General features: G+C 38.5%; 4 protein-coding genes and 1 long non-coding RNA gene across 8 annotated transcripts in view; 2 read left to right on the top strand and 3 right to left on the bottom strand.

Annotated features, from left to right (window-relative positions):
* The first annotated feature begins 4,952 nt into the window (after positions 1-4,952).
* On the top strand, positions 4,953-56,628 carry LOC141440178 (photoreceptor-specific nuclear receptor-like). Its single transcript, XM_074104639.1, has 11 exons — positions 4,953-4,964; positions 5,419-5,575; positions 8,013-8,127; positions 20,637-20,740; positions 42,699-42,813; positions 48,568-48,710; positions 51,880-51,976; positions 52,793-52,901; positions 53,403-53,517; positions 54,304-54,417; positions 55,646-56,628. The coding sequence occupies exons 1-11, from the start codon at positions 4,953-4,955 to the stop codon at positions 55,882-55,884; spliced, it is 1,320 nt and encodes a 439-aa protein (XP_073960740.1). The 3' UTR covers positions 55,885-56,628.
* A 16,685-nt stretch (positions 56,629-73,313) lies between these two features.
* Positions 73,314-76,522, bottom strand: LOC141440572 (serine protease inhibitor 77Ba-like). The gene has a single exon (XM_074105130.1). It carries the CDS (start codon positions 76,237-76,239, stop codon positions 74,995-74,997), a length of 1,245 nt encoding a protein of 414 aa, XP_073961231.1. The 5' UTR covers positions 76,240-76,522; the 3' UTR covers positions 73,314-74,994.
* A 5,192-nt stretch (positions 76,523-81,714) lies between these two features.
* On the top strand, positions 81,715-83,481 carry LOC141440104 (serine protease inhibitor 77Ba-like). The gene has a single exon (XM_074104567.1). The coding sequence runs from the start codon at positions 81,922-81,924 to the stop codon at positions 83,140-83,142; it is 1,221 nt and encodes a 406-aa protein (XP_073960668.1). The 5' UTR covers positions 81,715-81,921; the 3' UTR covers positions 83,143-83,481.
* Positions 83,482-86,759: 3,278 nt separating this feature from the next.
* Positions 86,760-126,524, bottom strand: part of LOC141440570 (ATP-dependent RNA helicase DHX30-like) — a 109,861-nt gene continuing 70,096 nt past the window's right edge. The window contains exons 8-22 of the mRNA XM_074105128.1: positions 104,929-105,052; positions 104,219-104,287; positions 101,066-101,183; positions 100,773-100,929; positions 98,335-98,494; positions 97,527-97,678; positions 95,764-95,927; positions 95,174-95,254; positions 92,917-92,989; positions 91,673-91,809; positions 91,210-91,398; positions 89,407-89,554; positions 88,736-88,937; positions 87,231-87,301; positions 86,760-86,775 (exon numbers count right to left, since the gene is read on the bottom strand). Coding sequence (XP_073961229.1) covers positions 88,877-88,937; positions 89,407-89,554; positions 91,210-91,398; positions 91,673-91,809; positions 92,917-92,989; positions 95,174-95,254; positions 95,764-95,927; positions 97,527-97,678; positions 98,335-98,494; positions 100,773-100,929; positions 101,066-101,183; positions 104,219-104,287; positions 104,929-105,052 — 1,633 coding nt within the window. The 3' untranslated portion in view covers positions 86,760-86,775; positions 87,231-87,301; positions 88,736-88,876. The remainder of the gene's footprint in view (positions 86,776-87,230; positions 87,302-88,735; positions 88,938-89,406; positions 89,555-91,209; positions 91,399-91,672; positions 91,810-92,916; positions 92,990-95,173; positions 95,255-95,763; positions 95,928-97,526; positions 97,679-98,334; positions 98,495-100,772; positions 100,930-101,065; positions 101,184-104,218; positions 104,288-104,928; positions 105,053-126,524) is intronic.
* Positions 111,666-126,524, bottom strand: part of LOC141440575 (uncharacterized) — a 37,903-nt gene continuing 23,044 nt past the window's right edge. For 2 of the 4 annotated variants that reach the window (XR_012452723.1, XR_012452724.1), the window contains exons 3-5: positions 120,584-124,800; positions 114,648-114,762; positions 111,666-112,956 (exon numbers count right to left, since the gene is read on the bottom strand). This is a non-coding gene — a long non-coding RNA (uncharacterized lncRNA). Of the gene's footprint in view, positions 112,957-114,647; positions 114,763-118,000; positions 118,246-120,583; positions 124,801-126,524 lie in introns of those variants that run through there. The other 2 variants (XR_012452721.1, XR_012452722.1) reach the window with 2 other exon arrangements.

The following is a 126,524-nucleotide window of genomic DNA, read 5'->3' as shown; positions in this document are numbered from 1 at the left end:
TTGGTTAATGAAAATAATTCAGTTTACTCATATACTTCGCGTTACGACGCGTCTACCACCGACAAAAATCTTGAGCTTACTGAACTGACGATCGCCGACCGCCATACAAGCTCCAATCGGCATGATCAAGCCAAAGTATTGAAATTGATTGTGCCGTCAAGTATAACTGGCATGCCAATCCACGCCCACAGACAGTCAGTTCTAACTGATCGTGTGTGGTGTATATGGACGTACTGCAGATTGGTTCATGCCTGCAGCGTCATGCCGATTGGACGATAGGAAGGATGGTGTATGGCCAACATTAGGAAGTTACAATACAACAATACAATACAATAACTCTTTATTGCACACATAGTAAGCAGTACAGAAAACACAAGTAGGTATATATGTCGACGGCCGATCGTAAAATCCGCCAGATCACGAAATTCCTAGGCATATCGTGAAATGGTGCCTTTTCATGATATGCCTAAAAGTTGGCCAGGCATATCACGATGTGCCTGAAAAATAATACGGTAGATCGATTAGAGCAACGCATTCCTCGATATTCCTAGCTCTATACCGGGCACATCGTGATAATGCCGAAAGAGAAAATTTTAGGTACGACGAGCGAAGCAAGGTGTTGTTAGTATGAATTGCAACCACAACGCACGAGCCGAGCGAGCGAAGCGAGCGTGCCGCGGTAGCGGCCGGCGAAGTGCCAGAACCGATATGGCGGCGTTTCATGATATGCCTAGGAATTTCATGATCTGTCTAAACTGCCAAAATCATGAAATGGCGGGTGTTTCATAATATGCTTAGGAATTTTATGATCTGCCTAAACGTCACTAGGTAAACCGTTAAACGGTGAGTTTTGAACGATATATGGCGGATGCCCCTTAGCCGATTCATGAAATGGCGCCATTCACGACATGCCTGTAAATTTCGTGATCTGGCGGATTTTACGATCGGCCGCCGACATATACAAAGAGATTTCCTGAGGTAAGCAATAGACGGCCTTATCGCTTCAGAGCGATCTCTTAACAATGGAATGGATGGAGAAGTAAGAACAAAATTGTAGCAATTGGTGAATTTACATTAAATTAGAGCAATATCAAGAATACATAACCATTTATACAATACACATACACAACAAAGATAGGTAGATATATAACAACATTAACAACATATCCAGCTACTTTGCGCAAGTGCATATTATAATGAACTACGAGTATATATCTTTTACTTCTCGCTTCTAGTTAAGTGCTAAATACTATACTTTATAATTGACTTCAAAAAAGTTTTGCCATCCCCGTAACCATCTTAAGAGAACATTATCAAAGTCGAATTTTTTTAACAAAATTTTCTCATTCGTAAATTCATGTTACCCTTACATCCGGTTAAATGCCGTACCCAAAATAAAACAATTAAGTCGTGATATCCCGCCGGGTCCAAGGGACCCGGCATCGATTTGTGCGCACATTCGGCTTGGCCGACGGAGGTGGACTGGGGGGCTACTAGGAAATTCTAAAATCGAAGTTTGGTATCGTACCGTCCCTCTCACTTTTGTATTAATTAAGCGTCAGTGGGACGGCCAAACACTATAAGTTTGAATTTTGCATTTTTTTGTTTACTATTCAGGCGGTTTATTAAGATAAATTCGCTAAATGTAAGAACGAAATACTAGTACTGTACAAATTTGGCTCGATTATTTGTGTATGTCGTCTCTCTTTTCTCGAGAGGCCCCAATTTAATATTAATTAATTAACCTTTTTCCAATTTTTTTAATCCAGGAATTTTAATTCGATTGCTAGATCGCGTTTACGCGGTTTACGCGTACGAAGCCACAAGTGTTGTCTAATATATAAAGAAGTGGATTATTAAATGTTATACATAGTTCTACAACTCTATTACCTAATAGTAACATTTTATGAATAGCCTACCAACATGCGTTAAATCAAAGTAAAATAAGTTTAATTTCACAACTAATCGCGACAATTTGCCAAACTTATCCAAAATTAAGTTATTTTAACACCCAAATAAAATCGTAATAAAATAAACATTTAATCTTGATATGGGTAATAAAATAACAATCGCCAACCCCTTCATCTAATAGCATTTCTACTTCATACGATAAGCGTACCCTTGGTCCAAACTCAACCAAACACCCTTCGCTCTTCATCAAACAATTTCGAGTCTTCGCTCTTAATGATTAAGTGTGATTTGAGTGGCAAATATAACGGAAATAGAAGGGTGGTACTAATGTGGCAAATCAATTAACTGATTGAGGGTACATCAAATGTGGGGATACAATAATTTGATATGGTTCTGGTAAAATTACGATGCGATGCGATCAAAACATTGTTATAATTCGAACCCCTGTCTGAACAGAACGGAAATATGAAATCGGCCAGTGGCAGAATGTGTTGCTTATGATTTGCAAATAGTAGAGATTGTAATTTCAGTGTTGAAAGCGAATTTATTAGTACTCGTAGGTATCTACGCATTTATCAACTTTATTCTACAAATCTACTTATACGAAAGTTAGGATGTTTATTTATCACACAAAAAAGTTGGAACGGATTTAGATGAAATTTAGACCTAACTAGCAGTTCATACTCTGGATTACTTATCCCGGAAAATGAGGATATCTAGATAGGCGAATTAATATCATTAAATAGCGTTTTGCTTGTGTTTTAGTTACTTATTTAACCAATCACAAACCTAATCATTGGCGTATCTGGGATTATTTTTCAGGGAGGTGGATTTTTGTGTGTATTATAGAATTTTGAATCAGTAGCCCAACATCATGGGGTGGGCACGGCCCACCCGGCCCCCCCTCTATATACGCCTATGAACCTAATACTACTTTTTTATTCCCCTGTCCTTTTTTATGATTCCCTTGGCGTTTTTCTTATTCCCCTGTATTATTTTTTCTTATGCCCCTGGCAGTGAAAACTTAAAGTGGTATATTTTTATACCGAACTGACCAAAATTGATGCCTATTCGATAAATCTGCTTATAATTAAATACAATTTAATATTTTATATTAATTGAAAGTTGTAAAAATAAAAAACGCCATGGGAATCACATGAAGAATCCAATTCTCAAGAATGACCCATTACCATACAGACCTCGTAATGATGTTATATGTTATATTATATTAGCGCCAAACTAGTCCGCACAGAAACCCTTATTGCAAATCCACGTCCAAAATAGGGTCTCGTAGCCATTGCTAAAAAAATAAGTAATATTTTTCTAAGGATTTCGTATTTTATACGGAATCTTCCAAGTTTAGGTATATTTTATACCTTAGGCTGCTATTTACTCTTAAACTACTAATAATTCTCAAGCAAACTTCATAGTTTTCCTTGTAAGTTTGATATACTTACTACCATCCTGAATTTTTTCAAATCCCCCCCCCCCACCGGTATAGATTTTAGAGGGGGGGGGGGGACGCTCGATTTTAATGAATATTTGCACTTTAAAGTTGAATAGTTCGCAAACATATCACTGAATCGTAAAATCGTTTTGCAAACCCCAAATGGTTTTAGAAGACCTATCCAACGATACCCCACACTATAGGGTTGAATGATACGACGTCGTATGATAAAATGTGTATATTAATATTTACAATAAATAAAAAAAAAATGAGAAAAAAAATCACCCCCACTTTACGTCTATGGGAAATACCCTAAGTTTTTTTTTTATTTTTATTGCTACCATTTTGTCGACATAGTTTACATATATATCCGTGCAAAATAACAGCTTTCTAGCGTTGATTGATAGTCCCTAAGAAAAGCCGCGGACGGACAGACAGACAGACATAACGAAACTATAAGGGTTCCGTTTTTGCCATTTTGGCTACGGAATCCTAAAAAGCCACAGACAACAACTCATGCTACATTGAATAAATGGACACACTCTTTTAAACAAATGTAAAAAAAATATGCTTAGTTCATAATAAACATCTATTTATTTTCCGTAAAATGACAAAAGGTTCCAAAGTCGTGCTTCTCCAAACATTTTATTGAGACACCTGAACGAAGGATCCCGTCGCGTGAAATGACAAAATCACTCACAATCATAACTTAAAGTGCTTAATCAAATCAACAAACCGTTGTGTTCTAAATAAATAATCTTCACTTGCCACACTCAGCCCTGCCATCACACTTTACTGCAGTTGACAGACAATAATGGACCAATAAAGGTACAACTAGGGTTACCCGATTAAAGGTTATCTTTTTGTTTTTCTTTTGTTTGGGATTTTATTTTTTATATTATAGTCCTAATATTCTGTACGTAATATTGATTCAAGTAGGCTATATTTTGAATAATATTTTATTTGAATTATTTATTGTCTAAGTCCAGAGGCTCACTATTGTCTAACGTTTCTGATGCTCGCCATCGCAATCAAATGACAGTTTTTGTATGCGAAATCTGTCGTTTGATTGCGATCGTGAGAGTCTGAACGTTAGGCAATACGGCCTCAGGAGAATTTGGATCATCGCTCATCCACCATTACCTTCCATATTTCGTTTTCTAAAAACGTGAAACGGCAAAACCAGCTAAATACTGATAAAATTGTCCCCCGCCGGACAGAGCTATATTTAAAAAAATCAAAGCTGTCAGTGGTTGCCAAATTTAATGTCTAGCCTCTGTGGCTATATCAGATCGTCAATCACGTTGTTAATATTTTATAAAATGGAAAATATCATATGAGCTGCTCACGTGTTTATAAAAAAAAAACAGAACGTTGCATTTTTCCCCTTTTCCCGATAGCCCTAAATTCTAGATATGTCAGGAAAACAGCTTTCGTGGGACGTCTGGCAACCCTGAAAATGTACACACGCACACATGTACATACCTACAATGCATGCGCTCACTAATTTTGCCGCAGCGGGGTGCATTTGTTTTGTCGTATTGTCTAAGTTGTCACTGTGCTTGCGACTTAGAATTCTACTGATATTATAAATATGTGGAACTTGGTGAGTGCGTGTGCGTGTGTGTAGTGTTGTTACACGTTGATTTATACTACCTAAAAGGAAATAAGGACCACATGACTTTTATTTGTAAAACGAAAATACTATAACCATAATTCTTTATTTATAACATTCCTTGTCTAAAGATGTTTTTATTAATATAACATAAAAATACTTTTCATTGAATTAAATGTATTCAGACAAAAACCGCAAATTTATTTTTGATTTCATTTTACCGATTAAACTCATGTAGTCATTTGACTAGATAATATAACTTTGGGAATCGACTCCTAGCGCCATCTAGTGAGCACATATAGAAAATCAGAAGTTTCTCAACTCGGATGCATGTATAAACCTTCCGACGCTCTTCAATTCGGAATTCGGGTTCCGTGTGCAAGACAGCTAAATCAGCGTAACACAATATATTCATGCAAACCCACACCACATATATGTCCTACAGATTGTACAACTACCTTTCCTTGTCCCAGGAGACGAGAACCGCTCCCCTTTGCGCTGGTCGCCGCCATCCTCTGCTGCGCTGGTGGCGGCCGCGCTGGCACCACCAGCACTGCGGCCCTGGCTGCCGGACCCGCCTTCCAAGAAGACCAACCACCTGGGTAAGACAGGTCGGCATGGATTCCAAAGACCATGTGATGACCACGAACCTGAAGACGCGGTTTTGGCAAGATTACCACTAGTTTCAGTGACGACGCCAATCCTTGCTAACACTAGCACTAGATAGCGACAGTTGCACGCGCGCATAAATGAACCCGCCAGCACTAACAACAGGGTAGATAACCTGGGGCGTGCAATGTGCAGTAAGCAGTGCTAAATAGTGTTCAATGGTGTATCCGTCGAACGTCAATTTTTGTTACTAGTTTCGATCACCTTAATACTAGTTCAAAATTACCCAAAAAAGTCGTTGGTCGCGCGACGGGTTAACTGGGATTAAATGTATGGGTAAAAAACTTTTCCCATAGTATCACATCGCAAAATATTTAACTCAAATTATCATTTAGCAAAAAATCATTTGTTAAAACAACTTATCGCAATTTTACAGTTAGTAAATTTTTTTTTGGCAAATTATTGTTTCAAAAATAATAACTTAGTCATGTTTCATATTACCAAGTATTATTTAGTCAAATGTATCGTTTGGCATAAAGCACTCTTCCCAAAATATTGCATGGCATAATAACCTACTTTTCTGGTAGCAGTTGGTTTCTGTGGTTGGTTCGTGTGCGAAGTGTCATTTTGAACAAATATTTTTTTGGAATATAATATTAGCTAAAAGAAAACGTTTGCCTAATAAACGTTTGTCATAATAAAACTTGACAATATAAACTTATGCCAAATGATAATTTGACGAAATGAATAAAATGCGAAATGTTAATATGCTAAAGATTCGTTTGGGAAATGAAAATACTACGATAAGTTTTTTGGGAAGTGAAATTTGGCGAAAAGTATTTTGCCGAAACGGCAGTGCACCGGTTTACTGTGTTTGAAGTTCCTAATCAGCACTGGACTCACGTGGGAACTACGGCCCAAGCTTTTCCATTCTGAAAGGAGGCAACGCTGGGATAATGAGGGCTAAAAGACAGGTAAAATATCGCTAGTTGACGTTACGGTCTTGTTTGCGATTGGCTCATTTAGTTTTTAGCCAATTGCAAGCAAGACCGTAACGTCAAAAAAAACCTCACGATACTAACGCCATCTAGCGAACTTTCGCGTGTCTTTTAGCCCTCGTTATATAATCAATAACGTCTCGTAAAAATCTAGGCAAAAAAGTTGAAATCGACTGGATATAATGCCAGGCAAGCGCAGCGTAGGACGTCCACCAACGAGATGGACGGATGACTTGGTTAAAGCCGCGGGTTCACGATGCATGCAAGCCGCTGCCAACCGAAGCAACTGCAGGTCTATGGGGGAGGTCTATGTCCGACAGAAGACGTCCTACGGCTGAGATGATGATGATGATGATAATGCCACGCTGATCAGATGCATTATTGTTAAATACCCTTTGGAATCACAATCACTTTCACCACTTCTTTCTATCACACTATGTAGGACGATGGCAGAAAGAGATGATGAATGCTATCGAGAGACAATCATCATCATCATCATCATCATCATCATCATGTCAGCCGAAAGACTTACACTGCTGGACATAGGCCTTCACCAAGGCTCTCCACTCAGACCGATCTCAGAGGCGAGCTGTCGGTAGGCCTCCAACAAGATGGAGCGACGAGGTCGTAACCAGGTGGTTAAGATCGCGGGATGGTGGATGCGAGAGACAATACGGCCACTACGGCTTGTAATACGAGCCAATACATAATTAAGATAATTTATCGAATCAGGCGTTACTTTAAGGAAGTCCATATCAATGAACTAAAAGAATTTCCTTGCTCACCCGCGACCTTACGATATTATAGCTAAGCTTATGCAAAATATGCGTGTTCATGCAGTTTCTCCACCTCCACATTGTAAGAACACACACAAATCACACAAACCCATCTATCACCACCACCACACCACACTGACGCGTTTCGAACTCAACCAGAGCTCATCTTCAGAGTAAACACAACCGTACACCATGCTTCCAGTTGTTGACTCAACGGGGGTTAGACGGGTGAGCAAGGAAATTCTTTTAGTTCACATAATCAAAACATTGATCGTGCTCGTCAAACAACAGTTCAGCGACTTTTAAAAATAATAGAGACTTAAGATTTTCTCTTTTTCATACAAATTAAATACTGTTATCAATGTACGCCATCTAGAACCCAACTGACGTCGTCGCCTGTCACGCTTGAAATTATCAAACATTGATAAAGATATTGCTTTACATTGCTTCTTCGAATTAACTTTAAAGTATAATAAATTAAAAAAAATATATATATTTTTAAAAGTCGCTGAACTAATGTGGTTCATTTTGACGAGTACGTTTGAGTGAGTATGTTTTAATTATTTACCGTGTTTTGTTAGTTACCGTTTCTTTAATTATTTATCGTGTTACAAGCCACACCCTGTATAGTTTTTGATTTATTGTTTTGGTCCTAGGTCTGGTGTGTGTGGTGTGTGGAGACACCAGTTCGGGCAAGCACTACGGCATCCTAGCATGCAACGGCTGCAGTGGGTTCTTCAAACGATCGGTCAGGAGGAAACTCATATATAGGTCAGTTCCCTTGCATTTAAAAGAGAGAAAAATATTTGTATGCTCACCTTTTACGTAGCTTTTTAACACTCATTTTTAAGCAACAATAAGGCAACAATTAACACAAAACCACACTGCATGTTTTGTGTTATAATTATAATATGTAATTTATTAGCTAATTAGTAAAAATCCACACTGTTGAATTAGGATACATAAACCCGTAATGACAGTTGTGTGTATGTAATAAATAAATAAATAAATAAAATTCAAAACGTTTCTTCTGCAAGTAGGCCGCACGCAAAGGGCTCTTTTTACACGTCACTTTTTTTTTTAACTACCAGCGCTTTCGGAAAGACCATTGCCGAGAAGAATGCGCCGCAACAAACTTGGCAGAAAGCTTTTTTTTTAAATAAACTAAATTTAAAAACTACAATCAAAATACATATAAATTACAGTTTCGACGACCAGATGGCCTAGTGGTTAGAGAACCTGACTACGAAGCTTGAGGTCCCGGTTCGATTCCCGTGTCGGGCAGATATTTGTATGAAAAATACGAATGTTTGTTCTCGGGTCTTGGGTGTTTAATATGTATTTAAGTATGTATCTATATCTATATAATTATATTTATCCGTTGCTTAGTACCCATAACACAAGCTTTGCTAAGCTTACTTTGGGACTAGGTCAATTGGTGTGAATTGTCCCGTGATATTTATTTTATTATTATTATTTATTTATTTTACAGTAAAAAATAACAGGGATGAGAAATGGGGTCTTGGGGTCATTAAGCTATAAAAAAAAATTAGACATTTAAAAAAAAGTGCCCTGCGGCCTATTTACAGAAACGATTTGAATTTGAATCTTAACTATATCTACGTTCAAAGGAAGTGTAGAATGCTTCAACACCGTCATAAATTAAAAAGGAAAAAAAATTTTTTTGGAGATGTATCTGTTTTCCCAATCACAAAAACGGAAACTGGCTCAGCACAAAGTTACTTCGTAACGCTATTCTGCCGGAACCCTTTATCTGATAATAGAACCGACCTCAAAAATATGTAGGTACCTACCTTAACTATTTCTTGAAAAAAAAACTCATTTTGTATTCGGGCCAATTTCGGCACGGAGTTCCTTCCTCAGCCGGAGGGATTTCTCAATACGAGTAGTTTAAAAGAATCAATATCGTTCTCGTAACTTTTAGCTTATCACATGTGACCCAGTGCGGATTGGGAACTTCACACGCACCATTGAATTGCTTCGCAGGTTAGTGCAGGTTTCCTCACGAAGTTTTCCTTCACCGCAAAGCTCGTGGTAAATTTCCAATGTAATTCCGCACATGAATTTGAGAAAACTCAGAGGTGCGAGCCGGGGTTTGAACCCACGACCCTCTGCTTGAGAGGCGATAGGTCAAACCACTAGGCCACCATTAGGCTAGGCTAGGCTAGGCACTAGGCTTTTTTTTTCTTTAGGTTACTTAAGTAAATGACAATTAACTAGTATTGATTGATGACAAAAATCTGTAATGCCTCCCTGAGACGTACAAAACTTGACAAACTGTTCTGGCCCAAACTAGTTGCAAGTATTGATATTGTATCAACATTGACTATTGAAAATTGGCGTTACCATTCATGTCATCAACCCAAAAACGGACAAATTTATTTGCCGCTACATTTCCAACAAAACAACTAATTTCTCACATCATAGTATTTTACCGGCCGCAGATGTAGCTTTGCCGAAAATTAGATCAGCCAAATATTACTTGTTTGCTCAAATGGTAAAAATATTGGCCAGAGCGGTTTTACATTTTATGGTGTACAAACTTACCTGCGCAGATGTCAATGGCGCTGTCGTCGCTTAATACTAGTGTTAGTTCTATGGTGGAAATCTTAGTTCCTATTTTGTCCGCTTGATCGTTTTAAGTTGGTGGTTTAGTTTAATTTATAACAATCATGTCGATGGTGTTTTTCCGAAAGATTGCTCAATGATGCCTTCCCAGTATTTTGTGACACACGGTGATTCATTGATTTTAGTTACCTATAATGTTGTTGATAATTTTTAACTCCTCACAGTCAGTGTAAATGTAGGTATGTCAAATATTATTCCGTTCACTTGTTACAATCGCTCCGTTTTTAGGGTTCCGGAACCAAAATGGCAAAAACGGAACCCTTATAGTTTCGTCAAGTCCGTCTGTCTGTCTATCCGTCCGTATGTCACAGGCATTTTACTCGAAAACTACAAGATGTATATCAATGAAATTTGGAGTACAGATGTCTTGTCAAAGCCGCTATTTAGTTTCGTAGTTAAATGACCATACACGTCACAGAAATTGAACAAAAATCATTTTTTTAAACTCGCATCAAACGTGTGGCACATAGTTCGACAGCTCTTTTGAAAAGATAGTAAGATTTCTCAAATTTTTTTTAGATTAAGTGAAGATTTACGGAAATAATCGCTCCCAAAGGAGCAAAAATTGTGTTCCCCCCTCTATCTTGTAAACAGTTTGTCCAAAAGATATGCAAAAAATAAGGAAAGGTAACGCTTAATAAATACTTTCAACGAAAATTGGTTTCAACATGATCGGATATACCGTTTTTGAGTTATTGCCGAAAAACGGCGCTTCTCAACAAAATGATGTAAGTGCCGCGAAGATACGCTCTCTGGTAATAGATTTTAAGACTGTAGTAAGTGTTTTCATTGTAATAAAATGCACATGAAGGATCCACGGAAAGAACGTGTTTAGTCACCTAAGCAACTTTTTGAGTTATAGCGGTTTGAAAGTTAGTGCATCACGGACAATTGCTATGGTTACCATTTATTTAAAAGATAAAAAAATAGATTTTATATTGTTTTCAGATTATTTAATTCAGTGGTAATTCATAGTACTTTGTGAGCTCTACATTTTGAGATTAAAATCTCAATTTAAAAAACGTGACTACTATGTTCTTTCCGTTGACCCTTCACATAATATTACTTGTTTTTTTTCGTAATGGCTACGGAACCCTATCTCGGGCGTGTCCGACACGCTCTTGGCCGGTTTTTTATTATATGGCTTTGTGCATCATAGAGCAGTGTTGCCAGTATCTTATTTATTCAGCCCTTGTGTGGTAAAAATTTAAAAAAACAAAATAAGAGATGTTAATGGTGGATGAACAATAAAGGACGCTAAGGGGCTGTTTCACCATCCATTGATTAGTGTTAACTGGCGGTTAGGTGTGATGCCGTCTCTATTTGTTTTGTTCGAATAGACGGAGACGGCATCTCATTTAACCGTCGGTTAACGCTAATCAATGGATGGTGAAACAGCCCTAAGCCTACTTTTAGTTGTTTATGAGAAAATAGTATTAACGGACCGTCAGACCGACGTACAAATGGACAACAAAGTAATCAAAGTGGAAGTCAAAATATCACAAGCACTTATGAATGTCAAAAAAATCTACCACCGGTTTGGAGAGCCCTCTGTTGAGAAGAACCCGACAAGAAACTCAATAAAGTATATATTTTTAAATAGATCTACAATATTAGGTACCTATATGAATATGACTTACATCTCAAGTATTTCAACACAGTAGATTCGCTATTTGAAGTACGAGTAAGGGATCGCCAATGCTGTCATGTCCATGATATAAATAATAATTAATTTTACAATACGCCTTAGATATTAATGCCTTCTTGACAATAGATTTCATTTTTGTATCTGTTAGTTTAAGCTTTCCCTGTGTTGCCAGTAGCTTTGACTAATCGACGATACTGAGAATATCACATATATTTTTCCTTACATACTTACAATATAATATTAATCCATTATAATATTAATCCTTTTACCGTTCCGTTTTTTCTTGAGTTAAAAATCATCGTCCTAGTCTATATACGTCCCACTGATGGGCACAGAACTCTTCTCGGAATGAGAGAGCTTGGGCAGTACCTAGTTCCCACGCAGGATCAGTGCGGAATGAAAACTGTACAATTTGTACAGGCTTCCTGACGATAAAAAAAAGGAAAATTCCTTCACAGTAAAGCTCGTGGTAAATTTCGAATGTATTTCGCACAAGAATTTAGAAATTCAAGGGTGCGAGTGAGACGCTATTAGGTCAAACCACTAAGCCACCATGTCTTGAGATACGGTACCCTACAAGTGAAATTGCAACAGATTATAAAAAGGAGAAAGTCATATATAACGTGGTACATAACGGCAATCAGGCCACAGGTGCGGCACAATTCGGCTATGTCCAATCGCGCACCTAAATCAACAACCAAAGCGTAATGTTTAGCGAAATTCGTAACATTTCTTGGAACGGGGTTACCGAGTCAATATATCTACCGACAATAATTAAAGATGATTAATGATTTTGTTTACAGGGTGACTCCTAAGTGATGAACGGAAATGTTTTTTCTAATTCAGCTGTGGTGGCATAGTTTGACCTATGGCCTCTGAAGCAGAGGATCGCGGGTTCAAACCCCGGCTGGGGCCTCTGAGTTTTTCGAAATTCATATGCAAAATTACCTACTTATGAAATTTTACGCTGCTTAATAAAGCTTTACGTTACAATGAAGGAACACATTAATAGATACATACTAATATTACGCACTGGGTCCGTATGGAAACTACAGCTTAAAGTGGAGAGCGTTTTGAGAAAAGACCCGTGCCCAGTTTTTAGTGGGACGTAGGTACCATGAGCCAAATAAGTGGTCTACCAATTTTGAAACAACGTCCTATCAAATGAATATGTCGCTAAAGTCGAACTTTCAAGTTGACAGACCCGTCTATTGGCATTTTTCTGACAAAAGTAGGTAGGGGAGAGCAGGTAGGATTCGTACAGTTTTTACTCCAGGCCTTGTGAAAATTAACCAGTAACTAATTTCAAAATAATTGAAATACTACCCCATTGCCTATACATCTAGTTACCATAATAGTATTCGTTAGAGGTGCCAAATAGCAACATTTCGAAGTTGTGACTGTTTTCCCAACATGGAATGTCAACATGACATTAGTAACTAAAATGAATTTGTGTTGTAACATTTTTTTCACCTCAGCACCACAAACAGACAGGTTTTGCTATAAGGAATCAGTGAGCAAAATCGCATTTTAATCTATATATATAAAAGGCAAAAGTGATTGACTGATGTATCAACGCACAGCTCAAACCGCTGGACCTAGGGATTCCAAATTTAGCACGTAGGTTACTTTTAAGGTCTAGGGGTGCACTAAGAAAGGATTTTTCAAAATTCACCCTCTAAGGGGGTGAAATGGGGGTCCAAAGTTAGTATGGGGAAACAAGATTAGTTAGACTATTTTATTCGAAACTTCACAGGAGTACTCTTAACAATAAATAAGTAAACACCTGTTTCAGGTTTTTTGAGAATTCAACCCCTAAAAGGGGGTAATGTGGTGACAGAGTCAATCAAAAACCAATCGTTGATATATCAACGCACAGCCGAAACCACTGGACCTAGAGACTTAAAATTTTGCACATAGATACCTTATACAATGTTAGCATCCAATAATTTGGAGATTTTTGGAAATTCTTACGGAAACGGGAAAAAACGGGATTTATATATTCGATTCCGAGTGACCCTATCTCAGTTAACTATAATAACTAGACTCTTCAAATTTGATTCACAAGTAGGTATTACATTAATCAAAAAATCGATTTCAGGATTTGTGGAAATTCCTACGGGATAAGGAAAAAACGGAATTTATATATTCAGTTTCATGGAATCCTATGAACTATAATTAGTACTAGACTTCAAATTTGGCATATAAGTAGGTGATTATAATGATAAAAAAACAGTATTAAGTATTTTGGGAAATTTTCACGGGATAAGGAATAAACGGGATTTATATTCAGTTTAACGGAATCCATTTTTCGTTTTACTGGTCCTAGAAAACTGATATTTGGCATTGAGGTTCCTTGAGAAGTGTAGGGGAACACTACAAAAGAATTTCCCGAAATTCTGACGGGAAGGGGAAAATATGGGATTTTTCGTTTTACTGGTCGTAGAAGGCTGCAATTTGGCATGTAGGTTGCTTAAAGAGTGAAGAGAACCATTAAGAAATATTTTCCCGAAATTCCCACGGGAAAGGGGAAAAAACGGGATTTTTCGTTTTACTGGTCCTAGAAAGCTGAAATTCGGCATGAAGATTGTTTGGGGAGTGTAGAGGAGCGTTAAGAGAGGGCTTTCCAAAATTCCCACGGGAACGGAAAAATATCTGAATAACTGAAATTTGGCATTTAGGTTCCTTGGGGAGTATAGGATAGTACTACAAAAGGATTTCCCGAAATTCTGACGTCAACGGGAAAACACGGGAAAGGGAAAAAACGGGACTTTTCTTTTACTGGTAGAAAGCTGAATTCGGCATGTAGGTTGCTTGGGAAATGTAGAGGAGCATTGAGAGAGGACTTTCCAAAATTCACACGAGAACGGGGAAAAACGGGATTTTTCGTTTTACTGGTCGTAGAAAGCTGAAACTTGGCAAGTGGGTTCCTTGGGAGTGTAGGGGAGCATTGAGAGAGCATTTCCCAAAATTCTTATGGGAACGGGAAAAACAGGATTTTGCGTTTTACTGGTTGTAGAAAGCTGAAATTTCAAAATTCAAAAGTTTATACTGCACGTACGCTGCAAAAAGCCCTTTAACCGACTTCAAAAAAAGGAGGAGGTTATGCGTTCCGCTATATATATTTATTTATGTATGTTTACTGATTTCTCACTCAATTGTGTCCCAATTTTTAAAATGATTTTTTTATTCGAAGGAATATCTACTCCCGAGGTAGTCCCATTGTCACCAAATCAGAATCTGATGACGGGATCTCAGGGAAATCAAGGGCAACCCTCAAATTTTGTAGGCACGCATTACGTTTTATATAATATTTTCTCGAGTTATTTAAGTATTTCCGTCTGGTAGACATCTTCTCATGTTGATGAGCTGATGATGGAAGGTAAAACTCCTTAACGGTCAGGAGTAGAGGATATTTTTTTAAATATTATATTTACGTGTAGACTGATAGTTGTTTTCTTCATGTTATCTAGGTGAGCTGATGATGGAAGGTTAATCTCCTTAACGGTTAGGAGTTAGAGGAAGTTTCTTTAAATATCATATGCATGTATAGGTACACCTTTAGTTGTATTCTTTCTGTTTATTCAGGTGAGCTGATGATAGAAGGTATAACTCCTTAACGGTTAGGAGGACACATTAAGTACCTACACCAAACCAATCAACTCATTACGTAACAAAATTTATCCATACCTATAAAACAGTATACTGTGACAGGCTGACTGACTGACAGACGACGCGTAGTTAAAATACAAATTTTACAGACCTGAATTTGGCACACATGTAGATAAAGTATAATAGAAGTGCACTAAGTAAGGATTTTTCGAAATTCCCATGGGATAAGGAAATATTTAACTTTGTCTGCTTCTTTGTTTGTTTGGTTTGGAGGAATCTCTGGGAAAACTGAGGTGATTTAAAAAAATCTATTAGTGAAAGTTTTTTAAAAATCGATACCAGAAATAATGGAAACCTGTTTCAATTTAATCGCGGACAGTGTGGTTTTCTATTGAATTTACTTATTCCCATCCCGCGGAAACAATCTATATATCTAGGTTCAAAGTTTGTACGAATTATGACTATCTAGGTTGATTTTTAAATTCAAAAATTTGCAAATAGAATTCTACGAAAAATCAATTAAAACACGAAAATAAAGATCGTAGAAAGTAAATCTGTGTTACCCCACATTTAACGCGAGCGAAGCCGCGGGCAAAAGCTAGTAATAAATAATTAAATTAAAAAAAAATATATATTTAAAGGGGCTCCCATACAACAAACGTGTTTTTTTTGCTAATGTCTAATGTTGTATAAGATAATGGTACGGAACCCTTCGTGCTGACTCGCACTTGGCCGGTTTCTTTTAACTATTATAAAAAAATCAGCTTTGACAGCCAGAACTCAAAAGAACGCACAAGAAAGCAATCACATCACTCAGGAAAATCCCAATCAAAGCTAACAGCCGAACGAAAGCAGTTCTGCCAACACAGACGACTAATACAGATTAAACATATTTTCATTACCAATAATCCTTAGTAATAGGCTTACGGCCAAGTTGACATTTGTGCAAAAGGACCGCATTTTGCCAACTTGTTTTTGCGGGTGATAGTGGCGCTAGGTGTCTCTACTATTTGGCGGGTTTCGTATGAAAAAACAGTTGGTTACATGTTGTTGGCGGTAGATGAGTTAAGTTGGTGCGCTTTGAGAGTCTCAGTTTCATGGTGCTTGAGTTTTGTGTGGCTACGATATACATACAGTCATGTATGGTTGTGGCTGGTTTGTATCGATGATAGTCTTTTGTTTTTGTAGTAAATTACTTACTTCTTTATTTATTTTCTTTTATTACATCTAAGAAAAAATATGGATATCAGTTACTTTTATATGTTGAATATGTATGACTCAAAAGCTGCAGCAGTACCGCATACATATCGTATTTTATGTTTTGGTAACTACTTTTTGCTGGAAAGAATAATTATTTATGTAGGTACTCGGTAAATTCATACATTTAACTTTGTTAGGCAACTGATAAGGTTTCTGTCCAAATAAAAAGCAATAAAAAGTAAAATTGAAAAACGTGACAACTTTAAACTCAAACAACACTGCACATAAAAATTACTATAAATTTAAATTAAAAGTTGAATGTAATAACTAATATTGAAATTACAGCTAAAATAATTATATAAAAAAATCGCAACACCGTCCTAATTTTTTAATTAATTGAGCTAACGGGACTAAGGCAGAGTTCATTCTGCCACAAAGCCGTACACATGTCACACTTGACCATTATAAGGGCGCGATCACAATAGCATTATGCGGCCGAATTAATCGAATGGGGCGCCAAATGTTAAACTGTTTTTAATATTATCTGTCGCATCTATTTTCAATTGAAAGGATCTTTTTTATTGTAAATTAGAACAGAAGGCAGAAGGAATCTCGTTGAACTTGATGTATAGTGTGTCATGTGTAAAAAAGTAGCCAAAATATGTCACAAATGAAGCAAGTAAAGCATAATATTTCACTATCTGTGCGTTGCATTTTTTTTAATTTAAACTATTTATTTTTAGACTATTTTTATATTAAGACTATTCCAGATAAGCAAACAAAAAGTACCTAATGAACTCAGTAAACACCACTTGAAAGTTCGACTTTAGCGACATATTCCTTTGATAGGAGCTTGTTTAAAAATTGATAGACCACTTATCTGGCTGATGGTGCCTAAGTACCTACATACTTCGTAAATTTTTTCTTAGTACAGTACAGATTGAAATCTAAAACTATTTATCGAGCTTCAATATGGCTAAATTATCTAATTTTTTACTCCCCACGGGTCCGACATATTATAAAGTTTCTGAAAACCGAATAAAAAAATCACGTTAAGAAATGCGACCCATACAGACGTACGGAGACTCTTCGCTCACACTTTGCGCTCGCTCGGTTGATAAATAAATAAGTATATGGTTTATGTTTGCCTCTCCCTCTCTTCCCATGGGCGCCGTAGAAACCGGCTGAGGGATAATACCAGAAGATGGGCAGCAGCGTCTTCGTGGCTACCCTAACATCCTATATACTGCGCTCGCAGACCCGCTTACCAAGCGTGGCGAGTATTGGCAACACCTCCTCATAAACCTCAAATGAAAGCACGATTCTTACTCAGGCCCCTAGTCCCCGGCAGCTCCACTAGTCCTGCACGGCAGCGGTCGCAGTAACGGCGGGCCAGGGAGTGCTAAGAATAAGCGACTGGAGGTCTATGGGGAGGTCTATGTCCATCAGTGGACGTCCTACGGCTGAGATGATGATGATGACGAGACAGGTTAAAGTGTCATTCTTACTAAACTTTATAAATTCATAAAAACATAACCTTAATTTATAAATAAAACGCTATTGTTAAAAGCTGCTACGAGTAGGTATATCAATATAATAAAATTATTCACCAGAACAGTAAACAGTGAACAGCAAGCAGCAAAATGCACTTGCCGTAAAAAAACGAAAATTAAATTCTCATCACATTTAAATACCCCAAAAACAGGGAGCCGCAGACTCTCGACAGAGTGATAGAGGAATAGCGGGAGCGGATTGAGTGATGCGGATGCGGGCTTGGGTAGTAGTTGATACCATAAAACAATAATTCTAAGATGCGACCCTAGTAAAAAAATATTTTAGCCCTGAATACCAGCTTTTAACTAGTTTTTGGTTGTTTCTAAACAAATAGTGGATTGAGTTGGAAATTAAGAGTGGCCACAATTTTTTTGGCAAAATATTTATTGCTTAAACGTATCTGTTTAATTGTGATTGTGTCAACTACCCTACTAGTTACAATCTATAGCCAGCTACAAACCTATAGCCAGCCGTAGGAATACCTAGTTTACAAGGTAATACATAAATGACCTATTTTAATTGAATCGACTCTAGTTCGGTTCTTTATTTAACTCAGTATATATTTTCGTTCACGTACCCATTGACAAACTATCGAGGCGTTGGGAAAACTCGATTCTCACTGAATCATCAAATTTGGTTCTTACATGATACATGAAACAAGCTTTGTTATAATACGTCAGTAATGACAAGTATTAAAATTAACAAAGCTTGTTTACTCTAATTCCAGGGAGTTATATCCGAAGATAACTAACTTGCTCTTGTGTTGTGTCACTCACGAGGTTGCTTAAAGAAAATGTTTACTCCCTGCTGCTGCTACGGTCCATTGCAGCATAGCTACAACACAATTAATTCTGAGATACTTATTTTTCTGATTACTTTGTTTATGCAGTGTGCCTTGCTTACAAAATTTCATAATTCTATTCTATGTCAACTATTAGCTTTTTCTCGCTTTCTCCGCGACCATAACCTCTCTCTCATAGATGGGCACAGATGCAACAAGAATAGAAATATGCTTACCAGTTCGGATTAAGTGGACTCAAGTGTTGCCAGCCCCTCTATTGTAATTTTGCCATAGACTCGCTACAGATGCGTTCTCTTTGGCTCTGGTGTTGCCAGTTTTTGGTAGGGATTAGTGGGATTTGATTGCTTGATTCCATTATAGGGGGACGACGTGGATTGTAATTCTTTTTGTGTTTAGTTTTAACGAAGTGTTTTGAATTTGACATGACAAAAACTTCAATGCTTAAAAGACAAGTGCATGGGATATAACTAACAAAATAGTATATTATAGGTACAAAAAGTGCAATGGGTTTCATTAACAAACACTACTTTTCACTTCGATTGCAAAAAATACTTAAACTCAACATTGCAAATGAACATTTGCGTTCATTTTTCTTGTACCTTACTACACAACAGACCACTTAACCAAAGTCAGACTACATAATGCTTAGTTATGTTTGTGTCTTGAAAGTTTTTATTTTTCTTAGACGAAGTCTTAACATATATCTACACTCTAGACTAGCTTACTCACTTAACTTTAATCAAGCGAATTAGCTAATTTTCATGATCATAGTCAGGTCAGAGCGCGGAGAACAGATGGTCATTGGGGCCGAAAAGATCTCAAATGGAGACCGCGGATCGGCAAGCAGCGTAGGACGTCCATTAATGAAATGGACGGATGACCTGGTTAAAGCCATAGGCTAACGGGGATGCAGGCCATATCCACCGAAGCAACTGGAGGTTTGGTCCTCTGGCAAAAGCTTTGGAGTTCGCCTTTTGCCTTAAGAAGGCGTATGGAGGAGCCCATGTCCAGCAGTGGACGTACCTAACGTCCTACTTCTGATATGATATTATGATGAGGACGATAACTAGACTAGACTAGCTTATTCACTAAACTTTAGATTTTTATGCTCTATAGACTAGCGCATAAAAATTGTTTTCTTCCAACTATGCTTTAATTTCATCATAACCGCACTAAATACCCACCACAAAGCGGGACTTTTCTGCTCTAGAGCAGAAAAAATGTATGAAAATCCTTTATTGCATTATTTTACTTTTTTTTATTACACCACCAAAAGGTAACACAAGTATTTTTGCTATAAAATTAGCCTGCATAGTGTAAAAAAATCAAGTGTTAGGTTGGTCAACCTGACGGTCTTATGAAATTTGACAGATTGCGTACAAAAAATTGTTACTAAAAATAGTAAGTAGCCGCGTATTTAAAAAAAAAAACTTTGTTTGGTTAGCCAACCTGGCGCCCATCCGAAATTTGACAGATCGCGGGTAAAAATATCTGCTACTAACTCTGCCCAAAAAAGTAAGAAATTAAAAAAAAAAACAAATTGGCGGGAACCTTGCGAATTTTCCGTGGACATTTTTTGAGAGTGCGAATGTAAACTTACAAAAATTGAATCATCGAGTGCTAGTGACATTTCTTTCCTATTAATTGTTTAGCATGAGTATTTTTTTCGTCTACTATTCCTGTAATAGTTGAAAGAGAGCAGATTATGCACCTCGCATTAAGTAATTTATATTTCCCTCGTGCTTTTTAAAGCCCTCGCTAACGCTCGGACTCCAAATCGGTGTAAATAGAGAACTAATAAATACTTTTTTTTAGGTGTCAAGCGGGCACGGGCCGCTGCGTGGTCGACAAAGCGCATCGCAACCAGTGCCAGGCTTGCCGCCTTAAGAAGTGCCTCACCATGGGAATGAACAAAGATGGTAAGTCTCCAGTTTGGTACCGTGAACTGCTTCAACTTTGCCCTCTGGTCCAACATTGCCTGATTCAATTTGGAGTCGATAACTAGCACCCTTCTAGGTTTTTAAAACTTTTATCCCCCGTAATAATAATTCCCGTGTAGATAAAAGTTTAAAACCTATAAGAGTGCTAAGTTATCGACTCTAAATGGAATCAGGCAATGTTGGGGCCAGAAGGCAAAGTTGAAGCAGTTTACGTTCCTTTCGTTTCGCTGAAAAAAAATAACTAAATTAAATTAAAAATATTTGTTTACGGACTCAGGGTCCATAATTACCTAGTGCTCATAAAACTATTCAGGGTTTATTTGAAGACTATTATTGTGTAGAACTTTATAGGTTAGGTTAGTTTTATAAAAATCCTGAAACATTTAGGGGCTGTTTCACCATCCATTGATTAGCGTTAACCGACGGTTAAATGTGATGCCGTCTCCGTCTATTCGAACAAAACAAATAGAGACGGCATCACACCTAACCGCCAGTTAACGCTAATCAATGGATTTGGATGGTGAAACAGCCCCTTACAAGTTTCAAAATAAAATGGATTTGACAAATTCCAACACCCGTTTCACTCATAAATTCTACTACTTTTTGGGAGGCTTTCTCTACAATAAACTAAATGCATCTCTGTCGATCTACCATTTAACTAAAATTCGCTGTAAGAGTGTGGTAACGCAATGGTTGCTTAGTTTGGATAATAATGAAACGGAAAAACTACTCATGACAATTGCATAGAATGTATGGAATATCTAACCACCCGATAATGTTCGGTTCCCGATAGTGGGCACACACACACACACACCCACACACACGAACGCAAACTCACGCTCGCACACTCACATACATTCCTAGATTATTTTTGTTTTTGATATATCTTGTATTGTGTTAACCTTAGATTACTTTGTTAAATAGTAGTTACAGACTTCTGGGGGTCGGAGACCTGGTGACCTGACACACAGGTCCTTCCTAGTTCGGGCACCAGCCTCTGCCACACGGGTCTGACTGTAATTGTAACTAAGTTCAATACTGATGTTGTAACCGGTGGTGGAGAAATAAATACATATTATTATTATTATTATAATGATACATTTTTGAAACGAATCATTTGTAAAAAGAATGATTTGGTTAGACATTAGTGAACCCTCTAGTTTGCTTCCACCTTGTTAAAGTACAGTCAGCAACAGAAGTAGATGAGTAGTTGTGGCGCTTAAAATGCTACACGTCTCTTATTCTTATTACCCTGGCAGTAGAGTCGTGTGTACATTTTGAGCACCGTGTAACTGTTTATCCACTTCTGCTGCTCCTTCTTCTACTTCTGCTAAAACCCACGAATTAGTTGTCTTTGGTAGAAGGGGAGCTACTACGAAACCCAAAAACCGAAGTTAGTATCTTACCGTCCCTCTCATTCTCATATTAAATACTATATGCGTCAGTGGGACGGCAAGATACGAAGTACATATTTTGCACTTCGTAGTATAGGGCCAGTACTTCTCAATCTATTTTTGGACAGGAACCTTGTGGTTAAAAAAAAACTGTAACTATTTACTGCTATCTGATGACCGGACCGATGACTGATTTTCTCTACAGCGGACAGACATACGGACTCAGTTTAACTTGCAACGTTCAACAGAAGTTCAGTGATTAAAGATACTAGTTATCCCACTAATATTATAAATGCGAAAGTTTGAAAGAAAGAGAAAGAAAGATTTATTTTGGCTTCATAAGTACCACCTAAAACTAAGACTAAAACTAGCACTAAAACTATGCTACTTAATGACATGGCAGGATACCAAAAAGGGTCTCCACTCAGCATTGTGTTGTCTGTTGCCGCACTTTATGTGCAGTAAAGCTAGTTTTCTGTGGAGCCCAAGTTTGTAAGTCTGTTTGTTTATAACAACATTAAAATTAGTTTTGTGAAATAAAAATGCGTGTTAACTTTCTTATGACAGAAAAGCAACCATTTTATTTTTAATCTAAAAAAGTAGAACTACAATCACATTGTTGATGGCCAGCAACAAATAACGTTTGGTCAAATAAAAAAGTTTTTATGTTACTAACACTGTTCATTTATTTGTTACCTTGTCTCGTCTACTATATGATAGTATGAGTCCCAGGGAAGGACATAGTTATTTTATCCCATAAAATTGAGTAGTTCCCGCGGGATGGCACGGAGTGCGCGTGCGGGCAACATCTAGTGATCTATAATATACCTTTTGTTTAATTTTCCCCGTGTACCCTAACATTCTCACGCTGAACAAACATACCTTAACAACTTGTATAAAGTATAAACATATCAAAACACATCAAATCCGACAAAGAACAAATCTGCACGACGCATGCCCCGTCATACACACTGTAACCAACTTACAAACGCAGTTAGGGAAGCAAACAATCCATAGTATTGTTAAGAGTTGTTAGTTGATCGGAGTGAATGTTTTAGTTTGTGAACTAGGGTCAATTAGGCGTAATCTATTATTGCTGACGTGCCCCCGAAATGGTTTTTATTAGTTTATTTTATTAAGTAGCTACGAATTCTAGGTGTATATCTAGTGAGTCACCGTAGAGTCTAACCCCTACTATCGCTTATTAGTTCAGTTTAGCAGAATGTAAAAGCATGTTTATTTGACAGATAAATGTGATGCTATTTCTATTCATTCGGACAAACAAACAGAGACGGCATTAGATATGTCACTTTTTTTTTTAATTAATGAAAATATTTTTTCACACCTCTCCTTCAGAAAGTAACTTTTCCTCCCTGACGAGAGGGAGCAAAGTGCAACTTTTCTGTTCAAGGCTTTTCTAAGTATTTTATTCCAATGCCATTTTTTGAAGATGATAATTGTAAAGCCACGCCATTTTCTATGCTGGTTGTTCTTTAATAATTTGTTTTTTTTTCAAGTTTCTTAATGCTCGGTGTGAAAAGTTGTATGAGCCACTCGGGAGCCAAATTATTTTTAACTTGGGCGTTAACACTTGAATCCCTCGCTACGCTCAGGATTCTATTGTAGAATCCTTCACTACATTCCGGATTCAATGTACGCCCTCGCCGTAAATACACCATTTTGCTCCCTTGTGACACAAATAACTATTTTTGACATTCTTTCATAAAAATACCGTTTATTTTTTCACAGAGCCCAGCAAAACTGTTTTCACCGTTTGTCTGCAGGATACAGTCTCTACAATAACATAAAATTATATAAATGACTAGCTTTTGCCCGCTTCTTCGCCTGCGTGATACTCGGTTATCGCGCGCTGTTCCCTTGGGAACTGTACATTTTTCCAGGATAAAAAGTAGCCTATGTCACTCTCTGGCCGATAAACTATCTCCATGCCAAAAATCACGTCGATCCGTCGCTCCGTTTCGACGTGAAAGACGGACAAACGTACAAACACACAAATACACACTTGCGCATTTATAATATTAGTATGGATGGATGGATTAAATTGCTACAATGAGGGCTATCGCGTATGAATTCACCGCTAGAGGCGCTAGTGCAGCGTGAGGTCTCCGAAATGTCAAATCTCATAGTTATTGGGTCAGCTACGCGGGTTTATTTATAATTAGAATAACTTTGTGAATATTTTGCAATGTTTGAAATTAATTATGGCAAATATGCGTTCCGGGGCAATGAATGTCTGTGTTTTGAGACAGTTTTGTCTATCGGAAACCTTTGTCCTCCCTTATTTCCGAACAAAACAGGGACTATGCAACACTGTGGCATGCTCGATATTTTTATGGTACGGTTTTAAGGTGTATTAAATATGATTTTAATCTAAACTTTGTTTTCACGCCCGTAATAACAGACTTTGAAAGTCATACTTAAAAACCTCATGCAACAGTGCGCCATCTAGTGAGACAAAAAACGATAGCCCTCATTATGTTACTGTGCTATACTATATTATTTTTCAATGTATGGTGAAATATAACCTAAGTTTAACAATGCATTGGATAATCTTTCTGTGTATTTGTAGGTAAGTATTTCATTTTATTTTATTCTTATGTTAAGAGTTTACATACATACACACACATACACCATACATACACTTCAGGTGCACCGTCTCGTATTCCGGCATTTCCCCATGGAAATACGATATGCACTATATCTATGTATCTTTGGCCCTTACGGAGATTCAACCCCAAAAAAATCAAAGACGACATTTGAAATTCGCATGCCCAAAGACCAGCAAACAAACTCATCATTTAAATTCTTACACCATACCAATCCATGCATTCACCAGTTCACTAAACTAACAAACGTATGCACGACTAAACTCAAACAAATTGAATGTAAAAAAACATTTTTAGGGTTGTATAAGCCATAATTTGTATACGGAGCGGTTTGGGCCACGTGCCGACGCGTGCCGGTTTTTAAAGTTTTTTTTTTATTTAACCCCTTTCTGCCGTGGTGTGAACAACGATCTTCAGATTATTAGAAAATTTGTTTTTAAGTTTTAATTGTTGTCTGTGATTATCTTTCAACACTAAACAAAACTATATTCACAATTCTTATTATAATTTTTTCTTTCTTTTGAGGGTGATTTTTCTTAACATTCATTTTAGTACAATCTTCCGTACTTCGTGTAACCGTCAATAATTTGATCCTCACCAACCTTGATGGTGGGCAATCTAGCACCGTCCGCTTTAAACGGAACTGTTTCCCGCACGACAGAAATATGGAACTAGGAACTAGGGACTGCATTCCTGGACCGATAAAAAAAGTAAGGGATCTTAAAAAAACGAGTCTGTAAATCTCGAACGTGTCAGTTTTGACTTCGGAATTCTAAAAAGTATATCTCTATATCTATACTAGCTTTACGGTGAGTGTAGAAAGGGCGATTCGAGAATGGTTAAAATTTAGGCAACCCAGCAGTTTGTTTTTTTTTTACCATTGTTGCCATTTGGCAGTGGCAGCAATGGCGTGGGAAATTTTTAACCCGTCACGCGACTAACGACTTTTTTGGGTCATTTTGGATACTTAAGTTTTATTTTAAGAAATTAGTAACAAAAATAGTTTTAGTTCGTTACGCTTCCAATATACTGGTTGATGATATCGAACAGCAATGGCGTGAAGTGAACGTTTTCGTTAGGCAACTCGAAGAGTCAGGTGTTTACACGCGCCCATCTAGTTAGTGTACACAACCCTTTGCCATACTTAACATTAACATCATTGATGTCATGTAATACGGTGGCAATGGAGTTGTTAAATCGCCACGCCACTGCAGACCCGTACAGCTTACTCAGACACCCGTATCTTTATTCTTAAACAATGCATCCCACTAATATTACAAATGCGAAAGTTTGTAAGTCTGTTCGTTAGTTACCTCTTCACGTCTAAACCGCTGAACCGATTTAGATGAAATTCGGTATATAGATAGTTTGAGCCTTGGACAGAGTTCTCACGGGATAGCGATAAACGAATACTACACGGACGGAGTGCGGGCAATACCTAGTTGAGAAGTAAATCGAAACAAACAGTATACATGATTTAAACGGATCCTAGATCCAATCTCATTGACCCCCTGTTTCGCCATCCATTGATTAAATTTATCTGGCGGATAAATGTGACGCCGTCTCTATTTGTTTTGTTCGAATAGACGGAGACGGCATCACATTTATCCGTCAAATAAAATTAATCAGTGGGTGGTAAAATAGCCCCTTAAGATACAGGCGTCTTTACCTATAGTGCAGGGTGTGCGTTGCACGCGGGCGCAGCGGTGTTAGGGGCGCCGGCCGCGGCACTTTGTACCTATTCCATTTTGACCGCGCGCTTCCTAGATGCCGCTAAAGTAATAATTGCACACGAGCGCTACATGGGCTAAAACGCCGCTGATATTACAACCATACCTCTGTACAGCTCCTTATTATTGTAAACTCCATAAAGAGATAAAGTTAACGCCTGGTAAAATAAATTATCAATAAGGTTGTTAGTGATAAATTAAGAGTGATTATCAAAGGGGTTTTCGAGTAACGTAAGCAGAATTTTAGTAGCTTTTCCTTTTCAGTCAGCAAAAATAAGTAGTTCTAAAACTTATGTACCTATCTTTTTAATATATTCAAGTTTCTTTATTGTGATATTATTTGTGTTTTGTTTCGTCTTTTTATTTTATGTGATTTTATTTTCGAAATTTACAGCGCACCAAGGTCAATTTTATTATAGCCAATGCTGTACAATTGCATAGAAACATGTAATGTTGTTTCTGTTCATGTCACTTAATTTGCGGATGACCCCTAGCTGTCAATAACCAAATGTGTACGCAACTGTACCATTTTCTCACCATCGCCTCCTCCCTCTCAGCGTGTCATTAGTGCCTCTAACCCTTGCCCTGCGGCTCACTCCATTGTGAACGCTTTTACAATAATGACCGTGTCTTTCAACAAGCTTTCAACATATTGATTCTTACACGGTAATCAGTTTTATGTGTCAGTAACATTTTTTTTAGTAACAGGTTTAGGCTGTGTTACATCAGAGACGTGCGAGGATGTACTGCAAGGAATGTGTTTTTCATGAACTAATGAAACGCTTCATTTAGCTCTCCTCGCTCAGCACCTGTGGTGGAAACAGCTGAGCTGACCGAGAATAGGCAAATGAACCTACCATAATACTGATCGATCTTAATATTGATTTGATAAAACTCTAAAAAATGCAAATTTAAACGGTTCAAACTCAAGATTATAAGGCAGGAATGGTGCAGTGTGGTTGTTCTAAGGTACGATTAGTGCCTAAGCGTGTGACAGACCAACTAATCCACTCCTCTCAGACCACAATGACGCCCACCACGCCTTTAACAACAATTAGACACTAAATTAATACACTGCGGTTACTCCCTCATTTAAATACGCTCTGGGGCGTTCTTTGTAGTGCCCTAATGAGTCGAATGTACAGTTCTGTTAGTACGTTCTATTAGATTCGGCTGCGGGGCATACAAGATGCGGTTTGATTGAGAACTTTTAAAATTTTCGCACGAAATTATGGACTTAGATATTCTACCTACTGTATGGTTTTAATGATGTCGACGGGTCGCAAAAAAGAGTGTGAAATTAAAATACTAAGAAATATCATTATTAACTGCAGTAAAATATATCTATGACTCAAAAACTACACAAAGGCATAATGTTGCTATCATACAATACAGTGTTCAAGCTGTATAATATAAATTAAAGTAGGTAAAGAAAGAAAGAAAGAAAGAAGACATTTATTCACTTATACAGAAGACACACAAATAAACAAAAAAAACATAAACACACAGAAAAAGAAGCAGAAGGAGAAGGAGAACTAGTTCATTAAACTTTACCTTCACTTGACTACATCTTGTAAAAAGGGATGACACTATTTACCGGCACGGATAATACCGAAATGGAAATATCGACCCGATACAAGTTTTTCTAAGGGCGTGTACACGAAATATCAGGTCGGTATTTTCATGTCGTTATTGTACGGCCGGTAAATAGTGTCATCGGTAAAAAGCTAACTTGTTAAAAAAATCCTGTCAAAAACATGTCAGATTCAAAAATTTCATTTACTTACCTTTACCTTTTTTTAGAAACCCCTGTATCCCAATTCGGCTCACAGAACAATAAAGTTACCCCATAATTGCGAAATAAAATCAAATACATCAGGTGCAGGTCTCATCTGCCGATGTCCCGCCATTTAATCAAAGAGGAACCCTCGAAACCGTGTCGTCCTCCTCATACCCGCTGCAAAACCCTATCCCCGTCTCACTCTTAAACGACTTCTGTCAACTTGATTCGGCTTAATGGTTATTGATTCCCACAATCTACAACGAAGGATTCTAAATTTTCGTTCCGTTAAAATAAGGTTGAATTTGTGTTAAAGAAAATTTATGTTCTAGCGGTTTTAAACTCAACCCTGTACTAATACACTTTGAAGTCATATTTGTTCGCTTAAAAGTTAGAAATCTGGATTTAAGTTTCGAATTTCGATGGGGCTTTATTCAATTGTTTGTGTTTGTGTCTCATTGGATTTTGGGTCCTTTGCCGAGAGGACACGGTTGGCATTGGGGGGTTGGTGGATGTGACCTTTTGGAAGGTGGGCCATTAATTCAGGGTTGGATTTAAGGGTTTTGTGCAGGGATTAAAATCGCATTAATCAGTGTCTGTTACTGCAGCCTTAACTTCGGTATAAACAGTTAAGTGTTAGGGTACGCGACGTCGGATTCGGTGTACAATCGGACTCTTAATATAGTTATACTATTTCTCACTAACATTACTCTTACTCTTAATATGGTTATACAGGTTATACTACATCCTATTAATATTATAAACTAGTCTGTAGTCTGCCTATCCTGCCGGAACTATGCAATTTTCCAGGTTAAAAACTATCCTAAATGTCCTTTCCCAAGACTCAAACTATGTGTACTTTTACCTACCAAATTTCATCTAAATCGGTTTACATTATGTGGATAATAATATGTACTTAATGTATGTAGGTACCTATGTTTGTTATTCAATCACGCAAAAATGAGTGGATGAATTTGAATGAAATTCGGTATGAAGATATCTATAATAAAACAGGTTACTTTTTATCCCGATGTTCCCACGGAATCGGAATAAAATCTCGAAATCTCCTCTGCTGGGTATGCCATGAAATTTCACACTGTTGTTTATAACAACGTCAATTAAAACCACGATGTAATTTTTAAAGAAAAGAAAGAAAGAAAATACATTTATTCACAACACAAGACACAACAATAGTATTAAGTACAAATAGACAACACGTAGGAAAGTATGTGTCATTGCGGTTGTGAATAGGACACTATTTTATTATTTTTGGAAAAGGAGTAGGTACAAGATACCAAGTGGAAATCGAATCGAAGGTACAGCCTATTCAGTACACCATAACTTAAATTCTGAAAGCTAAAATGAAATAGTAAACATTGTTGATACAAAATTATATTCAGAGCATAAAGAAGCCGAGTGTACTCCCTTAATCCTCGGCTCAAGCCCCGCGAAGGAGGTGCCATGTGGATTAAAACTCAAAATTGTGCCATTAGCATTTAATTTTACAAATGAATCTTTAATTCCCTGCTTTCTACTCTTTTTCGTATTTACTAGCTTCTGTCTAGTTACGCTGTATTTTTTCTAGTACACAATTATAATTCATTAACTTTATAATAATCCTTATTATCATCGTCATCGTTATTATCATCTTATCAGCCGAAAGATGTCTCTTGTTGGATATAGGCCTCCCGCATACACCTCTAGTTGCTTCAGTTGGAAGTGGCAAAGGATTCTTCCTTGTTTGTGGGTTTCAGTGGTGTGAAGTAAATATTTACATTAGGCAACCCAAGAAGTGAGAGAAGCCGAGAGCGTAAGTTAGAGGTAGGTATGTCTTGTTATGCACACTTCGTAATTAGTAGTTATGTACACAAGCTCTGCTTTACACCTACATGGCATTACTGATGTCATGTCAAAAATTTAGGAGACCAGAGGCCGTATTGCCTAACGTTTCCGACGCACGCGATCGTCAAATGACAGATTTCGCATACAAAAACTGTCATTTGATTGCGATAGCGAGCGTCAGAAACATTAGGCAATACGGCCTCTGGTGAAAATTGAGTTTTTACGCCACGCCACTGATTTTTCCCTTTGAAGTATGTATATAGATAGGTACTTATAAATAACGCCCTTAAATCATTAACCATCACCATACCATACTTACATACTTAACCATTTTTATTCTTATTATCAATATTGACATTTAGTGGGCGTAATGCGTTTGTGAGATACTTAACTTTTAATTAATGAAACCCCTCTATTAAATTCTGTACACGATTCTAAAAACTTTCACAACACTAACCTCCACGTTTCACATTACGCTAACGAACAAACCAAATCTAAAACTTCATGTCACCCAGTCCATTTGAATAAACCAAAATTACAGCGAAACCGTTAATTGTTTTAGAACTAGCTGAGGCTTTTGACGATGTAAAGCGCAGTGCCTTGAATAATTAGATTGTGACTACCGTCGACATCTCAAAACGTAACCGAATTACGCTTTCCTTTTCACAGAGCCGAGAGCAAAATAATACAAAGCCAGAGTAACAGAGTAAAGTGATAAAGAGGGCGGGTGTGCCTCAGGGCTCGCTCCTGGGGCCCGACTAATGATGTGCCTCGTCATTTTAGGTTGGAATTTTGGCGAAATCTGTATTGAAGTATCATGATTATGATTGTTTCGCGTAGTCACGAATTCTCTCGCTTTTAGCTGAAAAAGTATGGTTGTGTTTTAATTTCAGAAGAATTTACGTGTATTTTATTGCTAATTGACTCTTTTCTATATATTGTCACGTGGTTGAGTATAATGTTTATTCGTGAAGGTAAACCGCAATCAAATTGTATATTAATTATATATATATAATCATTGTACATTGGCAGACTAATACGTAATTATTATTCTCTTCATACTTTCCTCATTTAATATTTCATATACTAGCTAGGTACCTACCCACAATATTAAAATATTTTCCTTGGACTCATCATTTAGGAACCCTATTAGTCAGTTTTATCTACAAATTAACTTTATCTAGCGGGTTTGCTCCCGTGAAAGGCTAAAAATTTGCTAGTTTTCTATCACGTGGGGATTTTGAAAAATCGCTTTTTTTCCAGTGATTTAGGCTATGTGATTTATATCTGTCAGACAATCAGAATCACGTTACTTTTTATGTTTTTACTCGTATGAGGATTCATCTAAGAATATCTTATAATTTCTACCTCGGCTATTCACGTCATTATTTTAACAGTTAGTGTTAATCCGGCAAACTTTTTTGCAGGTGGTAGGACTTATTGTGCAAGGTCCGCCCGGATTGCTACCACCATCTTGCTCGCTAATCCTGCCGTGAAGCAGCAGTGCTTGCATTGTTGTGTTTCGGCGTGGAGAGTAAGACAGCGGTGAAATTACTGGCACGTGAGGTATCCCATCTTAGGCCTCTAGGTTGGCAACGCGTCTGCAATACCCTGGTGTTGCAGATGTTTATGGCGGTAGTGATCTCTTACCATCAGGAGACCCACTTGCTCGTTTGCCATCCAGTCGTATAAAAAAAAAAAAACTTACGATTTCTAACTTTTGATACAAAGAGTAATAAAATATCATCCCGGTACTCGATGGTGTTTGGCACATCTCTACTTCTACCAACCCCTCAACCCCGTTACCTCATTACGCGTTTCTGACGCTTTCTTTAAGAGTTGAATTGAATCAACGTTTCATTGTTGGATCTCATTGGGTTGAGTCGAAGTTTGATTGCCAGAGTCTTGTTCGGCGTTAAACTTTGCTGATTGAATTTGTTGATAAAATTGGGTTAATGTAAGGATAATAGGTTTTTATTTACTGTTATTTCGTTTTCTGTCACGGTGGATTCGAAAGGGCGAGTTAAATTATGGGAACAATACACTAAACTAGCTGTTGTCTGTGACTTTGTCTACGAAGTAATAAATTAAAGTGCTTGCTCATCTTTATTTACCACAGGGATGAAATTGTGCATTTTCGTGTTCAGCTTCAGTAGTTTCAATTGGACAAAATTTTGACTGGTCATCAGTATAACTAGAGAATGTTAATGTCACTCGGGACACGTCAGTTTTCTTCGTTTTCCTAAAGATTCAAATTAGAAAGAAAAAATAAAACCATCTTTTTGTTTCGAGCTCCGAACGGCAAATACATACATAGTAAGCAGTACATAAATCACGACTTCAGCAATACATCGCGTTATCATTCCTTATTTCACCTTTAAGACTTGTTACACGCTCATTTTGGCGTTAGCTCAGTTTATCATTCTGGTTTTCTATCATTTACATCGGATTGACGAATAGAGGTACCATTGAAAACAGTTAATTTTCATCAGTCTGAACCATCAGTCCTTCAGTCGGAGAGGGTTATACGAAAATTCTGTTGTTATTCTGATCAGAATAATGGCCTAAAATGACGCCAGAATGAGCCTGTAACCGAAGAGTATATTTTCGAAAAATAAATCGATGCAACTTAGAGCAATAAATAAATCGATCGAACTTAGAGCAACACGGGCTTCAGGAAGCCCGTGAGATGCCTATCCGCCGTATCGGTATCGATAAATGCACCGCTAATACCCAACACACAAATATCTTCTCATCTACTTGACAGAGTGATCATGGTCGTTGATTGAGGATTACTGGCAAACCTTCTATCTTGACGACTTTCTTGGGTAAATAGTGCGGTGTTTTTCCCTTGACATCCACACCGCTGTTCTGGAGCCTGAAGTTCATACTTAGCAATAGAAAGCTAAAGCCGTGGTGGCGGAGTAGTTTGACCTATGGCTCTCAAGCAGAGGATCATGGGTTCAAACCCCGGCTCGCACCTCTGAATTTTTCAGAAATCATGTGCGGATTTACATTTGAATTTACCACGAGCTTTACGGTAAAGGAACAACAATTCAGTGGTGTATGTGAAGTCCGCACTGGGCCCGCGTGGGAACTACGGCCCAAGCTCTCTCATTCTGAGAGGAGGCCTGTGACGAGCAGTGAGGCTGGGATGATGATGAATAGAAAGCTGCCTACTCTCACATTAAGTCTCTTGGTCAACATTTACTACACCTAAGGGAAGAGATGGGTCCCTTTCTATCATGAACTACACACAAATACTCGTAGATTGTTATAAAATTCGTGGTAAACATGGGCTTAGAAATGTGTACTAGTCATCGTCGTTATGCCCTCGACTGTAGGTACCATCAGCCAAATAAGTGGTCTATCTTTTAAACAAGTTCCTATCAAATTAATAGGTTGCTAAAGTGGAACTTTCAATTTGACAGACACGTCTATAGCATCATTGTTTTGTGAAATGCAAACGATTATCAACTTTAGAGTGGTAGATCACTTATTTGGCTGATGGTATGTACATACCTACGACGCACCTAAAGCACATCATGACATGACACTAAGTCATGGCTAAATTGATTCGTTGAAAGCATCCGATATTATTGTGGTTACATTTGGAATGACAATATAATGATGACATAACGTACCTACGTATAAAATTATATTGCATCATAGTCTAGAATTTTCCTTAGCGTGATTGGTTCAATAAATGTTCAAAATAAACAAGTCAATTAATTGTGTGAATACTTGTTTCCTGGTGTTAAAGATAATGACTTCAGTCAATATTCAGTGGAAATATGATAGGTACTAGTAAGTACGTCATAAATTAAAATGTTTTGTTTACGCCGTACACGTAGCGGGTTCATCACAGTGGATGCAGGCCGCTTCCAACTAAAGTAAATGGAAGTCTATGGGGGAGGCCTTTGTCCTACAGTTCAGTTACAGTTGGTCTTTGTTCTAAGGCTAATACCTATATGATGATGGTGATGATAATCACTAAAATGTGTAATTGCATCTAATTAATCTAATTTTAAGCTGTGATTTCTTTTGTGGAATTTGTAGTGTTACAAAAGAATACCCCACTGTCAGTAAAGTCAACATGTATTGTGTTACATTACATCTGAGCACTACATTATTCTTTCAGTTGTTCACCAACATTTAAGTAGCTGAAAATGCTACGTGTTAGTGTCATACTGTCCTCACGCACACATTTAAGACTGCTGTTTTTTCACAACACGGCGACACTACCACAAACGCCTTCCTCAAAAAGCGACACTTCTCGACTCCCGACCCCTCTCACTCTTACTTATAGAAAAACTAACATCCATCCTTTCGCCAACGCCGGAAGTGAGATCTCAAAGATGGCTGCGGCCGGATGTGGGAGGGGCGAGTTGATTTATAGTTGGGGTGGTGGGAGGTCCGTATGTGTGGGTTAATCTGTGTTTCAGTTTGTCAGTTAACCGTAGTTTAAACGGAAGTCGGTTAGTGGGTAGTTAACTGTTTGGTTTTGGGTAACAGTTGCTGAATACAGTTTAGTATTTTAGTTTTTTTGCGAATATTGTTGTAAGACTTTATTTTGGGATAAATGTTGATGAATTTTATGTCTTATACATACGTAATACTTACCTACTATATTTTCAATATTCATTGTATATGATTTCATAATTTTAAACATTGTCTCATTTCAACATTCTACCGCTAATTCCCATTGTACATTCTTTGCAGTTACTGTCAAACCTTACTATTTTACCATCAAATGTGTAAGACAGCTACGTCTATCCGACTGACATGTGCTTTGAAACAGGAAACCCCCCCCCCCTTTTCTACTTCTGCCTATCTTTTACAAAGGGAATCTAATAATACTATATACATTAGGGTATTGACTACCTATTCCTGTAAAAATCTAATGTATCAACTCAACAATCATACAACAAACATAGCTAACTCAACAACAATCGAAGCAAAAATATGTTCATGCCTAAATAAACTTATCGTATTGGATTGTGTCTGTGTCCGTATTAGTATTGATTTTTTTCTTACTTTATCCATCGAACTTAAGGAAAAGAAACAGTTCAAAACCAAAACAAAAAACTTAAAGACAGCCAACTCAAGTGGAAAACGAAACATCACTACACTCTCACCATATACATACATTCACACGTACATACAAAATATAGGGATGTCGTAAAAGAAACGAAGGGAGGAATCGAAGACGAAAACATAGCCATAAAGCGGTTTTACTACCCCGCTATCAAAGTAATAGCAAATCTAAAAGCGATGTATAGCTTCGCACGTAGTACCTCACTTTGGTGGGTTATGGAAACATGGTATTAACATTACCAAATTAGAAAATTTAAGTAGCAGACGTGTAATGGAAGATGTAGAAATATTTACTAAATACGTAAAGAAGTCATATAGTAAAAAAAATATTAAACCCACTGGTTATTGTTATTAAAGTACCCTAGAGATTCCATTTTATTTATATTATAAGTATTTTTTTTATGTATTCCTGGTAAATAAATCAATCCCATCTAATCAAATAACTTAGTTCTTACTAACAGAAACATCTCATAATTTACATATTAAATTCGAGTATCTTAACCCCTCGTCCATCAGAAGTAAAGAAAAATATCTACATGTAAGTGTCTCGTTCAACTATTACAGATAATATCATTTTCACGGCTCTAGCACAATTTCGAAAATCAATAAATATAAATATCATGGGACACTTGACACCAATTGACCTAGTCCCAAACTAAGCAAAGCTTGTACTATGGATAATAGGCAACGGGTAAACATACTTATATAAATAAAATAAATAAATGTCACGGGACAATTCACACCAATTGACCTAGTCCCAAAGTAAATAACATGGATAAATACATACTTAAATACATATTAAACATCCAAGACCCGAGAACAAACATTCCTATTATTCATACAAATATCTGCCCCGGCCGGGAATCGAACCCGGGATCTCAAGCTTCATAGTCAGTTCGCTAACCACTTGGCCATCCGGTTGTCTAAATTCCTAAGTCAATATTCCTAAGTACGATATTCCTACAGATAAAACTCCGAAAATCAAAATTTATAATATACCTACGAAATTCCTAAAAATGCTGGTCATATTTTTGAAAATCAATATTCCTATGTACAAAATATCTAATGACAATACTTCGAAATTCGACATTCTAAAACGCAAAATATCTCGGGAAATCATGACAAACACGGAGCCGAAGGCCCAATCTACACAGAACAGGAGCTCCGCCTGGCGGAGCTCCGTCAACTTTGTTACGCTATATCTACGTTTTAGCTAAAGTCAACTGAACGAAATACAAAATATAGTTAGAATTATCGTGGACTCTTAATATTGTACATTAGACATTTTAAACGTAGGTCAACTGAACATCGGTGGTCATGTATCTTTAGGAATTTTGTACATTATAAATTTTGATTTTCGCAGTTTTGTCTTTAGGGATTTACTTAGATATATGCATTTTCGAAATTTTGCTACGGAGCCAATTTAACAAATTGACATAAAAATGGAAAAAGATAACTTTAACTTTGGTACATAATTATCTGTATCTAGACATTACCGTGTGGTGTCGGTCAAGAATTGCACCACCCCCTCTCTTCCCGTGGTGTCGTAAGAGGCGACTAAGGGATAAACCGGAGGATGGGCAGCAGCGTCCTCCGCGAACTATCGGATATAACTGCGGTCGCCAACCCGCCTGCCAAGCGTGGCGACTAAGGCATTTTCCCCCCAAGGTACAAGATATAAAAACTAATGAATCCACACAATCAGCCCAGACCCCTAGTCCCCGGCGGCCCTGCTATTCCTGGCTCCGGTAGCGGCCATGGTAACGGCGGGGCAGGGGGTGCTATAGTTAATCACCGGCAGAGGCCCGGCTACCAAAAACGACAACCTTTGGCCCTGGCAACATATAACTGCCGAACGCTGCGGACCGATGAAAGGATACTGGAACTGGAGGAAGAATTGAGCAGGTTACGATGGGGAATCATAGGGTTATCAGAAGTCCGTAGAGAGGGGGAGGACACGATAACTCTTAAGTCCGGTAACTTGCTCTATTTCCGGGAGGGCGAACACCAGTCCCAGGGAGGTGTCGGGTTTATCGTCCACAGGTCCCTCGTGAACAACGTGGTGAAGATCGATAGTGTGTCGAACCGGGTAGCATGCCTTGTACTCAGAATGACCCAACGATATTCGTTGAAGGTCATACAGGTATACGCTCCGACCTCGACGCACTCCGACGATGAGGTGGAGGCTATGTATGAGGATATTTCCAGAGCCATGCATAGCTCCAAAACTCACTTTACGGTTGTTATGGGGGACTTTAACGCAAAGCTGGGCAAACGAGACGGTGAAGAACTGAGAGTGGGGAAATTTGGAGTGGGGCGTAGGAATCACCGGGGCCACCTACTGGCCGGTTTTATGGAGAAGGAGGGACTCTATATGATGAACTCCTTCTTCAGGAAACGTGAGCATAGGAAGTGGACCTGGATGAGCCCTGATGGTGTTACGAGGAATGAGATAGATTTTATCATGTCGACGAAAAAGCACATATTCAATGATGTCTCCGTGATCAGTGCGTTTAAAACCGGGAGTGATCACCGTATGGTACGAGGCTCATTGAATATCCAGTTCAAGCTTGAAAGGTCTCGACTGATGAAATCTACGCTCCGCCCAGAACCTGCTCAGCTCCAAAACCCCGAGAGCTTTCAGCTCGAACTTCAAAATCGTTTCGAATGCCTAGGTAGCGAGGTGGACGATTACAACGACGGGTTTGTGGAAGCTGTCCATATGGTCGGGTCTAAGTTCTTCAAGACCCGCCGTACTAGAACCAAAAGGCTTTCGGATTCCACCCTTAGGCTCATGGAGGTGAGGCGTGAGATGATTTTGCAGTCTTCTGGTGACGCTTCTCGTTATCGGCAGCTCAACAGACAGATCTCAAAGTCTCTGAAGCGCGATGTACGCCGATTTAATACTACCAGTATTGAAGAGGCTATTGAGCGTAACAGGGGCTCTAAGGTGTTTACCAGGGATCTGTCTGTTGGTCAAAGCCAGTTGATGAAGCTCAAGACCGACGACGGCAGAATCGTTTCATCCAAACCTGAGCTGTTGGAGGAAGTTGAGAGGTTTTATGGACAGCTATACACGACAACCCGAACACCTGTCGAAAATCTAGCTAAAGACCCGAGGGCTAGATTAACCCGACACTATACCGAAGACATCCCGGACGTCAGCCTGTACGAGATTAGTATGGCCCTCAAGCAGCTTAAGAATGGCAAAGCCCCGGGTGACGACGGAATTACAGCCGAACTCCTGAAGGCGGGTGGTAGACCAGTCCTTAAGGGCCTTCAGACGCTGTTTAGTTCCGTCCTTCACCAAGGGAGAACGCCGAAAGCATGGAACAGAAGTGTGGTGGTGCTCTTCTTCAAAAAAGGTGATAACACCTTGCTGAAGAACTATAGACCCATCTCACTTCTGAGCCATGTTTACAAGCTATTTTCCAGGGTCATCACAAACCGTCTCACACGCAGGCTTGACGACTTCCAGCCTCCCGAACAAGCCGGCTTCCGAAAAGGCTATAGTACCGTAGACCACATACATGCGCTGCGGCAGGTTATACAGAAGACTGAAGAGTATAACCTCCCCCTTTGCCTAGCATTTGTGGACTACGAGAAAGCCTTCGATTCGATCGAGACTTGGGCTGTGCTGCAGGCTCTCCAGCGGTGCCAAGTTGACTATCGGTATATCGAAGTGTTGAAGTGTCTGTACGAAAACGCCACTATGTCCGTCCGATTACAGGATCAGAGCACGAAGCCTATTCCTCTGCAGCGGGGAGTCAGACAAGGAGATGTGATCTCTCCGAAACTGTTCACCGCTGCATTGGAGGATGCTTTTAAGGTTTTGGACTGGAAAGGACGAGGCATCAACATTAATGGCGAGTATTTCACTCATCTTCGATTCGCCGACGACATTGTAGTCATGGCTGAGACCATGGAGGACCTCGGTGCTATGCTCGCTGACCTCAGTAGAGTTTCCGACCGAGTTGGCCTGAAAATGAACATGGACAAGACGAAAGTCATGTCTAATGTCCATGTTGTACCAACTCCCGTAATAGTCGGAGACTCTGCGCTCGAAGTTGTTGACGACTATGTATACCTGGGACAAACGGTCCAGTTAGGTAGGTCCAACTTTGAGAAAGAGATCACTCGTCGAATCCGACTCGGCTGGGCAGCGTTCGGGAAGCTTCGTAGTGTCTTTTCGTCCAAATTACCGCAGTGTTTGAAGTCAAAAGTCTTTGACCAGTGTGTGTTGCCAGTGATGACATACGGATCTGAGACGTGGGCGCTAACGATGGGCCTCATGAGAAAACTCAAAGTCACTCAGAGGGCTATGGAGAGGGCTATGCTCGGGGTTTCTCTGCGGGATAGAATTAGAAATGATGATATCCGCAGTAGAACTAAGGTTACCGACATAGCCCGAAGAATTGCGAAACTAAAGTGGCAGTGGGCGGGGCACATTGCTCGCAGGACGGATGGCCGATGGGGCCAGAAGGTTCTCGAATGGCGTCCGCGGACCGGGAGACGAGCTGTCGGTAGGCCTCCAACAAGATGGAGCGACGACTTGGTTAAGATCGCGGGATCGCGGTGGATGCGGAAAGCACAAGACCGGTCTGAGTGGAGAGCCTTGGGGGAGGCCTATGTCCAGCAGTGGACGTCTTTCGGCTGACATGATGACATGATGATCTAGACATACGAGAGATTAACCCCCTTATTCATAAAACTTAACAAGCCTATGTTAACTAACAAATGCTTTGTCCCTTTCTAACAAATACAAATGTCGAAGTGACAGATAAGGACAAACGAATTTTAGCGGCATTTTAACTAAAATAGGTTTGATTGTCGTTTATGAATAAGGGGGTAAGACTGTTAAGTAATTAAAAAACTTGACAGAAGTCTCAAACAGCCCACCTTTACACGGAGCTCAAGAATGACTATAATTTTTCTTTCATCGACGAGTAGGTATTCCTTACTTTGAAGGTGCATTAACTAAAGTCTTTAAAAATACTACAACCGAACCCGTCGCTTCCAACTAGTTTGTATCGGTAGGTAAAGTTGGCCAGTAAAAGGTGCACGGGGGAGGGCAATAAAATCAAATAGAAACCTCCCCCCAGGGTGAGTGGGGGGTGTCATTTGCAGTTTTATGTGAGCTGTACGAACGAACAATCGTTAGATTTTCGGATGACGGCTTTTTATTCGTACATGTTATCTTGACATGGGCAGGGTTCTTTTCTGATGGGTTGGGTTTATAAACCTTTTATATACCTTTTTGGATTTTGGGGTACTTACTGTCTTTTATTATTACAAAATTTTCTTAAAAATACGTGTATTTTTACGAAACCATGTAAGCAAGCAAAGAAGTGCGCTACATGATCGTAATGACGATATCCTGTTGAGGTCAAACCAAACCAAACAATTTTTTTTTTTATTAGACCACGTTTTTATATGCACAAGTCGATTAAGGTTTCTGATTTATGAAAACAAGAATTCCGTATGCAGAAGCGTTTCTAAAATAAGAGATATTGGACAAAAGTATTAAGATACATGCATACCTACAAACATGCTTTGCCTTTCATTTGTTTTAAAATTTATCAGGTATGTACGAATATTTCAGTATTTCAGAAGATGATTGGTTTAGTTTGAATGTATCAGTTTAAAATCGGAGTTACGCTTTTGACGCATGAACCAAAGAGAATACAACCACTAGGACTCTAAGAAGATCGATCAACATTGGGAATATTTCTTAATCACAATAAAAAAGCATGTGCTGAAATAATATAACTGAATTTTATCTAGATAGATATCATCTTTATTCTTCAAAACAAAGACATGGCTTAGTAGCTTAAGAGTAATAAAACTAACAATTAAATAAAGACATAAATTAAATAACAATTAAACAGATCAGACACATAAATGAGAAGCCATGTGATGCACTGAAGAACAGGCGCTGGCTCAGCATTGTGCTGCGGTAAGCCGTAGCGCTGGTATTCTGCCAGTACCCATACCGAGATATAAAGTGCAGTCTTATAATGATGATGATAACAGCCTTACTGAATCATCCAGATAATGTTTCAGAACAAAGCTGAAGCTGCAACTTTGTGCCAATGCAGCCCTTACACTTTATTCGAAAACTTGGCAGACAGAGAATCGACTGCATTTCTATTTCCCTCTCGTTTCCTTGGGACGCAAAATCGGAAGTGCCCATACAGACACTAGTCTGTTAGCTTTTATAAGACCAAAAAAATATCTTTAGAGTTGTCAGAACGCTTAAGTTTTCGCACAAAGGCATAGTAATGGATCTTGTATATGAAAAACAATTGACTGTTGCTTGAGACCTTACACTTTCACGTGCTAAAAAATCCCCACCGTCCCATTCCCATACCTATACGTCCCTGAATGAAAGGGCTTGGGCTGTAGGCCTCACGCGGGCTCAATGCGAGTTGGGAACTACACGCATACCATAGCATTGCTTTGCAGGTACTTTAACACTTCTGGGAATTTTGTATATGGACACAAAGGGTCCATATCGGCTCGCATACTTTATTCTTCTTCTTCTTCTCTTTTAAAATATGGATTTTCTGTCCTAATTAATAGGACAATTTTGCCAGTGTCAAAGTAAACTCTCTTTGAGAGGCACGTTGTACGGTGGTTGTAGTTTTTGCAACTTGATAGCAAAATTCCAGAAACCACGTGGAGACCACTTGCGCATTAAAAAATGACAGACACGAGAGCAATATAAAATTTTGTGATCTGTTCACTGTTAAGGTTAAACACTATCAAAATTACACTTCAACTAGCCAAAGAAACAGAAATAGCAAAATTATATATTGTCTACATCCGCCATGTAGGTACGATCCCTCACTTTATGAAATCGGAATGTAATGTGTGTCAGATTGATCGTTTGACATAAACTTTTTTCTCTGAATCTAATAATTGTTCACGCTGTCATCGTTCATCCACCATCACCTCTCTTATTTCGTTTTCTAGATTTTTTAACCGTACAACGGCAAAAACTACTAGACACTGGCAAAATTGTCCTCCGATGGACAGAGCCATATTTTTTTAAAGAAACAACAATAATAATTGTTAATAATTGTTATATAGCAAGGCTAACCTGACTGATAGGATGACCATTTAAAAAATTCTGGAAAATTCAAGATTTCAGTGGGAAAAAAATTATGGCAAACGCTGATTCGGACAAACATTACGGTATGACTTGCGAAAATTATGCAAATTTTGACGCTCCCGGATACAGGCCGTATTGTCTAACGCTCTGACGTCATCACTTCCATTCGCCATCACTTTCTATCCTCAAACAGAAAGAAGTGAAAACGATTGCGATTTCAAGTGTGTTAGGAAATAAGGCCGTTGCGAATTCATGTCTTCTCTATACCATTAATAACCACCTGACCGTGCTTGTCCAATAACAGTACCCCAAACAAAGAACAATGTTATACTATCGAACAGTATTGTCCCCAGCGGTCCAGAACGAACGGCAGCCCCGCAATACAGCCACTATCCGACCAGAAACTCTACGTGATATGGATCAAGAGCGAGCATTAAGAGAAGCTGCAGTCGCCGTTGGTGTCTTTGGGTAAGTTTCCTACCAAGAACGAATGAAACCATCAACACAAAACAGGTCTGCGGGTAGGTCAAAGCAGCGGCCACTCTAGGCACCTAGCGAGGGGCGCCAAAAAATAACAAAATTAACGAAAACTAATAATTTAGATGGTGGATTTTGAGAGAAGACGCGCAGCTTGTAGAATAGAATAGAATTGAATTCTTTTATTTGCTAGAATACTTATAAACGTAGTACAGGGTGTTAAGGTACAGCAGTACAGTATTCAGTCGGTGAACGACATGCAAAAGTTCTACATACATTACAAATTAAATTAAATTACATCATGTGCATAGTAATGTCAGTGTTTAAATAAAATACAATATATATAATGTGCATCGTAATTAATGTCATTTATAAAATTCTAGAAATTCTTTTACACTATAAAAGCAATTTACAAGCAAGCCATCTAGTAATTTCCTTTACAAATTTATTATATTCCATTTGTCTCAAATCTGCTGAAAGATTGTTGTATAAAATAATGCACATATTATACGCATTTTTGCGATAGATAGCAGCACGACAAGGAGGGTGGTAGTGGTACGAGTATAATAGGTTCTTGTATTGAGCTCTTGTTTTTAAACGTAAGCCAAAAGGTATCCTCATTTAGCTTAGTACCCCGATCAAGGTCAGGCTAGCTAGTGCTGAACGTAACTACTATATGACAGAGACGCTGCGTGATATGGAGCAAGAGCGAGTGTTAAGAGAAGCTGTGGTCGCCCTTGGTGTTTTTGGGTATGTTTTTCCACAAATAACGAATGAAACCATCGCAACACAGAATAGGCCTGCGGGTAGATCGACGTAGCGGCCACTCTAGAGTGGCACCTAGAGAGGGGCGCCAAAATATTGTAGCAAAGGGTGTAAAAAGCAATTTAAGAGCATCGCAATGCAAAATAGGCCTACGAGTAGAACGAAGGAGCGAGCGACCACTCCAGGCACCAAGAGATGGGCGCCAAAATATTGTAGCAAGGAGTGCGAAACATAATTTAGATGGTGGAAAATACAAACCGAGACTTGGTTGCACAGAAAAACCAGAAAAAGAGATCAGCACTGGGAATCGAACCCAGGTCCTCAGCATTCCGTGCTGCGTGCTATAACCCCTACACCACTGCTGGACAGGAATCTAGACACGAATTTTTCCTATGCATACATATCTCAGGTTTCTTATTTTTCCTATGCTACTTAAGCAGCAGCACTATCTATGTTTCGACGACAGACGTCACACTCTTTCGGAACTAACCGCTCACCCAGACAAGAGATGTCGCTACTAAGCAATCAAATTATGATTAGTTTTATGGGTGTTTTGGACAAATTTGGATTTGAAATAAAAAATATAAAAACTCTCCAAAAAACTAATCATAATTAGATGGTGGATTTTGAGAGTATACGCGCAGCTGTTAAAACGCAGGCCAAAAGGTATTCTCATTCTTAGTCATCTGATCAAATATGGTAGGGCTGACGCTAAAAGCAACTACATGACATCGGTTACAAGCTCATTCCATCCATTCAGTCCATTATTCTGGTGAGAATGATGATAAGACCTACCGTGTAACCCTCTCAGGCTGACTTATGGTCTAGACTTTTTTAAAGTACCGTACGTCCACTCAGGCCTCCCCCATAGACATCCAGTTGCCTCGGTTATAAGCGGCTTGCATTTACTGTGAACCAGAGACGCGTTTAAAGTATTACGAGTACTTAAGTTAAATCAAAAAGTTTTTAGAGGTTGTATGTGTAGGTACAGAGCACCCTCGCGCTTTATAGAAATTAAAAAAAAAACCTACAACAAGAAGCCATTTCTGCATGAGTGAATAAAAACATCGGCTCCTCAACCGCATTTGAGTTCGAGTAAAAGAACGCGTCAAGTCTTTGACTCCTCTTTCGGAAACAGTCTTTGTACAATCACCAACTTACCCCTGCAGTTGAAAGAGGCGCTGCCGCTTTATAATTCAAGCGATTCAGTATGATGAAATGTTAGTTCTTAGTTTATCCACTTGCGAAGATAAGTTGGTTTTGAGAGTATTTTGTTTGATGTTGTGGAAATTATGAACTGTTTGCTTGTTTTTTGAGATTTCTCGGACAAAGCTTTAGAAGTAGTCAGCAATTAAATTGCGCTTTATTTATTTAGTGTGTAGGTACCTTATTTTGTGAAATGAAGTATCTATAAACTTAAATAGTTAAATTCATACTAATCCTTACATTATAAATGAGAAAGTAACTGTCTGTCTGTTATCTCTTCTATCTAAAATTTCGTTAAAAGATAACTGTGCTATAATAAGATTGTTTTTTTGGAATCTTTTTTATTTTTTATGTCAATTCCATTTTTTTTTAAGCTGAGATGTGGTGCATAGGGGAAGTTCGTGTCTGTACCGTTGTCCAGCAGTGGTGTAGCGGTATAGCACGCGGCACGGAATGTCGTGGAGCTGGGTTCGATTCCCAGTGCTGGTCTTATTTTTCTGGTTTTTCTGTGCATCTATATTTCAGTTTGTATTTTCAATTTGTGCTGTAATAATTTAGTTAGGAACATACTGGACCCTATTAGAAACTTCCGCTGTCTGTCCGTCAATATTTTTACGTTTTCATGGTAGGAACTCATTTCTCAAAGGGCTAGCAACGCATCTGTATTGCCGCATTCACTTTTTTTATCTGTCGTGTTGTGTCTCGGTTTCATACATTTTATATGGTTGCGTTCACATTTATCCGATGCAGTGTGTTGTGACGGCTTGTGTTGTGTCGCATCAAAGCTATAGACAGAGAGATAGAGAGCATCACAACACAACACGACAGATGAATGTGAATGCAGCTTTTCAACGTTATGTTATGGATGTCCATGGGCGGCGGTGATTGCTTTCCATAGGTGACTCATGTGATCATTTGTCCCTTATCCTACAAAAAAAAACTTTCTGAAAATGGGTTCGATTTGTAATTTTACCGGTTATTTTATATTGATCTTGTTCGGAATTTTTAATAAAAAAAATGCAGTCTAGTCAGTTTTTATTTCAGGGCCATCGTGTAAAACCTTTCAAAACCCTTTAGGTTAGGTTAGTTTTATAAAGATTCTGAAATATTTACAGTTTTAGAAATATTAAACAGTTGCGAAATGAATCAGATTGCCAAACGTTTAGTAGTGAAACATTAGTGAACTATACATAACACCATCAATTATTACTTGACGTAATTTGTACGTCAAACCTCGATTCTCCCATAGATTTTGAATTTGACCTATCCATGACGTCACTTGTTTCCCAACTCAACCGACTATTTATTTCAAAGCAACTAATTTTCAAGTCTATAGGATATTTTCATGTGTTCATGTGTTTTTTTATTAGAGTCGCGCCTTGGAATTATTTCATGATGTCAACTTCTACCCAGAAATTCCGTTTAGTAACCCCAAATCTCACGGCCGTTTCAGTCCCCCAATAATATTATGCTCACAATTTGGCAGTCAAATGCGAAGCAATCTTGATAGTGCTGTGCGCTGTAGTTTGAATAGTAAATCATATCGCGCATGTAAATGTAAAACTACCCTCTTATTCGGGATTGGTATTGGAAGGCTAACTGTTATGCGATTTGTTTTTATTTATGGTTATGTCAGATGTTTTATTTGAGTTCTACTGAATTATGGATGACGTTGTTTTTTAAACATAGGTAAAATTGTTTTTAATATGATATTTTATTATTTTATGAATGTCTCACAAAGGTTCGAGTAGCTTTTTGGTTTGATTTTTTTCTCCTTTTTATAGCTGTTTGCGTAGAATTAGCTTTATCGATATCCCGCGGTAACTATGCTATTTTCTAGGACTGCTTTCCCCGGGACTCAACTTACGAACTTTCGCGCTGATGATGATTTAAGTAAGTTGTAATTTATAGTTGTTGTTGTTGTAACTCTTTATTGTACATAAAACATTATGAAAATTACAATTAACAAGAGAAAGAGATGTACAAAGGCAAAGGCGAAGGAGGAGGGGAGGTAGGGGGGATAGTTTTATAACATGTAAAGCCTGTAACGTATACAGGGTGGCTCATTTACATCGCTCAGTATGGGAAAGTCTGAAACTATAAGACATACGAAGATCTGTTCTTAGGAACCATGTCATCGATTATAGTAACAAGAAAAACTGCATTCATACATTTAAAAAAAACCTATATCTATTTACGTCGTTAAGTACGCAAAGGAAGTAAAATCTCTGCATATACCGACGCAGATGCGACAGCATGCAATATTAATCCCAGGCATCGACTTACCAATTAATAGCCAAGTTATTTAAAAGCGGCTAAGGGTCAAACCCCATACAAGTCAGCTGTTGATCAAAGGTCCGTTCGGTCGACTGGCTTGTTACGACGTGATGCTTCGGGGCAGAATGTATGACATGTTTATAGGTAAGGTTGAAAGGGACGGTGGGTGAAGCTTAACCGAGAGATCGTGTGGTAAAATGATTTCTTCTAAACCGCTATACCTACTCGACTAGTCTAGATAGAGCTATATGTATACGAGTGCGCACTATGCGAATTTGGAAAAACTCAGAGTTGTGAGCCCATATCTGAACCCACGATCTTGAGAGTCCATAGCTCAAACCACTAGGGCACCATGGCTTGATAATAACATATGTTCCACTAAAACGGTTCTCAAACTTTTTTGGTGACGCAACCCTTTTGGAAAATAAAATATTTGTCGGAGCCCTAAAATACTCAAAACTTGGCTTAGCTGAATGGAAAGTTATACTCTACGAAGTCATAGTACCTACCTACCCCTTAAATATTTATTTATTTTCCACATTTACTTCTACGGAGCCGCTGCAGAAACGTCCCTGGGGTCCACGCACCACATTTTATATAGTCTTGAAGAATAGGTACACTAAAAAAAAATATTCTAATAAAAGCAATAGTTATATAATTTATAATTTTTCCAACCCAACTGCAGAGAGAGGGGGGGGGGAGGGACGCTCGATTTTAATGAAAATTTGCACTTAAAATTTTAATATTTCGCAAACAGATCACTCTATAGAAAAATTGTCTTAGCAACCCTCCAATGGTTTTAAAAGACCTACAAACAGACAGACATACAGAAGGATAGACATGGCGAAACTTAAGGTTTCCTAGCTGACTACGAAACCCTACAAATCAGGGTTCGCTTCGCTACTTTGCATAATAGAACAAGATAATAGTGGCTAAAGAGACTTGATGTAAGAATGGGCAGCCGCGCTCTATGTCTCCCACTACGAACTCCGGCGGGACTCCAACCTCTGTGCTGTGACAGGCAGGATTCGCATTATTTTTCCAAAAAGCAATAGTGAACGCACGACCACGACCACTCTGTCAAATAGAGTAGCGACTTAGGGTCTCCCTACATCTATCGACGCTGAACCGGCAAAGGCCGATTGAAAAAACCTTTATATCCACGCAATCAGAACCAAAAAGGCATAGTTTAGCTTGAATCGGCTCGGACGACGTCTGCCGACGCGTCGACGTCTTTTTCGCTCTTATTGTGTAGACATAACCCTTTTTTTATCGGCTATTGCTAAGACCCTTAGAAGATAATTTCACCGCGCTATCTCTCTCTTAGGCTGTCTTAGAAGAATATAGTTACAGGTTAGTGTAGGTACCTACTTAGTCTGGCTCCCTTTGCTTTCAAAAACGTCTACACCGTCCGTCACCGCAAGTCTCGGAATAGTTGAGTGCTGTAATGAGTCGGTAAAGAACTATTTTTTACGTGGATACCTACCTTGTTTCCAGGCCACCAGTATCTCTTGCCATGGCGCTATCACCAGCTCGATACCCGCTCCTGTCTCCTCACTACGCGCCGCTGCCGCCGCCGCAGCCACCGCAGCCAGATTCTTCGAGGGACCATGAGGAGAGGAACCACACTGACAGCGATGGTGAGCATGGATTGGCATGCATTGAGTAGGCAGCTGGATAGGCAGTGCCTACCTTGGTATAGAGCCCCCTCTGCACGCCTATGGTCTACGCCTAGATCGGAGTTGGTGCGATTTTTTACAAGCTTATATTTAACTTACCCTGTTTGTTGTTATTACGTCAAATCTTGCAAGTTCGAATCTTGGTCGGATTGACTTGAAATCTGGTATACTTTATGTTGCCGGTTGTTGGGGCCGAAAAGTTCTCGAATAGATTTTTATGTGGTGGAATGGGTTTTGGTATTGTGGCCTTGCTGTTACCACTTGCTGGCTGACTGCAGCATTATTAGCCCGTGGTATTGGTATTAACCAGGTTGAGCCTGACCGGGTTACTACCACATTCCCACAGAATACCAGCGTGAAATAGTTGCTACTGTGTTTCATACGGTCAGTGGGAGATCCAGTGGCCCACCTCCCCTCCCTCCTTTTACCCCCTGCCCCTTCCCCTCCCACCCTTATAGGCTGGCAACGCACCCGCAGTCCTAATAATGCTGTAGATGTTCATGGGCGGCGGTGATCGCTTACCATCAGGTGACCCTCATTCTTGTTTCTCAGCTATTTGATAAAAAACAAGAGCGTGTCGGACACGCCCAAAATAGGAAAAAATTAAGTAATATTTTTCTAAGGATTTCGTATTTTATACGGAATCTTCCAAGTTTAGGTATATTTTATACCTTAGGCTGATATTTTAGAGTAAAACTACTAATAATTCTCAAGCAAACTTAGCCGTTATAGTTTTCCTTGAAAGTCTGATATGTATGGTGAAACTATAAGGGTTCCGTTATTGCCATTTTGTTTCCGGAACCCTAAAAACGACTAAAAACTAATAATAATCAGATCAGATTATCATTATGATTTTGATTTTTCGAAGACAAAGGGCTAAATTTGCTTTGTGTGGGTTTTTGGAGATTACAAATCGATCTAGCTTGGTCTTATCTCTGGAAAACGCTTATTGTCGAGGTTTAACGCAAGCATAGCTCGGTCACCCAGGTACTTTAATATGATATGTATGCACATAAACTTTTATGTTCGTGGTTAAGTATACTTTTTCTATCGCATTATAAGTGCGTAAAATTTCTGTAATTAAAAGAAAGAAAGAAAGAAAATACATTTATTTAACGCCATAAAACAAACATAGAACAGATAAAGACATCATCATGTCAGCCGAAAGACGTCCACTGCTGGACATAGGCCTCCCCCAAGGCTCTCCACTCAGACCGGTCTTGTGCTTTCCGCATCCACCGCGATCCCACGAGATAAAGACATAGGTACATGACGCTAAATAGGTCCCCACTCAGCATAATACCACGGCAAGCCGTGGCGCTGGGCGCTGATTTTCAGAGAGGACCTTATCTAAAAACTAACTTAAAAATATATATAAAAAGAAAACACCATCTAGGAGGCCCTCCTGCGGCATAGACCCCAACACACTGGCGGCATTACCTCTCTGTACAGTTAGAGAAATTCGCTGGGAGAGGTAAGCGCTGGCGAACATTCTATTCCTCTTACTGTAAGGCCAGTGGTAAAACCTATTTCACGGGTTTTCTAAATTAATTTCTTCCTGGAAGTTTCCCGTGTCTTAATCAAAGAGGTGTTTTATTGGACCAGCTTTCCCTATATTTCGTACTTCCATTACCGCTGATTACCGCATTAATTTCGAAATAAAACCGTGCAGTTTTCCTGTCAATTATATCAGTAGGTGTTTCCCGTGGCTTAACCCCAGTTCCATTTTTAGGGTTCCGTAGCCAAAATGGCGAAAACGTAACCCTTATAGTTTCGCCATGTCTCTGTCTGTCTGTCCGTCCGCGGCTTTGCTCAGGGACTGTCAATGCTAGAAAGCTGTAATTTTGCTGTAAACTATGCCGACAAAATGGTACAATAAAAAAAAATTAAAAACAATTTTTTATAGTAGGTACCATAGACGTAAAGTGGGGGTGATTTTTTTCTCATGCAAACTTGTTGTGTGGGGTATCGTTGGATAGGTCTTTTATTTTAAAGCTATTAGGGGGTTGCTAAAACATTCGATTCTGTGATCTGTTTGCAAAATATTCAACTTTAAAGTGCAAATTTTCATTAAAATCGAGCGTGCTACCCCCCCCCCTCTAAACAGGTGGGTGGAAAAATTTGAAAAAATTCAGGATGGTAGTAAGTATATTGAACTTACAAGGAAAACTATAACGGTTAACTTTTCATGAGGATTCATCATCATCATCATCCCAGCCTATATACGTCCCACTGCAGGGCACAGGCCTCCCCTCAGAATGAGAGGGCTTGGGCAGTAGTTCCCACGCGGGCCCAGTGCGGATTGGGAACTTCACACACACCATTGAATTGCTTCGCAGGTTTGTGCAGGTTTCCTCATGATGTTTTCCTTCACCGTAAAGCTCGTGGTAAATTTCAAATGTAATTCCGCACATGAATTTCGAAAAACTCAGAGGTCCGAGCCGGGGTTTGAACCCACGATCCTCTGCTTGAGAGGCCATAGGTCAAACCACTCTGCCACCACGGCTTATTCATGAGAATTATAAGTAGTTTAAGAGTAAATAGCAGCCTAAGGTATAAAATATACCTAAACTTGGAATATTCCGTACAAAATACGAAATCTTTAGAAAAATATTACTTCATTTTTTCGTAAATGGCTACGGAACCCTATTTCGGGCGTGTCCGACACGCTCTTGGCCGGTTGGCGCTACTTTGCGGAGGTCCATATCAATGAACTAAAAGAATTTCTTTGCTCACCCGCGACCTTATTATACCTAAGTTTATGCAAAATATACGTGTTCATGCAGTTCCTCCATCTCCACACTGTAAGAACACACACAAGTCATACAAAACCACCTATCATCACCACCACACTACACTGACATGTTTCGAACTCAACCAGAGCTCATCTTCAGAGCACACCTAACATCTGGTAGCACGGTGTACAGTTGTGTTGCCCTGAAGATGACCTCTGGTTGAGTTGAGTTCATATACTTACGAGATTTTTTTTATCACACGACTCTATTGTTAAACACCGTAGAAGAAAATATCTGAACCGTAGAGGCGTGTTCAGATATTTTCGATTGCTATTTTGCTCAGAAATAATTTTCAGATAATTTTCATTTATTCATATAGATATTTCTGTTCACAGATGACAGCATCGATGTTACCAATGAAGAAGATTCCACTTCGTACTCTCCGCCTGCTGCTAACCTCGCAGCGTATCCTCAGAACTGTGGACCTTGCAGGTAAATAATACCAATAGCATCTCCATAATTGTTAAATAACTGATTTCTTTCCTACGTATATTTTATTATAAATAACAAATCACGAAAAAAAAGGTCCTTTGCACACCGCGTTTCTTAATGCGCCGTCATCGCGCGTTTGTTTCTATACAATTTCGATATGCTCGTACGCATCTGCAGTTCTGATAGTGCTGTGGATGCTATGAGCGACGGTTATCACTTCACATAAGGCGAACCGTCTGCTTGTTTATCTGCTATTACATATAAAAAGAGTAGTACGTATGTAATGGCTGCTCTATACGGATAGGAAAACGCGTTGTCGACGCGCGTTTAAAAAAACGACACGTTTAAAAAATACGATATGCGAAGGCTCTAAGAACAACTACGAGAGAATATTTATTCGTAGAAGAACAATATCGAATACCACTCTAGCATAGTCCGATGGTATCGTTCTACTTATCCATGTTTGTATGCACAAGACGAACTTATTGGTTATTATACTATATAAATCAATAAATATTGATCCAAAAGTAAATAAACAAGCTTTATTTTGGCATAAATCTACAAGGGAGGATGAAACAATGCCAGCTTTTACAACCTTAAACGGTTTTCTTCTGCTCTGCACAAAACTAGTAAAAGTTCATGGAACTTAAATACATGTAGGTATAAATAAAACATTTTTTCCTCCACCTATCTCGTATTTTTTTTGTATAATATTTTGCAATTGTAAGCTATGAAGATTTTCTGTGAAGAGTCCTGTGCCCAGCAGTGGGCCGTATATTGGCTGGGATGATGATGAAGCTATGAAACTTGTTATAGGCCGTTAGGTGTGGAGAGTGCGGCGGAGACGGCGGCGCGACTGCTGTTCATGGCAGTCAAATGGGCCCGGAACCTACCTTCTTTTGCAAGTCTCGCCTTCCGAGATCAGGTCAGAAAAATCCTTTTTCACTTCTCATGCTCGTAAAGTTGGTGTTTATGCTGGATCTAGGCGACATAAAATTACTTTTTATGCTCTAGTGCATAAAGTAAAATCTTCGTCTAAGACCAAGGTGATCAGGTGTCAACAGCCACGAACAAAAAAGTGTCTAAGTATAATTTTTTTAATGATCTTTCGTAAAAGAAGACCAGCAGTTGACATTAAACTATTCTATCTTAGAAAAAGCGTGTAATTTTTTTTATAACAAATATTGAACCTACTACAAAAAACCAAAAAAATAATTTTCTACCAGTCTGAAGTCGGTGCCTTAGCACGAGCCAGCAGGAGTGATTGGCCCAATATAATATAGTAGGTTTGTAGGTGAGGTAGACGACGGTAGGTGCACTCCTGCTGGCTCGTGCTGAAGGCATCGACTTCAGACTGGTAGAAAATTATTTTCATGTTTTTTGTAGTCAGTTAAATTTTTTGTTATAATTTTTATTCATCTTTCAGGTGATCTTACTTGAAGAAGCGTGGTCTGAGTTGTTCCTATTAAATGCTATTCAGTGGTGCTTGCCGCTCGATGCTGCTTGCACGGCGCTCTTTGGGAGCGACCAGACTGACCAAGGTACGTGGTAATTTCAAGTAGCTGTCGTCATTATCATTATAAACCCGTGCTACATTGAATTCACACCAGCTCAATACGTGCCACAAACGAAACGTTTGGGCTTATATTTTTGAAATCGCTATGGGCTATCATATATTGTTCAAGTTCGCAATCACGATCGCATTTACCATTTCTATCTGTTAAACGGTAAGGAAGAATTGCAAAACTGAAGTGGCAGTTGGCGGGGCACATGGATGGGCGACGACCATTCGCTCGCAGAAGACTGATGGCCGATGACCGGCAGAAAGGTTCTGGCGAGATGGCGTCCGCGGACCGGGATGACGAGCTGTCGTCGCGTAGAATTCGTTTATCGCTATCCCGCGGGATCTGTGCAATTTTCCAGGATAAAAACTATGTCCTTTCCCGGGACTCGAACTATCTGTATAACGAATTTCATCTAAATAGGTTCAGCGGTTTAGAGGTGATGAGGTAGCAACAAACAAAGAGACATAAAATCTCAGATTTATAATATTGGTGGGATACAATACCAAATATAATTTCGGAAATAGATGGCGAAAACTTCAGTGCTGCGAGTCCAGTCTTGACTTGAGTCACAACGCTGTTTGACAGGCCTTAAGTCAAGCCACTTGGTTATCATGAAAAGAGAAAGAGATAATGATTGCGACTGCGATCACCCACGCGTTAGACAATATGGCCTCAGGATTGGAGCATGTGAGACAACTTGGCTCTAGAGTTCTAGACTTACTAGTCAAAGGTACTTACTCATTAAAGTCATTGATGTTACAGAAAACGACGCGGGTGCACTGCGGCGGTTGCGGTCGGTGCTGGCGCGTTACCGCGCTGTGCTGGTTGACCCCGCAGAGTTCGCTTGTATGAAAGCCATTGTGCTTTTTAAATCTGGTCAGTATTTAAAACTATACACACCAATTAGTACAAGAAAGATGAGTAAGGGAGCGAAGCGGTCATTTATATTAGTGTAACAATATTAAAGAACAACGTTTTCTTGTCGTACCCTGCGCCAGTTGGCACAGATTACGAAAACTAGAATTGTGTTTACAAATGTTAATACCAAGACTTGAGTGAAGTTTTATACTCGCACCATGCAATTGGTCGCTTTGTACCGGGTACCAAGTGTTAGTTTTATTCATGACAACAATTACTACAATGTGACCAAAGTATTTGCCACAGCGGAGTGCAAAAATATCTGACATCATATCCTACCGGCTCTAGAATTAGAGTTGTAACAGACAGTGATGCACGCTTTGTTGTATCAGACATTGGTGCTGGTGACTGTACGTATGAGGCAAAGTGGTAGAAAATATGATTCTTTTCATCTCTCCTGTTCGGAAAGTTTAATTTTCATGGGTAGATAGCCGGGTGGAAAATTGCGTTTTCATCTCTAGGGTGGAAAGTATTTTTTTTATATTTTTCGATTAGCCACGGGGTCGAAGATAATTGAGTTACGTCAATGACACTTTTTTTTCACGTTTCGGCATGGCCATCTAGATGCACGTCGTGACCAAGGAGCTTATATACAACACTGGAGGTTGAACGCCGAACATCCGTTTAAAACAAGAAATTTGATCTTTATTACGTTTCGAACATATTCCATCTCTTTCTTTAGTTAGGTTAAGAAAGTGATGGAATATATAAATAAGTAATAAAGGTCAAACTTCAACGCGTTCAACCTCCAGTTTTGTAGGTATATAAACTCCTTGGTCGTGACCAACTCGATTTTTTTTTATACTCGGCCGAGGCAAGTGGCCAGGTCGAAAAGGTACCGTTGGAGGTTGGATATAAGTAAATTCAATTTACTGAATACTGAAAATCAATTTAATGATATTCTAATTTTTTTTGTACTATTTTACTTTCCTCACAGTCGAAATGAAAAGTAGAATGTCTAACTCGGGTGAAATTACCCATTTCCCCTCGAATTATTGGCGCTCTCACTTCGAGCGCCAGAAATATCTCAGGTGAAATGGGTCACTTTCCACCCTTGGATATCAATCTACTATTTACGAATTGAAAGTTTATGAAATAGATGTCACTCCCTCGCATCAACGAGTGGCAGTTGGTGAATATATGAGTAACTAGTAGAGCCGGTTTGATAAAGTTCTTCCTTTTCCAGAGACCCGTGGCCTCAAAGACCCTCTGCAGATCGAGAACCTCCAAGACCAAGCGCAGGTGATGCTGATGACGCACGCGCGGGCCGCGCACGCCGCCGCGCCCGCGCGCTTCGGCCGCCTGCTGCTGCTGCTCCCGCTGTTGAGGCTCGTCGGACCCCAACAACTCGAGAGGGAGTTCTTCGCCAAGACCATAGGACAAACTCCTATGGAGAAAGTGCTGGCAGATATGTATAAAAACTAGTAGTAACTGTATAGACTGCGTGACATTGTAGCTCGTCTGTCGTTTTTCCGGCTAAGTATATGTTGGTGGGGACTTAGCAATTCTAGGGGGAGTTCTTCGGAAAGTCCATAGGACAACTCTTATGGAAAAAGTGCAGGCAAATGTGTATAAAAGACTAGTAGTACCTAGCAGTTATACAAAGACTAGATCGTCTGTCAATGCTCAGGCAGTTGGGCTGCAATATCTCAAGACAAAAGTCTTCTACCAGTGTGTGTTGCCAGTATGGCATTCGTGAAACTTAGGCACGTTTCTCGGAGATACAGAAGTTCGCACAAGAAGACAAGTCACTCAAAGTGCAATTGAAAGAGGTAATAGCGAGGCCAGCCATAGAAAAACTATAGTTACTGACTGAGCTCACCACATTGCAACCAATAACCATTGATTAGAGGCGTAAAGATCACGGGAAGGCATTGCATGTGGCCAGAAGAGAACCCATCATTATGGAGATCCTTGGGGCATACCAGCAATGGACATCCTCTTACTCTACAGTTTCAAAGAAAGGATGCAAGACTACCTGCTTCTCTTACTGCTGGAGAGATAGTTCTTCGCTGAGCCTATAGAATAGAATAGACGCAGACGACTGTGGAAGGAGTACGTAGGCAATATTTATTAATAGAAATATTGTTTAAGCATTTAATTATTTAAAATACAGTGCTAATTGTAGTAGTTCAAGTCTGTGTGCTTCTCGCTTAGAATCGCTTCTCAGGTCAGGCTCAGTTAGAGAGATTTGTTATTCCCTTTCCCTCTCCCTACATGTATAGGGGTCTACTCAAAGCTCTGCATAGAGGACCCTGCTTGCATTGCATTGCATAATACTAAAAGAAATCGGCCCTGTATGTTTACCTAATACGATGCAAGCGGGGCACTGTAAATAAAGCTTTAAAGTCTACAAAAGATGTGAGGAGCGACAGAAAAACAAATAGCCTGGATTATAGCTTTTTTTATGTAAAATGTACTCGTAATTAGCTTAAGGATGAAATGGTTATTAATTGTATATATAACTACTAAAATAATATGTAATAACGAATTATGGCCTCTTAAGGAAATGTTAAAAATGTATGTAAAAATCCATGTAAATATTTAACGTTACTTGTTCTTTTATTTGATGTTGATCTAGAAAGCATTTAGGTTGAGCGCTGAAGTAGGAAAATGTCACGTCGTTGAGTAAAAAGTAAACGCTTACAATTTGATGTATTTTAATGTAAAAAATTCTAGGTGGGTTGTAAAGATGATCGTTAGCGGTGTCTGTAAAACAAATACCTACATGGGAAATACAAGGACGTCACCATCTCATGATAAAGTATTACGTCAACGTAAACTTAAGTAGAACGTAAATTACGTAGTTTTATCAAAAACGTTGATAAAATGCGGTTAATTTATGGTGGTTTATGTATTAATTATGTTTTATACACCCATTAATATATTAAGCTTGAAAGTTATTTTTAAATAATCAAGAAAAAAATGTACTTCCAAATTTTATCTTCTTTGAAAATTTAATTTTTAACAAGCCTTTTTTGCTGGTTGCGCTTTACATTAACTGTACACTCATTACCATCCAACTAAGGTACTTAATGCTCTTAATGTACAAGGTACATAAACACAGGAAGTGGATCAAATTTGAGTTGCAAGATTTCAAAATCAAACCATTCTCTAAGTACTAGTAGGCTCTTTTACCTGTCACTTTTTACAGGCTTTCAAAAATACCATCATTGCCAAGAAGAATATGCCGCAAGTAACTTGGCAGGAAGTCATTTTTTCAGTTTCATTTGTTTAGCAAATGAACAAACATTGCAAAACTAAGGTTCTTGGATTATTTATTTATAATCATAATCCTATGACACTATGAAACTCATTCTATTTTCATTGCATCGTCTCATAGTAGCCTCACGTTACTCATCTTGCGGTGTGCTCGGAAAATTTGCTTTTCTTGGATTTAAAGGTCATGGAGAATCCGATCAAATAGTTAAGTAATCTAACCACATAATATACCACAATAATTATTTGTTTTTGCCAGCAGTACGTTTGTTTAACGAACTCATAAGATTTTTTAAAAATGAAAAATATTAATGAACTAAAATAATTTCTTTGCTCACCCGCGACCTTATGATAGCTAAGTTTATCCAAGATATGCGTGTTCATGCAGTTCCTCGACGAACACACACAAAAATCACACAAACCCATCTATCACCACACTACACTACTCTAGCAGACACCACCACCAGTACCACACTACCAGACCACCATATTACCAGATGTTAGACTAACATCTGATTAGTATGTTAGTCTAACATCTGGTAGTATGGTGTATGGTTGTGTTGCTCTGTACCAGTACCATGAGTTTACAGTGACCGCACTCGATAGCGACGGCGTAAATTATTTGTAGAGGTACTGTACAATTCTCCATATAAATAAATTACGCCGTCGCTATCGAGTACGGTCACTGTAAACTCATGGTAGTGGTACTGAAGATGAGCTCTGGTTGAGTTCGAAACGAATCTGTGTATTGTGGTGGTGGTGATAGATGGGTTTGTGTGATTTGTGTGTGTTCTTACAGTGTGGAGGTGGAGGAACTGCATGAACACGCATATCCTTGCATAAACTTAGCTATAATAAGGTCGCGGGTGAGCAAATATTTTTTTTTAGTTCATTGATATAGACCTCCGCAAAGTAACGCCAGATTCAACAAATTATGAAAAATATTTTTTCACCTCAGCACCTCAAACAGGCAGGTTTTGCTATGAGAAATCAGTGAGCAAAATCGCATTTTGCTCACTCCGTGAGACAAAGCAACTTTTTTTTTTAAATGCTGAGTACAGTGTTGAGTCTACTTACTGAATTCCAAATATTTGAACTTTACTTTGATCTGTCATTTCACTTCAACACGTAAAAAGCGAGAGATTGGATCAAATGTGATGATTACAATCTTAAATTAAATTTTTGATATTAAAAATATGGTCGATAGATACCTAATAAATTAAATGACAACGAAATATTTTCAAAATATAAATTTTCCCAATCTTTTAATAAAGTATGCAACCTCGTTGTACGAAAGCCGCTTCTCTTGTTTTTTTTTTATTAAATAATTCCGTATACTGCCTCTTCAGTTGGAATAAATATTTGTTAAATTGAATGATTTTTTAACAAATCTATGTATGTTTATGTAATAGAAGTCTTAATAAAAGTCATATTTAAAGGTTTAATAACATTTATAATAAATTATACGTTTATTGTTCAACCTTTTTAATGACTCCAAGATGAGGCTGTTTGCAGTATTAAAAAATAAGTGTGACATACCCAGCACAAGAAGTATGAGATTTGTATTGTATCTACTGGACACTTTTTCATGGTTTTAAATGTGATTATTATATTTATTTCTTAATAATCGGATTATATTTTAAAAAAAGGTGTTTGTTTTGTAAACAGGTAGGTATATGTGGTTTTATTATTAAGTTACATTAAAATGATGTTCTCGCTGCTGAGGTGAAAAATTGTATGTGTCACACGAGACCAAAGTTTTTTTGCATCTCGTGTATTTGAATCCCTTGCTGCTCTTAGGATTCTAACCTAGAATCACTCGCTGACACTCGTGATTCAATTATAGAATCCTTCGCTTACTCGGGATTTAAAATCAACACTCGCAACAAAAAACAACTTTGCTCTCTTGTTGCACAAATAACTATTATGTGCGTCTGACGGGATTTGGACCCGCAGTTCCTGGCTATACGCGCCAAGTGTGCTACCAACTGCACCACGGGACTCTCGATCATTATAAAAAAGTTTCAATTCTTTTTTTTATTTATTTATTTTTGGTTTAAAAAATATAATACTTGACTAAACTGCCACAATAAAGAGCGTAATATATATGTAAAGAATGTGCAATAAAATCTAATTATTTAACTTTAAATTTGTGTTAGAGACGTATCTTGAAAATGATCTTGGTTTGGTCAGAAACAAGTTGTGCAAAACTAACCATGATACGTTTAATTTAACACATCACTCTGACTCACAATAACCGATAAAAATCGTCATAGCTTTTAAGTGCAACTAACAATTTGTCGTGACTAATATGGAAAATGTTAATATAGAAACAAACAAATGAATCACGCAACATTTAATCGAAACAATTACTAAAATCACTAAACTTTATTTCAAACTGCATTAGACAATAAACAAAACATAAAACAAAAAATTAAAACATAAATTTTGAGTAGGTAGATGAGAAAAATATTTAAGGACCGACAAAGAGTACCTACTCTTTAAATGTAAGTACCTAGGTTTAGACGTTAGAAATAATGAGAGGTAACTACAACCGTCTCATGTTTCATCTCACCTTTAAGTAGATATACCTCCCAATGCAGAGCACAGGCCTCCTCTCAGAATGAAAGGATTTGGGCCGTATTACACACGCGGGCCCATTCAATTATTTTATTTTATTTTTTATTATCATTTTGCATTATTTTTACCATCGAAACTTTCATGCTATGAAATCATGCAATATGCGATTTAGGTTCCGGGGAATCCTGTTGAATATAAATTGTCACAAATTCGATATAAACTTGCTAATTGTTAGTTCCTTTCAAACTAATTTAATACAAACCAGTTATAACCACGGGCGAATCAAGTTAGGTCATGACCCCCCCCCCCCCCTAAGCTAAGCATCAACTTTTCTTCATTGATAACAAGTTTAAAATTCAAAATCAAAATTTGACGTGAGTTTTACACGAATTAAATATTAGTCTCTGTGAGTGTCTATAGTTTTATGGATAGAAGTGCAGCATTTCTTGTCGGTAACGAACTATGAAAGCTGTTGTAAATACTACAGGGTTTAGTTGTTTGATCTGTTAGAATTGCTCTAGGTATTTAAATGCATTTGAGGTAGGTAAGGTAGGTACCTAATTTGATGGTATTCGTGACGTAAGCGGTTTGACGGCAAGCGCCCGGTTTATTTTTAACCCCCGACGCTAAAAGAGGGGTGTTACAAGTTTGACCGCTATGTGTGTCTGTCTGTGGCACCGTAGCTCTTAAACGGGTGAACCGATTTGAATGCGGTTTTTTTTTCAAAATATAACCCTCCTTCGGGCAGTCGGGAAAAAAACGGTACAATAGTGACAGGTTGCTAGCCTGTCGCCTACGGTATACCTTAACCTATGTCCTCAGTCGCCTCTTACGACATCCATGGAAGAAATGGAGAGGTGTAATTCTAACCCGACACCACCACACGGGTTATGACCGGGTCACACCAAAGTTATGAATATCGGCGTTATGAAATAGAATGATTAGGAGTTTCGATCGTTAGTATAAGAAAATATATGAAAACCAATATTAGTTGAACAAGTATCATTAGTGATATTATGAATTCTGATGATTATGAGTTTCGATCGTTAGTATTAAAAAAAATTATGCAGAGTGATCGTTTTGATGTAAAAATGTTCTATGAAACATTTTCGGATTTCTGATAATAAAGTTATATTAAAATTGTGTAAGTTGAAGTGGCTATGGGCGGGTCATAATTTTATAAGTCATAATGTGATGTTTGTCATAATTATTGTTGTCATAATTTTTTCCCCGCTGAAACCGTAAATACCTTTATCATCATTTTTTAAATGGTCATCTTGTAGAACTCTATAAGGTTAGGTTTATTGTCTTCTGGCTGATGATGATGATAAAACAACAAAATAGTGACAAAATAATAACGAAACTAATTTAGAAAAGAGGAAAAGCACCCGACATTGTCATTTTAAAGTACAACATCTTGAAAACGGCTGAACCAATTTTAATGAAACTAGCCACATAAGAACCACCGCAAGTAAACTAGTTTTCACGTAAAAACCACATCCGATTTGTTCATCCGTTTGGGAGCTACGATGCCACAGACACACATTCATTCATTCATTCATTTTGCGGGGTCAAACTTATAACTTCCTTCTTATTGGGTCGGAGGTTGAAAACTAGCATTTTAGGCAAGTCTCGGTCGAAACTCAAACGCACTCTTTCACATAAATAAGTTTTTGTTTAAAATAAATTTTTAATACAAGCTTTTTTGCTTGAATGGTAATCTAAACTACATTTGTGTACCTAATACCTATAACCACCAGGATGTCCCTACCAGATTATTGTGATGTCACCAGATTTTCATAATTTTAAGTCAATTCGACCTCTGGAGTGGGTCAAATTTAATTTGCAAGATTTGTCCCTCAAATACATACATAAATATAGTGTTTACTGTTTAGTTTTGTAACTAAGGGACCCCATACATCCCTGTATTCATCATCATCATCCCAGCCTATGTACGTCCCACTGCTGGGCACAGGCCTCCTCTCAGAACAAAAGGGCTTGGGCCATTGTTCCCACGCGGGCCCAGTGCGGATTGGTAACTTCACACGCACCATTGAATTGCTTCGCAGGTTTGTGCAGGTTTCCTCACGATGTTTTCCTTCAGCGCAAAGCTCGTGGTAAATTTCAAATGAAATTCCGCACATGAATTTCGAAAAACTCAGAGGTGCGAGCCGGGGTTTGAACCCACGACCTTCTGCTTGAGAGGCGATAGGTCAAACCACTAGGTCACCACGGCTTTTTTACTAGGCCACCACGGCTTTTTTGTCCATCCCTGTATTATTATTATATTTTTTTTTATTTCATTGTATACTGTAGTTTTTAAGTATTTTATTTGTAATTATTTGATGTTGAAAAATGACTTTTCTTCTTCTTGGCAATGATGGTCTTTCCGAAAGCGCTGTTTAAAAAATGACGTGTAAAAGTGCCCATTGCGGCCTATTTATTTACTGAATAAATGATTTGAATTTGAATACATTACTTGCAAAAGCTTGCAAAGGTCAGTACAAATGAGTGTGAATAACAGATGTCGACTGTTATTTTTTGTTACTTGTTTTATTCATTATTTTATGAATTAGCACATTAATTATCCTCAACCAATTGTGTCCCCTTATTCCACTTATTTACAAGCTCATTCCGCGAAATTGTTCGCCACAAATATGTTATTTACATATATGTGATATGTAGGTAGGTATGTAACAACTTTTGTAGACGGGGGAACACCACTGTAGGTAGGTACTATTTAGAGTGGATAGCTACCTACAGGAAAAATTCTATCCAAATACATACGTTGAAATACGATTACCTCGCACTATAGCCACCTACTTTATTTAATTAATTTAATTACCTATGTTTTATCTCTTCCTATTTTCATTGTATCCAAGTGGCTTGGCCTAGAGTTGTCAAAGTCAAAACCGGACTCGCTGGACTGAAATTTTCGGTATCTATTTCTGAAATTATATTTGGTAGGTAACCCATTAATATTATAAATGTGAGAGTTTGTAAGTCTCACAGTCTGTCAGTCAGTGTACAGTTTGCTAGGTGTATCTACTTAAAGGTCAAATATTTCGGAGCAGTATTACATTTCAATACAAAACAGAAAAAGGTACACTAAGTCAATCTCATGTATGTACAGTCGGCGTCATATAGTACGTAGCAGTCAAGATCACCAAATACTTGGAAACATACAAAATAGTCATTACCAGTGACTCAGTCAAAGCGGTCAAATTGTTCGAGACATCCATCGTGTACAAATATACCGGAGCACGCCCGTCGCCAAATACTTTATAACATTCAAGCCGACATTAGTACCGTAGCAGCCAAAGTATCCAAAAGTATGGGACACCATAGGAAAATTGACTTTATTACATACCGTGTAAGGTCCAATGATCCAGTTAGCTAATCCTCTTTAATACAATGTGAACGGTGTTCATACTTGTGCACAAAAAACTACTGTGGTAATGGCACTCGTATCTAGTTGTTGGATTTAGGGCCTGTTTCACCATCCATTGATTAGCGTTAACCGACGGTTAAATGTGATGCCGTCTCCGTCTATTTGAACAAAACAAATAGAGACGGCATCACACCTAACCGCCAGTTAACACTTATCAATGGATGGTGAAACAGCCCCTTATTGTTGAGAATTAAACGGGAAGAATGGAAATATAAATTAATAGTCGTTCCTGTACCGGCTTGTCTGACATCAGCATCCGCATTAGCTCCGCATTGATTTTATGTTGATGCGGATGATAAATTGACAAGATTTCATTATTAATTTAATATTTTTTATTTTATTTTTTTAATTTTTATTTTAAGTTAATTTTAGATAAGGTCCTCACTGAAAATCAGCGCCACGGCTTGCCGTGGCATTATGCTGAGTGGGGACCTATTTAGCGTCATATATGTCTTCACCTCTCCCCGCCCTCTTGTTCTGAGAGGAGGCCTGTGCCCAGCAGTGGGACGTAAATAGGCTGGGATGATGATGTCTTCACCTGTTCTATGTTTGTTTTTATGGCGTTAAATAAATGTAGTTTCTTTCTTGCTTTCTTATTTTTTAACACCTGTAAATTACTACGGGAATCAAAAGAGTTTTGCGTCCTGTACATGGGAAAATATTTATTATAATTTATTTCTCCATATTTAAAAAAATATTTAAAATTGATAAAATTTATATCTGTGTTGGCAAACACTACCACAGAATAGATATGTTCCCTTTGCCTTTTTCACCAGAAAAAGGAGCCTTCATAATTTTGAGAACGTCTACCTCAGATTTATGTGATCTTTTTTTTTAATAGAGACTAGACAAAAGTAATGGATCTATTGTGGTAGTTTTGGAGTTATGCCCTTTTAGAGTAAGTTTATAATCATAGCGAAATTTTAAAAATATCAGCGTCTTTCTCTTTCCAATCAGAATACAGAAAACGAATCAAATTATAATCTTAGATATATGAAATCTTGTCAATTTAATGCGGATGCTCCGCCGTTGAAGATGCGGCTGCGAACATCCGCAACACCCCTGATCGTATAATGTAGCGGGTGATCAAAAATTCATTGATATGGACCTCCGCAAAATAACCCATGATTCAATAATCTTTCTAGTGACGTCAAAAATGCTTAGGTATAGGGACTCAGCGGGGTCACGCCATTTTGTCACCAAATTAGTTTTAAATATTATTGATTATAAATATGTATGTTAGTCTGTAAGGTATTTATTGTATGGGCCAAGTTGCCCGAAATAAATGAATTTATTATTATTTATTATTATTATTATTATAGGTACAGACAAGTGCAAAAATAAGTATCTATTCGAACCACTCAAAAATATGTTACTACGGCCTTATTGCGCGGAATAAGAGTCTGTGGTACATATTTTTGAAACTTTGAATAAGTACATATTTTTAAACTTGACTACATACCTACCTAAGGTTCGGCTAATAAAAGATGACGACCTTAAAAAATAAATTATCGGCATACAAGTTGCAAAACTGGTTTGCTCGGGCTATAAATATTTCCAAGACTTGCAAGGCCGTGAGGTGCAAACCACATGTGTTATGGACTTTATCTGATGGATGACCAAGCCACTGGGTATTTCTTGTGGCCTAATAGACATTAACAGGTTTATTAAACGAGGAAATGGTCTACTTAATCTGAAAGGCCACTTCAAATTTTCAAGTTGGATCTTTCAACCATGAGCATTATAATATGACCTAGGTATCCATTATAATATAAGTCTTGTACACGTACTTAACTATCGCAAAGTCGCTGCTCTTATATTATCTATGAGAACTTACATGTTCTGATATTAGTAATTAACCTTACTTATCTAGTATAATAAGGGTGAAGCCAGACGAGCGTACTATTTATTTTTATTTGTGAGTCCGTAATTTTGGTTTCATACAATGTGTACTTACAACTAATTTTGAGTCGCCGTGTGGCACAAGCCAGGGGCTACTGCGAAATTCTAAAATCGGAGTTCGTGTCGTTTCGTCCCTCTGAGACTTATATAGGTACTATTTAATACGAGAGTGAAAGGGAAGGTACGATACGAAGTTCGATTTTCGAAGTTTTGTATTAAATAATATTAGCGTCACAGCGGGACGGCAAGATAATGAAGTTCGAATTTTGCACTTCGTAGTATAGGTATTGGTATTGCCCCGTATTTGATCCTAGAAGTTACGGCAACCCTAAGTACCTATAAGGCCTGAGGGCCTACTCCCGAAGTTCGAAGTTCGTATCGTACCGTCTCCCTCGCTCTCGTATTAAATAAGTAGTAATAAGTGTCAGAGGGACCGCACGACACGAACTTCGAGTTATAGCCCTGCTGAACTGAAATGCAGCAGAAATTTTACGCGACTATGCGACCGAAAATATACATAACTCAAAAAATTACGCTCGTTTGCCTAACGAATTTATTGAAATGTAATGCTGCTCCGAAATATTTGAGCATCTCGCCTGCAAATAAGTACTTAGATTATAAGTAGGTTATCTGATGGCAATGTACATAAATTTTAAGGTTAGTTATTTCTGTTATTTGCTGTTTTGAATATTATTTGTGTTACCTGTAAATAATAAACAAAAAGCTTTTTTATTTGTCAAATATATATATTTTTAAATAGTTTGAGCTATAGCTTAGTAGCAATAACAGAATTTTACCACTTTCAAGTGATGTGATTTTGAAAATCAATGCTCTGCCACGGGTTATTTTCAGTTGTCCGCACCGCACTTCTTTGTTTTCGCTGCGTACCAGAATACCGGTACCTGGTCCGTACTGCGGATTTTGAGTATTTATTTATCTAGATAAATACTCAAAGACTGCGGACAAGTGGGAACTAAGTAAATTCCCAGTCGTTCACTTCACAGTTCACAGTGCGTAAACAAATGAGTGCGGATAGTTGGGAATAGGTACTTCTTGCCGCGTTTTTATCTTTATCGTGCTTGTATATACTTGCATAAATGTATAGGTATCTGTAGAATATAAGTATTAAAATAATTATAAGCAAGTACTTAGGTATAATTGCACTATTAAGGCTGAAGATTATTTTGCCTCAAAATTTAAATAAGCTTTGTAAAAAATTGAATATTATTAATTATATTTTAATATATAAGATTTGTTTTATTTAATTAACAAATTATTTGAAAAAATACCATTCTATGTTGATAGTACTTACTGCCAAAATGTAACCAAATACCCAAAATGTATTTAAACGGTAATAAATGAATGTAATGTCAACTATATGTTTTATTTACTGTACCTATATTTACAAATAACAGTACCTAGTGGGCTCATACCAAATACATTTTTCAAGACGGAGTTCTAGAACGATAAAGTTTCGCTACGCTCACAACGCGTTTTACTTATATTACCTACTATTAATTATTAAGTAAGTATTGATTATATACGAAGTAATACTATTAAATATGAAGTTTTTCGTAATGGCTACGGAACCCTATCTTGGACGTGTCCGACACGCTCTTGGCCGGTTTTAGCTCATGCCATTTCTCTCGTTCTATTCTTACTACTAATTCCGTTGTCCAGTCCATTCCTAAAGTACGATGACCGTTCCTAATCTATAAAAAAATTAACATAATCGTCAATAGATGGCACTACCTACGCTTTAATTTAATCACTCGCCAGTCGCCACTATAGTTTATACACTAAGCCTAAGAACTTCTACATACCAGTATAACGACATGAGCTCAAACAAAACCACACAAGGTTAAAAGTCGAGTTCTACTCGTATAAGTTGGGATTCCCATGTTGTTTATTTTAAATTAACTCGGGTTTTTCCTAGCAGAATTAAATGTAAACAGCACGTATGTTGTGTTATAAGGCCGTGTGCACATGACCGGTCATCGCATTATCGGTTGAGATAAGGAATTTATAACTACCTTTATCTTAAGTAACTACCTTCAGCCAAATAAGTGGTCTATTAATTTTTAAACAAGTTCGTATCAAATGAATATGTCGCTAAAGTCGAACTTTTAAGTTGACATGACACGTCTATTGGCATTATTGTTTTATGACGTGCAAACGATTATCAACTTTAGGGTGGTAGAACACATATTTGGCAAGTATTTGGCTGATGGTACCTACCTAGGTACAGCGGAACCATTTGTTTCCTGACTCATAGTATTTTACAAAGTATAATAAGTACCTAATCCCATTAATATTATAAATGCAAAAGTTTGTCAGCTCGACTTGTCGGTGAATTGATTTCCGATCGTTTGGATCCCCTATCTATGCGAAGGGACGTATGGTGAGGGCACCAGTCATGGACAGGAACCATAATGGAATATTTTTTCCGCTAACCCAACATTAAGAAACGGACGCTACTTTCTCTAAAACTAATAACACTTATGTGCATATAACTGATGATCATAACTGGTATAGTTCATGAATGGTGAGCTATGAGGCATTGGATCCTTGCTGTACATTACTGGATACTACTGTGCTACATGTCCATGATTGGTGCCGTCACCCTAGGTTCCCTTTGTGTATTTTATAGACTTTACCACGGTGAGTGCTCCGAAGAATTAAGTATTTGACCTGCTACCTGCTGCGAAATTCCACCATCGTACCTCCCGCCGAAAGTCTAAATTTCATCGATATTCATCTTGATGAATGTAAATCTACCACTGTCTGTTTCCTTCGGCACTTCCTGCCATGTACAGTCAAATTGTGGACTCAACTTCCGTCAGAAGTGTTTCCTGACAACTATGAAATCGGGGCTTTCAAGAAAAGGGCTTATAATTTCTTAAAAGGCCGGCAACGGACCAATGACTCTCTAGCTGGTACTCATGGGCAGGTGTGTTCATTTCCCATCAGGTGACCCGCTTGCTCGTTTTCCTCCTTCTCACAAAAAAAAAGTTTGTAACCGTATTACCTATGTCTAAACCGCTGAACTGATTTATATGGAACTCCCGGGATAGTTTTTATCCCGGAATGCGTAGTTCCCGCGGGATAGCGATAAACGGATTCTACGCGAACGGAGTCGCGGGTAACAGCTAGTAAGTAAGTCATAATTATTTTCCTTATCGGGCAATACGATGTCGCTTTGACATTTTCTGTGAAAAGGTTGTAGTGCGAGGTCATGACTCAGTTGATTCGATAATTTCGTTATATAATATATACCTACATACTTACTAGCCGCCCGCCCCGGCTTCGCCATCGACATAGCTCTGAGAAAAAACTAAAGTCTTGTAAGGACAGCAGACAGCAGAGGGTGTACTGCCGTTTCGACAAAATATTCTTCGCCAAATATCACTTCTCAAAAAACTTATAGCAGTGTTTCGTTTCCCAAACGAATCTTTAGCATATTAACATTTCGCATTCATTATTCGACTGGTTGTCAATGATGGTAAGAGATCACCACTGCCCATAAACATCAAATTGGTCAAATTATCATATTATTATGGCATAATTTTACATTGGCAAGTTTTATTATGACAAACGTTTATTAAGCAAACGTTGGCTATTATATTCCAAAAAAATGTTTGTTCAAAATGACACTTCGCACACGAACCAACCACAGAAACCAACTGCTACTAGAAAAGTAGGTTAGGTTAGGTTAGAACTGCGTCCCCCATAGAAACGAACTGCTGTCCGAAAAGTATGTTAGGTTAGGTTAGAACTGCGTCCCCCACAGAAACTAACTGCTACCAGAAAAGTAGGTTATTATGCCATGCAATATTTTCGGAAGAGTACTTTATGCCAAAGGATACATTTGACTAAATAATACTTGGTATATTAAACGTGACTAAATAATTTTTTGCGAAAGAATAATTTGCCAAAAAAAATAATTACTTAAATACTGTAAAATTGCGATAAGTTGTTTTAGCAAATGATTTTTTGCCAAATGATAATTTGAGTAAAATATTTTGGGATGTGATACTTCGGGAAAAGTTTTTTGCCCATACATTAGTAATCCCAGCAGAGGCTCCCTGCGACAGGGTTCTACCGAATGCTACATACGAACTTGTCAAGGTTTATAAGTACAGTCAGCTTAAGCCAGTGAAGCTGACAGTTGGATTATTATCTTCGATTGACAAGATTTTTTTGGATTGTAACTAAAAATATTTTGCTGGGAAAGTGATATTGCCAGTTGTCCGCACACGTACTTACTGGGTTTTTCGAGTTTCGTAGTAGCCCTGCAGTTGTTCACTCTACGGATAAACTGCGAACTACTAGTACTGTGGTCAATGCGGACAACTGGGACTTTTTCCCACTTGTCCGCAGTGCGGATCGCCGCAGTCGCAGTGTGAACAAAGAGGAGCGGTCAACTGGGAATAACCCCATTATTTATAGGTACATTTACTCAGGTGATATGTAGGTAAATACATTATTTTAGCCTTCTTATACCTATATAATATACTATGTAGTTTGACGCTTATTTAGATTGAGTAAATTGCCATCAACACACTGGGCACCCAGCGGCTGACTGATGAACAAGCGATCGAGTCCTTGAAACAAGGTTACGTCAATACCCTTTCGCGGAACCGTAAAAACAAGGAGGAAATAAATATAAGTTATTATATATTTTAAAAAATATAAGTGACTCTTTTCTAACCGCCCTACATTCAAGCACTGAATTCGATGAAATATTTCAGTTGTCCACAGTGCGAATAACTGAGAAAAAAATCACAGTACATAAATTGAAAATACAAACTGAAAATATAGATGCACAGAAAAACCAGAAAAATAAGACCAGCACTGGGAATCGAATGGGTAGTGGTGTAGCGGTATAGCACGCGGTACGGAATACCGAGGACCTGGGTTCGATTCCCAGTGCTGGTCTTATTTTTCTGGTTTTTCTGTGCATCTATATTTTCAGTTTGTATTTTCAATTTAGGTTTTACGGGATGACCAATCTTCACAGTACATAGTTCGCTACGCAAACGAAACTCGTGCGGTCAACGGGGCATAGCACTTTTTACATTTTTAAATTTAAAATTTTTGAGACACGAGACTATGAGTATATTGTGTTTAATTAATCTTTGCTAATAAATAAAACTTCCACATACTCAAAATAAACATATAATAATGAGATTATAACATTACACAGATCTTTCATTTTTAAAACATTATCACAAATTTTTTCTTGGCTTATATTTGTGTTTAACCTAAATTATGTGAATATGAAATCTCTCTCACTTTTAATCCTACCTATACTATATTTCTAGGGCAGGCGAAAAATAGACAGCGATCTTTGTGTCTTTGTGCCTTTATCATGAGATTCAAAAATCATGGCATTAATACAATACAATACAATGACTCTTGTACACCAGAAATAGTAACTGATACACAATCAGGAATCAATGTATGTAATAATAAAAGAAAAATCTCTGTCTCAATGCGCGTCGGCATTCTATTTCTAAGGCCGTCTTGCAGGAAAAAATAAATCTACATTTAGTAGTTAATCCAGGCTTAAGCTTGACAGTTCCATACAATTTGACACTACTAAACTGAGCTTAACGCTAACTCGAGATTTATGTGTTTACTGCAAGTGGGTCTAAATAGGTATGTTATCATTATCATACAATGACAGCGTCGCTCATCCTACCCTGTACCACGAAACGCAGGGCTACTAAGAACTTCGAAAATTGAAGTTCGTGTTTTGCGGTCCCTTTGACACTTATACTTAAAATACGAGCGTGAGAGGGACGGTACGAGACGAACTTTGATTTTCGAATTTCGTAGTGCCCCCCCCCCCAGTTGCGCTCGAAGTTCGTATCGATCGTACCGTCCCTCTCGCTCTCGTATTTTACAGTATAAGTGTCAAAGGGACCGCAAAACACGAACTTCGAGTTTCGTAGTGGCCCTGCAGTATGTTTTGATTCGGTGCTAACATAATAGTCGTCTTTACCAGTTTTTTCGCCAGCCCTAAAAGCATAAGATACTTATACCTAAAACATCTCGGCTATTTTTCCTCTTGGCAACATTTAAGAAGAATTGTGATATAAATAGATAAATTGCTAAACTGGAACAATTTGGAAAAGGAACAACTTTAACATTAATGTTTGTGCCAGCACAGTCAGACAATTTCCAAAATTATGGATAGGTATAAAGAAAAAAAAAATTTACAACAAAGCGAATCATAGTTCCATTTTAGATTTTTTTCTTAAAATCTTTTTGAAAATAAAACGGAAAAATGATTTTTGTTCGTAAAAAAAATGGCATTTTACTTGTATAGGTATGCTTGCCCTACACTTCACCTTATTCGAAAGTGACAAAGATGCACTATATCCTTTATCACGTGAGTGAGGAGTGAGGGAGATGGTACAGTCAAGGGCAAAAATATCGACACGGCCAAAGTTGCAAAAATATGTATACACGGCCTTAATTTTAAGTGCATAAAGTCGTGTATACATATTTTTGTATCTTTGCCCTTGACTGTACTATAATCAGGTTACGACCAGGGAAGTGTAGTGCTAGTAAGCATTCGTAATGTTGATTAAACAAATCCGTTTCGTCGAAAAACCCATTACTGTTAAAAAACTTTTTACAGGAAAAACGTGTTAACGTGCACTTTCGAATACAACAATGAACATCCTGATGATTCCCCAAGCTTTTAGCTCAAAATAATAATTAATACCTACCTAGTTTTTACAGTAGCGTTTTCCGTAAGTAGTATTGTTTTGAACGCTAATTGAGTATTTGCTCATTTAGTTTCCATGTAGCAGACAGGTAATAAACAGTCATGTGCGTGCATTATGCAGTTGGAACGCCTGATGTACCTACCCTCTGTTTCACCACTGCCTGCTGTGACAGATATATCTATGTACGCTATCTCTTTATCTCATTTTAATCGAACAGAATAAATAAAGGCAAAGACAGCGCCTTCTGTCACATAATAACAGTAGCTTAACAGAGACCAGGGACAAGCCCATGCTATGCTATATACACTAATAATGTATATGGTACAATTTATTAACGCCATATTATCATTGTCTTATATGTGATGTCGTCTCTGTTTATTCGGACACAAACAAACAAGGACGGCATCACATGTCTGTCACTTATAATGCCTCATTGATTGGTAAAACAGGGGGGCTACTATGAAATTCGAAAATCGATGTTTGTATCCTACCGTCTCTCTCATAATCATAAATCATTTATTTGCATAAAAACACTCACTCTCGTATTAATAAATATTAGCGTCAGAGGAGGTCAGAGGGACGGCAAGATAAGAAGTTCGAATTTTGCACCTCATAGTATAGGGCCCAGGTCCTTATGACTAATCTGCCCGCCGCATAGATTTATAGTTTTCATCAGTCTGAAACAACGGGGCGTTAATAAATTGTACCGTATTAGGGCTCTTTCTTAATGTCAAACAAAACGAAATGCTGTACTATAGGGCAGGAGATAGCAGGCAATTAACCTATTTAAGAAGACACAAGTAGGTACAAAATAATGAATAAGTATCTCGGAAGTTGGAACACATTTAACATAAATTTACTGACTCATTAAAAATATGTCCATCCATCCATCCCAGCCTATATACGTCCCACTGCTGGGCACAGGCCTCCTTTCAGAACAAGAGGGCAAAAAAATAAATATATAAAATAATAATAATATAATATAAAATATGTGATTAAAACTAAATCTATTTACCAAACAATAATTTCTGTTTTATCCAAAGGGTGATTGTCAAAGAATGTATTAAATCATTATATCCACTTTTGTATAAGATTAAATAGCTGCTTGTTCTTAAGGTACTAACTAGGAATTAGAACATTATACTTATAGATATAGAAATTTAATTACATTATTTACATTTATGAATTTATGACCCATATTAGCATTGCAGTACATGGGTATCAAATCTAACTTTATTGTCAAAGATATTTATTGAATTCCAGACTTGCAGAGCTCTACCCTGTGGGAATTTTCCGAAATCTGTCCTTATTCGTCTACAATATAAAGGGAAACAGTGCACGGTTTCAGCTTTTTAGGTATCAGGTTAGGTTAGGTTAGGGTTGGGCATTGATTAATAAAGTTAACAAAGTACCACAACACAAATCCGATTATACCAATTATAGCAATTTACTATATTTTTAAAATCTAATCATAATCTAATATATCTTTCATTCATTCATAAAAATATAATATTCAATAAATATAATATTTTTATGAATGAATGAATTGTATGAAATTGTTGTGTATATTCAGTGGATCTGAGAAAGCAACAGCTAGTATTTAAATAAAATTAACACATTTTAATAAATCTAGCAGGTGTTCAAAGTCAAGTGACACCAACATGGCAGATAGGCATCCTAATAAACATTTATTGTACACACATACACTAATATTGTACATACTAATATTAAAAATTCTATGTTGTTGATACCTTTCATGCTTAAGCTGCTGGACCGATTTGGAAGTAATTTGGTATGAGGACAGTTTCAGACCCTGGGTAGGACATAGGATAGTATTTATCCCGGAAAACTACACAATTCTAGCAGGATAGTGATAAAACCAATTTTTGTCATAGAAGTCGCGGGCAAAAGCTAGTCTTGAAAAAAAATCCAGTAATTTTGACTTGTTTAACACTAGAGTGACATATTTTGCATCTATTTTGTGACACTTTGTAAATTATGATTATTTTGAGACTGATGGGCAATTTTATGTCATTTTATTAAATATGGTCCAATTCACACTTTATAGACTTTATATGCAACTTTATGGCACTTATGACCATTTACTTGCATCCTTGTGGTTAGTATTAAACAAATAAGCCCATGACTGGATATTTACCCGTTCACAATATTAAATTTAATATTTTACCTCCTGAAGCTAGCAAAATATATTCGAATTACAGTTTTGCCGCTGACATTAAATGTCAAAGATACTAAGTTGATAAGCATTGAACACAACCTTGCAAAACACATGTTATAATGAAGCACAATATTCACATACAGTTGAGACATTATGTTTACACTATCAAAATTGTATAGGTACATAAGAGACAAAACATTTTTTTTTTATTTCGAAAAATCAAAGGTTCATGCAAAACAGCTTGCTATTCTTTTAACAAAAAAATTTTTTACAAGTTTAACATGATCATGATCAGACTATATGGAAAGAAAAATGCAGTTTGTTTTCAACAGAAATATACACTACTATATTATGAATAAACTAACATACTTAAATCCGAATTGCACTGCTCTTTACGGAACATTTGAGATTGCAAAAATATCAAGATATATTAAAGGAATCTTTAAAATAAACTAAAATTGAAATCAGTATAAGATAGGCTTTTGATATATTCCTCCGAACACAATAGTGTTAGTGACTTTCTCAACAATGAGATAGCTGAAAGGCCGGTTTGCCTCAAACCTCACGACTCCGATACGGTTTGCAAATACAGCACCTGTTACAGCAGATGCTGTGGTCCCTTCTTCAGAAACTTCTATTTCAGCTTTATGAATAACTTTGGTTACATACAAGGGCTCACGAGCAAGCCGTCCCAAGTTGGATTTTGTCTGATCAAACAAGTCATAAACATGAAAACCATCCCTTATAGTTTCCGTTAAATCAAGATTTGACTCGATTTTGAATCTTGGTATGTAGCAATCAACATCATCTTCCCCAAATTCTTCCTGAGACAGTCTCATTTCTGCGAAGACTGTGTCTAGCGGTACTGTTTTAAGGGATAGGAACATTTCATCCAGTGTTACTCCAGGGTTTGGTAGCATTATGAGCATGGATAAGCGATTTTCATTGCCATAAGGCAGCTCAATAACCCTTGCTTTGATTTCTTTGATATTAGCAAAGGGATACGTAAAACGGTTATACATCATGTTCACTTCGCCAATTTTGACACCATTGCTATCCTGGAAAGCACGTCTGGTAGTAGAGGAGGCGTTAAAAGGTGATGTCCATTGCCCTTTAAAATACAGAGCACTCGTGATAATCATTCGAGTTTCTCCAAAACTATCACTGTCAACTAACTTCGGGATTCGACCTCTAGTAAATGAGGAGATCAACTGGTTGATATAATTGGCAGTGGCTACACCATTCTTGAAATCCACTGGTACCAGAGAGGTGTCATAGTAATCTTTAGAAACATTTCCAAAGGATTTTTCAAGCTCTACAGATTTGTCCACGAATAGGCCATTGTACCTGGCGAGTTGCACAGTGCTCGAGTTAGTGACGAGCCATTGTGCGACATTTTGGAATTCTGCTCGCGTTATAGTTCTGTTTTTTGTAATGCGCAAGGCATTCGTTAGTTGGACGCGAGTGTTTTTGAGCGCTCCCTCCGTGGTAACCGCAAGGACCGTCCACACTGTAATGGGCGACACTATAAGATTATTATTTTGTGATTTCGTCGTGTGGTACAATAACTCCACCGAGAAATTTCCAATCGCCTCGCTGAACGCGTTATGCAGATTAATAGTATTCACGTTTCCTTTGTCTTGTGGTATTGTCTGTCCAGCACCAGCAACCAACGAAGCACACGCGAATATACACACAAATAATAACATACTGAATGTGGATAAATGATAGGAAATAAAAAGATTTCGTAAATAACGACGTGCGGTTTAGTCAGCACATGTTCACCGCGTCGAAGCGGTGAGTGAGCGTAAGCGGCCGCGCGCACTTGACGTTACTTCGGCGTTTACCTTATTAGTGGCTAGTTACTTATCTTTTATATTTACATAATACGAATACGAATAGGTACAGGAAAACAGGTTTCGAAACAAATCAGACGGCGACACACACGTAAACGTAAAAGTAAATGACCAAAATGCCAACACTACACTAGCACAGCAGGGCTACTATGAAACTCGAAACTCGAAGTTCGTGTCGTGCGATCCCTGTGACACTTATACTATTTAATACGAGAGCGAGAGGGACGGTACGATATGAACTTCGAGTTTCGAATTTCGTAGAAGTCCCGCAGCCAGCTGTCAGTTCAACAGGGCTACTATGATTTCATTTCATACTATGATGTCAGAGGGACCGCACTACCACAGAATATATAATAGTACCGCACTACACTACACGAACTTCCTTAAGTTTCGAGTTTCGTAGTAGCCCTGCTGACGTGACTGACCATTGACTTTTTTTTACGTTTTGTGGCCTGGAAACTGCGTCATTTAGCCAAGTCTAGGTTTTCACAGAGGCGAAATAATGCAATGAAAATGCTTGCGATTGGCACATTTAGTTTTTTGTTTTTTACCCAATCATATGCAAACGTCAAACGGAACTCTCGATACTAACGCCATCTAGCGATATTTCACCTCTGTGAAAACCCTCATTATCGCGTATGAATTCGCCACTAGAGGCGCTAGCGTAGCGTGAGGTGGGTGTAGTTATTGTACGACCTGGACAATGCTCGACCGATTTTGTACGACCTGATAATTCAATCACATGTCACTTGGAACACGGGTCGAGCTTTATCACCCTACGATAATGTTCAAGGTGCTATTGGACAACCTGATTTGTACGACCTAATAATCGGAGCGCACTTTTGACAGAAAGCATTCGCACGATTGATCATGTTTTATGTTTGGTGCAGGTAAGTGAACACCTATTGATTGCGTGTAGTTTATTTTACAAAAATTATCTAATATATACAATTTACATAGGCGCAATTCGCGAGGGTATCCGCGATCATAACCACGCTCCAAAAGGTGGCGTGATCTGCGCCGGCACTCATTCCATCGCGCTGTCGATGTGTGCTGTCGGTGTGGTCTGCTATAAATACGTCAGCGCCAGTTGTACACATTTCGCCCGCAGACGTCGATGCATATACTGAGTCTTTGCGTCGATGCCTTCTCAGAGCGGTTTTCGTGTACAACGAATATTAATAAATTTAGTAGAAAATAAATTAATTTGGTCCTGGCGCTTCGCCGGCCGCTGCCGCGGCACGCTCGCTACGCTCGCTCGGCTCGCGCATTGTGGTCACAATTGGACCTAACACAACCTAACACAAATCTATGGTCATTCGATTCGATTGGATTCCGATTATAACGACGTACAATAACAGGTCGAGCATTAACAGGCCGAGCAAAAATTTGGACACCCTAATAATGCCGACCTAATATTGTATGACTTGATAATTATAATCCAAAATGAGTTCGTATTATCAGGTCGTACAGTGATGGCTGAGCAGTATAGGGTCGAGCATTACTGGTCCCCCGTGAGGTCTCCGACATGTTAAATCTCAGTTTTTGGGTGAGCTACGTGGGTTTATTTATATGTAACTAGCTTTTGCCCGCGGCTTCGCTCGCGTTAAATTTGGGGTAACACAGATTTACTTTCTACGATTTTTATTTTTGTGTTTTAATTGATTTTTCGGAGGATTATATTTGCAAATTTTTGAATTTAAAAATCAACCTAGATAATCATTATTCGTACAAACTTTGAACCCCTGTTTCACATCTTTAGGTCAGGGGTGTAATTTTAGATAACCCACGTGTTTCTTTTGCCCGCGACTTCGTACCTACGCAGCATAGGATTGTTCCAGCGGGATAGGAACAAGTGAATTCGATGGAAAACCACACTGTCCGCGATTGAATTGAGACAGCTTAGACTTCTATTATTTCGGGTATCGATTTATAAAAAGCTTTCACTAATAGATTTTTTAAATCAGCTCGGTTTTTCCAGAAATTCCCCGAAACAAACAATTCTGATTTCCTGACAATGGAACCACCTCAGGAGTATACTATTGCGAATAAAAAAAAAAAAAAAAAAAAAGAAAGAGAAACAAAGAAACAATCCCCTTCTTAATAATTTTCGGGAAATGTTCTATTAAAGCTCCCCTACACTTCCCAAGCAATCTACATGCCGATTTTCCGCTTTCTGCGTCCTGTAAAACGAAAAATCCCGTTTTTTTCCTTTCCCGTGGGAGTTTCGGAAAATTATCTTTTAATGGTTCCATACACTCCTCAAGGAACCTATATGCCAAATGTCAGCTTACTACGACCAGTAAAACGAAAATTTCCGTTTTTTCCGTTCCCGTCAGAATTTCGGGAAATTCTTTTGTATTGCTCCCTTACACTCCCCAAGAATCTAAATGCCAAATTTCAGTTTTCTACGACCAGTAAAACGAAAAATTCCGTTTTTTCCCGTTCCCGTGGGAATTTTGAAAACTTCACTCTCAATGCTCCTGTTCACTTCCCAAGCAACCTAACTACATGCTGAATATCAGCTTTCTACGATCAGTAAAACGAAAAATCCCGTTTTCTCCCGTTCCCGTCAGAATTTCGGGAAATTATTTTGTAGTGCTCCCTTACACTCTCCAAAGAACCTAAATGCCAAATTTCAGTTTTCTATGACCAGTTAAACGAAAAATCCGGTTTTTTCCCGTTCCCGTGGGAATTTTGAAAAATCCACTCTCAATGCTCCTCGAAACTCCCCAAGCCATCTACATGCCGATTTTCAGCTTTCTGCGTCCAGTAAAACGGAAAATCCCGTTTGTTCCTTATCCCGTGGGGATTTCCAAAAATCTTAAAATCAATGTTTTAATTAATGTAATACCTACTTGTGTATCAAATTTGAAGTGTTTAGTTATTACAGTTTCTGAGATAAGGTCACTCGGAATCGAATATATAAATCCCGATTTTTCCCGTTCCCGTGGAAATTTCCAATAATCCTTCCTTAGTGGATGCCTAAATTGTATAAGGTACCTATGTGCAAAATTTCAAGTATCTAGGTCCAGTGGTTTGGGCTGTGCGTTGATATATCAACAGTCAGTCAGTTAGTCAGTCAGTTTAGAATTTTATAATATAGATTAGAACAATTTTGTGAATATTTTGCATTACTTCTTCTTCTCTTCTTCTTCAGCCCGTAGCCACCCAATGCTGAGTGTAGGCATTCTGCATTGCTCGCACTCATCTCGGTCCAGTGCTCTCCTCATCCAGCACCTTCCTGCCACTTTGACCAGGTCGTCGTTCCACCTCATCTCCTGTCTACCAACGTTTCTCCGGCCGGTTCTGGGTCTCCACTCCATCACGGCCTTCCCCCATCTTCCATCACTCCTGCGGCATATGTGTCCAGCCCACTTCATCTTCCTTTGGGTGATCACCTTGGCTATATCGGTGAGCTTTGTTCGTCTCCGAATCTCTATTTCGGAATATGTCACGGAGAGATATGCCCAACTCAACATCGCCCGCTCCATCGCCCTTTGCATGACTTGCAGCTTGTGTACGACCTTCTGCATGAGCGTCCAAGTTTCGGCTCCATATACCAGCACCGCGAGGACACACTGTTCGAAGCATCTGCGCTTGAGATTAAGAGGTATGTCCCCTCTGAGCACGTCGGACAATTTACCGAATGCCGCCCAGCCTAAGCGAATTCGACGCTGAATTTCCAGGTCCTGTCCGCTCTTTTCTAGGCTCATGGTTTGACCGAGATAGACATACTCCTCCACCCTCTCCAGTACCTGTCTATGAACTGTAATGTGAGTGGCATTGGTGTATTGCACATAATCTTTGTCTTTGCCATGTTCATTTTAAGACCCACCATTACAGACACGTCATACAGTTCAGCTACCATGCATTACTTACCTGAAATTAATTATGGCAATTATGCGTTACGGGGCAATGAATGTCTGTGTTTTGAGACAGTTTTGTCTTTCGGAAACTTTTGTCCTCCCTTTTTTCCGAACAAAACGGGACTACGCAACACTGTGGTTGCTCGATATTTTTTAGGAAGGTTTTAACGTGTATTAAATATGATTTTAACCCAAAAATTCTTTTCACGCCCGTAATACCAGACTTTGAATGCCACACTTAAAAACCTCACGCAACGGTGGCGCCATCTAGAAAGGCAAAAAACGATAGCCCTCATTCAAAACGGGAGGTTGAAGATAGACTGGCCAGCGAAAGCTGTCCACGACAAACCACGGTTTTTAAATTTAAAACAATTTAAAATAAACGAGGCTGACAACACTTGCTGTACACTGATTAAACGATGTTGATGCTTAGATATTATTAAAATTTTCCAGATATTAAATTATACTCGGGACTTCAAGCTGCATCAACATTCATTATAGTAGTAGTGTGAAAGTTGATAATGAACTTTAGGAGTCCCTTGGTAAATTTTATGACCTTTGTCAGTGCCAATTTACGTATAGTCACAGAATAAGTAATAGTACAAGTAGTATAGTCCAGACGCAACCATTTTTGGACCATTTTGACTTTTTTTTTGGCAGTTGAATTAAACAAAAAAAATAATATAGCCGGGCTAGAATGACGATACTATGACAATTTTCACAAATGATACCAGAATAAAGTTTAGTAAAAAATGCGTGGACAGCTTAGAGCAACACGGGCTTCCTACCCTTTCCGACCGAACTGGTATGATCGTGATGGATAACTATAATTAAATTTGAACCTTATTGTTATCAATTTCTCAAGGTCCATTATCGTAGTCCTTTTCATACTCAACTAGGTTGGAAAGGGCTACGGAAGATTCTGGTAGGAAGCCTGTGTTGCTCTAACGTGGACAGCCTTCGCTGGCCAGTCTATTCTTGTTTTTTTTCAACACAATAAAAAAACCCACTTGATTATTTCCGTCTCAAAAAACAGTTTACGGTTTTATGCACGTTTTATGCTAGTGCTGCACTCTGAAGGCAGAAAATTGCAGTAATATTCCCTAGCAAATAAATTATTTTATATTTTTCAGAATTTCAGGTACCTACCCAGTGGGAGGAATCACTTGTCAGCACTTCACTCAAATCACTTGCTAAAATTATGAGTCTTTGAATAATAAACGCAGAACTTTGTGCAGAACAAAACACGATGTGCTCTACAACCCCTACCTAACTACTTACACTACCGTTTATAGTAGTTTGTAGCGTACAGTACCTACCGTTTGTAGCGTATATATCATATTATATACAGAGTGGTCATGTATTAATTTAAAAAAACACGAGGTCTTAGCTCACAGAGCCACTAGTAGGACGAATAAATTATTGGTTTGCCATAATACAAGTTTCATTTCTGCATTGGGTATACATAGGTAGGTGACCTTAAACTCGGAGCAAAATCAAAAACGTCCGAGATAACCGGTTGGTTTGGTTAAGATATTCCTTAGTTTTCCTCGTTGGGGCAAGATGCGAATCATTCCACATTGTAGTTAAAATCTTTTGCTAAATACAGCCGCACACTTTGTAAGTAAATTTAAATACTCGCGCATAGCTTCTATTCACTTCAACAATGTTATTTTTCTTATGCTTAATCGCATTACAAAGCTCGTGCCTCGCACAACAAACGTCAACAAAACAAGATGGCGATGGCGGTGCGTATACCACATTTCCGCGCGCAAAAGAAGCATTCGGAAACTTCTCCATTGAGCTGTTGTATCACACAAGTATATTCCAAACGGACAATTTTATACTAACGCCATTTAACGCGTGGTCGGCGCTCGCCGCCGTGGCGGACGGGGCGCTGGCATCCACTCGTACAGAACTCTGCAGGGCTCTGAGAATCAGTATAAACAGAACACTGACTAGATCAACATGCCAAGGTATGACTCGAGATTTAAACCTGAATACAACCACCGTTCAACTCGCAAGGTTTAACGCCATCTTAATCGACAAGTCTAGAAACCTAGAAGTTGACTTCCGAGCGTTTTCGAGACTCTACGACACGTTCACCATTCCGGTGGACCTTAAGAATGCCAGGGTGACGGCTAGCCGTGCTAACAAGGCGGTTGCTGTAGCCACCAAGGGTCTGGTCACAGAAATAGTCGACGAAAACGATTTTAGTGAACCACAGATGTTAATCATAAGTGCTGCATATTTTAAAGGGCAATGGACTGCCGGCTTTAACGCTTCATCCACTTCTAAACAACCATTCTTTGACAGCACCGGCGTCCAAATAGGCGAAGTGAACATGATGTATAACCGATTTACGTATCCTCTCGTTGACATAGACGATCTCAAAGCCAGCATCATTGAATTGCCTTTCGATTCAGAAGGACGGTTGTCCTTGCTCATAATACTTCCCAACGAAGGTGTCTCGCTTAAGGAAATGTTGATGAACTTCCAAAAAGTGCCACTAGACGTTGTATATGCCGGATTGAGACTGGATCAAGAGGAACACGGCGAAGATATAATAGAATGCTTGGTACCACGATTTAGAGTTGACTCAAATTTAGAATTAAAAGAAACCCTCAAGAGACTGGGAATTTTCAGAATGTTTAACGATACCGCCGCCGCGTTGGGACATATCGCTCGGTCTAATGTGTACGTGACAAAAATTATTCACAAAACTGTGATAGAAGTAACAGAAGGAACTGCTGAAGTAGTCACTGCTCCAGAGTCAAAGGTTATAGCAAGGTTTGAAGCTAACCGACCGTTCATGTATCTCGTACTTGCGAAAACAACTAATACAGTATTGTTAGAAGGCGTCTATCAGCAGCCTCAATTGTATTAACGTTATAGAAAGTTACTAAAGAAAATGGATGATAGTGGCATAGAATTTTAAGGTCACATTTAAGTAGGTACTTATATCATGTTTAAAAAAACGACGAGGAAAGTACCTATATGAGGAGTGTCACAATATATAAATAAATAAATAAAGAGATCTTTCTCCATGTTATGCCTGGAGACGGAAGTCTGAAGAAAGAGAGTTATTTTGTGCAACTTTGTGCAACAGTGTGCAACCGACTTAAGAAACTGGCTTCGTGAAAGTTGCTCTATTGGATAACTAGATGGCTTTAGTAGTCGCTACGTAAAACTGGGAATTAACAAAATTATACTTACCTACTGATAACATAGTTTTTTAATAACATACCTCTCATTTAGGTATTGAACTTGTGCCATGACCCGTCATTCTCCTTATCTATGACCTCCTCCTGTTCCGTCGTTCCGTTGCTACGAGCACATAATTCCGTTGCTATATGTATAGGCACAGACTACATATATAACAGAGACACCACCTAGTACAAGCAAATGGTATCACCCTAATACTGGCTATTCAACTGGCTATTTTTCTTTCCTTTGATTTACCAATAGATGGCACCAGTGAGAACACAAATAACACGATACGTATTGCCATCTAGTGAGACACTAAGGATACGGTACACTGACAACAACCAACAAGCTCACCAACTGAGCCTAGACGACTAGAGATACGCATGATGTCTCTGTCTTATTTACGTCAGTAGAAGAGAATGGCATGTTTCTCTCAAATAGTTTCGACGAATGTGAGCAAGCGCGGGGCAAGCCCAGCAAGCGCATTCCGGTTATTCGCCATCTAGCGTCACAATTGCAAAACACTACGAAAGCCTCATAGCTGAAATGTACCCACATGCAGCCTATACTTTCGTATTCTCAATTTATTATTTTTATGGTGTTTCTTATCTTCAAATTAAGGAGTTGAATTAAGGTTTATGTGAAGTTGTGTTTATAAAATATGCTAGTCTTTATTTTAATCTTAATATTTCTACTTAATTCGGCTTATTCACATTTTATAATTTACAAATGTTAATAGTAGTGCCATCTATTGCTGTTTTTTTGTATTAAACATGGCTTGTAGGGATTGGTAGGCCATGGTATAGGTCTCGGAATTAGAGTGGAGGTGAATGGACTTTGGTGCACACAGACGTTATCTTATTATACAAATATTATTTACAAATTCGATACACAGAAAAATTTGCACTAGAACAAAAAAAAATACGGAATAGTATAAATTGGGTCTCACTCAGCATTAGGGGAGAGCAGGTAGGCTTCGTACAGAGGGAGCATTCGTACAGTAGTCATATCTCCACTACCAATACACATTGATGCGATTGTATTTGTGTGCGTGACTCCCACTCACACGCATAGGCTGACCGCGGAGCGGAGCGGCACTGCGGCGGCCAGCTTCGTCAGGGCAGATCGAAACGTGTTTTCGCTCCACATACGTAATTTTTGGATTCAGTTTTGAATGCGTTTATCTCTAATAACTTTTTCTCAAATCGCTTACGTGATTATCCATGGGTTATATGTTAATGATCTAGTTTTTCGTGTTAACGTTATTTTTGACATAATCTTAACGGGTATTTTTATTGTGATTTAATTTGTTACTTTTTTGTGTTGGGGCGCCTTCGTTCATTGATGAGTGGGGTAGATTCGTACTGTGCGAATGTACCCCGCGTTAATATTTATATTGTTTTTTATTGTTTCCGAGTCATGCCTCGAATATACGTAAATAAAAAAACCGGCAAAGTGCGAGTCGGACTCGCGCACAAAGGGTTCCGTACCATTATCTACTCAACATTAGACGTTAGCAAAAAAACGGCAAAAAATCAAGTTTGCTGTATGGGAGCCCCCTTAAATATTTGTTTTATTTTAATTTTTTTTTATTCTTAAAGGGATTATACAACTAAAAATTCTGTGAATATTTCAAGCGTCTACCTGTTGCCGTTATTAATATCAAGCAAAAACACAGTAAAACAATCACGTTTGTTGTATGGGAGCCCCCCTTAAATATTTATTTTATTCTGTTTTTAGTAGTTATTGTTATAGCGGCTACAGTAATACATAATCTGTGAAAATTTTAAGTGTAACTATTACGACTCAAGAGAGACAGAGCCCTGTGACAGACGGACGGACAGACAGACAGACAGACAGCGGAGTCTCAGTAATAGAGTTACGTTGATACCTGTTGGGTACGGAACCCTAAAAAGGGAACTCGAACAGGGCAGGTAGACGAAGAAACAATGAAATCTGGTATGCAGGAGGTGTTAGACAAAACCTTGTCTATTAGAAAAGCTGTTCAAAAATACGGTATCAAATCTACAACACTTGAAACTCTCTTAGAAAAGTTCCACAAGAAAACAGTTCCTGAAAACGATGGTAGGTACAATCCCAAAGCATGTGATTAGCTCGAAATTTTGCGTCGAATCAAGTATTTACGACTGATGAAGAGGATGCTTTGAACAACAACATCACAGGATGTTCTAAAGTATTATTTAGACTAAGCAAATAATAAAAAAAAAACTGAGATTTTGATTAAGACTGAATTATAATATGATTCTGTGCTATTTTCGACCTCATTAAATATTTGTAGTTTATATAAATTGCTTTTTTGTGACTGTACGGAGGCTCCCCACTATGTACGAATGTGCCTTCCACCGTGTACGAAGCTACCCCGAGCGTGAGGTGCTTTCGTACGTTTCTCATTTTTTGGGAAAACAGTCACAACTTTGAAATGTTGCTATTTGGCAACTCTAACGAATACTACTATGGTAACTAGATATATAGGCAATGTGGTAGTATTTCAATTATTTTGAAATTAGTTACTGGTTAATTTTTACAAGGCCTAGAGTAAAAAGTGTACGAATCCTACCTGCTCTCCCCTAATTACCTACATAATAATATAACAGCCATAAAAAAACTAAAAAACGGCCAAGTGCGAGCGACCATCTATACCTACAACATTCATTAGAGATTAGCAAAAAACGGCAAAAAATCACGTTTCTTGTATGGGAGCCCCCTAAAATATCATTTTATTAAGTTTTTAGTATTTGTTACTATGGGGGCCACGGTTATACATAATCTGTGAAAATTTCAATTGCCTAACTATCACGGTTCACGAGATACAGCCTGGTGACAGACAGACAGACGGACAGCCAAGTCTTAGTAATAGGGTTTCCGTTTTTACCCTTTGGGTACGGAACCCTATCATCATCATCATCCCAGTCTATATACGTCCCACTTCTGGGCACAGGCCTCCTCTCAGAACAAGAGGGCTTGGGCCACGGAACCCTAAAAATCAATCAAATCAATAAAACTAAATATATAACTTTATGTTATTGTTGTATGATCTACTATATTCTCTAAAATAAATACAAAAATACATGTTGCAGCAAATAGTTTTATTTATCTTTCATTATCTTCAGTTGTATTTTTAAGTTCTTTATGGGCCTCCACAAGCATCCTCCCTATAGCTTTGACGAGCCTCACTTTAAATCTCGATACAACAGTATTTTCTTCGTAGGAAACCTCTTTGGGATTCCGTTCTGTGTAGTATTGAAAAGTGTTTGCAAACATTTCTCGGAGTTTCATGATGTGGTCGACTTGGCTGGAAAACGAGCGAAATTTATTATTAATCGACTTCTTGTTGGATTATTCGCAGTAAGTATTTGCTTCAATACAAAAAAGGAAAAAAAAATCGACTCAAAAAAATTACGCTCGTCTGGCTTCACCCTAAGAATGAAAGCAAGGAACTAAATGAACTACTGCGAATAATACTTTCTGTTCAGGGTATATAACCTAACCAACAAAAACTTGGAAAACCCCCGACATTGTCACTTCAAAGTTCAATATCTCAAAAAGGGACCGTTTTTTATAACACATGTCTAAGAACCATCGCCAGAAAGCCTGGTTTCAAATTTTAAAAAAACCGCATTCAAATCGCTTCACCCGTTTAAGAGCTACGGTGCCACAGACAGACACACAGAAACACATTGCGGTCAAACATATAACACCCCTCTTTTTGCGTCGGGGGTTAAAATAGGTTAAAGAATGTATAGATACCTAGTAGGAACGTATATTCTGAGCTTGTGCCGGGGAAGATAAAGCGCTGTGGTATCGTCTTGAGTCTCAACCTGGAAAAACAAAAAAAAAATGGTGTACAAATAGTCACCTGTATTAATATCTCTCACAGCGGGGCGTGCAAAAATATCTGGCACGTCCTACCGGCCGTACAAATAGAGTCGTATCAGATATTAAGTTATGTATTTACGCTTTCTTGTGTCTGATATCTCTCTCTCTCTCTCTCTCTCTCTCTCTCTCTCTCTCTCTCTCCCTCCCTCCCTCTCTCTTTTGGGCTCGTTACTGCACATAATGTGCGGCAACACATGCTGAGTGGAGACCCTTTTTGGTATCCTGCCGTGTCACCTAGTAACATAGTTTTAGTGCTAGTTCTAGTCTTAGTTTTAGGTGGTACATTTTGGAGCCAAAATAAACTTTTCTTTCTTTCTTTCTTTCTTTCTTTCTCTTTGTCTACAGTGGCGCGAACTGGTGAGTGCAAAAACGGTAGCCCTCATTCCATTGCTAGATTCCGGAAAGGTGGGAACCCTAGCAGGGGTTTTCTAACCTGATGCAGGGCGCCAGGAGCGAGCGCCAGCACGGCGGCGGGCGCCAGCCGCGTGGTGCCCCGCACGACGAGGGCGCGCCGTTCGCGCGAGAGCAGCCCGCCGCTGTAAGCGAACAGCGCGCCGCAAGAGCGTTTCACGCGCTGGTTCACGCTCTCGCTGCTTATGTGCGCGCGCGACCCGTCGCTGGAGAGAAATCATTGTAGTAGTGAAAAAAGCTCTTTCATCACACTTTCCCGTAACCAGTATCGTAACATGCTATATACGTCCCACTGCAGGGCAGAGGCCTCCTCTCAGAACAAGAGGGCTTGGGCCATAGTTCCCATGCGGGCCCAGTGCGGATTGGGAACTTCACACGCACCATTGAATTGCTTCGCAGGTTTGTGCAGGTTTCCTCAAGATGTTTTCCTTCACCGCAAGGCTCGTGGTAAATTTCAAATGTAATTCCGCACATGAATTTCGAAAAACTCAGAGGTGCGAGCCGGGGTTTGAACCCACGACCCTCTGCTTGAGAGGCGATAGGTCAAACCACTAGGCCACCACGGCTTCAGGCTTTTAGGCATGGTTGGAACCCCCTAAATAAAACCCAATGACCTTTTTTTTTTACGAAATTTTTGCGTTCGGGCGAATCAAACTTGACGAGTGAAATTGACGTGACACCTAAGAAAAACATCATTAAAACTCACTTAGCTTTGCTTTACTTAGCTACTTTGAAGGCTAAAACTTTCTTTTGCTACATAATACATCTTTGTTAAGGAATTGGCGTGACATACAATACAATAACTCTTTATTGTACACCAGAAATAGTAAGCGATACAGAAAACAGGCGCAGAGAGAAAATTACAACACACTTTATAACTTTTTTTTTTAAGACATACTTTATGGCCGGCCCTAATTTCTTCCATATGGCACAGCCATGGGATACTTAGTACACTGAGTACTGACCTGGTAACCAGTTTAATGTCAGCCATCAACTTCCCCTTAGTCCTGATCTTAGCCCTGACAATGAGCAGTTGGTTTGGTCCGCACAGCAGCGCGGCCGGCAGTAGCTCGTCCACGCCCGAGAAGCGGTTCAACTCCTCGACATCAGGAGACGGCTGGACCAGGGGAGTGCTGAGGAGCTGTTCTAGGTAGAGGTTGGAGATCGCTGGAATTTGGAATGGGAAAATCGTTAGGTTTGGTATCCTGTCGTGTCACCAAGTAACATAGTTTTAGTGCTAGTTTTAGTCTTAGTTTTAGGTGGTACTTATGGAGCCAAAATAAACCTTTCTTTCTCTTTCTTTCTGTACGTACATTTTCGAACCATTTGATTCCTGACCCACCGTAGAACGCTCTCACATTAGGTGTCATAAAGAATTCTCTTGTCAGGTAATGCGATGTGAACTACATTTTACCTTGTTTGCTAGTAGTTTCCAATATCCTCGCTCCGCCGACCTGTTTCCACCAGAGATGTGCGGCGCGAGGAGGATATATACATACATACTGGACTGGATGGAAAACGAGCAAGTGGATGAAGGGTTTCTATTGGTTCATGACAAACACATCCTCGCACATCTGTGGTTAAAACGCAGCGTGAAGTCCAGCTGCAAACAGAATTTTCGTAACAATCAACTTACACTTGGCATAAGCCAGCCGGTCCTTCCTGAGGCCATATCTCTCGCACCACGCGTCCGCCGCCTTCCGTCCTCTCTCTCGCACTACTCTCTCGTACTCTTCCTGGATCCAGTACAACGCTACGTGGTCTGAAGTGTCGCTCTCGGATTTCTGTAGATAAGAATTCGTTTCAGGTATCATTATTTGTGGAATTAATTAAAAATAAATGTAATTAATCGTATCAAATATCGCAGCACGCTTTGATGTGTCAGATATTGGTGGCTGCTGGAGTGTGTATTGAGCGCTAGTGCTGTCTACCCTGCTGTAGGGGGGAGGGGGGAGTGTCGCGTTGCTGAAGGTGAGAACTAGAAGTTGCCTACCCTGGAATTGGTTTTTAGCGCTGCAGCCCTGGTTATAGGGCTACGGCACATTGCTGAGCTGAGTTCTTTTGGCATCACACTACAGCGCAACGTCTCTAATTTTTCTCTCTTCTTCTATTTATGTTTTTACTGTGTTAAAAGAAGAAACGGAACCCTGATAGGATCACTTTGTTGTCCGTCCATCCGTCTGTCAAGACCCTTTTTCTCAGGAACGCGTGAACGTATCAAGCTGAAATTGATACCGAATACTCAAATATGCGGTCCCTTGAAGCCCTAAAAAAATCAAACTTCTAAGTCAACGCAATCAAAAGTTACAGTCATTAAACAACGTGTTTCCATACAAATAGCAGTGCACTGAAAACCTATAGGGCACTTTCAGTTGTCCTAGAAACTTGAAATTTGGTATGAAGGTAGCTATTATGAAACAATCAACTAGAAAATTCTGAAAATCTTGATTTTTGATGTCTGTTTGTAAATATAAATGACCAATTTAATCTGACCTCGCACTGCGTACATTTTGCTTAAGAGTAGGGCTCTAAATACACTGGATGTATTAAATCACTCGAAAAAATCGAGAAATATTTTCAAGACACGATTCCCGTTTACATACCCTATGAATGTGCACAGAACCCTCGGTGCGCGAGTCCGACTCGCACTTGCCCGGGTTTTTTTTGTCAATAAGTGTTGTGATTTGTGTTTACGTGAGTTTTGAGTTTGAGTTCGGATTGCCCCAACGCACACCAATGGATGACTTTACCACCCGCCGTCCCTTTGGTGCCGCTGGAGCGTGCATTGAGGCACAAAGTAGATAATATAACAGATAGACACCACCTAGTACAAGCAAATGGTATCACCCTAATACTGGCTATTCAACTGGCAATTTTTCTTTCTTTCGATTTTCCAATAGATGGCACTAGTGAGAACACAAATAACACGATATTTATTGCCATCTAGTGAGACACTAAGGATACGGTACACTGACAACAACCAACAAGCTCACCAACTGAGCCTAGACGACTAGAGATACGCATGATGTCTCTGTCTTATTTACGTCGTTAGAAAAGAATGGCATGTTTCTCTCAAGGAGTTGAATTAAGGTTGATGTGAAGTTGTGTTTATAAAATATGCTAGTCTTTATTTTAATCTCAATATTTCTACTTAATTTGGCTTATTCACATTTTATAATTTACAAATGTTAATAGTAGTGCCATCTATTGCTGTTTTTTTGTATTAAATATAGCTTGTAGGGATTGGTAGGCCATGATTGAGGGTAGGCAGTGCTAGTGCTGCCTACCCTGCTGTAGGCAGGGGGGGGGGGGGCACACGCTACCATTTGCCTACCCTCGACCCAATGCACGCCAATGGCGGCCACAGTAATACACAACCTGTGAACGTTTCAAGTACGTAGCTAGCTATTACGGCTCAAGAGAGCCCTTTACCACCCACCGTCCCTCCTGTCAGCGGCGTCAGCGAACAGCTCGACGTTGAGTTGCGCGTGCGCGATGCAGGTGGCCGCTGCCACGCAGTTGCCCACCAGTGGGGACCACAGCAGGCCCAGCCCCAGGCGCGGGTGGACGCTCAGGGACGAGAGTATACTGCCCAGCCTGGTCAGCTGCTCTGACTGGGTTAGGGCACCTGGAAATGGGTCAAATCATCTTTTTAGTGTATTTACCGTCGAATGAATCATGACCCAGGGTGGAACTTGGGATGCGCCAAAAAAAATTACCTAAAGTTTTTATTTTGTCCCAACTTTTTGTTTTTCTCCCACAAATTTTTATTTATTTTTTACAATGTCTAATTTTAAGTTGTGGCAATGAAAGTTTTTTTTTTAACAAAATTTCACATTTATATTATAATATTAGTAGGATTAACATGTTAAATAAAAGCTTATAAAATGAGCACAATTTACCTAAATCAATGAGGTCAGAAACAGCTAACTGTATAGCTTTCTGCGTAGGCGGCTCGGGCAGTTGCGACAGGAAACTTTCAACCTTCTCGTCAGGCGCATACGTTTTACAATCCAACACCGTCTGCTCAAGAGGTACTCTGCAATAGAAAAATGAAAAGAAAACACCTGATCAATTATAAAATTCCACGGCATGGTTCCTTCCTAAGAACAGAGCGTTGTATCCTACTTCCCTATCTATCTATCTATCTAATACCTATAAACGAGCAATTCTTGTACATTTTATATATAAATCAGAATCTCGGAAACGGCTTCAACGATTTCGATAAAATTTGGTATGTAGGGGTCGATGGATCTGGCCTGGTATTATCTCTGCGAAAATGCTTATTATAAAGTTTTAACCCGAGCAAAGCTCGGTCGCCCAAGTACTTTATTTATAAATGCGAAAGGTTGTGAGTATGTGCGTGAGTATGTTTGTTACTCATTCACGCTAAAATAAATTTGGATGAAATTTGGTATGAAGATAGATGGGCATCTGGATTAACACTACTTTTTATCGCGATATTCCCACAAGTAGGGATCAAATATCGAAATAACAAACGCTGGGCTTACGAGTCATGAAATTTTGCATGATTGTTTTTAATGTAACGTGAATGAAAACCACGATGTAATTCCGCCAGAATTTTTCTGTGTGAAATTTGGAATGTAGAGATATCTGGAATAATCCTGGATACCTTGGTCCTTGGATCTCCTCTCATTCCTCTATTGGGGAAGGCCTATGTCCAGCAGTGGACGTCTTTCGGCTGACATGATGATACCATATCGAAAATACAAACTGAGACATGGATGCACAGAAAAACCAGAAAAAGAGACCAGCACTGGGAATCGAACCCAGGTCCTCAGCAATCCGTGCTGCGTGCTATAACCCCTACACCACTGCTGGACAGGAATCTAGACACGAATTTTTCCTATGCATACATATCTCAGGTTGCTTATTTCTACTATGCTACTTAAGCAGCAGCACTAGCGACATCTATGTTTCGTCGAGAGACGTCACACTCTTTCGGAACTAACCGCTCACCCAGACAAGAGATGTCGCTACTAAGCAATCAAATTATGATTGAAATTGTGGTTTCACGGGATACCCGTAAAAGTAACAAATTTGGAGTTGAAATAAAAAATACAAAAAGACTCCAAAAACCAATCATAATATGATGATACCAGTTTTAAAGAAATAAAAACTATACCTTAGTATCTCGGGCGTTGTGAACGGCGCGAAATCGTCTTCTTTCTCCTTCGTGTAGAGTTTATAGCAGTGCCCTGAAAAGGATATGTACTCGAGGTCAAGTCAGATATATTAATGAAAAAAGTTTATTCGATACACACAATATGAAATAAAATAATATACAATTTTGTATATGGGGCGAAATGGTCCCGCCTCAGCGTAAATGCGGACTCCTGGGATGGAGTCAGCGCTGGACTTCCGGCTTTAGGATTCCGGAGTCAAAATGGCAAAAACGGAACCCTTATAGTTTCGTCAAGTCCGTCTGTCTGTCTGTCTGTCCGTCCGTCCGTATGTCACAGGCATTTTACTCGAAAACTACAAGATGTATGTCAATGAAATTTGTAGTACAGATGTCTTGTCAAAGCCGCTATTTAGTTTTGTAGTTAAATTACAAAATAAATATTTATAGGGGGGCACTCCATACACGTCACAGAAATTGTTTTTTTTTTAAACTCGCATCAACGTGTGGCACATAGTTCGACAGCTCTTTTGAAAAGATAGTAAGGTTTCTCAAAAACTTTTTTGATTAAGTGAAGATTTCCGGAAATAATCGCTCCCAAAGTAGCAAAAATTGTGTCCCCCCCCTCTCTTGTAAACCGTTTGTCCAAAAAATATGCAAAAAATATGGAAAGGTACTAAATACTTTCAACGAAAATTGGTTTCAACATGATCGGATATACCGTTTTTGAGTTATTGCCGAAAAACTGCGCTTCTCAACAAAAGGACATAAGTGCCGTGAAGATACGCTCTTTTTCTGGTAATAGATTTTAAGACTGTAGTAAGTGTTTTAATTGTGTTATAACGCACATAATATTACTTGATTTTTTTCGTAATGGCTACGGAACCCTATCTTGGGCGTGTCCGACACGCTCTTGGCCGGTTTTTTATTGATCACAGCCACCCTGTCGTGCAACACGACGTTACGCGGTTAATATTGTATACACCGGTTCTATCCTCGTGTCGCCCAAATGTGCTATAACATGTACTTACACAATACTTATGACAATTAAACATCATCATCCCAGCCTATATACGTCCCACTGCTGGGCACAGGCCTCCTCTCAGAACAAGAGGGCTTGGGCCATAGTTCCCACGCGGGCCCAGTGCGGATTGGTAACTTCACACGCACCATTGAATCGTCGCATAAGCCGTGGTGGCCTAGTGGTTTGACCTATCGCCTCTCAAGCAGAGGGTCGTGGGTTCAAACCCCGGCTCGCACCTCTGAGTTTTTCGAAATTCATGTGCGGAATTACATTTGAAATTAACCACGAGCTTTGCGGTGAAGGAAAACATCGTGAGGAAACCTGCACAAACTTGCGAATGAAACATAGTAAGATATATTTTGTTCCTCTATTGTGGCAGTTTAACTTTATAGTACAGTCGCAATCGGATATTTCGGAGCAGCCAAGGTGATCAAAAATATCGGAGCATAAACATGCCTTGGGAATAGATATTTTTGACTACAATAAATATCTAACAAATGGCGACTGTACATCACGCTTATAGCAGAAAAAAAACCGGGCAAGTGCGAGTCGGACTCGCGCACCGAGGGTTCCGTACCCATTAATAGGTATGTAAGTAAACGGGAATCGTGTTTTGAAGATATTTCTCGCTTTTTCCGAGTGATTTAATACATCCAGTGTATGCAGAGCCCTACTCTTAAGCAAAATGTATGCAGTGTGGGGTCAGATTATATTGGTCCTTGATATTTACAGACAGACATAAAAAACAAGATATTCAGACATTTCTAGTTGATTGTGCTATAATAGCTACCTTCATAGCAAATTTCAAGATTCTGAGTTGTTGATTTTTTCACAGCTTCAAGGAACAGTAGACCTCAGTATTTGATATAAATTTCAGCTTGATACCTCCACGCGTTCCCGAGATAAAAGGTCTTGACAGACAGACGGACAAAAAGTGATCCTATAAAGGTTCCGTTTTTTCCTTTTGAGGTACGGAACCCTAAAAAGTGTTACAAATACGTTTAATATGGACCCCAGTCGTAAGCAGCCCCAGCTCTACGATTTTTTCGAACCGCCCCCTCTCTTCAGTGTTTGAGAAAAACTGTTAAAACTGCCAATGAGTAGCATTTTTCTACTTTTCTTCTTCATTTCTTGTCTCAAGGATTTGGCGCCCCCATGATACTGCCGACTGGGGCAAGTGCCCTGGTTTGCCCCCCCTTAGATCCGGGGCTGGTCGTAAGTGACTGTGATAGAGACCTGGTTGCACCCTCCCCGCGCGCCCCGCCCGCTGCCGCGCCCCCGCCCGCGACACCCACACACTCTCCAAGCTCGCCGTGCCTGCAAAATACGAAAATTCGCATAGACAAAAGATGTTATTCTGAAACTGTAAGTACTTCAGGATCGTTATAAAATAAACCTAACCTATACTCTGTTTATTAAACCAAGATACTAAAGTGACAGTATGAAATGTCAAATGTAAAAATAATGTGACCAGCATAATACGAATAGTGCTGCTCTCTGATAAAACATAATATTTTATGGAAGCCCAAATAAAATAAAGCATTCAATATTCTACTTTCCATAAGGCCTTTTAGACAGAACTTGCTTAGAATCAAAATTAAATTAAAACATCAACATCTACAAAAAGTAGAAATATGTCCTATTCTCAGCAGTTGAGAAATGAATCATTTGCGAAATATATTTTCTGCAAAAAGCCACACACACACACACACACACACACACACACATATATAATCTTTCTTGTTTATTATATTACTAGGAATAGAATGAATTTATGATGGCGACAATGATGGATGATGATGAATCTAGCCAGTGTACGAACGTACCAGTGCCCTCCACAAGCCGGTTCTCCTTGTGTGCGCCGGAGTCGACGACGAACACGACGTCAGGTATAGTGATGGAGGTCTCCGCGATGTTGGTAGCTAACACTATCTTGCGCACGCCGGGCAGCGGCCGGGAAAACATGCGCGCCTGCTCTGTCGTCGATAACCTGGTTACATACAATATAAAATAGATTATAGAGCCATCCTTATTCATACTTTTTTATTTTTTTATTCGACTGGATGGCAAACGAGCAATTGGGTCTCCTGATGGTAAGAGATCACCACCGCCCATAAACATCTGCAACACCAAGGGTATTGCAGACGCGTTGCCAATTTAACCTAGAGGCCTAAGATGTGATACCTCACGTGCCAGCAATTTCACCGGCTGTCTTACTCTTCACGCCGAAACACAACAGTGCAAGCCGTGAAGCGGAAGCAAGATGGTGGTAGCAATCCGGGCGGACCTTACTTGATCCTTACTTATAAACTGGATCCTTATAATGACTGAAGCCGCATTCACTTATCTGTCGTGTTGTGTTGTGATGCTCTCTCTCTCTCTCTCTCTCTCTCTCTCTCTCTAGATTTGATGCGACACAACACCAGCAAGCTGCATCAGATAAAATAAATGTGAACGTAGGTTCCATATCGGCTCGCATACTCATTGACAGGAAGCGTAACTTTGGTGCGGGTGACGTCATTATGATGTGAAATCACATAATTATAGGATGTTTTTAAAACAAAATTACAACACTGCTATGATGCTAATGACTCTTCAATTTAGTGTTGATGTAAATTTAAAATACCATCTGAATAAAATATTTCATTGGGTAATCTAATTGTAACAAAAAATATTACTTTTTATTTACATAAATAAATTTCACGTGTACACTCAGGGCAATATAAATCTCGAATCTTCCGCCAGTTACAAATTGGCGTTGTACTGGTCATAATGCTCATAACCGCACATGGAGCAAAATATTGTTGAAGGTCAAAACCTTTCTTCATGTAAATCAATTTTTTTAAACTTCTGGCAATTCCAAATCCCAAAACCATCCATGAAAATTGACTGCGTTCTATCTGACATTGATTTTACTCGTACGAGTATCAGTAAACTAAAGAGGTCTGGATAAAAACGCTCTGTATTTAGCTTGACGTCATACGTCTGTCATCGGCACCAAAGTTACGCTCCCTGCTCATTGACAGTCCGAATGTAATGTATGTCAGCATGATCGTTTGTCATAACTCTTTTTTCTCTGAATCCAATGATTGTTCAGAATTGTTATAAAACAAACCTAACCTATACTTTTCTATAGGATGCAGTGGCGAAGCGTCAGATATTTATTTAAAATGGCTTACATCTTTCCCAAATCCTAAACGTCCTGTTGTCCTATTTTGTAAATATTGGGCAAGCCGTTAGGAATCGGGTTCTATAGACGCTTCGCCACAGATAAGATAACCATTTCAAATTTTCCGAAAAATTTAAGGTTTCAGTGGGAAAAAAAATATGACAAACGATGATTCGGACAAAAAATGTGGTATAACTAGCGAAGAGTATGCGAACTTTGGCGCTCCCGTTAACGCAACCATCTAAAATGTATGGAGCCGATGCCGTTCTGACGCGTCACGACACAACACGACAGATAAATGTCCCTTATAAATTCATGTGCCTTATAAATTCGATGCTCAAGCACACAAAAAAAATCAATCACACGAGAAAACTCGAGCACACAAGAAAACGTCATCATCATCATATTTTTAATACGAACCTGGAATGGACCGGCAGTATCATGTGCGTGCTGTCTGCGTAACTCTGGTCCAGTAGCAGTTTGACTTGCTTGATTTCTGCCCAACCGGGAAGAAAAACCAAAATGGCGCCTTCCGGCTCCGCCCTGTCTACAGCCTTTATGACATCCGCAACCTGAAATTTATAGTGGATGGAATTTTAATTCAGCGCATTTGGCATTTACACAGCATATATTCTTAAGCATCAGCGTCATTAACGGTTAGTTCAAAATTTCCTTTCCTATGTCCTTTCCCGGAACCCAAACTATCTGTATACCGAATTTCATCTAAATCGATTCAGCGGTTTGGACGTAATGGAGTAACAAACAAACATACTTACAGACTTTTGTATTTACAATATTAGTGGGATTATGATTTCTTTATGAAAATGTCATTTAATTTTTGTACATAAATAATCTAACCATAAAAAAATACATTTTTAATACAAGGTTTTTTGCTGACTGTACCTTTTGTTGACTATACTTGCATTTTCAATTAAAATACATTTGCATACGAAATTTCAAGTTGATGCTATTAATCGTTGAAGAGTTCCGTCCTGCGGAGACGATCTTGGCTGGACTACCAGGATGTCACTACTAGATTATTGTATTGTCACGCGATTTACATAAGTATTCCAAATTTCAAGTCAATCTGACTACTGGAAGTTGGTCAAATTTAACTTGCATGATTTAATTACAGACAGACACAACGGGACAGGTGAAACTAAATAAAAGCTTGTAAAAAAAACAAAAAAGTTCTAAGTTTATTAAGCGTGCTAGGCAGAGTAAATACCTCTTGACAGTTGACGAAAGGCTTTGCATCTTCCTTCTTGCAAATCTCCGAAGTACTAGAAAGTTCTAGATTATATTTCTGTCTGATGTCGTCCAAGTACGACGTTTGCACTGGAAAAGTCCTTCCTGGCACTTCTATAATCGGACACGAGTCGAAATATCTGGAATGATACACACGAACAGTTTCATTCAACCAACTCGAAACATTTTTTTTAAGGGTCTCCTCAAAGCTGTCGTGGCGGAATCGACTTGCATTATCATCATCATATCAGCCGCAGGACGTCCACTGTTGGAATAGGCCTCCCCCATAGACCTCCAGTTGCCTCGGTTGGAAGCGGCTTGCATCCACCGTGAACCCGCGACTTCCGTTTATCTCGTTGGCGGACGTCCTACGCAGCGTTAGCCGATCAGCAGTCTCCATTCGAGAATTTTCGGCGTCAACGGCCATCTGTCCTCCGTGCTATATGGACAGCCATTGCCACTTCAATGATCTAATTCGCTTGGCCATGTCGGTGACCCTCGTTCTTCTACGTTTCTCATCATTTCTGATTCGATCCCGTAGAGAAACCGTGAGCATAGCTCTCTCCATAGCTTGCTGAGCAATTCTGAGCCGGAATCGGCTTGAGACGATCAAAAAACGGATTGTGTCCACGCAATAAGAGCGAAAAAGACGTGTACTAATACACATCACTCCGTGTCAGCAGAGATGGACTCTAACAGGAGATAAAATGGTGAATTGTGCGTATGTGAGCTGTATCGCATCCGGTTTTAGAATAAGATGGACCTGAATTGATCTTGAGAGTAGGCAGTAGCGTTTTCTATTGCCAGCTAGGAACTCCGGTCTCCAGCACTGCAGTATTGAACACAATCTGAAACCACCTCAGCATTTTCCCAAGAAAGTCGTCAAGAGGGTTCATTACGGTTCCTTAACTGACAACCACTTCCACTCTGTCAAGAGTGTAGCGACATAGCAGAGTAATATAAATTACTATATTGAAGCAGATGAGCTTCATTATAGATTTGTGATGTTACGGCTGGTTTTATCTCGGAGACTAATATGGCAGATTTTTTCTTACGTCATGGCCTACCAATCCCTACAAGCTATATTTAATACAATTATAAAATGTGAATAAGCCGAATTAAGTAGAAATATTAAGATTAAAATAAAGACTAGCATATTTTATAAACACAACTTCACATCAACCTTAATTCAACTCCTTAATTTGAAGATAAGAAACACCATAAAAATAATAAATTGAGAATACGAAAGTATAGGCTACATGTGGCTACATTTCAGCTATGAGGCTTTCGTAGTGTTTTGCAATTGTGACGCTAGATGGCGAATAATCGGAATGCGCTTGCTGGGCTTGCCCCGCGCTTGCTCATATTCGTCGAAACTATTTGAGAGAAACATGCCATTCTCTTCTAATGACGTAAATAAGACAGAGACATCATGCGTATCTACAGTTGGTGAGCTTGTTGGTTGTTGTCAGTGTACCGTATCCTTAGTGTCTCACTAGATGGCAATACGTATCGTGTTATTTGTGTTCTCACTGGTGCCATCTATTGGAAAATCGAAGGAAAGAAAAATAGCCAGTTGAATAGCCAGTATTAGGCGGTGTCTCTGTTATATATGTACTCTGTGCTTACGTATTTTATCAATGGTAGGTAGGTAGGTATGACCTGAATAATCTTAAAAGTCACCGAGCGACCCGGAGAGCCGATTATTAACCACATCCTGTTAAAATATCACTCGATAACTAAAAAACGGTATATTACTACAATACTAACTCAAATTATTATTTCGGAAGCATAACTCGTCTCTGTAATTTTTGTTCAGTTCTTATTTCGTCTCATTCTGTATTGTATCACTCATTCTTTATTCGTCTAGTTCGCTGTCCGTCACTATTTTCTTCGGTCAAATTCTGTAAGAGACAAATGAGAGAAAAACCGTGACAAATAATGAAAAAGACGTAGCTAACAGAAAGACAAGTTAAAAAAATCACAAAAGATGACAGCGACGGATAACGAAGAAGACGAATAAAGAACGAGAGACTAACACAGAATGCGACGGAATAAGAATTCAACGAAAAAACAAATGAGGTTTTCGATAGAATTATTTGAGGCTTACATACAGCACAATTTTAACAATTTTCGAACAATTTGTTCGAGTGATGTGATTTTGAAAACGGCCAAGAGGCCAAGAGACACTTCATGATACTTCCCACGGCTATATTTGCCACGCAGTAATTCTCTATTCGACATTAGACACTCGGAAATGTAATCTTCGACAGATCGGCAACTTTACCGTCTCGGCGGCAGGCCGAGTGGTAGTGCATATGGTGGCTGTTAAATGAGAATGACGAATGAGTTACGTGGTAGGTAACCATAACGTCAGGTCTCTGATACAAATATTTAAACAGCCCAGGATGTACATACCTAGTAAACACTTCAGTATCCAAGGTGGCGCTCATAACGACGACCCTGAGTTCCGGATTTAGGTGCACAGCTCTTTTCAGCAACAAAAGAGAGAGGTCAGTGTTGACGTCTCTCTCGTGCGCCTCGTCAATGAACACGTGAGTGCAACCGTGTAAACCTGAAATGAAACAGTGAGATTTAGAAAAAGTAAACTTTTAGAGCCCGCATGAAAGTTCTCGATGACTTTAGTTCTCTGTTGGTTAGTCCCGTTGCTAATTTTTTGATTAAGTTTAATAATTAACTTATTGACTCACCAGGGTTCGTCTGCAGCCGTCTGAGGAGTATTCCAGAGGTGCAGTAGAGTATGGAGCCAGCAGGAGGTCGCGGCGGCTTCGAGTCAAGTCGGACTTGGTACCCCACTGTGTCTGCCACCTGTGGAATTCAGTCCTTAAAGGCAACTCCGAGCAAAGTATGTCCGGAGCGACTATGAAACTAAAGGTCCCGGCTTCAAATCTCGGTAGTGCCAATCACGCGATGAAATGATGATAAGATAAAATGGTAAATGAGCAAAACCTCGAGCCAAGAAAGATACTACATGTCCTCCAAATCATACCACTGGTGTCCCTGCCAAAGGACGATAAAATTTGCACACGGATTCTCTAACAAATAGGCTAACAAATACCTACCACAAACCTATCTAATACTCACTCATCTAAAGATGTTAATACAAGGTGTTAATTGTTAAACTCAAAACCTCAGACACTTAGTTATATGCATTTACTCGGTAATATTTTAAATATTTCAAAATATATTCCTATTTTTCGCCACATCAGTAGGTAATTCTACTTAATTGGTAATTCTACACTCGTCACTACTTGAAAAGCTACTGAAAATTGGCCTAAAATAAAATATGCAACCTCGCTAGGATAATAATGATGATATGCATATATTGAATTTGTAAATTATTAGACTAGGAACAGTAAATGAGGCATTAAAAAACCCGACCAAGAGCGTGTCGGACACGCCCACGATAGGGTTCCGTAGCCATTACGAAAAAATCAAGTAATATTATGTGCGTTATAACACAATTAAACACTTACTACAGTCTTAAAATCTATTATTACCAGAGAGAGCGTATCTTCACGGTACTTACGTCCTTTTTTTGAGAAGCGCAGTTTTTCGGCAATGACTCAAAAAACGGTATATCCGATCATGTTGAAACCAATTTTCGTTGAAAGTATTTATTAAGCGTTACCTTTCCATATTTTTTGCATACTTTTTTGGAAAAACGGTTTACAAGATAGAAGGGGGGGGGGGTTTACGACACAATTTTTGCTACTTTGGGAGCGATTATTTCCGGAAATCTTCACTTAATCAAAAAAGTTTTTGAGAAACCTTACTATCTTTTCAAAAGAGCTGTCGAACTATGTGCCACAAGTTGATGCGAGTTAATATTTTTTTTTTTCAATTTTTGTTACGTGTATGGAGCCCCCTATAAATATTTATTTTTGTAATTTAACTACAAAACTAAATAGCGGCTTTGACAAGACATATGTACTACAAATTTCATTGGCATACATCTTGTAGTTTTCGAGTAAAATTCCTGTGACATACGGACGGACGGGCAGATAGACAGACAGACAGACGGACTTGACGAAACTATAAGGGTTCCGTTTTTGCCATTTTGGCTCTGGAACCTAAAGACGCAACCTGGTTTAAAGTATAGCGTAATAGATCCTCCTCACGATTCTGAACTGAACACACTACTCTCAGGTCTTCAGTCATTTACTTAATACCTTGCATAGCACGTGATGAGCAGCGAGCGTTTTAGTGCCGATGACAGACGTATGACGTCTAGCTAAATACAGAGTGTTTTTATATGGATAAAAAAGAGTCATTAGCATCATAGCAGTGTTGTAATTTTGTTTTAAAAACATCCTATAATTAGGTGACTTCACATCATAATGACGTCACCCGCACCAAAGTTACGCTCCCTGGTGATGATGATGATGATGATTATTGCAGCTCCGTACAGCTCTAGGTCAGCCTAATTATGTTTATCCGTTGTCAGGGTTAATTAATGTAAATTATTACCCGACAACTCGTTCTTAAAAAAAACCTCCACACACATAAATTGAAGTGTCACAAATTCATCATTTTCACATTCATATTAATAAATTTGTCAGTTAGCTTCGGAATTAGCGACACAGTCCTTGAGTTTATTATTAAGTCAACGGCCGGGATGATGTGAATCTTACCACATTGCACAACTATGAAGTCTTCAAATATTGACAATGTGAATCATAGGAGAAATTTAAGGTAGACTTCCGAGTAGAGCGGCTCCGGCGTCACTAACGCAGCGACAGTAACGCGATAGAGCGATAGTATTATGCAGTACGGAAACGTATGAACTAACGTTCGAACGCCGCGTCACTGTCGTCGGCGAGAGACTTCCGAGTAGAGCGGCTCCGGCGTCACTAACGCAGCGACAGTAACGCGGCGATAGAGCGATAGTATTATGCAGTACGGAAACGTATGAACTAACGTTCGAACGCCGCGTCACTGTCGTCGGCGAAGAGACTTCCGAGTAGAGCGGCTCCGGCGTCACTAACGCAGCGACAGTAACGCGGCGATAGAGCGATAGTATTATGCAGTACGGAAACGTATGAACTAACGTTCGAACGCCGCGTCACTGTCGTCGGCGAAGAGACTTCCGAGTAGAGCGGCTCCGGCGTCACTAACGCAGCGACAGTGACGCGGCGATAGAGCTATAGTATTATGCGTACGGAAACTATGAACTAACGTTCGAACGCAGCGTCACTGTCGCTGTGTTAGTGACGCCGGAGCCGCCCTACTCGGAAGTCTACCTTAGGATGCGTTTCCCCGAAAGCTGTGCAGTGCAGTGGCTAAATAAGAAACAACACAAGCTGAGATATGAGGTGCATAGGAGCAACTCGTGTCTGTATCGTTGTCCAGCGGTGGTGTAGCGGTATAGCACACGGCACGGAATGCCGAGGACCTGGGTTCGATTCCCAGCGCTGGTCTTATTTTTCTGGTTTTTCTGTGCATCTATATTTCAGTTTGTGTTTTCGATATAGGTTTTACGGGATGACCGTAAAAGTAACAAAAAATTTGGAATAGAAATAAAAGATACAAAACGATTCCAAAAAAACAATCTTAATAACCTAGGTACACTTTTCCCATCTATGTAACAAATATGTGTTCATATCATACAACTCCTTCGCCTCCACACCGTAAGAACACACATGCATTAGACAAACCCAACTATCGCAACAGCACACTATGCTGACCCGTTTCGAGCTCAACCAGAGTTCATCATCAGAGCACAAAAGTTCACGGTCGTTTATATGGCACCTCCGCAAATTAACGCCTGATTTAAATAATTATTTGCTTATCACCTATGTCTAGCAGTGGTATTTCAGCTGATGATGATGATGATGACTTACCTGTTCGCCCAGTTCGCTTGCGACCCGCCTCGCGAGTCCTATGGCAGCCACGCGACGCGGCCCGGCGACCTAAGCGTAACAAATAAAAAATAACTGTTAAGACATATTAATATGTCGGAAAAAGTTGAAAGAAAAGCTGCATTAAAATCATATAAGTACTTACTCTGTTCGGGAATCGAATCCAGTGGTAATGTTATGCTAGCATCTATTTAAGATACTTAATTGTATTTTTTTTATACATAAGAGGGGGGGACCAAATTTCATCAAAATCGGTTCAGTGGTTTCGACGTGAAAGCGTAACAGACAGAGCTACTTTCGCATTTATAATATAAGTAGGGATTAGTAGGGATAATTCCTTGATCTGTTTCAACTTATTTATTAAGTACATTAGTTTAACACCTATGGATAATATGTCATTGGTAGAACAAGTCAGTAATGCAATGCAGGTCATTTGCCATCGGTTTCTGAACTCTATCTTAGAGTACTTATACTTAATAGGTGTGTAGATAACATATTGTATGCAACTGTACCATTAGCACTTAAAACACTCATGTGATCCTTTTATGATAAAACCACACTCGTGTTTCAAGGACCCCTATTATGTAACGGTTGCATAAACTACTATTATGTAAACCATCTTCTTTGTACCATGTTTGTGCAAATAAATTACTGATTACAAAGTCAAGGCCAACTTCACATTGTATACGTACAAGCACCGTCGCGTCGGCACTCCCGCGCAGCGCCGCGACCGGCGCGCGCGACGACTTGCCGCAGCCCGCCGCCCCCACCAACACTGACACTCGCGACGCCGACAAAGTCGCGGCTATCTGTTCGCTGTGGATGGAAAGAGAAGTAATAAAGTAATCGGTGATTTAGTAATGCGATGCGAGATATTAGGTGGTAATGTTAATATGGATACGCCGCTAATTACACTCGCGATACTGATTAAACCGTGAGGATCCTCTTAACTGGAACATTATGTGTATTATTAAACTGGAAGTCATTTAATAAGCAGTATTGATTGTAGTCACATAGTTGAACCGTTTTAATTATTAGTTTATAATGTAATGTTAAATTAATTCAGAAGTAAATAAGTACAGTTATTTACAACGTTGTCCCGTAAATATAAAAAAGACTTGTCCTTCTCTAACAACACCAAGCTCAGAATCCCGCAGCATATCCATACTAGCATAATGATTAAAGTCATTGACCCCAGTTGCAACCGAATCATCAATTTTATTAGGTAATAAAGTCAAAGTCAAAATACGGTGAAACCTGAATAACTGGAATCTCAAGCGAAAACCAAAATTATCCCAAGAAGTAATACCGAAATAATAAGATAGGTACTGTTCTAAATCCAATAAAAGACGTATCCACCCAGTTTCATCACAAATAGCATCCGTCTACCAGTCTGGGCTACTCCGAAATTCGTATCAAACCGTTCTTCTTACTCTTGTATTAAATACTATTAACGTGAGCGGGATGGCATGATACGAGGTTCAAATTTGAACTTAAGAATTCAAGGCCAGTCAATAAAAAAAACAGACGATAGCGCCGCGGGCGCGGTTATACTGAATGTTTGCAGTTTGACCTTCATTCGCGCAAAGCGCTGTCTGTATTTATAGTACCGGCACAACAAACGCACGTGGATGGAATAGAAACATACGATCGCACATTAATCATCATCGGGTAAGCAGCAGTTGTTAGCCGGAGGGCGTGGTCTTCCGTCGCATTGGAGCAAGGATGAAAATCTCTAAATAACTTTTTACCTTTTTACAAGCTTTTAGTTAGTTGACAGCAGCCACACAACACGGCGAGGAGACTAGCGTCCCGCCAGCTTCATTTCTTGTTTTTATTTTATTTCATGTCATGTTTGAGAAAAACACTACAAGCCTCGGCCGGAACGCGGGGTTGCCGGCCCCTTCTATATATCTGCTTGGCCGGCGACCCCCTACTTTCCGGCCTCTACAATAATGTACTATTTAATAGCAGGAGTATTTGGATTAAGCCAAAATTAAGAATTATCTATAAATAAAATAAAACTCCACAAACTATATTTTTAAGTGTGTTTAGAAAACACAAAAAAACAATAATTAATATAATAATTTATTCATTATACCGGGTGTGGCCTGTAACAGGATCAAATAATTAAAACGTAGATTGTACTCTTTAGAATCAACGACATTAGTTCAGCGTCTTTCATAAATAAGTAGTTTTTTTTATTTCTATTACACTTTAAAATTTATTCGAAGAAGCAATGTAGGCGACGTCAATTGGACTCTAGGATGGCGTAATTACATCATCATTACATGTAATTTATATGAAAAAGGGAAATCTAAAGATTCTATTATTTTTAATTATTTTCTCCTGTTACAGAATACACCCGGTACACTCATTTTAGAGCACCCTTATATAGGCCACAATACAGCTCTCACTAGGCGCATGTTACATGTATACCTGACAGAACTGCTTTACCAATGGTATGGACGTTATAAATTTAGTTTTAACCATGCTCTGATTTTGTTCAGGGTTCGAGTCATCTTCATGAGGCGTATACGACCTCTGTATCTCTAGCAATGTCTTATCTTTAGTTTCCGGAGCGAAAAAGTAGTAAAACAATGCTGCAACCAGTACCAATGTCGTGGAGAACACTAATGACGCAGAAGGGTGGAAAGATAACTCATAATTAAGGTAAACAGTTAAAGCGAACGTAAATGGAAGAGACAAAAATGCAAGAAATTATCGTGTTGTATTTATATGGTGCTATCTCGATGAACAAAATCAAGCCGAAAGGTGCAAGACCGCAGGTTCGCATTACATCAGAAGCGTTATACAACCAATAAAATAATAAACTATCGTGACCACTTCACTTCAGGTACAAACAAAGAGCTTCAGCGTAAGATAAAATAGACAATATAACAGAAACAACAATAAAGAGAGATTTACGTGTAGTTAAATAAGACACGGAAAGTAAAATAAAGAAAATAGCAGTGGTGACAAATAAATGAATTTTATACAGTGGCTCGCGCGTATCACGCATCAAATTGTAGAATAAAATTGATGACTGTGTTGTTTGGATATTGGTGTGGTGAGTATGGTAACCGATATTGTGGCAAGAGCGAGGAAAAGACTAATCCAGAATAGTTTTGGTGGGCCGGGGCGGCGGCGCGCCTTAAGCACGGAGGCGAGCTCCTCCCTGCCTCCTTTGCTCGCAGCCACATAAAAGCTGCTCTGCTCTGCTCGAGATTCCCTTTGTTAGCTAGCCAGTACGGCGATTCCGGCCAAGCCCAAATACATCTTTAGCAAATGAACCCTAACACTAACTGAATTACTAGCAGTGTATAAAATACGATTTCTATATTTGAAGCTCTTGAGATAACAAGGCCTATTGCTACATCAACTATCATCCACGCAAACCTGTGTTTTGGACTGCTATATTCGCAGATGGCTAAGGCATTCATCACTAAACTTCCACCTATAATCATCCCTTGTAATATAAATGTCAAACACAAGACAGTTGAGTGCTTCGATGACACAACAAGGATTAACGAAAATACAGAGAGTACAAAGATGTATTTGTAGGCACGCTTGCGTCCGGTGATTTCCGATAAAAAAGCAGCGAACACAGATCCGATCAGTGGAAAAAAAAAAGAAATAGATTAACTAAATTTCTCAAACATTGTAATTGTTTAGACCTTGTTTCATATTACAGAAGACACAAACACTTAAAACTTAAAGCTTGTACATTCAGTAATTTTACTAGTTGAAACGTAGAGATCGCGGAAAAAACGCGAATGCTGAAAGTTAATGCAAGGAAAAATGATTGGGCGAAAACCGTCACACAAATCATCTAACAATTGAAGACAACATCGAGCACAATTAGCGAATGAGTTTTAGCATTATTAAGTAACAAAAACACACACACACACACACACACACACCACACACACACACAACACACACACAGACACAGACACACAACACACAGACACACACACAGACACACACACAGACACACACACACACAGACACACACACACAGACACCACACACACACAGGACACACACAACAGACACACACACACAGACAGACAGACAGACACACAGACCAACACACACACACACACAGACACACACACACAGACAGACAGACAGACACAACAGACACACACACACACACACACACACACACACACACTTACGAAAGCACGTACATTCTCAAAAGCTTTAACATTTATAATATTACTAGCTTTGCCCGCGACTCTATCTGCGAACAATTATTTTATCGGTCGCCTGCGTGAACTATGCAATTCACCAGCATAAATGCATTTATATTCGGTGATTGGGTGATTCGGGAGTCGTGAGCAGGACTAATATTAATCCTACCGGTTTCAGTTAGTTAAGGCAACTGTATCGTACCAGAAGTTGAAAACAAAAATAATTAAATTATTTACTAATTAAGTGCATGCCATTCTGCAATTAAAGGGTTTACCGATTTAGATTTCATTCGGTATACAATGACATATCTGTTTGATTCCCGGGAAATGACATAGGGAACATAGTTCCCGCGGGATGGCGATAAACGACTTCTATGCGGACAAAGTCGCGGGCAACAGCTAGTATTAATGTAAATTGTATAGCAAAGTTGATGGATGATGGCACTAGAAATGTGCAGCAAACCGAAATCTAATGACTGGCAGATTACTATATCTTTAAGATGATACATATCCTTAAAACTTCAGGACTTTGCAACATTTGGGCATTTAAATTACGATGAAAAAAAAAACGACATTTTAATTTATTACAATTTGCGATCCTGCTTCTTACGAGTATAGGTAGGTACTGAACCACGGGCAATAAGGTCCGTGTATGTTTTGACGCTATTTTTAAACGTTTCGCTGTACCAATATCGAGTTGTTTACATTCTTTGCCCTGGATTTCACACTGCAGAGAATATTTTTACTTAATTCGTCTGTTATAGTACTGTTAAGTATCATAATTACGTTGTCTTTATCAGTCGCATTAACATTATGTTTGTCAAACAAATACAAAACATACTTTTCGCGACACTACTCGAAAATGTGGCCATAGATAACCTATATCTAGTGCACAAAACTGCCTATATATGTACATTTAACAGCTGACTCATTTATGGCTCGCAAAACACGACAACCATGTAATGCATTAAGGTAACAGGTCGTATCAATATATTTATTTCATAGTACGATACGACTTTTTAGAACATATTTCAGAATTTCATTCCCGGCGTGCTGAAACGCCAATCGGACCAATCAAAAGTAATTGTCTGCTGGATGTGAAATTAAATTGACTTGTTGATCCTATCTCTCGCTTTTTTCGTGTTGAAGTGAAATCAAAGTAAAGTTCTAATATTTGGAATTCAGTGAGTAGACCCAACACTGTAGGTACTCAGCATTTAAAAAAATAATTAAAAAGTTACTTTGTCTCACGGAGTGAGCAAAATGCGATTTTGCTCACTAATTTCTCATAGCATAACCTGTTTGTTTTAGGCGCTGAGGTGAACAATTTTTTTTCAAATCGGTTCTTAAATGACAGAGTTCTGAGGGAAACATAAAAAAATACAACCGAATTAATAACCTCCTCCTTTTTTTGAAGTCGGTTAAAAATATTTTTTTGCTACAAGATAAACCGAACATCCAAAAACCGGTCAAGAGCGTGTCGGACACGCCTAAGATAGGGTTCCGTAGCCATTATGAGAAAATCAAGTAATATTTTTCCAAGGATTTAGTATTGTGTACGGAATCTTCCAAGTTTAGGTGTATATTTGTATGAATAATTCGAATGTTTGTTCTCGGGTCTTGGATGTTTAATATGTATTTAAGTAAGTATGTATTTATCTATATAAGTATGTTTATCCGTTTCCTAGTACCAGCTTTACTTAGTTTGGGACTAGATCAATTGGTGTCAAGTGTCCCATGATATTATTATTATTATATTTTATACCTTAGGCTGCTATAATTTACTTTTAAATTACTAATAATTCTCAAGCAATCTTAGCCGTTATAATTTTCCTTGTAAATTTGATATACTTACTACCATCCTGATTTTTTTCAAAATTTTCCAGTCAACACTTATTACTTACGATTTTAAAGAAAATTTGCTCTTTACTGTTGAATATTTCACAAACAGATCACTGAATCGAAAAATCGTCTTAGCAACCACCAGGTTTTAAAATACCTATCCAACGATACCCCACATTATAGGGTTAGTCGAGAAAAAAAAATCACCCCCACTTTACGTCTATGGGAGATACCCTAAAAATAATTAATTATTATTGTCGGCGTGACTGATACTAGTATGTATTACTCATGCCAAATTACAGCTTTCTAGTACTAACATGGCGAAACTATAAGGGTTCCTATTTGACTACGAAAACCTAAAAATGGCGGTAAATGAAACCTTTTCTGAGGCATATCAACACAAGTGTAGTTTTATTTTTAAGCGCGAAATTTGTAAAAATTGTTTGCAATTGACATTTAATTTCAAATAAAACGTAGGTAAGTACCTCAACTATTTGATGTATAACTTTTTACTGTACCTATATAAAAACACATCTCCTGAAATTGAATTGTTTTGTTTTTGAGAGATGTTCGAAATATGAGTATCTAATACTAATAATTAGATAAATCTACTTTGATGGTTAATTGCAATAACATTCTCACAGATAAGAAATGTATGCTAACAAGACTGTTTATCTGTATGCTCGTCATAATTAGAACGCATTGTTTATAATATATGTATAAACAATATTTTACAAGTCAGACAACCAGGGTTGCACAGAACAATTATCAACGATATTTTTTGGATCAAATGTAGTTAACAAAGCCGCCTTAAAAATAGTCTTACCGTAAAAAGGCTCGAGCATAAAACTATTATCTCAGTTTTATAAATAAAGTAGTTTTAAAAACTGAACTTCTTTTGAGCCTAGGTTTATTAAAATGTACAGTTCGGAGGTCCATATCAATGAACTAAAAGGATTTCTTTGCTAACCCGCGACCTTATGATAGCTACGCTTATGCAGTATATATGCGTGTTCATGCAGTTCCTCCACCTCCACACTGTAAGAACACGTGCAGATGACCTGATGGGAAATGAACAACACTGCCCATGAGTACCAACCAGTCAAGGAGAGTCATTGGCCCGTTGCCGGCACATTAAGAAATTATAAGTCCTTTTCTTGAAAGCCCCAATATCGTAGTTGTCCGAAAACACTGCTGACGGAAGGCGAGTCCACAGTTTCATTGTACGTGGCAAGATTTATTAAACGCGTCAAATGAAAATTGCCGTAACTCTACGGAAATTAGAACAATCCAAACTTAAGATTATTTTGCATTCTCTTTCAAAAGCAGTAACTTAAGGTTAATATGTGCTAATTAAAAATTTGAAGTGAATAAAATGAAACTCCGCAAGCTTTACATGTGTATTTATTTATAAATAAAAAAAGCTTTAGATACTAAGTTGCTCTTAAAATGATATGGTTTCTTTTTTAACATATTATGTTACATTGAGCATCATGCTTTGATTTTGTTCAGGATTCGAGTCATTTTCACTAGGTATATACGACCTCTGTATCTCTAGCAATGTCTTATCTTTAGTTTCCGGAGCAAAAAAGTAATACAACAATGCTGCAACTAACGCAAATGTCGTAGACAACGCTAATGACGCAGAAAAGTGTAAGAATTTATAAGTAGCGTGCATAGTTAAAGGTACCAAAATTGAATCAGCCGAAAACATCACGATGAAACAAATGCATGATATAAACGTATTGTATTTATGTGGTGTAATCTCAATGAACAAAATCACCCCGAAAACTGATGGACCACTTTGTAGTATCACATCAGAAGCGTTATGCAACAAATAAAATGACATGCCATCGATAGCACTGCCAGATATAAGGTACATACAAAGAGCTTCAGCATAACATAAAATAAAGGATAGAATAGAAACAACAATAAATATAACTTTACGTCTAATGAAATAAGACAACGCAGCTAAAGTGCAGGTAATTGCCGTGGTGACAAATAAATTAATGTAGACTCGTGAGTGTGACCCGCGTATTTCACTAGTCAACTCGCGGTAAGCCATGGTTGATAGTACTACTTGTAGATGGCTGAAAGTGCTAACCAATATTGTAGCAATAGCGATTAAAAGACTAATCCAGAATAGTTTGGGTGGGCCGGGGCGGCGGCGCGCCTTAAGCACGGAGGCGAGCTCCTCCCTGCCTCCGTTTCCTCGCAGCCACATAAAAGCCGCTCTGCTCTGCTCGAGCTTCCCTTTGTTAGCTAGCCAGTACGGCGATTCCGGCCAAGCCCAAGTAGATCCTAGGCAAATCAACCCTAACACTATCTGGATTACTAGCAGTACATAAAATAAAATTACTGAATCCAACGTCATAGTTGAAATTAGAAGGCTAATAATGCTGTACGCTGCTTTATCACATATCAACCACGCAAACCTATGTTTTGGGCTACTATATTCGGAGATGGCTACGCCGTTCATCACTGAACTTCCACCTCTAATCATCCCATTTAAAATAAATAACACATATATCACAGTTAGGTGCTTCGAAAACACAACGAGAATAGATGAAAATATAGAGAGTGCAAAGAGGTATCTGTAGACATGCTTGCGTCCGGTGACTTCCGATAGAAACGCAGCGAACATCAATCCGACCAGTGAGACAGCTGATGCCGATAAACCTGAAAAAAAAATAGAATGAAGATCAAACTTGAAAACTTTAAATTGGCTAAACCTTATTTTATACTTTTTGGTATCACACAATATTTTACTCCGAACGTGTAGCTTTTCCCTTCCGTTCATTAGAATGACCTGGTTCCATATTAGTGACATGACAGCGTGCGCTTGTAAGAGCGCAAAAAACAATAAATTTAAAAAATCAAAACCCCGACTGCGTTAAAAAATACTAAAAAGAAGAAAACAAGACGTGAACGTAGTGGTCTCGATATTGTTTTATTACATACTTTTTTGTCATATTTGTGAAAACGGTAGATTAAAACTATTATAACCGATATACATATTAAGAATAGGCTAATTATTAGCTTTCATTTGCCACTCTACTCGATAGGTTTGATAAAAAAAAAATGAATATACAATTTGGCGCCAAAAATTCGTCATTTTGATTTTTCAAGAATTTCATGTAACCAGTGTCTCGCGTCATCAAGACAAATCTAATGACGTATCATTTATCAAAATAGTTTCAGCCGTTGAGTAGTTATACCCCTGTCCCCTTTGTACTCGTAACATCTGTCATACATTGTGGAAGAGCAATAAATATTGAGTATTGAGTTACGAGAGGACATAGGAATAGACATACATACATACATACGGGTGAAACACATAACCCTCCTTCTTCGCAGTCAGTAAAAAGGTAACATGTGCTTGCAATTTGAAATGTATTTGAAAACTGGTCAACCTTGTCATTCCACCACTGTACAAATTGACTAATTCAATAATACAACCAAATACGCCTGTTTTAAAGATGTTCGTAATTACGAATTAATTTTATTGTAAGTAGTTAAATAAAGTACCTATCGGTTATTAATATTTTAATGTAAATATTAAGATACAGCCACAGATACAGCTTTCTTATATAGGCCATTCCGTTGATTATAGTTTCTGAACATATTGTAGGGATAAAACATTAAATTGTCGTATGCTGCATTCGTAACATTTAGACAGGGCACAGTTAAAGATTGATCACAAAAATACACATTCAACTCGCTTTAAAGTAGTGTATTCGATTCTTTTCGATTCTGAGCAAACTATACATAGTTCTTTCAGGTTTTCAGTTATTTAATTAACACCTTCCTTCTGTACTCTGCTATATTAGGCCTCTATTTCACCAACATGGCCATTATCAGTGACATAATGTCGAATGACTATTTGTATAAATATTAAATGATAATAACGTGTGTTATTAAGGTATGGAATTGCTAAAAGTGGCTCCGAAGCGGTAACGTTTCGTGTGCTCTGCCTACCCCATTTGGGAATACAGGCGTGATGTTTGTGTGTGTGTGGAATAAGGTATGTTGTCCGCGGACCGGGAGACGAGCTGTCGGTACGCCTCCGACAAGATGGAGCGACGACCTGGTTAAGATCGCGGGATCGCGGTGGATTCGGAAAGCACAAGACCGGTCTGAGTGGAGAGCCTCGGGGAGGCCTATGCCCAGCAGTGGACGTCTTTCGGCTGACATGATGATGATGATGATGAAGGCATGTTATGAAACAAGAATAATTTTTCAAGCTGTGTCAGGTTTGCGATACCAAGGTGTTTCGTGATTAACATACGCGTGTCTTTCAATATGGCTCTCTATGAAGTTGTCGCACCTGTCAGCGTGGTGAAATGGAAATATCTTGAAATAATACTTACTATATAGCAAAGCACGAATGTACATTGACAATGTTTCCACTTCACTGTTGTTTAGATGATAAAAAGATAGGGCATTCAGCAGGGGCAGACAGACTATAGTTATAAGTACAATAGGCTGAAACAAAAACATAATATAATGAATAATAATAAAATTAAAAAAATAATAGTACTTAAGCTCACGTGAGACATTTTGGAACATTACACGAATTAAATGGTTCCAATCACCATTATAAGTCAGGAACGGTCAGACTAATTTCGATGTTTTCGGAAGATCTTTTTCAAATGTGTGTGTGCTACAACGGTGAAAAGTTCCTGAATTATAATCGTGAGTTGAACCGTTTAATTTGTCTAATTTTCCACCTAATAGTTAATTTTTAATCGCGGTCGCGTCGACCTTAAAAAGGCACAGTTTTCTGGTGCGTGATACGACGAAAGCAAGATATGGAGTCATTGTTGACTCCGACTCGGAGGAAATAAGACTGGAGTGGCAATTGCAAGTTTGACAAGCGTTGAAGCGTTACCTAAGTACCCCACTGCCAAATGTACAAGCATCGGATAACTATTACAGCACCTGGGACTTCGGTATAATTGGTGTAAAGTACCTACCCAAGTGGTAATTGCTTCTTAAAGCAACTGGTCTAAGAAGCAACTGGTCTGAGTAGCAAATAGTCTAAGAAGAGTTTCTTCTTAGACTACTTGCTACTCAGACATAAGGTTTAAGTAGCAAGTGGTCTAGGGATGTCCCAATTTTTGACAACGTATAATAAATCGAAAATCGTTTGGAGAAAGAAATCAGATTCCAAAAATATGTTAAACTGTTAAATAAACAAAATTAAAGTAATGACCTTCATTTGAACCCTGCAGTGTCCCGTCACAAAGGCAGTTCTAAAGTAGGTCTACACTCTAACGCAAATTGTCAGTTTGAAATGTTGCTGTCCTACTTATAATAGCAAAGAGTAACAAAGACAGAACTTTAATCACATGATGCCCACCCGGCTTTAAACAGTTGTCATTTTTATCGTAAAGTCCGAAATGTATACGAGTATTTCCTATGTATTTTTACAAATTAAATTATTAAATTACTACGTTACAAGTAAATATAAAAGAATTTAAATATCAGATTTTAATAAAAATATATATTTACTATCACACCATTAAACACATAGGAATAATCGAAGCTAAAAGAAACGAAATAAGTACAAGCTGTGCTTGTATTATTGTCACATTGTAATGCCACAGATTATGTTATGTACGACTTGAATTTTTCTAGGCAATGGAACGTGGCTGTCTCACTGTGACGTCATCCAGCGTATTTCGTAAAAAAATACAAAAAATTTAATACTCATCTAAATTCAAAATCGATGAAAATGGTATCTTAAAATATCCTATTCTTCCCAAAACTGAAATAAAAACGATAGGTTATTTTTTTTGGTGCATCCCAATTGGTCCAAACCTTATTTTTGGCAAAAATTTGGAAAAACATAGGTTAGGTTAGGTTAGAGTTGCGTCAAGGCGCTCCACCACGCAGAATAAGATGAAAAACAGAAATAGCTTCGCAGAGCTCCGTCGACTTTGAGTCAAAGTGTTTTAGGCCAGTTGCTTCTTAGACCACTTGCTGCTTAGACTAATTGCTAATTTGACGAAATGATACTAAAGCGGACTTCTTGCGCTTATACTTTTATAAAAAGAACTTGTTAAATAAAAGTATTTAAATCCAAAATCGAAATAGCTTTGACGACCGGATAGCTAAGTTGTTAGTGACCTGACTATGAAGCTAACGGTTGCGGGTTCGATTCCCGTGACGGGCGAATATTTGTATGATGAATATGAATGTTTGTACTTGAGTCTTGGATGTTTGTACTTATGTATTTAAGTGTATATGTGTCTATATACTAGCTGTTGCCCGCGACTCCGTCCGCGTAGAAGCATGTAAAATAGTTTACGTCCTATTCTCAGACCTACCGAATATACACAAAAAAAAAAAAAAAACGGTCAAGCCGTTTCGGAGGAGTTTGGTCACGAACACTGTGATGCGTGAATTTTATATATTACCTATAGATTAGAAAGATGTATGTCTATCCGTTGTCTAGCACCCATAGTACACTCAAGGACTTTAATCCATGAGCCGCCATGGAGCCTTATCAAAGGAAAAGTCATTGCGATTTTCATTGTTAATTAATGCGATGTCACTATGACGTTTACTGTGAAATGGTTCTTAGCTTAGCTAAGCTTTTCTCATTTTGGGGCTTGGTCAATTTGTATAATTTTTCCCAAGATATTATTATTAGGTACCTATTTTGTATTTTGCATTTTAAATAAGTCACATCTCTGAAACAGTAGGTAGGTATAATGTCGAATACTTGTACTATTGCTCATTCTGTGATAATGTGGCACCCAATAAATGCAATTGTTATTATATTACAGACCGTTTTAGCGTAAATACCTATGCATGACGGCGCTGTATGTAATAGTAATTATGCCGGCGCGTCACCTGCCAACAACGGCAGAATAAATAATGTCGTCTGAGTTTGGCGATGCTTGCCGAAAACACACGATAAACTCAGTTCAGACAATTGCGACGTCGTAAAGGGAAACGAGTTTGAAGAGGACAATCAAACGCAGCAATGGAATGCTACTAGCACAATTTTTCATGTACTTACAGATGTACAGTACGATGACTTGGAGTTAACACTTGACAGATGGGCGTGCCTTTAGTCAATTTTCAACTTTGACATCATACAAATAAAGCCATTTTTAGTATACCGCTACCCTCGTTTACAGATTATGTAAAAACTATTTTATTTGTATGGACTCAAAGTTGAAAATTGACTGAAGGCACGCCCATCTGTCAAGTGTTAACTCCAAGTAAGCGTACTGTACGAGTAGTAAATGTTTTGCCGTATTTATGTTGCTTTCTCAAGTAGCCTACTGTAGTTTACTGAAGCTAGGCTTTGCAGGTGGTAGGACCTTGTGCAAGGTCCGCCCGGATTGCTACCACCATCTTGCTCGCTAATCCTGCAGTAAAGCAGCAGTGCTTGCACTGCTGTGTTTCGGCGTGGAGAGTAAGACAGCCGGTGAAATCACTGGCACTTGAGGTATCCCATCTTAGGCCTTTAGGTTGGCAACGCATCTGCAATGCCCCTGGTGTTGCAGATGTTTATGGGCGGTGGTGATCTCTTACCATCAGGAGACCCACTTGCCCGTTTGCCATAAAAAAAGCTAATTAAGAAAGCAAGACAGGTAAATACGAACTTATCCGATAAAATACGATGTTAAAACATTATTCACATCTGTAGGTCTAAACAATTAACGTTTAAAAGAGAATTAAAACAAAATGCTCAATGAATAGCTACCTCTCTATACAAAAACTTCTCATTCGGCACGGTGACATCTCTATCTCCGTCGGTTCGCGGTTTGTTGCCATTATCTTCTGTGTTCCTAACTTCATTGTTATGTATCATAGTGGCACAGGAGGGGTCACAAAATGAACGGTAAATTGTAGAGCGCGACGCGTGCGTCAAGGCACGCGAACAGCGTGGAACTGATTTTGGAGCCTAAGCAGTGTGACCATCTCAAAAACGGCGAATCTGCCACACACGGACCCAAAAATCTGCCAAAATCTGCCACACTCGACGTTAAAAAAAGGCCAAAAATATGCCAACATGAAAATAAAAAAAAACGTATTTTCATTTTTTTTTAATCAACCTTATAACTACGTTAACCGTACAAAAAACCGTACATCTAATCAACATTGGCTTCAAAATTTTCGTCTTCATTTTCTTTGTACATGGATTTTAACGACATATTTTTTAACATTTCCTTGCTTTAAAGGAGACGCAGTCTCCGTGTTCCTTTATTCCCTCTTTTGTAGTAATTATTGCCGAGACATGTTTATTCAAAAACCTGTTCCTTATTTTGTTTTATTCCGATTGACTTGAGAAAATATCCTTTCGCACGACGCATTTGACATCGGCAAACATATGAGCTTTTGCAAAGTTTGCAATATTTGGATATTTTGTTGCCCCATTTGCGTCCCTGATTTTTCCAACGGCTCCCCAAAACTTGTCCACGCTCAAAATTGTACCGGCGCTACTTCCACTTCCGCCTGCTTTTTATTACTTATTTATAATGTAATTTAAAATTAGCATGCTTTTCATTAAAACCTTTTAAATCTGCCAAAATCCGCCACATTTGTAAATCGTCAGCATAATATGCCAAAGCTTAAATTTTGGATCCAAATCTGCCAAAATGGCAGAAATCTGCCACAAATGGTCACACTGAGCCTAAGATCTGCAAGGCTACTACGAAACTCGTAACTCGAAGTTCGTGTCGTGCGGTCCCTCTCGCTCTCGTATCAAACAGTGTAAGTGTCAGAGGGACCGCACGACACGAACTTCGAGTTTCGAGTTTCGGAGTAGCCCTGCTGTTGCTAGGGGTATAAATGTCCAACATATAAGATAAGTAAAATGTAAAACCGTCATTTTAGAAAAACATCGTCACGTAAAATATTTGTTGAACCGAGATCACTTAATAATTACTATGGACAAAGAACAAGAAGGTACCTGATACCACGCATTTACAATAAAATCATATCTGAAAACGAGTGTGAAACGAAAAATATATTTAAATCTAAAGTAAAGGCGTGTTTGATGGATACCTTCATTAAAGAAAGTGAAAGTTAAGGCGCATAAATACTGTATGCTTGTGAATTTGTGTGTTTATGTTTATCTTGCTTTGGGTACGTAAGTAAGGTAAATGTCCCAGTGCTTAAAGTTGCTCTAACCGGATGGCAAAGTGGTTAGAGAACCTGACTACGAAGCTTTAAGGTCCCGGGTTCGTTTCCCGGCCGGGGCAGATATTTGCATGAATAATGCGAATGTTTGTTCTCGGGTCTTGAATGTTTAATATGGATTTAAGTGTGTATTTAAAGAGTGCTGTCTTCGCCAACAAACTGCTTAGCAGTTTGGCGAAAATATTTTTAAGTAATAATTTTTGTAAAATGTGATGAATAAATAAATAAATAAATAGGCTCACAATCAGGTCGCTAAAATTAATTCCAGCGGCGGGGCTACTCTCGTATTAAATAAAATTTGCGTCAGCGCAGCGGGACGGCAAGATACGAAGTTCGAACTCTGCACTTCGTAGTATAGGGCCATAGCGGCTACTACGAAACTCGAAAATCGAAGTTCGTATCGCAACGTCCCTTTCACTCGCGTATTAAATGACATAAGCGTCAGCGGGACAGCAACGGCAACGAAGTTCGAGTTTGTTTTGTTTTAATTTGTAAGTACTCCAAAAGTCGCCTGATAAGTCGCTAAACCATTTCAAAATTCTTTATCTATTTTTTCTAAATTCGTGTCTGAGCCGTTGTACCAACCCTACCTACGCCATCCTAGAACACAACTGACGTCGCCTGTCACGCTACAAACATCAAGCATTTTACTTTACATGGCTTCTTCGAATAAACTTAAAAGTGTAATAAAAATTAAAAAACTATTTATTTTTAAAAGTCGCTGAACTAAAGTTGTTCAGTTTGACGAGTAGGTATGATCTATGTTTTAATTATTTGCTCGTATTACAGGCCACACCCGGTATAAAATACCGGCGCCAAATTTCATGTCTCTAATCTAAGCGGTAGAAATTTTGGCATTTTATTTACTACGATTCCGTGGGAACATCAGCATTAAAAGCGATATAACTATTCCGGATATTCAGATATTTACATACCAAATTTCTACCAATCCGTCCGACCGCCTCAAGTGCGTTGCGGCCTTAAGGTAGGAGTACTTTTCTTGAAAACTTGAAGGTCATAGCGGTCCGAATACGCGGGCGATAGCTCATTCCAGAAGCAGAAATTTCTGGAAAACGCACAGTATCTCGCGTACAAACTTTAGCCTTAAGGAGCTTTAAGGAGTAACAAACACACAAATACTCACAAACTTTCGCATTTATAATATAAGCAGGGCTGGCCTTTACCTGCCGGGAACACGGTTACGCTTCACACGCGTAAAACAAAAAACACGCAACAAACGCGTAAAACATTAGATTAAGATTGATTGAGATTTGAATTATAATTGGAAGCTGTTATGCAATAGTGTGTTAACTCTGATTAATTCTGCAATACAATATCAACCCTTAGAGAATAATTTCAACAGTTGACATTGTATTGCAAAATGACAGTGGGTTGACTCAGTATTTTAAAACAGCGTCCAATTTTAGGATAAAATTTAGCTTTGTGTATCCTGAAATAATCCAGAGGTATATTCGTTTTGCCGTTTTTGCGTGAAGGAGTAAGGAACAGTGAACACACGCACGCACTTAAAAAAATAGTTTATTAAAAAGTATCGCTTTACAAAATTGCTTACTACATACTTACAAAATTGCTACATACAAACTGCCACATTTATAATATCGTTATTTGACTTCCTATTTACTTTCAAATAACAAATTGAAAGAGCTCTGTAAAAGATTACTGCGAAAAAATAACTTAATAACTTTTTTAACCTAAGTACAGTCAAGGGCATAATATCTATAAATAAGTACAGCACATAGTGTCAAATACAGGTAGGTATACATGGAATCTTACGTTTAACTAATAGTGTCATTGTATAGATACTGTTGACGTCTTGGTTATGGTCGTGGTACATGTATTTATGGCCTTAATTATATCCTACTATAGTCTATTTCTGAAACATAGATAGTAAAATGACAGTCTAAAATGTCAAACGTGAAAATAATGTGGCCAGCTTAAAAGGAACAGTGCTGCTCCATGATTTCGGTATCGTAAATAATCGATAAAATGTATATTTAACGATAGCAAAAATAACATTAAAGCATTCAATATTCTACTTTCCATTTTGGAAATATAAATGCACTTTTACGTAAAGTGATTAAATCTAAGCACAGGTAAAATACAGTGTTAAGTTCGTGTCGTTCCGTCCTTCTGACTATTTAATACGAGAGTGAGAGGGACGTTACGGTACGAACTTTGATTTTCGAATTTCGGAGTAGGCCCTCAGATATCACTCAACTCAACGTCATTGTTCATGTTTTTCGTATTCAAGTGGTATTCAACCGACATTCGTTACTTTACTCGTATTGTCAGCGGATGTGATCAGTGCGTTTTCTCGTGTTATTGTTGCTGTTGACGAAGACGGAACTTGCCGAAAATACCAAAAAAATAGTCACTTCCGGTGCGAAAAAAGGGGTGTTATTTAACCCATCTGATACTAAAATAATAGTCTTGGCATTAGTTAGGAATTTACTGGTACATACAGAAAAGCGAAATATGTCAGTATTTTTTTTGCCGGAAGTGCTCGGCAGACGCTCTCAAAGGTACCAGCATGAAACCAATTCCAGTCGGTAGGTATGAACCTTCATTTCAGGAATATATAAGTCTGCCAATGCTGTTTCTGCCGAAACACCTTGACATACGAGATTATGTGAGCAACCTCTACTCCGCTCAATATAGACATTTCAATTTCCATAAATTCCGACAAAGCTGAATTTTGGTGGAGACCTTGGGTACACCATTAGGAATAAAGTGTCAAAAGTCCCCATTGATCCCATGTGTGCAAAAAGTTATTCGGGGTCAAAGTTCAAATTTGAGGTTATTTGTTTTTTTCCGAAACGGTAAGTTTTATCAAAAAGCAGCCGAGTCAAAAGTTATAGATAAAATTATGTACAAAAATGGTCTTTGTACTTTTTTTTCTAAGTATTACCATTTCCGAGATATCACGATTCTAAAAGTTGAAGGAGTCATGTTCTACATGATAGCACATTTATGCCACGTACTGATATACGTATGGGTGACTGGGTAATCGACCTATTCCTTGAAAGGGCTTATTTTAGAGCTTATTTGCAATGTTTTTGGCCAGTAAACCAGGGACCGAAATTCAGTAGTTTTAGTTCTTATTAAACAGCTGTTGAAAATAAGACACACAGTATTAATATTATTATTATTGAGTAAAATTCACAAGCCATGATCATGGCCAAAAACTTTTATTAATTAAAAACTACTTTAAGTTACTGAAGAAACATAATAAAGTAGATATTAAATAAGTAAATACATTTAATCACTGTTCAAAGAAAATAAGCACTTCGATTGAAAATAAAATTGCTTTGACATGAAAAGTTATTTTTAAAATTTGGTATTCATTTAATTTACCTGTTCTGGTAGTATAAGTATTATACTGAAGATAAATAAACAATAAATATGATATACATAGTACGAAGATGCTATAAATTGTGATATTAGTAGGAGACTGTTATTTATTAATTTTAAAATTACATTTTCATTTGCCATTACTTAACTACGTTATGATAACAAACCAAAAAGATGAAGAAATTATACTGAAGGGCTACTTCCTTGATAGTGATATTTAATTTTAATGCTAGGTATTGAAGTACGTACCATTTTATTGGCGCTTTCATTTGAATAAGATTTTTGTAATAATCATTTTGTATACTGAGCGGCAAAAAATCTGGCCCTCAAATGTATGCAGAAATAGGCAATTTTGTATGTAGAGTGAGCCAAACTTAGTGCCGCTGAGTATATTATTACCTTTATCTTGTCATTTTCAATTTAAAATGCTATTAATCACACTGTTTTTTAATTATGGTGGACATTTGCAAATTTTGGTGGAATATAAAATTTTTAAATTTAAATTTGTCTGAAACTACTTTGTTAATACTGGACCATTTAGTAAACTTGTTTAATATACTACTTATTAGTTTCATTTGAGAACTTAACTTTATTCAAAAGTCTTAATTTGAAAATTACCACCAAAATTGGCAAAAAATAAGCTTGTTGCGATTCACCCACGTCTTCCCTGTCTGAAAACGTACTTTTGGCGTATGCTAACTTTATTTACACGTGTATTTAATTACAAAAATAAAATAAAAACCTTAATCTTTAAGTTGCTCTTAAAATTATATTTTTATTTTATTTTTACATATTATATCACATTAAGCATTATGCTTTGATTTTGTTCAGGGTTCGAGTCATTTTCATCAGGTGTATACGACCTCTGTATCTCTAGCAATGTCTTATCTTTAGTTTCCGGAGCAAAAAAGTAATACAACAATGCTGCAACTAACGCAAATGTCGTAGACAACGCTAATGACGCAGGAAAGTGTAAGACTTCTCTAACGTACATAGTTAAAGGAAATAAAATTGAAAAAGCCGAAAACGTCACGATGAAACAAATGCATGATATAAACGTATTGTATTTATGCGGTGTAATCTCGATGAACAAAATCACGCCGAAGACTGATGGACCACTTATTTGTAACACATCAGAAGCAATATGCAGCCAATAAAATAACACGCCATTGTTATCACTGCCAGATAAAAGATACATACAGAGAGCTTCAGCGTAACATAAAATAAACGATATAATAGAAACAACAATAAATATAACTTTACGTCTAACGAAATAAGACAAGGCAGCTAAAGTGCAGGTAATTGCCGTGGTGCCAAATAAATGAATGTAGACTTGTGACTCGTCCGATTCACCAGTCAACTCGTGGTAAGCCATGCTTGAAAGTACCAGTTGTAGATAGCTGAAAGTGCTAACTAATATTGTGGCAACAGTGATAAGAAGACTAATCCAGAATAGTTTGGGTGGGCCGGGGCGGCGGCGCGCCTTAAGCACGGAGGCGAGCTCCTCCCTGCCTCCCTTTCCTCGCAGCCACATAAAAGCCGCTCTGCTCTGCTCCAGATTCCCTTTGTTAGCTAGCCAGTACGGCGATTCTGGCCAAGCCCAAGTAGATCCTAGGCAAATCAGCCCTAACACTATCTGGATTACTAGCAGTACATAAAATAAAATTTCTGAATCAAACGTTATAGCTGACATTAGACGGCTTATTATGCTGTACGCTGCTTCATCAAATATCAACCACGTAAACCTATGTTTTGGGCTACTATATTCGGAGATGGCTACGGCATTCATCACTGAACTTCCGCCTCTAATCATCCCACGTAAAATAAATATCACACATATGACTGTTGGGTGCTTCGATGACACAACGAGAATGAATGAAAATATAGAAAGTGCAAAGAGGTATCTGTAGACATGCTTCCGTCCGGTGACTTCCGATAGAAACGCAGCGAACATCAATCCGACCACTGGGACAGCTGATGCCGATAAATCTGAAAAACAGAAAGAAATAGAATGTAAATTAAATAAATCACCATGTTGCTCCAAGCCGATTGACTTCAGACCAATATATATTTGTACGGAAAGAAATGTCACATCAGTGTAAAAAAAATTGTGGGTGTCGCTAACTCACAAGTGTCAAAAAAAAAGTTTGAAATATTTGACATCAAAAATTATCAAGTTAATATTGACCTAGAGACGTCTTGTGTTTTGCGAATTTGTTCCTCTTCATGCCATTAACAACATACGTTAATCACAAAAGAAACGGACCAGTAGTTTTCAAGATATTTAGAAAAGTAAAAAAAAAACTTTCAAGTGACATTGCAAGGAAACTGTCAATAATTATGAGATAAAACTTAGCAGATTAATAACTAGCATTATTACCAATATAAGTACATAGGATATATTCATTGGCTAATAACGTCAGGGGCATATTTTGTTTCCTTACACGGGTAGGTATAGCCTTTATTTCCTGTTTTTTGAAAGTTCGAATTTGAAACAAATGACTGACATCTATAGTTTCTTTTTTTTATTCATAGACAATATAGACTTGAGTCAGTTTCGATTTTCAGATCGATTGTTATATTCGGCAGTCAACAAAATGTAAGGAACAAAAATTTGACATTGAATGAAATTACAAAGATACTAATTCGATAACCACAACCACAATAGATCTCTTTATTTGAAAGATGTTCGAAATTTTAATGTAGATAATTAATTTATACATCGGTTTATTAATATTTTAATGTAAACATTAAGGTGCAACCACAGATACAGGTTTCTTATTATAGGCCATTTGATTAGTTTCTGAACATATTGTTGGGATAAAACATTAAATTGGCGTATGCTGCATTCGTAACATTTAGACAGGGCACAGTTAAAGATCGATCACAAAAATACGCACTCAACCCGCTTTAAAGTAGTGTAATCGATTCTTCTCGATTCTGAGCATTCGATTCGAATATTGTTTCCTAGTCGACATTCTTAGCAGGTTTGTTCGCAAATCTTGACATGAGATTAAAGCCAAAAAAGAGAAAGGTACAGAAGTCAATCTCATGTATGTATGTACTTAATTTTTCATACCTACGCTCGGCGGTCGCTCAAGGTTGTCAACTATGGCTTATGCACAAAAAACTATTGTGGTAATGGCACTCGTATCTAGTTGTTTAGATTTGTTGTTGAGAATTAAACGGGAAGAATGGAAATATAAATTAATAAAAACTAAAATATTTTGTTTATATCATTGCTATATTACAAATTTGCCACAGAAAATAATTATCTTGCGTCGATTTCGACATTGGCGAAATGCACGATTATTATATTTTAAAGTGTAATAAATTCGCATTCTCCATTATTGCACAAAAAGTTCACAAACGCGGGTATCAAGCGGATGGCACTCGCGCTCGCAGTAGTCCCAACCGGTCCGAGATATCGTGTCCGTGAGCAGTGCCCACAGCGTTGCTCGAGCGCACTTTGTATGTAGATTGATTTCTGTACCTTTCTATTTTCTGTTAAACCTTGCCAGGTTTGCGTTACAATTGTAGTGTTTCGTGATTAGCATAGGTACATCATCCCAGCCTATATACGTCCCACTGCTGGGCACAGGCCTCCTCTCAGAACAAGAGGGCTTGGGCTATAGTTCCCACGCGGGCCCAGTGCGGATTGGGATAGGTACGCGTATTTTCAATATGGCTCTCTATGATAGCAGTATAGCACC

The sequence above is a fragment of the Choristoneura fumiferana genome, chromosome 22, assembly GCF_025370935.1.
Source record: "Choristoneura fumiferana chromosome 22, NRCan_CFum_1, whole genome shotgun sequence".
NCBI lineage: Eukaryota > Metazoa > Arthropoda > Insecta > Lepidoptera > Tortricidae > Choristoneura > Choristoneura fumiferana.
This window is presented reverse-complemented; position numbering and strand designations above follow the sequence as displayed.

What these genes read in the sequence shown, in the direction of transcription:
- LOC141440572 (XM_074105130.1), bottom strand. Translation starts at nt 76,239, where the DNA reads ATGTTATTATTTGTGTGTATATTCGCGTGTGCTTCGTTGGTTGCTGGT.
- LOC141440104 (XM_074104567.1), top strand. Translation starts at nt 81,922, where the DNA reads ATGTTATTTTTCTTATGCTTAATCGCATTACAAAGCTCGTGCCTCGCA.
- LOC141440178 (XM_074104639.1), top strand. An exon ending in GTCGCCGTTGGTGTCTTTGG is followed by an intron (nt 42,814 to 48,567) that starts GTAAGTTTCCTA and finishes CCTTGTTTCCAG; the next exon opens with GCCACCAGTATCTCTTGCCA. An exon ending in GAACCACACTGACAGCGATG is followed by an intron (nt 48,711 to 51,879) that starts GTGAGCATGGAT and finishes TTCTGTTCACAG; the next exon opens with ATGACAGCATCGATGTTACC.